Source organism: Nicotiana tabacum, chromosome 17 (genome assembly GCF_000715075.1).
Source record: "Nicotiana tabacum cultivar K326 chromosome 17, ASM71507v2, whole genome shotgun sequence".
In the NCBI taxonomy this organism is placed as follows: domain Eukaryota; kingdom Viridiplantae; phylum Streptophyta; class Magnoliopsida; order Solanales; family Solanaceae; genus Nicotiana; species Nicotiana tabacum.
In genome coordinates this window covers 49134122-49278300 of record NC_134096.1, presented here as the reverse complement: position 1 = coordinate 49278300, position 144179 = coordinate 49134122, and the positions used below count along the sequence as shown (strand labels likewise).

The following is a 144179-nucleotide window of genomic DNA, read 5'->3' as shown; positions in this document are numbered from 1 at the left end:
ACCTGCGGCCCTTTTTCGCGCAGGTGCGATCACACCAGATGCCCAGCTGCTTCAACTCCTACTCCAAATCCAAATTTGATCTGTTAAGCATCCGAAACCCACCCGAGGCCTCCAGGGACCTCAACCAAATATACCAACAAGTCCTAAAATATTATACGAACTTAGTCGAGCCTTCAAATCACATCCAACAACAATAAAATCACGAATCACAATAGATTCAAGCCTAATGAACTTTGAAATTTCCAATTTCTACAAACGATGCCGAACCCTATCAAATCACGTCTGATTGACCTCAAATTTTGCACACAAGTCAAAATTGACATAACGGAGGTATTCCAATTTTCATAATTGGATTCCGATCCCGATATCAAAAAGTCAACCCTCGGTCAAACTTCCCAAAAATTCAACTTTCGCCATTTCAAGCCTAATTCCACTACGGACCTCCAAAATAATTTCCAGACACGCTCCTAAGTCCAAAATCACCATACGGAGCTATTGGAATCATCTGAATTTAAATCCGATGTCATTTACACATAAATCCACTTCCGGTAAACTTTTCTAACTTAAATTCCACCATGAAATTCATTCTTCCAAGATAACTCTGAAATACCTTAAAACCAAAACCGACAATTCACATAAGTCATAATACATCGTAGAAGGTTATTCAAGACTTCAAATAGTTGAAAGGAGCGTAAATGCTCAAAATGACCGGTCGGGTCGCTACAATCTCCCCCATTTAAATATACGTTCATCCTCGAACATGCCAAGAGTTGTTCCTAAGCCTTTAAATCATTGTTCCTCCTTACCATGCACATACCTGGGGGGTGATCCCACACTAGTCTATTCCATAGACCTGACAACACAACACAATTGAAGATCATTACGTTAACCTTAGTCCGTAAAACTTAGAACCCAAATTTCCACATCCAGAATTTCTAACAAGACCCGAGTCTCACATATACACACCTTATAAGTTTGAACAAGCAGTATCAAGCCATAATCATAACCCCAGATATAATCACATAACATACTACATAGCTCGTGTAGTCGCAGCACCATTCCCGATCACAGTAATTACTCAAAACCAACTAAGTACAAGTATTAAACCTCATATCAAGCCAAGCCTCGTTCCAAAACCTTTGTACACTGCTAATGATGAAAGAAACAATCAAAACTCATAACTATCCATCAGATCAACTAGCCACAGAGCTCTTTCGCCCCGACCAGAACCATAATCACCTTCTAAGCAGATTTTCAATATTATCCTCCCGAATATACTGTAATCAAGCCTGACAGTACCCATTCTAGGTCCAATAACCTTATATTATTAAACACAACTATCCCACAGACACGCCACATCAATATAACTCAAGCCACAATTGCACAATCCGTGTACCCAAATATGGGAGATGTCTCAAGGAAGAGAACCTTATTGCAAGTTCAACAAGCACCACCACTACCGCAATGTTACAACCAACTCCTCAAATTTTGTGAATAGGATAACCGTAGGCGCATATGCACAATTGTAGAGGAAGGAAATTAATAAATCAGATAAATTATCATGGAAATAGAATTTCCATATACGACATGGACAACTCATGAGCCAATAATATAAATCGCCTAGCATGGTCACAGGCCTCCAGTCCTAGCATATCATACAGGAGGAATTAAACAAGTACACATGTATATGATAATTAAATAAGATTCTCATGCTCCTGGACTAGTATAAATAACACGCCATAGCGTAAGCATTGTGCAAAGTCTGCTATCACACTTCAAATTGGTAAGTTAACGCGGAAATAGTAACTACCCCATTTATTTAGGGCAATTAGCCTCTTTGTAACCTCAAATGTAGCCCAGATAGTTCTCAAAAAAGGTACGAACACGAGAAACGTTATAACTTTATGCTTAACAGTCAACTCTAGGCATATCAAAGTCTAAGCATTCTTTCGAGTATGAATACTTTCCCCGATGCTCGCACATTGGCTCAAACCTCACATATATGCACACTTATAGCGCGTAACTATCATAAATAATTAACGCAAATAGTGCCTCCACTGAGTTAAAATAAAATACTCACCTCAAACAGGCCGCAACCCTAAACAATATACTTCTGAGAACTCCCAGTATCCAAATTCATCAAACACATGAATCACCGTAAGGGATCCCAACTCCAGCACTAGAATGACTAAAACATCTTCCATTCATAATCTTCCTATGAGGAATACTTTCATAATTCTTCCGTGCCACAGAGGAATAATTTGAATATCAGTAGTCTATCAACCAGGTGAGTACTGCAATACCAATGAACATTTGTAAGTCAAAACACAATGTGCCTTTTGAAATGTGCACCCTTCTCAAGGGTTACCGAGCAGTTATAACATTCATCTAATTATCTAAAATTGACCATTTTGTCCAAAATTCGTGATTTTCCTTTCAAGAATGAACTGCCACCTTGTACATGTAAATCTTAATCTCGCGCCACACACCACATCTATCATTCCATCATGTGACAAGCACGAGAATCTCATTATCAACTTTGGGTAACCAACAATTTACATACCCGATCATTCAGTAACCTTCATCTTGCTTCCTTTTAGGAGGAATTCATAATACACAACACGTTCCCTACACCGGTAGAATATATCTGGTTTAACCCATGGTAGTAACCATTAAGAACACTTTGAAATCTATTTGCACATAACCAAGCTATTAGAACTGAATCCCTCTAACTCGACCAAGCCACGTAGGTCACCAAACCCAAGAATATCGCCACCAAAAATTTTTGTAAAGTCTCACAACATTATAATTACCCCATAAATACCACAACCGTAATACTCACTCTGAAAATACCATATGTGAATTTAAAACTATTCATCTTTCCTTTTTTATACTGAAATATAGAATCCATAGTCATACAAAATTATCGCAAGTCCCGACACCTTCAAATGCAAATCTCAGATTTTATCCATACAAAAGTCCGGAAACATTCTCAATTGCTATATATAATTTTCAAACCCATTAGAATTTCTCAAGAGTCACCCACTTTGCTCAAATCTAAATTGCACCGCCCAAACAGGCCGAAAGGCACAAGCCCCATTACCACAACAACCCCCAAAGAAGTAACCATGAATTAACACCACCAATCAAATTCATACTTCGTGCATACTACATTCTTAAAAATAACAATTTAATAATTCCATGATTTCTGTATTTCTATAAAGTACCATATAACCCGTATTCAGGAATTTCCTTACTCGAGTCATCCTCGATCTCCATCTCTACAAGTCATAACTGATCCACAAGTATGTCTCCGACCAAAACTAAAATTTAACACATAACCATGAAATCAAATTGTCAATAGCAGGCTCCCCCACTTAGCTTTAAGCTGCAATTATATAAAATTAGAACTCGCAAGGATTTCTCCTTCTCAATTACCAAGATCTCGCACCGTTAACCCGCCAGACTTCTCGAAGTCTTTTGTTAAGCTTTTCATGAACATTCTGAATCACCAGCCATAGTCACACACTCGACCTCTTACCGGGTAGCAAGTAATATTCCTCGTAAAAGTTTCATCAATATCACAACACCGCTAACTGCTCATAGGAGATAACCTACTTGTGGAATTCCTAACTGACATCTTCCAACGATGCTGCATTGGGTACAACGACTACATAATCAGTAGATTCTCATGATCTCGTGCTCGCCCAACATTTGTATAAGTCTTCACTTTCCCTATTGACATCAACTGAAAGTTCAACAATATCTTTCGAACTCGAGTCATATTGCGCCTGAAACGATAATCAGATCTCCATATCCCTCTTCATTTCAAACAAACTTCTTTCTGCCATATTCAATATTTCTCCGTACAGTAACCATCACTCCAAATAAAGTTTGTAGGCCAAATCACATTCTATCACGATTCCAAACTGTTCTACACTTTTTCAAGGTACGCGACTACCCTACCACAGAATCCATATGCTAATCTTCCACTCTTACTTCGGTTAAACTATCTCCGTTAAGCAACTTCTCAACCTCTACTTCTCCTACTGGACCTGCTAGTACTTCAACAGCCGCAAGACACTTCCTGTCATGTCTTCCCTCACACTTTGCTGCCCAACTGTTACATCAAATCAAAATACATCTCCGTCGCACCTGAACCAATAAAATGTTACCGATTCTAAGCCTCTTCGGAGATCATCTTTCTCGATCCATCAACATATAAAATACCCACTCACAACCACAATTACTACATAATCACTTACTCTTCTTGAGTCCAAACTCATTGAAAATACATGAGAATTTAATTTGTCCCACAATTTAACAACTTAAAATATCCTTCAATACACTCACAACTCGAGACTATACGTCAAATCAAGACAGAAATCAAGTACCCAATAGCAAACTCTTGAGTCACAAGTACTTTATTCGTCACATTCAACCCATCTGAACACATCCCTCAATCACATCATACTTATCATATAGCCATTCAACCACTGATCGGGCCATATTTTCAACTCATAGGAAACTACCGCACATATGAGTCCAAATGTACAAGTTCACACAAATAAGGCTACCGAGCTTAAGCTGCGATCTAACATCGTTCATGGAATCATAAGTCGGCGATGCACAGCTGATACAAAGCGCCCATGTGCATGTACGAATGCGTGGAAGGAATTCAAAGAGTTATGTTTCAAGCTGAATCAATTCCGCACGATAGAATACAACAAAGGGAAATTTTTCCTAAGGTTTCGGCAGCCTCTCGAAGATAAGTACAGACGTCTCCGTACCGATCTGCAAGACTCTACTAAACATGTTCATGACTCGTAAGACCTATGTAACCTAGAGCTTTGATACCAACTTGTCACGACCTAAAATCTCACCCATCGTGATGGCGCCTATCTCAATACTAGGAAAGCTGACAATCTCAATAAACCACCATATCCTTTAAGTTTGAAAACATAATATCTAAATTTAGCGAAAGAAAAACTCACAAATACATATATGAACACTCCCAAAACCCGGTGTCACTGAGTACACGAGCATCTAATGTAGATATAAGTCAGGAAAATATGGTCTATAATAGTTTGAGACAAGGTCTGCGAAACACGACATCTACCTCTGAATCTCCGAAAAATCAACTATGCGAAAGAATCAACACCCGCTAGGATCGGGAACACCTGGATCTGCACATGAAGTGTAGGGTGTAGTATGAGTACAACCAACTCAGTAAGTAACAATAATAAATAAGGAATTGAAAATAGTGATGAGCTACATAGTTATATTTTATTTTCAGTAATTCCAACAGAGAACAAATATGCTTTGAAATTCAGCAGTTCAAGTTCATGTAATCCGAATATAAAATCTTTCTGCAAATTACAAAACAATGACAAATAGCAACTAAGTGCAACAACAAATGAAAAGCAAGTACAGCCTCTCAGGGCAACAATCACTCCACTCGTCACAACAACTCAAGCACTCGGCTCTCAGCCCTCAGCACTCACACTCAATGGGTACCCGTACTCATTGGGGGTGTACAGACTCCGGAAGGGCTCCTACACCCAAGCGCCATAATCCGCATGGACAACTCAAGTGTTGCACGGATAACTCACGTGTTATAATATCCTGCACGAACAACTCACGTGCCATACTATCCTTACCTCACCGACAAGCCTTTAGCCTTACTCAGTCCTTAACATCTCTAGTCTCTCGGACTCTCGGAAATCACAAAGATCAGCTCAAACAAAGATAGCATAGTGTATCAACAAATATCAAGAAAGACTGAGGTATGATACACAAGTAAATTCATGACTGAGTACAAGATAATAATTAGCAAATAATTCAACAAGTACGCGACCTTTGTGGGTCCCAAAAGTACTATCACATAGCCTAAGCATGATATCTAACATGATTTACAGTCAAATTTCTTCAACACATAGAGAGCATATAGCTAACAACAAGTTGTTCAATTTTACTGTTTCACGGGACGGACCAAGTCATAATCTCCTCGGTGCACGCCCACATGCCCATCACCTAGTATGTGCGTCACCTCCAAAATAATCATATGGCACAAAGAATCAAGGTTTCATTCCCTCAGGACCAGATTTATAACTGTTACTTACCTCATGCTGTGAAATTCATTATTCCGCTAGGTTTTTGCCTCGTGAATTGGATTCTAAACCCCTCGAATCTAGCCACAAATACTTGTGTACAAAATTTGAGGTCAATCGGACGTAATTTGATAGGGTGTGATGTCGTTTGTAGAGATTGGAAGTTTCAAAGCTCATTAGGCTTGAATCTATGTGTGATTCGTATTTTTCGTGTTGTTGGATATGATTTGAAGGCTGGACTAAGTTCGTATAATATTTTAGGACTTGTTGGTATATTTGGTTGAGGTCCCTGTAGTCCTCAGGTGAGTTTCAGATGCTTAACGGATCAAATTTAGATTTGGAGGAGGAGCTGAAGCAGCTGATGAGATCGTACCTGCGTGAAAAAGAGTTGCAGGTGCGATCTCGCGGATGCAAGGCATTAGTCGCAGAAGCGAAAATGCATGGGTTGGCCAGGCACCGCTAGTGCGAAATAGTTTATTGCGGGTGCAAAGACGCGAGGCGCGAAGAAATTATCGTAGGCGCGGACACCGCATTGCAGGCGCGAGAGTTTTTCCGCGGGTGCGAATACCGCAGGTGCGAAGAAATCATCACGGGTGCGAAAACCTCTGGGCAGTACAATAACAGAGGGGTTCCGAGCTTTTGCCATTTTTGGGCATTTCAAGCTTGGTTGGGCGATGTTTGAGCAACGTTTTCACGGGAAAACTTGAGGTAAGTCCCTTGTGATAATTTCTACTCCATAATATTGAATTATCATCGAATAATCCGACTAGATTACATGTTTTTGAGGTGTAAATCGGGGGTTTGAACTTAGGATGTGAAAATAAGATTTGAAGATTTGGAGGTCGAGTTGAGGTCAGATTTTGGTAAAATTTGTATGGTTAGACTCGTGGTTGAATGGGCTTCCGGATTTTATAACTTTTGTCGGGTTCTGATACGTGGGCCCCACGAACGATTTTTTATCTAAATTTCGAATTTTTATAGGAAATTAGTATTTTCTTATGGAACTAATTCTAATAAATTTTATTGACTGAATCTAGAATTTATGTATTTTAATTGTTGGCCCGTAGTAAGTGTCGATGTTGACCCCTCGTCACTACTTCTTCGAGGTTAGACTGAATACTTACTAGGTACATGTTGTTTATGTACTCACGCTACACTTCTGCACTAATCGTGCAAGATCTGAGGCAGGTGCATTTGGCATTCATTCATACGTGCACCCGTCTTATCCCGAGGTATAGTGATGAGCTGCTCTCTAAGTCCGTTCTACAGAACTTGATGTCTCTTTTGTGTATTACTTTCTATCTATCTTATTTCACGCAGTAGCATAGGTGATTTGTATATTCTACTAGTTGCTCATACACTGGTGACACCAGGTCTTGGGAACATGCCAGTAGACACTTTATGGTTTTGAGTAACTATTTCACCGTATTTGCTCTTCATTAGTTTACGCTTTACTTTACTAAATTTTCCATTTCTAATTTACTTAATAAATAAATATCAACAATTTTGAAATTATTAAAAAGAATAAATACGTAGTTAGTTCACCGTTGGCTTGCCTAGCGGCGACGTTGGGTGCCATCACAGCCTATAGGGGAAATTGGATCGTGACAATAATACTCTATTAAAACTTTAAATAAACTTCATAAACATGTTACTCATACTTTAATATATCATATATATGAAGCCCAAGTAAATGAATTACCTCTTGGAGGAAGAATCTCATTTTTCTTTTCCTTTGTTCTTGAAGGATTTGAAAAAAAATCTAATAAACTCCCATGGTTGAATCTTATTAATACTAGTGTTAATCAACTTTAATAAGAATAAATCATGAATAAAAACTCACCTTGATTGATATAAAACTCCCTTATGCTCAAATTCCACTCAAAATCTCTCTAAGGATTTTGAAGATGTTGAACGAAATGGCTAAAATCGGACAAAAAGGATTACCATTACCACGCTTGGCCTGGGCCCTTAGGCATATGCCTCATTCGCCCCTACTGCAATCAGCCACGGCTTGAACCGTGAGACGCGGTTGAGGCCATGGTCCCAATCGTTGGACACGGTTTGGCTCGGCCTAGATAGCTGTTTTGCTACTATTTAATAAAAAGGTCATAATTTTTTGTAGGAATATCCTAGTGATAACAGTTTGAATCTTTAAAAACTAGGCTCGAAGAGATTTCATTTGATAGGTGGTTCACCATATATCTCTTATACATTGAGAGTTGTGCTTATTTGACGTGGATCTCGTGCAAGCTCATTTGAAACTTTAGTGTGTCGTATAGTTTCAAATTTAGCTTGACCCGAGGGCTCCACTTAGACCCTATATCCCTTCAAATATACCCTGTACACTTATTATCAAAATCAAGAGATATCTTTCTTACTAATAGTACTTGTTCACACGTAAATTAATGTAAATATCACGCGTCGATCTTCTAAATAGCCTTGAAGCACTTCAAAATTTTTTGGAGTGCTACAAAAGATATAAATTTTCGCTCTCTATTTTCATAAGAAATATTTGAAAAATATTCACCTCACAATATTATTAATTAGTAAAATATACAATACAGTGGCTCGTTATTGAGTTACTCTCAATCTTGATATTCCTATAGATGAATATAAATTTAATTATTCATTAGTGAAAAAATTTTGAGGGTTAATAATATTAATTAGGAAATTTGACACTTGATATGCATAGGAACTGTTGGTAAGTTTTGAGCATTAAGCGTTAGGTGTGTTTAGGGCTCACGGTCGGGTGACTGAGACGTATATCTCATAGAATTAAGCCCTTGTGTGACTCTCCGGGTGTTTTAATAGTGATCCGCTCATGGGCAAGCCCAAATGAATCCTAAAAAGCCTTGAACACTGAGCGATGTAGCTTCTTATTGTCCCGTTTAGAAATCATCGTTTGTTCATAAAATTTCCAATTTTCACTTGAAGATGCATTTTGGAAATTTTCAAAAATTTGAAAAACTCCAAAAAGGTTATTTTTCAAAATTTTAATTCAAATCACTCACAAAACTTCAAAAACAACCCAAAATAATATTCATATCCAAACACAAATCTAAATTTTAAATATCATTTTTACTTGAATTTTTTTTTCTATTTTAGAATTTTACAATTCTTATGTCTAAACGCCCACTAAATATCTTGTGCTTTTTCCTTCATATTTCATTTTCTTTTCTATTTTTAATTTTTGTGTTTAACTTGCAAGTATGAAATTACAGTCGTAGTGGATAAGGTTTTTGGTACTTAAAATTTAAAAATAGCTTTAGACAAATTATAGTTGGACATACAAAGTCATCCCTCGTGCTCCTACCACCTAGGGTCATGGTGAAGTAGATAGGATCCGGTTTTTTCACTCTTAGATTTCATATTAGAGTTTTTAGGAATGTTAAAATTTCTTTAATTTCTCCTTTAACGGCCTTACACTCTTCTAATGGAAAATCTAAAAGGCGCGAGGTCATTTGCATCTACATTCAGTTTTGGTGTCACCATTAAACTTACCTACTTTACACAAAAATTTGCAAGTCCACTCACTATAAGATCAACTTCAGACTTATCGAGTCTTAAGTTGAAAAAAAAAAGTCTAAAGTGCAATACACTTGAGGCCAATTAAATTTACAGTACAAATATTACACTTAAGATGTACTTAAGGCCAAATAGGTTTAAAGTACAACAAATATTTTCACGCACTTAAGGCCAAATAGGTCCAAAGTGAAAAATTACACTTAAGATGTATTTAAGGCCAAATAAGTATGAACTGCAACCAATATTTTCATGCACTAAAAAGACAAATAGGTCTGAAGTACAAGTTACCCAGAAACAGAAATTCATCCTTCGAATTTCAACAATCTAATACATGATTTAACACCTAAATCTACTCCAAATGATCACAAATTTAAAATATAACCTCCAAATATCATAAATAACAAACTACAATCACTAAATTGCCAAAATAATAATAAATCTAATAAACTCATTTGCAATTAAGAAGAAGGAGGAGAATTAAAATGAAAATGCCAGAAGTTGTATATATTTTGGGTACTACTTAATTTTTTAAAAATAATTGGGCATAAATTTATCGGCGCGACCAAATAGTATTCCCGTGAAAGTTTTACAAAGAAATGAGAAATCATGTGCTCCTAGTCATCATCGCTCTTCCTATTTCAGGATAAGAAAACGGAAAATAGCGACAGGAATTTATGATTGGATAAAATAGAAGAAAAGACATGATGAAAGGAATTATAATACTTTAAAACATAAAGAAGTTAGAAATTAAGGACTACAAAAAATCAATCTACATCTTTCGACAAATATCTTCTGTTGTGTTATTTTTTTATTATCAAAGATTAAACTAATCAATCATAAAGAAGCAATTATATATAGTAGCTGGGTTTGATTTGGAATTCTTTAACCAAATTCTAGTGCTCTTTTTTCCCTGGATGCCGCACCTGTTTGTTCCTCGTTTTGGAAAAGCTTTCATAATGGACTTTGTAACTGTCCTAACGGCATGTTCTTAATACTACAATATTATCTTTTGACCCATATTTTATTACTTCATGAACAACATGATTAGGATTTAGGAATGTCCATTTTAATCCATTTCTCATTTCTCATTTCTGACACCTAATTATGATGCACAACAAGAATAAATATACAGTAAAGGTTAATGATAGGATAAAATTGGTCTATATTAAATGATCGAATGATTGCGTGACACGTGAAATCGGAAACAGACGGAAGATGAATCGAGTAAGAACCAAGACCAGAGACAACAACAACAGTTGGTGTCAGATAGATCCCGAAGGGAACATAATCAACGGGAGCAAGTCGAATGTTTGTCACCAGATGGCATTTAATGAAAAAATATTCCCTAGTAATTAATAGGTAGCTGTTGCAGAGAATTTTGACTTTCATGGCATGCCGTTAAACATTCATCAATAGCCTCCTCTATTGTCTTTTAAGAGGGGCTTGATCCTAGGATCTTGTTTCCTAAGTATAGCTATAAATAGTGGCTTCAACAATTATTGTGAAAAACACAGAATCTTAGGCAAAACTTATGCTACATCCCATTCTCAAGCTAAAGAATCTAACTTTACTTTCTCGTTTTATATTACTAGTATCTTTGTCCTCGGGGGCATCGCTCCTAGAGCTAGACCTGTCATTTCCTTTGATTTTTACGCTAAGTCTTGTCTTTAATCTTATTTATTTATTATTTTTGGATCAAATTGGTTCGTTTGTCTATAAACCATATAACAAATTCAATTGTACCGTTTTACAGGTAAATAGTTTGGTGCCCACCGTGGGTCTTAGACAATTGCGTAATTAAGTTGATCCTTGCGTTTATTACTAACTCGTTTGATTCTTTGTTTCATAGCGAAAATAAAAAATAGCAGCTCACAGTGTCAATATCGCACACAACGTTAAGGCGCACGAAAATCTGCCTCAACATGAGGATTCAACCAATGACACCCGCAACGAGGGGGACATAGCAACTCCGGTCTATGGCGGACAATAACCCCGGCATGTGTGGGAGCTAACTCCCGATGATGTGGAGGACGTACACGTTACCGAAACGGTAAGGATCTTGAGAGAGCGACAGAAAGCCATCATGGGCCATTTATAAAAGCAGGACCAATTCATGACGGAATTGAAGCAGGCATTATCAAGTGCTTCCAACAACGCAATTGGAAAATGCCCAGTTCTCCTAGCGCTCCTAAAAATCAAAAGGCTCTAAGAGTGGATAACAACACACCAAGGGGTGAGGTCGGTTTCGACGGAGCCAGGGCTGCAGTAGCGGATCTAGTAACAACAACGGGAATGATACCTTTAAAACCGAACTCATGAGATTCATGATGGAGATGAAAAGCGGATGGATAAGAACGCGAAAGAGTTTCACGCTAGAATTGACCAAATTCTGGGCGCACCACAAGTGTTGAAGGTCCTAGATTCGAAGAAGTATACCCAATTGCCATTTAAGTCGAGTGCAGCACCATAATTTATTCTGAAACAGTTCAAGATGTCGAGCATACCAAAGTACGATGGCACTTCAGATCGTCATAAGAACATCACAACTTATACAACGGCGGTGAAATAAAACAACTTGGCCCAGCATGAGATTGCATCGGTTCAAGTGAAGAAATTCGGAGAAACCCTCACAAAAAGAGGCCTTGACATGGCATTCACTCCTACCCGAGCACTCAATATATTCTTTTGAAATGCTCGCAGATTCTTTCATTAAGGCCTATGTCGGGGCAAGGAAGGTTCAAGAAAGAAAATATGTTGTTACCGGTCGTACCGGTTGAATGGGCAGCAGAGGTATTCACTAAGGGTTTGAAACCGAGGAGCTCTGATGCCTCCCGAAAGTTGAAGGAAAGCCTACTCGAATTTCATGCAACCAAATGGGAGGATGTCCATAACCAATGTGAATCGAAGATAAGGATAGAGGATGATCAGATCGGGTTCCCGATAACAACCAAAGGGCGGGACCAAGACAAGAGCCGAGAAAAGGTCAAGGATAATTTTGATACAGACCATTGATCTTCCAAAGGCCACTTTTTGCTTTACGAGAGAAAAGAGCGATGCAGCAGTAAAGGGTTCCGGTCCTCGGATAGGTTCGCTCGCGAAAGAAGAACTGACTGTGGCCAAAACAACAGATCTTTGCAAGACAAAGAGGTATCGAGGACCCGAGATTCCACTTATCCTAGGTTGTCATATTACAATTTCAACATTAGCATCGTGGAGTTAGTATCGGCGATGAGGAATATCAAAGAGGCACAATTTCCGAGGCCAATGACATATGATCCCAGCCAGAGGAATCCTAACCTATGGTGTGAGTATCATGGGACTCATGGTCACATAACTGGGGACTATTGGCATCTGCGCGAAGAGGTGGCAACGCTATTGAATAACGGTCATCTCAAGGAGTTATTGAGCGACCTAGCCAAGAACAATTACGGTCGCAGCCAGGACAACGTAGATCCCTCGAAGATAAGGGAAAACTCTCATTGGTTGACTATATACATGATTTCCATAGGGAATAAAATCAATGGTGTAACCTTCTCAGCAGCCAAAAAGACAAAAGTATCGGTGACCCATAGCAAGAAACTCCGGGAAGTCGCGGAAGACAACATCACCTTCACAGAGGAAGACGTCGATGGACTTCTTTTTCCACATAACGACGCCTTGGTAATTTCTCTTAATGTTATAGATTTCAAGATTAAATATGTATTGGTTGACCCAAGAAGCTCAACCAACATAATTCAATGAAGAGTGCTGGAATAAACAAAATTAAATTGGATGTATCATCCCGACAACAAAGCTCATCGCCGGGTTCAACTTGGCAAGTGTGACAACCCGATGGGAGATCCGTCTGCCCACGAACGCCGAAGGGGTTACAAAGAATACCTTAATTGAAGTGGTGGACGGTGACATGGGCTACAACATAATTCTCAGTAGACCATGGTTACATGAAATAAAGGCCGTACCATCAACATATCACCAACTGCTGAAATTCTCGACCCAAGAGAGAATCAAGCAAATAAGAGGAGATCAACCGGTAGCAAGAGAAATGAACGAAATATCAATTTCTAGCAGTAAAGGGAAGGAACCCAGCAAATAGCAATTACAGGAACCAACGCTTACTCTCGAGCTGAGTGAAGATGATAAAGGCGAGGAGTCATCGAAACCTCACCATGTACCGAGATACTTTCATGTACCGGAAGAGACAGACGCGACCAAATCCATGGCAGAAGAACTCGAAAAAATGGCTTTGCTCAAAGAATTCTTGGAAAGAACATTTCACCTAAGAACATGACTAAATCCCTAACTCAATTCATGATTTATTAATTTCCTTAAAGCTAACGTTGATTATTTTGCATGATCGCACTCGGATATGACAGGTATCCCGCTAGAGGTGGTCGTGCACAAGCTAAGCTTGGACCTGAATTTCCCACCAGTAAGGAAAAAGAAACACCCAATAGCCAAGGTTAGAAACATGTTTGTTAAGGAAGAGGCAACTCGACTACTTGACATCGGTTCAATCCGGGAGGTAATGTATCCCGAATAGTTAGCTAATGTAGTTGTAGTTCCGAAAAAGAATAACAAGTTTCGAATGTGCTTAGATTATTAAAACTTCAACAAGGCATTCCCTAAAGACTTGTTCCCACTGCCAAACATCAATCAAATGATTGATGGAACAGCCGTGCACGAGTTAATGAGTTTCCTCGATACTTATTTCGGGTACAACCAAATTAAAATGAACTTGGAGGATCAGGAAAAGGCTTCGTTGATAACGAACTTCGGCACATATTGTTATAATGTGATACCCTTCGCGCTTAAAAACACCAGTTCCATTTATCAGAGGCTCTTGAACAAGATGTTCGAGAAACAAATAGGTAAAATGATGGAAGTGTATATAGATGATATGTTGGTAAAGTCTTTGAATATAGGTGATCATTTAAAGCACTTCTAGAAACCTTTGATATCTTGAGGAAACACAACATGAAGCTCAACCCAGAAAAATGTACGTTCGGGGTTGGCTCCGGTAAGTTCTTAGGATTCTTGGTTTCACAAAGGGGGATCGAGGTTAATCCCGATAAGATCAAATCCATCGAGGAATTCCCAGACCAGTTAACAAGTGTGAAAGAAGTCAAAAGGCTAACCGGAAGATTGGCTGCTCTAAGCAGGTTCATCTCTCGATCCTCAAAAAAATGTCATCACTTTGTCTCTCTTATGAAGAAGAAGAACAATTTCGAATGGACTCCATAATGTCAACATGCCTTAAAAGACCTGAAACGTTATCTATCAAGCCCCTCGTTACTATCAAAATCGGAGGAAGGTGAATAATTGCTAATATATTTAGCAGTCTCAAAGGTAGCGGTAAGTGTCGTGCTAGTCCAAGAAGACGAAGGTACACAAATTCATGTCTATTATGTTAGCAAAATTTTTTCAGGAGTAGAGACTCATTATACACACTTCGAAAACCTGGCTCTTGCTCTCGTAGTCGCCTCTCAAAAGCTTAGGCCTTACTTTCAATGGCACCCGATAGCCGTTGTCACGACCATCCGTTTGCGGAATGTTCTTCACAAGCCTCAACTGTCAAGTCGACTGGCTAAATGGGCGGTCAAAATCAACGAGTTCGATATTGAATATAAGCCTAGGAATTCCATCAAATTGCAAGTTTTGGCCGACTTTGTGGCTGATTTCAGTCAAGAATCATTACCCCCAGCTGCTAAAGAAGGGGTAATGGTATCGGAAATAACATCAGAAGTTTGGACCTTGTTCACGGACGGTGCTTCTAATATGAAAAGGTCCGGGATCGGGGTGGTACTAATCACACCTTCGGGGGAGACCTTGAGGCAGACCATAAAAACTGTTCTTTTAACTAACAATGAAGCTGATTATGAGGCTTTGATTGCGGGACTCAAACTGGCCGAGGGACTTGGATCCGAGGTCATAGAGATCAAATGTGATTCCCAGCTGGTAGTAAACCAAGTATATCGGATTTTCGACACAAAGAAGGAACGCATGCAACAATATGTGATTAAATTTCAAACTTTTCCCGCACGGTTCAGAGAGTGGTCAATCACACATATCCCGAGAGAAGAAAACGCAGAAGTCGATGTATTGACCAATTTGGGGTCGTCCGGGGAGATGAAAGGATCTGACTCCAGTATTGTCGTTCAACTTATGCATTCGGTACTGCATGTGGATGGCTATTATGAAGTAAATACAACCAACCTAGTCTGGTACTAGAGGAATGAGTTCATCGATCATCTTCGACATGGCAAGCTGCCCGAAGACCCGAAGGCGTCCCGGGTACTACCCACCAAAGTGGCTCACTACAGCCTCTAGGGTGTACAATTTTATAAAAGATCTTTCCAAGGCTCGTTGGCCCGATGTTTGGGAGCTTCAGAGGCGGACTACGTAATGAGAGAGGTCCATGAAGTAATTTTTAGGAACCACTCTGGCATAGATTCGTTGGCGCTAAAACTAGTTTGTGCAGGATACTACTAGCCCCGGACGGAAAAAGGCCCAAAGGCATTCATTCAGAAATGCGACAAGTGTCAGCGCCATGCATAATTGGTACACCAACCGGCAGAACCCTTGCATTCGATACTATCCCCATGGCCATTCATGAAATGGGGGATGGATATAGCCGGGTCGTTGTATCCAGGTCCCGGAAAGGTAAGATTCCTTTTAACTTTAGCTAATTACTTTACTAAATGAGTTGAAGCAGGACCTTACCAAAATATAGGTGAGCGTGATATGGTCGAATTCCTAGGGGAAAACATAATTTGTCGGTTCAAAATACCAAAGGAGATTGCTTGTGATACCGGGCCATAGTTCATAGGCTCCAAAGTCACAAAGTTTCTTGAATACCCAAAGATCCAAAGGATTACGTCCTCGACATACCATCCGAGTGATAATGGGCAGGAAGAATTGACTAATAAGGTGATCATTCCAAACCTCAAAAAGAGGTTAGAAGCGGATAAAGGAAAGTGGTCCGAAGAGTTATCGGTGTGCTATGAGCGTACCGGACGATGGAAAAATCAAGCATATAAAAGACACACTTCTCTCTCATATACGGTGCAGAAGATATGATCCCCGTGGAAGTAGGAGAACCAATCTTACGGTTCTTCTGCAGACAAAGAAGCAAATAATGAGGCATTGTTGGTAAAGCCGGAACTACTTGATGAATGCAGGGACTTGGCACATATAAGAATGATAGTTCAGAAGCAGGGGATGGAAAGGTACTAGAACCGCAGGGCTAATCTTCGCTACTTTAAAGTAGGAGACTTGGTTTTGAGGAAAGTGACTCAGAACACTCCAGAAATCAACACCGGGACGTTGGATCCGGCGTGGAAAGGCCCCTACCGGGTTTCAGCTATCACCGGTAAAGGATCATATGAGCTGGAGAATCAAGATGAAGTCAAATTGCCTAACAATTGGAACGCGACTCACCTCAAAAGATATTACTGCTGATGGATCCTACTAATACTGAAAGTATATGCTGCACTTTTTTTTCCTTCGATCAGTTTTTGTCCGAATAGATTTTTTGGCAAGAATTTTAATGAGGCAGCAACAGAAAACATACTACAAAGGAAACGTCATCAGCAAAGTTAATACCTTTAAATGACAAATCACTAAAACAACAAGCCACTACAGGATGGTTAGATAATCTTTGGCTCGATGGAAAAGTTCCTAATGGGAAGCAAAGCTTGCCAACAAACCAAATATTATTCAACCGTTCACAAGTGTTTTTCCTCAAAGGAGAAAGACTTTCAATGTTCCAATTCGCATATTTCTCATTAGAACACTAAGAGAATATTATGAGAATATGGAAACATGATTGCCACGAAAATCGGGACTACGAGACCCGGGAACAATAATATCTCATCGAGACCGGGGACTGCACGGTCAGCCCTGTAGAAACAAGTTGTACAAGTTAGCCACATGTATTGGCAAATTCTTTTATCAACAAACAAATGCTTATGTACTTTTTTATATATAAGGTATAAAATGAAGTCATTTTATTTTTATCTTGTTTCTTGTCCAAACGATGAATTAATTTTATCATTTCAAAGTTAACTAAAAGCTCCAAATGCTAGTGCCGGAATGAACAGGAGATGTCCTCTTCAAGAGAACCATAAACATAAGAGAGCCCTCTCTTATGAAACCCTTATAGTAAAGGGTTGGTTCCGGATGAATTTATGCCTGGAACCCAAAAGCTATCAGAAGAAAACACACCTGAAACCTTATATAATTCAATTCAAAAAGAATGGACTTTGCGCAATACTTAAACAAAAATTCTTTATTTATAAAATATGCCAAACGACATAAGTGCAAAGGTACAAACAGAAAATAACAAAAGGAAAAAGGAAAAATCTAAACTTCATCTAGATCGAAACTCGGGGGAAGAGAAGCATTTATGCCCCCCGGGAGAAGTAGGCGGATCTATCGATGGTACAGGATCTTGGACTTCATCATCATTATTTTCAAGTTCCTCCTCGACATCATCATACTCAGAACTAGCACTCGAAGAATCAGTTGTGTCAGGCTTAGTCGGGAGACGTTCTCGAGCAATTAACTCCAACGCTTGGGCCTTAGCGATTTCATCATCAATATCAATGACGACCGCGTTGGCTTCCTCCAAGGTTTTTCCTCCTCATATGATACATAGAGTATGTATTTTCAAAGACGAGAGAATCCCCTTGGTGTTGGAGCTTTGCCTTAAGTCTGTCAACCTCGGCCAAAAGGCCATCCCGCTCGGATCTTGTGGCACCAAGGCTAAGATCAAGATCACAGATTATAGATATGTGAACTCGGTATTTCTCTATGACCTCTCTTCCATCCAGACCCGCTTTACCTCGGCAGCAGCAACCTCTTCGGCTTTGGAGTTCAAGGCTGCCTCCAAATTATCCACTCGTTTAATGGAGGCAGACTCGCGCTCGGCAGCAGCAAGCACAAGATCTTGGACCTGATCCCATTTAGCCTTAGCTTCTTTAAAATGTACGTTTAGCTTAGAGGTTTCTTGTCTAAGGGCCATCACTTCCTGCTCGCTTAGCTATAATCGGGACTCAAGCTCACTCGTCTCAGTAGCCTTTACTTCCAACACCGGGAGCGAGAAACAATTTCGTCCCTATCGGCCAAGAGTTGATCCCGATCGTACATATGTCCCTCTTTATCAAGGATCAATCTCTGAAGGCCCTTGGAAGCAAGGAAGTTGGCCTGCACAACGTATATCAAATTGAGAAACCCTATTATAACAGATGAATAAAAAACAAGCAGTCAGAGAACAAGTACGGTACCGCTGCCGCATTGTGCATGGCATTATTCAACATACACTTCCCAGAAAGGGAGTGTATCTTCTTCTTATCTTATTCTAAAGCCAGCGGCATCAGATAGTTGGCAAGCTCCACCGGCCTGGACAGCAGACGGCACACGTTTAAAACTGATAGAGTGACACTCCGTCTCCCTCAGGGATCTAGAGAAAGGGTGAATAATTGTGCGCCAAACTTTCGTTATCAGGAGATTGGAGAGGATAAGTAGCCTCCTTTTGGACATCAGGGATCGGTGCAGGAGATGTAGCAATTGCTGGTGATGAAGGTCCAGTCAGTGTGGATAGGGGTGAAGTTGATGGTCTTGTTGGTTGAGAAGCAGCTACGACAAAGGCAGTGCTGATTATTAGTTGCTCATCAACCAAAGGCAGAAGATGCCCGGTTTCTGACCTCATAGGACCGGAATCAGCAACTGGGACTGAAAAGCGAGAATCGTCATTCTCTACTAACTACATTTCTCCCCAAAGTGCTTGGACCTCGCCCTCGGTTGGGGTTCTAAGCTCTCCAGATTGAGTATTTTGTTGAGCTGATGAAGATCGTTGTATCCTTTGAAGGAAAGCCTCTCCATCACTAGCTTCCCTGTCATCATCAATGACCACAATGGTTGTAGCTAGCTCGGGTGTGGGCTTCTTTATTTTCTTTTTTTATCCCAGTCAAGGAAAAATGCTGCTTTTTTAATTGCATGTTCCCTAGCTGGGGACTCTGAGAGGAAGCACCTGCACCGGAGGCAGATCCGAGGGCACCGCTCCAAGTGAGAGCCTCCTGCAACAACCTCGTAGCCTTCACGAGATCGGCCAAAACCTCGACTTCAGGGTAGGTAACAAAACCCTGCGGGAGTCCTGAATCAAACAAAAAGGTATGGTTAGGAAGTTTCCTTATGTATATACAGAAGCGGAAAGTAGAAAGAATCAATTTACCATGGTTCTTGGCCTTCCACCCGTATTTGGGGGCCAACTATTTCCACCGATGGGTCTCTGGCGTAGTAATATCCAGAATCTTCTGAACCCACTGGTCCAGGCCTTCAACCATTGGTGGTGTCCACCGAGTAGATGAAATCACAGAAACAAACGGATTAGCAATGATAGGGAACAACGTTTTACGGAGAAAGAGATAGATTACAAACTTACGTGAACAGAAAAGATGGAGTTGTGATCGGGATGATATCCCTGGTTGCAATGATTATAAACCACTTCATCCACCCACAGTCATTGTCATCATCCATGCAGGTAAGCAGATCATGGTGGATATGCTTGCTGAAATTTTTTACTCCCCCACGGAAGATTTTGGGGGAGTAGAGGTTCATCCTGTGTGCCAGAGTTAGGATTTTCCCCGTCTCCGTGCACAACCGGCGCAGACAAGCCACCGTTCTCCACACAGAAGGGTCTACTTAAGCCAAGCAGACCTGGTACATGTGGCATAACTCCAAGATCACGGGATCAAGTCCCCCGCTCAAATAAAACAGACACAAAATGAAGGGGTACATATAGACATACGTAAAACACTTCTTGGTGAAGGTCACCCGCTCCACCAAATCAGGAGTAATGATGTTTAGGCCATGGCAGTTACAGTCCTCCTTAACAATAGGAATACTGGAAAGGCGAATAGAAGAAGGATACCTGCTAACAGCCCAAGTTTGAGGATTTATAGAAGGGAACTTCTCTTGGAAGTTATTAGCAGTACTCAAGTGCTTGGTATGATGGTGCTTACCGTAAGAGGATCAGTCTCGACATCAACCTCTTTATCTTTAATTTTCTTCAGACCTCCGTCGAAGAGAATACCGAGTTTTTTGAGGATTCAGTAAAGGAAGCCATGATAATAAGGAGTTTATGGGTTAAGAGCAAAGAAAGTTGAAAAGACATAAAAGCAGAAGAAGGTTAAGAACAAAGAAAGTAATAAACATATGAGGGCTTTGGAAGTGAAAGAGGTAAGATGTTGATTATAAGTAAGGGTATAGTCGACAAAAATCATGGTCATGATTACCTCGAGAAACGGCGAAAATATTACTGGATCGTGAGGCAACACGTGTTCCGGGTATTAAATGTGAGGAGATGTGTGTTTTATCAAGCATCAGAGACTGTATAGAAGGTTTCAGAAAATTTTCCGCCATGAAGGGAATCTTCAAAAACTTTCCGATAACACAAAGATTTGCCACCAGAAAGTAGGGGGACTATCTGTATAGAGTAAAATTGGTCTATATTAAATGATCGAATGATTGTGTGACATGTGGAATCGGAGGCATACGGAAGATAAATCGAGTAAGAACTAAGATCTGGACAACAACTGCAGTTGGTGTCGGATAAATCCTGAATGGAACATAATCGGGAACATAATCAACGTGAGCAAATCGAATGTTTGTCACTAGATAACTGTCATGACTCGAACTTTCCCACCGACGGGACCGTGATGGCGCCTAACATTTCACTTGCTAGGCAAGCCAACGTTAGAAATTTTTTAAACCAATTGCTTATTTTCATTCAGTAAATAATAATAATTAACTAAGATAAAATATAATAAGTGCGGATTATCATAAAACTGTATTAATTACTACCACCCGGATCTGGAGTCACAATTCACGAGCATTATAGAATTTACAACAAGTAATAGTCTCGAAGAAATACAACTGTCTAAATGAAAGAAAACAATAAGACATAAAGGATAGACGGAGACTTCAAGGAATGTGAACGCGGACAGATCTACCTTGAGTCTCCAGACAGCGGACCAGTAGCAAATCTCGATCAACCTGAGCCGGTATCAAAATCTGAACAAAAAGTGCAGAGTGCAACAACAGTACAACCGACCCCATGTACTGGTAAGTGTCGAGCCTAACCTCGGTGAAGTAGTGACAAGGCTAGGACAAGACACCCACATATAACCTGAACAGTATAATCATGCTAGTGGCAACAACAGTAAATAAAGCAATAACGCAGAAATAATGGGAAGGGAACATACAGTGGGGGAATACAACATAAAGAGTAAGTATAATGAAAAGACATAATTAAACAGAAAATCCTTACAATATAATTAAGGAAAACTGCAAGGCATCACCCTTCGTGTTCTACACTCTTCCTCATAATATAATTAAATTATGCACGGACTTCTCTTTATCCGTTGTTATTGATTCTGTGAATTGTGAGAAAGAGTGTAAAGTACGAAGGGTGATGTCGTGCATAATTTAATTATATTGACCTTGGTGGAACCGGATACAAATCTCCCAACATTTCAACAACAACAATAAGCATGGATAACAAGATTTAAGACTACAATTTTACAAGAAATAAAATTTCACTCGCATGCTTGACTCGACCACAACGTATACATGCTCGTCACCTCAACTATACGTCGTATTCAACAACAAAACACGTAGCAAATACTCACACAATACCTATTCTCTCAAGCCAAAGTTAGACACAACACTTACCTCGCTCTGAAGGCCACTTAATTCTCAATCACAGCTTTTCCTTTAGAATCCACCTCTAAACCACTCATATCTATTCAAAAATGACTCATTAATATCAAATATTGCTAAAGGAATCGATTGTATTTCATAAATTAAATATCCAAAAATTTCCTCAAAAAAGTCAAAAAAATCGACCCCATGCCCGCTTGGTCAAAATCCTCTTACCCATTCACCCCCGAGCCCGAATATATAATTAGTTTTGGAATCCGATCCCGAATTGAGGTCTAACTCTCCAAATTTCTGAAATCCCTAGTTTCTACCCTAACTCCTAATTCTACCATGAAACTCTAGATTTTAGGTTGAAGTCTAGTAAAATGAAGTAAAAGATTGAAAGAAACGAGTTAAGCAACACTTACCTATGATTTGGGGAAGAAAATATCTTAGAAAAATCACCCTAGGTCTCCTATCCTTTTGAAAACGAGAAGAAAATGGCTGGAGTCCGAATTAAATGCTCACTGCCCAGCGACCTTCGCACCTGCGGTGTTTTGGTCGCACCTGCGCATCCGCATGTGCGGACGGGATGTGCGCTTCTGCGGAAAAGGACTAGGCTGATTTGGGCCGCACCTGCGGACAGGGTTCTGCTTCTGCGGTCCCGCTCCTGCGGAAAAAAGTTTGCATCTGCGGAAAAACGAAATCCAGGACTGGGTCGCATCTGCGGGGCTTTCGCTCGCACCTGCGACCAAAGGCTCGCAGGTGCGGGCACACCAGATTTGGTGCACCAGCAGCCTTGTTGAGGTTTGAACTCAACTCGCACATCGTCCGAATGGCACCCGAGCCCTCGGGGCTCCAAACCAAACATGCACGCAAGTCTAAAAATATCATACGGACCTGCTCGCACGATCAAATCGCCAAAATAACACCTAGAACTCTAAATTTAGCACCAAATCAAATGAAATTCTCAAGAACACTTTAAAATTTCTATTTTCTAAACTGGATGTCCGCATCACGTCAAATCAACTCCGTTTCTCACCAAATTTAACAGACATGACTTAAATATCATAATGAACCTGTACCGGACTCCGGAACTAAAATACGGACCCGATACTAACAATGCCAAATATCAATCAATTCTTAAAACAAATAATTTCCAAACTTTTAATTTTCATCAAAAATTCATAACTTGAGATAGGGACCTCCGAATTCGATTATGGGCATACGCCCAGGTCCCATAATTCAATACGGGCCCACCGGGATCGTCAAAATACGAATTCGGGCCCATTTACCAAAAGTATTGACCGAAATCAACTAAAATTAACTTTTAATTTAAAAATTCTTATTTTCATTAGTTATCAACATAAAAGTTTTCCGGAAACCTGCCCGGACTACGCAAGCAAATCGAGGAGGGTAAAAATGAGATTTTTAAGGCTTAAGAGCGCAGATTCGAGTTCTAAAACATAAGATGACATTTTGGGTCATCACAATAACATTTAATGAAGAATATTCTCTAGTATTAAATAGGCAGTCGCTGCATAGAATTTTGGCATTCATGGCCTGCCGTTACACATTCATTAATGGCCACATCTATTATCATTTAAGAGGGGCTTGATCCTAGAATCTTGTTTTCTAGGTATATCTATAAATAGTGGCTTCAACAACTATTGTGAAAAAACACAGAAGCTTGGGTCAAACTTATGCTACATCTCATTCTCAAGCTAAAGAATATAACTTTAATTTTTGGATCAAATTGATTTGTTTGTCTATAAACCACGTAATAAATTTAATTGTACCATTTTAGGGGTAAACAGTTAAAATTTTAAGTTCAACGCATTGACGATTCAAAGTTAGCAGCTCGAAAAATAAGGTGTATTACTTTTTATAATAATTTAAAATACATGAATATTAGTAAAAGTATTCTTGATAAATTCGATGTATACAAATTAAATTCAAAATTGAAAAAAAGAGTTTTAGAAAGATCTTTTGATTGTGAATCGGAGAGAGCATGTGAACACCAATCACAATGTTTCCAATTAATTCGAAGTAACAGTGAATGCTTGCTGATCCAGTAACCATGGAACTTCACATCCGAAATATTGGTAATTAAATATTCATTTATTGACTGGACTAAGATGAGTTTATCTTAGTATTGAACTTAACTTTTAAGTCACTGGACCTTTCGATTGGGCACTACAGCAAAAGGCTCATTCTAGTTTGTTAGTTTCTGCCTTAAAAAATATAGGCATTGGATTTGCTCAAATAAAACACTAGTCCTCGTTCTGCCTAAAACAACTATGACAGCATTGGAGTAAAAAGATCAAGAGCAAACTTCATTTATGACCGGCCGTTAGAAACTAATATCAGTCGCTAGCCACAAAATTATAGTATGCATTTTATAGCTCAAAACTAATTAAAAGGCTAGCCACCGATCCAACTATCACGGAAACACAATTCCGTCCTTCATCCAAAAACCTGTCTTCTTCAATTCCTAACTCAAGTTCCAAAATAGAAAAATGAAATCTAAGATAAGAAGCAAGAATTTGAGATCTTCAATGCCGTAGTATTATACATACCTAAAGCTAGGAGCGTTGGCACAACTAAGGAACTCCAAAATAATTGCTAAATCATGACCAAACGATGCTCAATCTCCAATTGCAATATGCCAACAAATACCCAATTCAGAACAGACCTCTTAGCACCAACCACAGAGGACTTAATTCCTTATTTTAATTTGAAGATTGCGAACCACCGTCACTATATAAATTGTGTCACTTCTTCTGGTTTCTTCTTCTTTTCCTATAACAAAAAAAAAATCAGAAATCCCCAAAAAAATGAAAAAGGGTAAAGAGCAAAGCAAACCTCACCCATTGATGTTCTTGAATATGGATAGAGGTAGCTGATAAGCTTAGAGAGAGAGAGAGAGAGAGAGAGAGAGAGAGAGAGAGAGGGAGGATTGTTTCTCTCTTTTTAAGTTTTTTTTTTTGTTTTTGTGAAAGTGTGTGTACTGTTTGGTATTATTCTCAAGAAAGTTCAAAATAGAAGTGGTAAGCATGGGCTACATAGAGATCAACGAGGCACTCACTAATTTTCGTCATCTAAAAAAGTACAACTGGCGTGGCTTTTATAGAGGTGGCACGTGTGACGGACATATACTTTGCTATTTTAGGTGGGTTTTTAATTTATGTGGTTTGAGGATTAATGTAAGTAGTGCAGTTACATTAAATTGGTGCAACAAAGAAATTAATGTACTTAGTAAATTGTATTTACATCAATGAAGTGTTCTGATTTGCTTTATTTATGCTTATTTGTCTTGCTTGTGAATTAGTTTCAGTTTTAATGAGGTAACGTGTTGTTTGACGATTGTTTCAATTACACAATTATGTTTACTAATTGTGTTCAATCACTATACAATATATATATATATACAAAAATAGACTGTCACTATACAAAATATATACTAAATACACTGTCACTTTTAAAACATATACAAAATATACTATCACTATACAATAAATATACCAAATAGACTGTCCATATACCAAAATTATACAAAATAGATATTTCGGGTTATTAGATGTAATATGTTTGGGCCGGAGGCCATTTTCTATCAATGAGCAAAAATATATTAAAATTTTGAGGGGCTATAGAGGGTAGTTTTTCTCAAAGATCAACGCATTTAAATATATTCAGAAGATGTTTGAAAGTTATTTCTAACAGAAACTATTTTACGCTCCAAATAATAATTATGCCATTCCTTTTATGGCGAGAGAAGAATATTAGTTGGACGCATAAATTGGAATAGCTAATGTATTTAATATATTGCATTGGAATATTTTGTTTTTTAGATGGTGTGGGAAATGAGACAATCGTCCCCATTATGAATTTCTTTATCTCTTTTTTTGAAGGATATTTTTCCTTCTCTCGGTTTTGTTCCATAGAGAAAATATTTGTTTCTACTTTTGACTATGGTATTTTATTTGTTAAAATTTAACTATTTCAATCAAGTGTCTACGTCTTTGCTCAACTTGCTACATCGTAAAGTTATTACAAATGAGTTAGATTCTAGAGACGGGTTTAAGAATTTAAAACAAGTGGATGGATGGTCGAGTCTACAACTCTTTTGTGAAAACTTAGCATAAAGCATCTAAACTTTTAAAATTCTTTTTACATCCATTGTCTGTTCACAAGGCTAGCCTTTACAGGAGTTGTACATGAAAAATGTCGACGACTTAACCTAATAATCACTCACCCAATCGGATTGAATTAAAATTTACCGGAAAATATAATATATATATATATATATATATATATATATATTCACATATGATATGTATAATTATATATAATTAATGTATAATCTATGTTATTGGATAGAAAAAGAAAATAATAAACTTGCCCGACTTTTTGTGTAAGGATCCCAAGTGTTAACAACTAAAATTTTTGGTGCTGTTCGGAGCCCGAGTATTCTAGCCCACACAAATAACAGCCTGGGGAACAAATGGGCCCATGATAAGTAATGGGCATATTTCCTAGTTTCAGGGGTGATTGAGGAGGAAGTGCACAAATAATCACTAATTAGAGATGTCTTTATTTTTTAGCCACTATTTTAAATGTATTTATTTTTTAGCCAGTGCTTAATAAATTTATACCTGTCCGGAGAAAAATACCCTAGTGCTAGACATGGGTGCTGTGTAAATATTAAGGACTTAGTGTCCTTAACTTAATGAGTGTTATGTAAATATTAAGGACAAAGTGTCTTGTATTTGCACCTTCTGCTGTTAAACTTTAGGACATCATGTCCTTAACTTTATATGTGCAGTGTAAATGTTAAGGACGTGGTGTCCTTAACTTCATCTGTGCAGTATAAATGTTAAGGACATAATGTCCTTAACTAACTTGCATTTGCAACTTCTGTTGTTAAACTTTAGGACATCATATCCTTAACTTCATATGTGCAGCGTAAATGTTAAGGACATAGTGTCCTTAACTTCATGTGTGCAATGTAAATGTTAAGGACATAATGTCCTTAACTTGTATTTGCACCTTCTGTTGTTAAACTTTAGGACATCATGTCCTTAACTTCATATGTGCAGTATAAATGTTAAGGACATGGTGTCCTTAACTTCATGTGTGCATTGTAAATGTTAAGGACATAGTGTCCTTAACTTTACGAGTATTGTATAAATATTAAGGACATGGTGTCCTTAACTTCATGAGTGATGTATAAAATATTAAGGACATGGTGCTCTTAACTTCATGAGTGATGTGTAAAATACTAAGACATGGTTTGTTCTTAATATTTACACAACACTCATAAAATTAAGGACACCATGTCCTTAATATTTACACATCACTCATGAAGAAAGGGTAAAAATGACTTTTTGTATCAATTTTAATAGAGTAGTGACTATTTTTGCTCAACATTAAAAACACTGACTAAAAGGTAAATACCATTTTAAAAAGTGGCTACACCACGCCATTACAGGAATGGCTTCCTAAGGAGCTAGTTTTAGCCGAATGTACCAAAATTGACGGTATTCAAAAAATAACCCTCGGATCCACACACAGTTATTGCTCTTCAGCATTTCTCTACCGGATTTGTAGAGTTTATGCTATATTTACTCTACCTATCTATTGAGTTGTTCATCAAAGTCTACCGAGTTGGCATGATTTTGCTCTTCAGGTATTTCTCTATCGGATTGGTAGAGTTTATGCTATATTTACTCTAACTATTTATTAAGTTGTTTATTGAAGTCTACCTGATTGGCATAATTTTTATGTGTTTTAACAAAGTATTTTTCGGATTTGCAACTTCAATTCAAACCACCCCAAATCTGCTCCAAATGATCTCAAATTTGAAATAAATTTAGCTTCCAAATACCAATATAAGCAATTCCTAATCACCAATTCAGTCAAATAACACCAAATCAAACCACTTGGTCTTTTTCAACACTTTTTAAGATCCAACAATAGAATTCTGAGTTTTTAAATAAATTATTAAATTGGTGTTTGAACTAAAAATTTATACACAAATTATCAATATTCAAACAATTTTAATTATAATGGGTCATTAACCTTCTACTTTCTACCGCGGGACAAAATTTTCAAACTATAAATATTAAAAAAACGATAGTGTTCAAGTAAAAAACTAGGTTCATTTTGCTAAGTCCATATAAAATAGAGACATTCCGCCAAGACCTGTCCCATTGGGAGACACGTGGTGCAATTATTTGTAATCTCGACCCAATGTTCGTCATTTCCTTTCTAGATTTATAAGCCTAGCTACTTATTGGAGTTTGGTTATAGGTTTTCTATAGAATGTTTCTTTTCTGCAATACATACCACTACGACACGACATGATAAATGTAACATAAAAGAATATAATTCTTACAGTGCTCAAAATTTTAGAATGATTTGTTAATTTAGAAACAAGAAAATCAATTATTTTGAGATAAATGAGATAAGTAATTAAGGTTGAGAACATAATCGGTTCTAACAAAAAAAAAACTTAGGAAAAGAAAAAGAAAAACAAACACTGTTTGGCGTTCATAAGGCGATTGTGTTCCTGCTTCAAACAGTATGACTAATTTTGTTGAATAAATTTTTCTTCGACATGTTGAGTCGTAAGCCTAAATAGGTGCGTTCGTCGATCAGCGTGGTACGATATTTAGACATTTCGATTTGATATATTATTTCTCAAAATGGTATATCAATATCATACTTAATTAAATTCAGTACGGTTCGATTTTTCTCCTTTTGATTTCGATTTCGATTTATTCGGTCTGGTAACTTCGGTTTGTTCGGCTCAAATATTAACTAGTGCATAAAACTACAAAATATAATATTCTCAAGTAAGGTACTCACAAATACGAAAATAAAAATATTATAATATAGTGAGAAAAGATAAAAACAGAAAATACTAAACCTAGACGTGAGAAAGGCTGAAACATAAATAGGCCACCAAAGAAAAGGGGGAAAGCAAGTAAAGTGGAAAAAGGTGGTAAAGGTCAAAGAAACTATAAAAATAACAATGTCACAACCCAATTCCCGCTATAGGTCGTGATGGTGCCCAGCATCGATGTCAGGCAAGCCAACGGTGAGCTACCAACTTAATTATTCATTTTATTAATTTTGAAACCATGAATCTTATTAGATAAAGAAATTAATGCATCAAAAATCATAGATACATACAATTTAAATAAAATATAAAGTAAAAGTGTGTCAATGTTAAGCAAAACCATAAATAAATTCTAGAACATCCCCAAAACCTGGTGTCACAAATGCATGATCATCTGCTAAAGAGTGCAATAATAATACAACATCTGTCTGGATTATAAAATAGACAGGATAAAGTAAATAAACAAAATAAACACTCTGAGGGCTACGGTGCGTAGCATAGAAGGCAGCTAACCACAAAGTACCCTCAGCAGTTGCACCTACGCGCCAGGATGACCACCAAATGAACCTCTCAGATCCTGCACGTGTAGTGCAGAAGTGTAGCATGAGTACGTAAATCAATGCGTACCTAGTAAGTATCTAGCCTAACCCCGGAGAAGTAGTGACGAGGGATCGACATCGACACTTACTAGTGGTTCAATAAATAAAATACAGGGATCATAAGCAGACATGAAATACAACATGATCAATAGAACAAGAAACAGTAGATAACGAAATCCGTTAGCAAAATATCATCAGTTTAAAAATTCTCAAGTTCCACATTCCATCTCAACAAATAAAAACCATCAACTAAATATTCGATCTCAGTTTATAAAGAGAGTATCATAAAATTTCTAAGTTCAACAAAGAGGGTAATCTCGTGGGTATTCAGACTCCTAGCGATTTTACGCACGAATTATGTCGAGGTCGTTCGGCCCGATCCATATAGTCGTGTACATACACTATCGAGGCCGTACAACCCGATCCATGGATGCATCTCATATATACATATATTGCCGAGGCGTTCGGCTAGATCCATAGGAAGAGAAAAAACTTATCGAATTATGGGTTACATGTTTGCAATATAAAAACGGGAGCGTAAAGTAGTCATGACTTTTACAAATTTTCGAATATCTTGCCAACAACTGAAGGTAATGAGATTCGATCTAACATGATCTCTAATAACATTTCATTTATAAGTCTTAGGTAATTAAACTAACAAGTTGAATTCAGATAATACAAATAATGCATGATAAAGTCCTAAGTCTACTCGGAAATAAATATGATATTCGCTACGTATGCACTCTCGTCACCCCATGCGTACATGGACCCCACAACAAGTAGCACATAACAAATACACACCTATGGGATAGTTTTCCCCTCACAAGGTTAAACAAGAGACTTATCTCGCTCCGAAATCCGATAACTGGCTCCAACGTCTTTCTAACACCTCAAACCGATGCCAAACGATCCGAAACTAATCAAACAACATTCAAACCAATCAAAATATACTCCAATACTCGTAATTTAATAATTAGAAACAAATTCTCAAATCCTCACGAAAAGTCAACAAAGTCAACCCCTGGGCCCATGCGTCCGGATTCCTAAAATTATCAAAAATAAATATTACATATAACCTATATAGTATATATCCAGAAATGCATCCAATTTTGTCCATGAATTGATCCTCAAATCAAGAATTTACCATTTCATAACTTTGGGGCTCAAAACCCAATTTCTACAATCCAAATACGGATAAAAATAATAACCAACAAAATTAATCATAGAAAAATATCTAAATAAAGGTTATATATTTACCCCCTTATTGAGACAAAAACAACGCCGCAAAAATCACCTCAAACAGAGCTCTAGAACACAAGATATGCTCAAAATACTAAAATGCTCGGTTTGCCCATTTAAAGTACTGCCCAGGTAATTTTTGTTCTTCGCCTTAGTGGAACACCTTCGCGTTCGCGAAGAGTAATTTTTTACGTTGAACGGTCAACCCAGAAATCCTTCTTCGCATTCGTGGAACCTCTCTCGCGTTCGCGAAGAACAAAGGTTCGCACCAAAAACCAGCAATCTTTCCCGACACGAAAATGGGCATAACTCTCTTATACGACCTCGAAATTCGATGATTCTTATTGTTACAGATCTGTAATTACGATACGGATATAATGGTCCGATCTAATCACAAATAAAAGGCCTTTTTCTCAATATAGTACCCTTTATACCCAAAGAAATGACACTGAAACATTAAATAAGAGCGTGACATAATCCAAACGCATCGGAAACACACCCGAGGCCCTCGGGACCCCGTCTAATCATACAAGCCAGTCCCAAAACATAATACGAAACTAATCGAGGCCTCAAATAATACCAAACAACATCAAAACTATGAATCGCACATCAATTCAAGCCTAATGAACTTTTAAACTCCTAAAACTCATGCCGAACCTTACTAAATCAACCCGGAATGACCTCAAATTTTGCATGCAAGTCCCAAATGACACAATGAACCTATACCAATTCCAGAACCATAATCTGGATTCGATATCAATAAATTCAACTCTCGGTCAAACCTATCAATGGAACAGTAAATTTCCATTTCCTTCTCTCTCGAGCGTCTCTGCATCAATGGTGATCTCAATCTCTTAACATGGTATACCAGCCAACGTAATAGATCCAAGTTACATTGTTCTCTCAATCTCAACTCAATCGAGTAATTTCACAATTGATGCATCTGAATTCCTCACTCGTCTTTGCTTGCTATCAATTCATTCGAGCTAGGGTTTGAATTGTCTTAGAACAACAAAATTTCTGTTTCTCGTAGACCAATTAACTGAGTTTGATTTTGATCATCAATGGCGATCGAAGAAAACAGTTCACCTAGAGGTTCAGACACAGCTAATTTAAACACAAGGCTCCCAAAAGCATTTACATCTTTTGTAGTCATCGATCAACATCATCCATTATTTCTTCAACCATGTGATACTCCTGGTAGCTCTCTTATCTCAATTAAGCTAATTGGACATGAGAATTATGCTTTATGGAGTATCTCCATCCGAGTCAACTTACTTGGCAAGAGCAAGTTAGGGTTTGTTGATGGTAATTACACTAAGGATAAATTGCCTCCCTCTTTACATGAACTGTGGAAAAAATATAATGATAGAGTCTTGTCATGGATCATGAACTCTGTTAGAAATGAATTTCTAAGTGGCATGGTGTATACATCTAGTGCTCAGAAAGTGTGGGTTGACCTTAGAGAAAGTTTTGACAAAGTCAATGGATCTAGAATTTTGTTTCTGCATAGATAAATTGCTACTCTATCCCAAGGCATTTCACCAATGTCAGTGTAATTTTCAAAATCGAAGGAACTTTGGGCAGAGTTTGTTGCACTCATGCCTTGTCCTAGTTGTGTATGTGAGGAGTCGAAGAGATATGCAAAACATTTTGGAAATTACAGGTTGTTGCAATTTCTGATGGGCTTGAATGAGACTTACTCTCAATCTAGCAACCAAATTATGATGACGAATCCCACTCCAACTATAAACAAGGCTTATTCTGTGATTATAGCAGAACATAGTAGAAGATTTGTGGCTAACTTCACTCAAACCTCTACAGTAAATGAGGGAGTAGCTATGTTTAGTGGAAAATGAACTCCTCAATCTACTACTAGCTATAAGCCTAAGAAGAACAATTTGTTTTGTGACTACTGCAACTACAAGGACCACACAAGAGATACTTGTTATAAACTTCATGGCTATCATGTAGATTTCAAGTCCAAAAAGAAGTCTGGACCTAACAATGTTCCTCAATACTCAAGGGCTCGAACTAGCATTGGTTCAAATAATGGAGGCTTTAAGGCAGTAGCCAATTGTACAGGAAATTCCCAACTGAGTAGTTTTACTCCCACTAGTCAGGGTAGTCAAGGAGTAATTGCAGGAGTCTCTTATTCACAATTGATCAATGCAATCAGATATTTCATCTGTTAGGCAAGTCCAATGTCACCTCTACTACTCAAGGTGATCAACCCAGTAATGCTACGTCTGCATGTATGATCTCGCCCTCTGTAGTTACTGAAGCTGAAATTAGGTGGATAGTTGATACATGGGCTTTTAACCACATGGTAAAAAGTCTTAAAGTTCTAGAATAGTCTAAGACTGTTGGTGAATCTGGTATTGGAAAAGTACACTTACCTGCAGGATGGATAGCAAGTGTAAGTCATACAGGATTTGCAAGTGTCCTTCAAGGCAAGAAAATTACTAATGTGTTACATATACTAGAGTTCAAATACAATCTTTTGTCTGTCTCAAAGTTAACAAAGGAGCTTAAGTGTTTAGCTTTGTTCTAACCTAACTTCTGCCTTTTCCAGAACCTCTTAAATGGGAAGGTGAAGGGGATTGGTAAAGAGGAGGAAGGCCTCTACATCTATATATCAGACAACAAAGAGCAAACAAGTGAATGAGAGAATAAGAAGTCAGGTGTATCAAGATCCTTTGTAAATACAATAAAGTATGATAGGTCAAATGTGTCCCTATGGCATATGAGGTTAGGTCATGTGAAAATTGAAGTTCCGAAAAAGTTAAGTTGCTTTCAACATTTGAAGTGTAATAGTGAGACTAAGGGGTGTACTGTATGTCCTCTTGCTAAGCAAACAAGACTTGCATTTCCTCTTAGCACTTCTCTTGCTACTGCTTGTTTTTATTTACTTCATGCTGATACTTGGGGTCACTATAGGATCCCTACTCGTGATGCGAAAAGGCACTTTCTCACACTAGTGGATGATCACTCCAGATTTACCTGAATTTTCTTATTGCCTTCTAAAGCTGAGGTAATTGTTATTCTTAGACAGTTCTTCATTATGGTTAAGAATGTCTATTCTACCACTGTGAAATATCTGAGAATAGATAATGATTGTGAGTTCTTCAAATCTTAGATGACAAAACTGATGCAGTCCTTAGGTATTGTCCATCAGAGTTTATGTGTCTATACTCCACAGCAAAATAGAGTAGCTGAGAGAAGGCATAGACACATACTCAATGCTGCTAGGGCACTGAGGTTTCAAGCAGGTGTTCCATTGAGATTCTGAGGGAATGTGTATCAACAGCAGTCTATATCATTAACAAACTACCAACACAGGTGTTGCAAGGAAATACTCTTTTTGAACTGTTAATTGGTCATTTTCCTTCCTTAGATCACATGAGGATTTTTGGTTGTTTAGGATATGCCACTGATGTAAAAAAAAAAAGGTGACAAATTTTCACCTAGAGCCTCACCAGCTGTTTTCCTTGGTTACACTATGACTCAGAAGGGGTACAGAATATACAACATTCATACCAAGGAATTCTTGGTGAATAGAGATGTTTTTTTTAAAGAAAATGTCTTCTCCTTCCAACATCCAGCTCTTCTACCTCCTTTGTTTCTTGTACTTGGCATACCTCAAATGTCACTGCCTGTTGTTACCTCTATATATCCTCCTATATCTCCTTTTATATCCTCTCCTTCATCTACTGCACTCATTGCTTATGCTCCTATAGCTAACAACAACCCAAACCAAACCACTCTAGCAACTGCTGAGCTTGAGTCATATATAGTGGTTGAGCCTACTTATGCTAAGTCTACTGATCAACCTTCTATTGATGTTAATTCTATGGAAGAATCCTCATCTCCTAAAAGATCTGTAAGACCTAGTAAACCTCATATATGGTTGAAAGATTACACCACCAAACCACATGGAAAAGCTAACTACTCATATCCTCTCTCTGCACATGTCAGCTATAAGAATGTGTCTGACTCCTATGCCAAAGCTCTGTCTTCCTATTCTGCAGTTGTGGAGCCTCAGTTTTATGCTGAAGCTGTCAAGGATCCCAAATGGATTGAAGCTATGAAAGCTAAAATCTCAGCTTTAGAGGACAATCATACTTGGTCTATAGTAGAATTACCTGCTGGTAAGGTGCCCATTGGATACAAATAGGTGTTCAAGGTGAAGTACACAGCCTTAGGTGAGGGTGAAAGATACAAAGTCGGGTTGGTGGCTAAAGGTTACAGTCAAAAGGAAGGGCTTGACTACATTGAAACCTTCTCCCCTGTAGCCAAAATGGTGACTACCATGTCAGTGATTGCAGTTGCAGCAGCTAAGCATTGTCCTCTCTTCCAAATGGATGTCCCCAATGCATTTTTGAATGGGGAGCTTCTAGTCCATGTGTACATGGATGTGCCTCAAGGGTTTGCAAGCCAGGGAGGGTCTCACAAGGTTTGCAAACTCCATAGATCATTATATGGCCTGAAGCAGGCACCCGGGCAATGGAACAGGAAATTGACTGATGTCATGCTGCAGTTGGGCTTCACTCAAAGTCATTTTGATTACTCCCTATTTACAAAGAAGATCAAAGTTGAGCTTGTTGTTGTGTTGGTATATATAGATGATCTGATCATCAGTGGATGCAGTCTAGATCTGATTACTCATACTAGAGATGATCTGAAACTTACGTTCACAATAAAAGATCTATGAGAACTTAAGTTCTTTCTGGGAATAGAATTTGCAAGGTCCAAGAATGGAATTGTCATGAGCCAAAGGAAATATGCTCTGGAGTTGATATCTAAAAAGGGACTTGCATGTGATAAACCTACTGGAACACCTCTTGAGACAAACTTGAAGCTCACCTCAGTTGAGTATGACACTGATGTAAGTCTACCTGACTGTGAAGACAAGTTGTCTGATGATATAGGTTTTATCCAAGACTGGTAGGGAAACTGCTATATCTTACAATGACCAGAGTAGATATAGCATTTGTGGTGCAAGTACTAAGTCAATTTATGCACAAGCCTAAGCAGTCTCATTGGGAAGCTGCCCTTGAGGGTTGTGAAGTATATCAAAACCTCTCAAGGTCTTGGTCTATTTATGCCTTCAGAAGGATCAGATAAGATTGAAGCTTACTGTGATTCAGACTGGGGAGGATGTCTACAGACCAGAAAATCAATAAAAGGTTACCTAGCGAAATTTAGTAATGCTTTGATCTCATAGAAATCAAAGAAACAAGATACAGTTGCAAAGATTTCTACTGAGGCTGAATTTAGAAGCATGGCATCTACAGTTGCTGAGATAACATGGCTTACACCCAGTTGATCTCTTCTATGATAGCAAAGCTGCTATCCAAATTGTAGCTGAAAGATTGGACTAAACACATAAACATTGATTGTCATTTTGTACGTGAAACAAATCATACAAGATGCTGTTAAAACTCATCATGTCCCTACAAAAGAGCAGCAGGCTGATCTTCTCACCCAGAGTTTAGGAAAACTACAACATGATCACTTGATGTCCAAGCTGGGGTTGAAAGATATTTTCAAACCATCAGCTTGAGGGAAGGTGTTAAGTAGTTAGTTAGTTGATAGTTAGTTAGTTAACCAGTTGTCCAACTATGCGGTGACAGCTGTAAGTTAAGAATTATTAGTTGGTTAGATGTATATATATTAGAGAGTGTACTCCTCTTCTTAGCTAGTTGAAAATCAATGGAACAGTAAATTTCCATTTCCTTCTCTCTCGAGCTTCTCTGCATCAATGGTGATCTCAATCACTTAATAATACCATTTTTTTAAAATTGAAATCAAATACCAAAATATTGAATACGAAATACCAATTTTTTATTTTATTTTGATACGATAATTCGGTATTTACCAAATTATGCACAACCTTAAGCCTAAAGTGTTAGTCGACAATTATTTTGAAGACAAAGAAAGTGATTATCACTAGTCAAAATAAAAAATATCTGAGATAAAAAAAATAAAATAAAAAAGGTAATTTGACGACCACGTCATTGAAAATTGAAGAAGATTAAAAGATTCGATTAGTGATGAATAAAAAAAACTTAGATTTTCAACTTTCTATGAGGTATATGAATGCAAAAAAGAAAAAAGAAACGACGTCTGTTATGCATGCATCCACTAATTCATTGCTACTAAAGTTACAATTTCCTCAATCAGTTTATGTCAAGTTCCTGACCAAGTGCAGAAATAAAACATGCTTAAGTTCTAAACAGCAAAATTAATATTTTAAGCCATAGGTCAATTACTCACCTTATAAAGCAGATGAATTAATTTTTATTTATACATGTATGGCTTTCATAAAAGCACTATCTTAAAGTGCAAGTAAATGCAACATCTAAATCTAATTACCAGCTCTTCGGCCAGAAGAAGAGCTAACAATATAAATTTTAATTTCCGTTTCCATTTCCCAGTAGAGTAACTGATGGTTCAGAATATAAATGAAACTTAAAATTAGCCAAGTTTCATAAATATGTTAAACTTCCAAATTAAATAGGAATTCAATTAGCAACTCTATTAATTAATATTAGTTCATATTTATTGATTACTAAGAAAAATGGACCATCGTTTACGATGTGATACTAACAGTTATTAATTCGAATAGTTATTTAATTGTTGAGTTACTTTTCTCCTTATATATATGTAACTCAATGCATGTAATTGTCTACTAGCATCAGTTTTTTTGGATAGGAAGATTGTTTCAAAATTCCGAGGCCAACTTTATACTTTGCTTTACTAAACTGAGGCATTGGGTAAGTTTGATGGTTTCTTTTTCTTAATTATGATTTAAGTTATACATGTTGATTCGTATTATTTAATCTGTTGTACTTTAAGTTTTATATTTTAGATAATCAGTAATTATTTATAATTAATTTTTTAAGTGACCTAACGGTACTAAGAAAAAACAAGAATTATTAGCTACAGATCCATCGGTAATACGTTGCTAAATGCCCGTCGTTATCGACTTAATTTGTCCGTCCCTAATTTATTTTTCTTTTTGGTACGTAATGTGTGTAACAAAATTTCTTTTTTTCCCATTTTTGTTTGAATATTGTTTCTTTTATTCTTATTATTGTTAATTTTTTTTGGTGCTTTTGTATAAAGGACAGCGCCGAATTCCACTAGACAGAGAAGCAAAATATTACTACTATGCAGCTAATAAAAGAGATGATACTTGGTTTATTTGCCTTATTAACAACATTATTTTGGGGTTTAGAGAGCCACTCTTCTTCTCATTTCGATGCCATAGTTGCAATAGATGGAAGTGGAGATTTCAAGTCCATAACAGAAGCATTACAAGCAGCTCCTAATAACAGTAAAACAAGATACAATATCAAGATTAGACAGGGCATCTATAATGAATATGTTTTTGTTGATAGACATAAAACTAACATTACATTCATTGGTGATGGAGTGGACCTCACGATTATAACAGGATCTAAAAGCAATGGCACAGGCTTTAAAACTAACGAGACTGCAACTGTAGGTCAGTTACGTTGTCTAATGACCACTCTCATTTCTATATTAAAAAAATAACTTATATTGTTAGTATATTTTTAGCTTTTGTAGCACGTAACTCGTCTTATTTTTGCAATTTATTAATTTTATCTTTTCTCAGTGGCTACATGTAATTTGATTCTTTTACACTATCAGTATATAGATAGAAACGAATTCAGGATTTAAACTTGATGGGTTCAACTTTAACGTTCTTAATATTAAACTATTCATATTTAAAATTTAATATTTCTTATAAGTTTAGTGATTTCTACTTGTATATGTTTAAGTTATGTCGAATATACTGGATTTAGTTAAATGTTTGATACATAAGCTTCATCCGCCTGTATAGAAGTTAAAATACTATCAGTATAATTTAACATATTATAATAAGTAAATTACCTTATTTCCCGTATTACTAATCTCACTTTATATACAATGTAAAAATTCTTATACAGTAAACATCCAGACAATAAATAGTAACAAAGAGCTTAGCAACCCTAATACTGCATGCATTAATGTAGTTCTTAAATTATTATTATTATTATTACTATGAAGATCATATAATAAATAATCTTCTTTTCTTATTTGTTACTTTCTCAAAAATCATACAAATAATCTTCTAATTTTTTTGTCAAAAGATGTACATGGCTACGGGTTCGTTGCACAAGATATGACATTCAAAAACACTGCTGGACCATCTCTGCATCAAGCAGTTGCAGTGAGTATTGAAGCTGACCATGTTGCATTCTATAGATGCAAGTTCGATGGGTATCAAGATACACTTTACACAAGAAAAGGTGTCCAATTTTTTAAAAATTGTGATGTCTATGGTACTGTTGACTTCATATTTGGTAACGCTAAGGTCATTCTACAAGATTGCAATATCTATGCAAGAAAACCTGAAGATTATCAACATGAAGTGACAATAACTGCCCAAGGAAGAAAACACAAAAATGAAACTACTGCTATAGTCCTTCAAGGTTGCACAATAAACGTCACACAAGATTTGCGCAAACATGAACCAAAGGTAATATTGAATTGTGTTACCACCCCATCTAAAATTTTAAATCTTTACAACGAGCTCACTTTTCAAATACCTATCTAATTATGTAATAATGTTATGTCTCAACAGGTACGAGTCTACCTAGGAAGACCTTGGAAAAACTACTCTCGAACGATCGTCATGTCAAGTTATTTAGATGAATTTATAGATCCTGAAGGTTGGACTCTATGGAATGGAAAACCCTCAGATATATATTTTGCTGAGTATAATAATAGGGGGCCAGGAGCTGACACAAGTCAAAGAGTAAACTGGGAAAGACAAAATATTTCTGACTCTGAAGCTTCTAATTTTACAGTTCGAAACTTTCTTCATGGAGATGAATGGATACCCTCAGCAATCCCATACACACTTGATCTGGTTTAAATTTATAGAGCATTTATTACTACTCTTTCCATTTTGAAAATAAACATTTAGTTTCTTTATCTTTACACAAAAGAAGATAGATAGAATGGCAGGGTAGGTGACTTGTATGCGTGTTTTCTCCTTGTGTACTTTATATGTTGTTCCACACGAAAATAAAATGCAGAAAATTAATTCCAGAACCCCGATTTGCAACTTGAATTAGTGCAAAAAATTTTAGTTCAATTTGCTCAGTGAGAGGTGTTGGTAAAGCACTGGATATTTACGAATTTTGGAAGTTTTTTCCGTAGTTAACTCTAAAATACCAAAAATGATACAGAAAAACCTTTAAAAGAAAAAACGACTCTGCTGGGGATCGAACCCAGAATCTCTGGTTTCGTAGACCAGCGCCTTATCCATTGGGCCACAGAGTCAACTTGTTGATTTCACTCCTATTGATTTTTATATTCGCTTTATTATATTCACGTTGGACTAGTTTTCATACACTGATCATAAAAGAGAATTTTAAAATTATTAAGGCATTTCAAATCCAATACGACCTATACTTGTAAACTTTAATTTGCCTATTGTAACTAACTAGTGTGCTTCACGAATATAGAAAAGATGCATGTCATAGTATAAGTGGTTAAAAATATATTGGAAACAAAATTCTACACAATCATTTATTTTTATAAGTATCTTCACGAAAAGTATATACCTTCGCAAATGACTTTAATCTATGGCCTATCACATGAGATGTTGCTGTGGTCCAATCTCTCTCTCCAATAAAATGGATGTGAAAATAATTTTTTGTGAACCCTACATAAATGTCCCAAATAATTCTTAATTTACCAACCTTTGATCATTAATCATTAACTTACCAAAACTAGCCAAGCACATATAAAAATTGAAAACTCAAATAAATAAAGTTCTTTCTCTCCAAGAATCACACGCAAAAGATATCCTTCCATATTTTTAAGCGTGATTAGCAACATTAGATGCAAGACGAAAAGAAAATTTCATAGATGAGGTAGCAAATAAAGTGATGAAATACAAATATATATATATATATTGAAAAATCTAAGCAAAAGGAACATGTTTCAATGGATATGGTTGAGATTCATTGAAAACATATAGATGAGTCAAACAAAATTTGAGAAAGAATGGAGGTGATTTGGTATCAAAATTCGTAGTTAAAATCGAGTTCAAAAAATTCTTCTGCGACACATGTATCACGCATGTATCTCACACATAGGTATACATGGATATACGTGTAATACATATTTGATACAAATATGATACATATGTGATGCACAAGTGATACACGGCATGATACACATATTATTTTTTTCATGTTCATCTTCTACTTCGAATTCTCAATTCAAACCATCTCAAAACTCCGCCAAATCATCTCAAAACCGAGATTCAAGCTTCTTAAGATGTATCCAATCTATTCTAATAACACCCGCTCAAAAGAAAGTAAATTTTTTATCTTTTTGGCTACAAGTAGCTAATTGGCTAATATTAGTAATATTTTATGAATTGGCCAATTTTTATAATAAGCTGCTTATAAATGGACATAACTAGTAATTTTCCTAACTTTTTTTTTGTTATCGTTAAATTTCAAGGTAAATATTAACTTTTGACATTCAGTTAAAAATAAATTTAAAAGGAGTGAATGGCCCTAATAATGTTCATATTATTTGTCTTTTATAAAAAAAAATTCAAACCTTTTGAAAAAGATATTAGCAACTTAATTTAACCTTAAGAGTATTTGTTTGAAATACCGTTTATCTCATGTTTAAAATGTCTCACTTAATTAATATTTCACCAATTTGAGCAGTAAGGGTGGATCTTAAAAAATAATAAATGCTTCTTCTTTACTATAAAATGTCAAATGTTTTTAAATAAATTTAATTTATAAAAACAACTAATATTTGGGACCGTGAGTATGAATGTTAAAAGGGAATTTCACAGTTAGTTATACTATAATAGAAACTTACTTACCACTTTTATTTAGGTTCGTATATAATACATTATATATCTATATTAACCATTTATGTACAAAACTATAAAACAGAAGGAAATAGAAAATTCCTTAAATTTAGCATCTCATTCTCTCTCCTTCTCAACCCCCTCCTAAAAATTCGAATTTCATCTATTTTTAAAAATATTTCATATCTCATTCTCTCTCCCTTATACTTATCATCCAAAATCGGTATTTCTCTCACTGTGTAAATGAAAATGGCAAAAACTTTGTCTCAAAAATTGCAGCAGCAAAAGGTTCTCCATCGACATCTATTAAAAAATTTCAAAACTTTAAATTCAATATTCAAATTTTACGAATTTGTGAGTTGTTTGGATTGAGTGTTCTTGCAAATGGTGGAGAATATACCTTGTAATTTATATCTCAATTTTGAGAAAAAATGGTTAAGCTTAGAATTGGTTTTACGTAAAATTTCAAATTAAAATTTTACGTAAAACCAAGTTGCATGAATTGTATGATAAGTGTATGATAAATATGTCACAATTGTTTTAGAACTGTGTCACAATTGTATTAAAATTGTATGTTATTTGTATCTGATACATTAATACCTAAAATAATATCTGATACAATACTAATACAATTATAATAAAATATTGTATCAGATTTTAAGTTTAGAATTGTGATTGAAACTTGAAGAAGATGAATATCACATTTTTTGAGAAATGTGTCGCAGTTTGCATCACAAATGTATTAGAATTGTGTTAGTATTGTATAATGTATTATTTTAGGTATTAATGTATCAAATACAAGTTAGATACAATTGTGATACAAGTATGATACATTTATGATACAATTATATTTTAGGTATTGATGTATCAGATACAATTATGATACAATTATTATATAATTATCATACAATTCCTGCAACTTCTTCTTCTTCGAGTTTCAATCTGAATTTTCACCGAAAACCAACTCTATACTTAACAATCTCCCTCAAAATTGAGATATAAACTCCAAAGGATATTCTCAATCACTTGCAAGAACATCCAATCCAAACAAATCACAAAATCTTAATACCCAAAATTATATGTATGTATGTATGTTCGAGAATCATATGTATTTTTGGTCTTCGAATGGACCAATTTGTGGATGAGTGTGTTAGGCAAACAAACTGAAGAAATTAGGGAAACGAAAAAAAAGGAGAGGGGAGTGGAGATGAAAAAAAAAAAAGGAAAGAATTTAATTGAGTCTCTTAATTGAAGGTAATAATAATAGGGTAAGAGTCTTATAAGGGGAATATATACATTTTGTAAGAAAAATCTAGATACTTATTGAAAATTATGAAAATTAAAGAAAATAGATATATAAGTTTTTATTATAGTATATATAAGAAAAACTCTCTATGTTAAAAAGTTCATGAAACTTGTAAATGGGTTGAAGCTCCAATATTACTTTATTTTTGTGACACTCTTTCCTTTTAAATTTTTTTCGGAACAAAATGATACCTTTATATATTTAATAATAATTTGTGTTTAAACTCTTTATTTTACCCTTAATGATAATTTATACCGACAAAAATATTTATGGCATATTCTAAACCATAAGTTTCAAAAAAATAAAATCTAAACTATGTGTCCAATCAAACTCGTCAAAAAGATTGGGACGGATGGAGTAACTCATACAATAATATTTTGAACACCCATATTTAAAATCTTATCAGATTCATATTTTTTTATCATTTTAAAATGTTACACGTCCCTTAAAAAAATATTTTAATAGTCCGAATTACGATAATATTTGTGTAAACACTCCTTTATTTCTCTTAACTATATGTTACTTAATTAACACTTCATAAATTAACAGTCACGGCAATTTATTTTTCAAAAAAGCAATAAATCTTTTTTTATTTTTTAAAACTTAAAATATTTCGAAACCACTAATATATGGGCAAAGAGGTACGTCCGCAATGATAAAGGTTCTCTCTTCTTGTCTTGTAGCGGGGGGCCATGTCTGAGAGGTAGTTAGGATGACAACAACTCGGATGATAAAATTATTAATCTCTACTCATTAGGAAATACTAAACAAAATAAATAAATTTTAAGACCAAGAAAAATCAAACTGATAGTTGTATCGAGCAGAATCAGAATAACAAATTAGTAGAACGTAAGACCACAAGCCGATATTATTTAATTAACCAATTGACTTTGAAAGTCGGTCACCAAAAACCAACTCTTCCATTGTTAAACCTCTGCTAACTGCTACTATATACTATACTCACAAAACCCAAGTCAAAGTCTTCTTTGTTTCTCTCCCTACAATCTTGATCTCTTTGTTCATTTGATAGTAGAGCAAAACAAAATTCACATCAAAGATCTACTTTGTCACAACTTTTTTTAGGCATTGAATTTGGATCACTTCTTGGTTGGGTTTTATCCTCAAGTGAGAAGAGTCCAGCAATTTTGCAAAAGAGAAGAGCAAAGATTTCCAACCCAGACTCCCAGAGTAGAGCATGTTATTGACTCAACCACCAATCTGTTGAATAAAGGTAACTTGCTTACTCTTAGACACAGTGGCCGAGCTACATGAGGCCAAGAGGATTTAATTGAATATATACAATTTGTCGAATTCCCTTAGAATAAGAAAAGATTTCAGTGTAGTGACAAAGTGGTTCGACAATTGTGCTTTGCAACATAGGTTCAAATCTCAGGTGTGATATTATTGCGTTTCCTAACCCCCCCTTATTAAAATTCCTGGTCTCACCACTGCACACTAGTTAAACGGAAATTCCAGTTGATGGCGGATATAGTGAAGCAAATCCTGGCAAAGCCAATACAATTGGCAGATCAAGTGACTCAGGCAGCTGATATGGCAACTTCATTCAAGCAAGAATGTGCTGAGCTCAAGTCCAAAACAGAGAGGCTGGCCGTGCTGCTCCGTCAAGCAGCACGAGCCAGCAACGATCTCTACCAACGCCCCACGAGGCGTATTATTGACGACACTGAACAAGCCCTGGAAATGGCTATATCCATCGTTAGCAAATGTTGCGCTCAGGGATTAATACAGCGCGTATTTACCATCATCCCCTCAGCATCTTTCCGCAACCTGTCTTCACAGCTAGAGAATTCCATTGGTAATGTTTCGTGGCTCCTCCGTGTCTCCTCCACAGAAAGCGGAGATGAGTACTTGGGCCTTCCTCCTATTGCCGCTAGTGAGCCTATATTGTGCTTTATTTGGGAACATATAGCGATTTTGTATACTGGTTCGGTCAATGATCGATCTGAAGCTGCTGCGTCATTGATTTCATTAGCTAAGGACAATCACCGGAATGGAAAATTGATCGTTGAAGAAGGTGGAGTTGGACCATTGTTGAAATTGTTGAAAGAAGGAAAATTGGAAGGTCAGGAGAATGCTGCAAAGGCAATTGGATTATTAGGACGTGACACTGAAAGCGTCGAACACATGGTGCATCTTGGTGTATGCTCAGTGTTTGTGAAAATCCTCAAAGAAAGTCCAATGAAAGTTCAGGCAGTAGTGGCTTGGGCAGTTTCTAAACTTTCTGCACATTACCCAAAATGTCAGGATCTCTTTCATCAGCATAATATAATTAGATTACTTGTTAGCCATCTCGCCTTTGAGACAGTCCAGGAGCATAGCAAGTATGCTATTGCTAGCAAAGCCACGTCGATTCATGCTGTCGTTTTTGCTAGTAATAATAAAAAGGGTAATGTGACTAGTGTGCACAAGGTGAATGATAATAATGATGATGTAAACCATCAACATCAGCATAGTGTTTCTTCTACAGGGGTAAGTAGTAAAGGGCGAGAACTCGAGGAGTCTGCTACTAAGGATTATATGAAGGCAATGGCTGCAAGAGCTCTATGGAAACTTGCCAAGGGAAATTCATCTATTTGTCGTAGCATTACTGAATCAAGAGCATTGCTTTGCTTTGCAGTACTGTTAGAGAAAGGGACTGAAGATACTCAGTACAATTCAGCTATGGCAGTAATGGAAATCACAGCTGTGGCGGAGAAAGATTCTGATTTGAGAAAGTCAGCATTCAAGCCTAATTCGCCCGCTTGCAAAGCTCTTGTTGATCAACTGGTGAAAATCATCGAAAAAGAAGACTTAAATCTGCTTATTCCGTGCATTAGAGCTATTGGGAATTTGGCTAGGACTTTTCGAGCTACAGAGACGAGGATGATTAGCCCATTAGTAAAGCTGCTCGATGAACGAGAAGCAGAGATTTCAAACGAAGCAGCCACCGCACTCGCAAAATTTGCATGCAATGATAACTACCTTCACATGGATCATTGCAAAGCGATCATAAGCATGGGAGGGGCAAAGCATTTGATTCAACTTGTTTTCCTTGGTGAAAAAATAGTTCAGAATTCTGCATTACTTCTGCTATGTTACATTGCATTGCACGTCCCTGATAGCGATGAGCTAGCTCAATCCGAGGTGCTTTCAGTGCTAGAATGGGCGTCGAAGCAGGCATACTTGAACCAAGATGAAAAGGTGGAGGCATTGTTGCAGGAATCCAAAAGCAGGCTTGAACTCTATCAATCCAGAGGATCAAGGGGATTCCATTGATTGCATCTGTGACTTGATGTGCATAATTTGCATGTTGTTAGATGAGATATTATGTTTCTTGTTTTTAAATTTCTTCCTATTTCCTATGGTCATGGAGTGTATATAAAATCAATTTTTTTTCCTGCAAAAATTTTGTTTAAGAAGACCTCAGGAATCCCCTCTGCTCTGTTGGAATCCCCAACTCGTTTGGTACTGAGGCGTAGCCGTAGTAATTGTTGTTGTAAGCTGTATTATTGTACGTAGGACTAGGATACGGAATCTGTTACTCTTGCAATATATGAATAATCATTTTCTTCGGCTTTGTGGGTTTCCTTTCATTCTGTTTAAGGGTATTCACTCTTTTTTCATAAGAGTTGCTGAAATTCACCATATAAAATTTCAACAAGAAATTGTAAATAATCTTCTCGGCGAAGGAGTATCATACTTTAGTGGTTTCTGTATTGGTCAAGACTGGTTGAAGCTTACTAAATGTGCAAGTATATATACAGGAGAAGGAAAGTTTCCAAGCTGGCTTTTGTAAATATAGTTGTTCTTTAAATACGAGAAATCTTTGCAGGTCATTTTCTTCTATTCAAATTGTAAGTGGGCATCGAAGACCATTTCCTCGTTCTTTAATAGGTAGATGGCTCCATATTCTGTAGAGAAGTAAAGCCAGCTTTCACAACTGAATTTGCAACCGAAAACTCGGATGTTGAATAATTTCTTACTAACTGGTTGTCCATGAGACCAGAAAGGCAACTCTCTTCGTTTGTTATGGAAAACCAAGATCATTTCAAGAAATTTTATATATATAACGATTACAGTGATTTAAACACATGCTCATTCCAAAAGATGGACTTCCTATACAGGCGTGAATTATCCAGCATTTTAATAAATTTCCAAGTGAAGTCCATGTCTAAACATAACTGCGCTTACAAATTTCCTTTTTTTCAATTTCTAACTTCAGTTACTCTTTTTTCAACTTCAAATCGGGTGTTGTCCAGACGCCTATTAAGATTTGCGAGTGAAAAACCAATATTTCACTTTGAATGCACCTTCGAACCAGTATATCAATATCTTATTTGAAATTCAGTTCAGTATTTGCAAATACTTATAGCCAAACTAGTATATTTCATGCCCAAACGGTATTTAAATCAGACGTGTGCATCGTTTCAAAACTTTCCTTTGGGGGGCCTTGATATTCAGAATTTAGACTATATAGATTTTATGCAACCAACACATAGAATTGGGAAATTATTTCAGTACCTGATATTATTGAAGGAACAGGGTGAGGGTATATTCAGAAGTGACATCTTTGTCCAAAATATTCTATCTATCTTACAAAATACTTTCAGAACTATATTTTTCATATGACTTCCAACTGTTCCAGATGCCAATATTTGTGAATTTAACAGGTCTCAGAGTCATGTGTCCACCATCTTTACTCTACACCATGTAAACTAAATAATTGCAGCATTGCGTGTCTACTGAATTTGGTTTCTTCCAAATAATGGGGCTGATCTTGCTATTATAAGATGAAGGCTCAAATATTATTTTGCCTCCAGATGTTAATAACAAGTGTTTAAAAAGTTATCTGATGGATAAACTTATAAAATAATTTTTTCTCACATCAAAGTAACTAAACTACGTGCGAATTGTTTAAAGTTACAAATAATTCAGGCCATGTGCTATGACATGTGTCAAGATATGTAAATTACACGTCAGAAATATATCTCTGCCGTTGATTATACAGGTCATTCTCAGCACATAGGTCAAGTATTTGAAAGTCAGTAACATAGTTCAGTTAGCTTGGTTTTTTTCCTTCTTCTAGTATATGAGTTAACTAGAGGTTTCATACAGGTTTTTCTGTGTGTCAGAAGGCTTGTCTACACCAATGACAAAGGGGAAATAGTTAAAGGAGTCTGCTCCAACTTCTTATGTTAGAATCAAGGACTCCCTAAACCTTAAACAATGTTTAGCTGCATTGGTCTTGTTTATTTGATCTTTACTCCAAAGAGTAAATTAAAGAGAGATCGCTCGATTTTCCAGCATATATAGACCAGAGTTCAACTGAACATTTCTTAACGAACATACGATATATATGCTTATAGCCATGCACTTACTTTGGCAACTAACGATGTCAATAATGTCTACAATGTTGGAGCACACAATGAACGTGAAGATGTGTTCCATCGTGATGATTCAACCAGCAAAACCCGTAATGAAGGAGATGAAACAACTCCGGTTCGCGAAGGTTAGAATTCTCGACATATGAGGAGTCCAACTCTTGATGATGCGGATGATGAACATGTTGTTGAAACGGTCAAAATTTTGAGAGAACAACAAAGAGCTATTATTGCCACACCTCCTTTTTTCATAAAGGAGTTTTTTCAATTAAAGCTATATTATTGAAAAGGGATTATTTATTTTAATTTTAAGAGTCGCAACTTGAAATAATTAATAAGGTGTTCCAAGACACCATTTATTTGAAATCCCAAATCAAGAAAATTTTGACTATGTTAAAGTATGCGAAACCATAAGACCGAGTAAGGAATTTTGTTAACCCAGGAGAAGGTATTAGGCACTTCCGAATTCCGTGATTTTAGCACGGTCGCTTTACAGTTAAACTCGACTTAGTTATCTTATTCTTACATGTTTTAGACCTATTGTGCATTTTACCTTTTACCGCTTTTGATTTTATTTTAACTAATTTCGATTATTTATGGATTTATTTCAAAAACAAGTTACGATGTCGTAAACTTGTTTGTTTTATTCACATTGCAAATCACGCAACGTGAAACGCACCCGCGATTTACAATATGTTTATTATTGTTATTTGAAGTTGATTGGTCAAGTCACATGATTGAACGCGCACTTGAACTTTGGATTTACGTATCATAGATATGCCACGAGAACCGTACCCATAACTATGAAATTTATTATAACATGCCTAAGAGCATACTAGCAATTGTAAGTTATTCCTCCTAATTTTGAGATTGTTGTAAGGCATGCGAACTATGGAATGAATTTGTGGGAAAGGGTGTATGATTGTGATGCTATTGGGCTTGACAAGATTTATTTTTGGCCCAAACTAAGTGTAGTATCAAACAGCCCCCGAAGCCTCTTAATTCAAGGTCCTCCCAACGGCCCAAGTTCTTCTCCCTAAGTCCAAACTTTATTTTTCAATCTCGGTTAGCAGACATGGTTCATCTTCTCCTTAACACATTTCAATTGGTTTTATCTCAAACTTAATAAATGAAACAGCACCTTCTGATACCAAAATCTAGGTACCAAGCCAATGTAACAGTGTAATCGAGCAAAATAAAAATAAGAGAAGAACATAAGAAATAAGAAGAGAGAGGCAGAATTGAGAGAGATGAGGGGAAAAAGAGCTCAGATCCAATATAATATTCTGAATGGTTTACATTTGGAATGCTTGCTATTTATAAGACTAAAACATGCTAAAGAAAATGCAAAAGGTAAATGTTGAAATGTAAAAAAGTGTGACTCAAGTGATAACCCTTTTTTCCGCCAAAACATTTAACTAACTTTCAAAATCCTAATTGCCAATTTGTGTATTAATACCCCCCGGTTGAAGAACACCCTTGTCCTCAAGGGTGAAGGAAGGAAAGCGAGCCTTAAGTGCAGACGCGAGCTCTCAAGTGGCATAGGATGCATCCAAACCTGTCCATTTCACAAGGTACTGGGCAACAACCTTATTGCCTTTCTTTATCAACCTCCTCTCAAGGACTTGCTAAGGAGTGGGGCAAAAACGACTGGCCAAATCAATCGCCGGAGGATGCACTATCTCAGCAAGTATCTCATGACAAAATTTAAGCTGGGAGATGTGAAAAGTAGGATGGATCAGAACTTCAGGAGGCAGAAGCAACTTGTAGGCAACAACACCAATCTTTTCAACAATTGGATATTGGTCAAAGTAGCGAGATGTCAATTTATGGTAAGGGAAGGTGGACAAGGAAGATTGTTGATAGGGCTGAAGCTTCACATAGACCCAGTCACCTGCTTGGAAATATTTGTCAGACCTATGAGCATTGGCCTGGGACTGCATTCTCTGGCCATCAGTTTGTGGGTGGAAGGCAGTAGAAGTATTCAAAGTGACACCCTGAGTAGTGAGGAATTCCTTCCAAAAACAGCTAATAAAGATGGGATCTCTGTCACTAGTAATAGAAGCAGGGAATCCATGGAGCTTAAAAATCTTGTCCATAAAGATGGGAATAAGGGACTGTGCAGTGTAGGGATGAGACAAGGCAATAAAATGAGCATGCTTAGTTAGTCAATTAACTATGACCCATATAACATATTTGCCTTTAGACTTGGGGAGACCTTCGATGAAATCCATGGTGATGTCAGTCCAAGGAAAAGCAGGTATGGGCAGGGGTTGTAGAAGACCAGGAGAAGCCCTAGTATCATATTTGTTTCTTTGGCATACAGAACATTTATGAATAAAGTTGATGATATCATTTCTGATCCCCTTCGAATAAAAATAAGTGAGCACCTTCCTAGTGGTAGAATCAATCCCAGAGTGACCACCAGAGGGAGAGGAATGCCAGAGAGTAAGGATTTGGATCTCAATGCAGCATCATTTCCAACCAGTAGTTTCCCTTTCCTTCTAAGCTGGTCATTCAGCCAGGTGAAGTTTTTCTGAGGATGTTGTTGTAAGGAAGCAATAAGAGACTGAAGCTCTAGATCAGAATGCCAACTTGCTTGGATTTCTTTCCATAAATCAGCTTGGACTGAAGATACCATCATCACCATGAGTGTTGCACCTTGAACTCTAGATAAAGCATCTCCAACCACATTTTCTTTACCCTTTTTGTATTGAACTTCAAAATCAAATGGCAGAAGTTTGGCTAACCATCGGATTTGGAAATCAGTGTGTAACTTTTGCTCCAATAAATACTTCAATGCCTTCTTGTCAGTTGTGACAATAAAGTGCTGGCTGAGAAGATAATGTGACCATTTGGTCACAACAAAGACCAAAGCTAGGAGTTCTCTTTCATAAATAGATAGAGCAGCATGCCTAGGTGCTAGGCCTTTGCTGGTGAAAGTTATGGGGTGATTATTCTGCATAAGGACTGTTCCAATGCCAGTGCCACTGGCATCAGTTTCAGCAACAAAATGTAAGGAATAATCAGGCAAAGCTAGGACAGGTGCAGTAGTTAAGGCTAGTTTAAATGCAGAGAAAGACTATGAAGCAGCATCAGTCCATAAGAAGCTGTCTTTCTTCATCACATCTATCAAAGGTCAACTGATAAGGCCACATCTCTTGATGAATTTCCTGTAGTAACCAGCCAAATCAAGGAATCCCCTCAATTGTTTAACATTGACAGGGGTAGGCCACTACTGGACTGCTGTTATTTTTCTTGGATCAGTAGCAACACCTTGAGCTGAAATGAAGTGACCTAAGTACTCCACACTTGGCACCCCAAATACACACTTAGAATGTTTGGCCAAGAGGTTGTTCTGTACCATCAACTTGAAGATTGTTTGTAAGTGTAGGACATGATCTTGCAAAGTCATACTGTATACTAGGATATCATCAAAGAAAACAAGTACAAACTTCCTCGAGAACTCCTAAAACACATGATTCATCAAGCATTGAAAAGTGGATGGGGCATTGGTGAGGCCAAAAGGCATAACTAAGTACTGATAATGTCCCATGTGAGTTTTAAAAGTAGTTTTTGAAACATCCTCAGGAACCATTCTGATTTGGTGGTATCCGGATCTAAGATCAATCTTAGAAAATATAGAGGCACTTGTTAATTCATCTAGCAGATCATCAATGATAGGGATAGGAAACTGATTCAATTCTCTGTAATCAATTCGTTTTTGCCCACCAACACTATAGGTGAAGAAAAAGGGTTGTTGCTATATTGTATGACCCTTTGTTGCAGCATCTCTTTAACTAGCTTTTCAATTATGTCTTTCTTCATGGAAGAATATCTGTAAGGTTTAATGTTGACTGATTTGGTTCCTGGATGTAAAGGAATTATGTGATCAAATGCACCCCTTTGTGGTGGCAGTGTAGTAGGTTCTGAGAACACCTCTTTGTAGCTATCAAGGAGCTCACTGATTGGTTGAGGTAGTGTTACATCATCAGGCAGATGCAAGGCATGCAGAAGCCCTTCATCCTCAGCATCAGAAGAGGGAATATCAATCATGACTTGCAACATAAACAACTAAGCCTCATCACCTTGATATCTGTTAACAGCCTTAGGACTAGAGAGTCTACAATCTTCTGATACTCCCTACAAAATGTGTTGCTTACCCTGATAATTAAAGGTCATGGTGAGGGCAGAGTAGTCCATTGTGACTGGACCTAATGTCTTCATCCATAATGCTCCTAATACCAGATCATATCGACCAACTGGAAACACAATAAGATCTGACATATAAGTAGTGCCTTCCAACATCCACTGGAAATTCTGTACCACCCCTGATGTTGCTTCCAATGTATTGTTTCCCAAACTAACATCACTCAGCTTAGTAGGTAAAATAGTGCATCCTAGCTTCTTTGTTGATGCAGAGTCTATGAAATTATGGGTACTACCCCCATCCAATAGAATTTGAATGGGTCGTTTGCTACTATAACCTGTTACATGTATAGTTTGAGCTCCCTGAATACCAGCTAGAGCACACAATGAGATGTGTGGGTGATCACCCTCAACAGTAGTCCATTCTTCAGGAGGTAGTTCAACATCATGCTGAATGTTTCCTTCTTCCTCAGAGGAGACTTCCGATGACTCAAGCTCCAATACAAACATATGTTTAGGAAGATTACATTTGTGGCAAATCGAGTATTTTCATCACAGAAATAACATAGTCCTTGTGCCCTCTTTGCTTGCATCTCAACTGGAGATATGGTCCTTCTGTTCCTAGGTACTACAGCATTGGTAGCAGCAGATAAGGTCAGCCTTGGTGCAGGTACCACTGCTTGGTATGATGTATTGCGAACAACTGGACTCTCATAAGAGTTTCTCCTTGCAGCAGCATAAGCAGTAGAGTGTTTGTGAACTCTGGCATTTGCAGCTAGAGTAGCTTCAGCAAGTCTAGCTAACCTGTAGGTCTTAGCCAGTGTCTTAGGCTCGTGCATCATGATAGGATGCACTAATTCCTTCTTCAAACCACCAAGGAAACAAGAGATAGCCTGCTCAACTGTTAGATTGCACTGAGCCACTAATCTATCAAAAGCAAACTGAAACTCTCTTATAGACCCCGTTTGTTTCAATTGTTTCAGTTCAAGCATAGGATCAGAGAAGTCACCACTAAAGGTTTCGATGAGCTCAGCTATGTACTCATCACACACAAGTAAATTCCTACACTTAAGGTAGGATTGATGCCAAGCTAATGCCTCATCATCGAGGTTCATAGCCACTAATCTCACTCTCTGATTGAGAGGAGTTTCATCCTCTGAAAAATATTGTTCAATTCTATACATCCATGTCTTCATATTCTCTTCATTGAAAGGAGGAAAAACCAAGTTATGATTTCGGGTAGCATTAACACAGTAAGGATTGGGACCTAGAATACCCTCACTTGATTGGAGCACCTTGTCCCTAGCAGTCAAGGTAGAGGCATTATCCTTTGTTTGTTGACTCAATTGCAGACCATCGAAGGAGTGTTTGAGAGCAATCACCATCTGCAGAAGTTCAGCATGACGTTTTTCCAAATCATCTCTTAATTCCCGCTGTTTTTGTGCCAATTCTGCTCGCAGATCTAGCTGCTAAGTTGCTAGATCCTCATACTGCTCCTGCAAATCCATGGGTTGGTTACCAGTCACAACATCAACAGGTCGTCGTGGGCCCATCATCTACCAAACTATGATACCAATTGATATCAAAATCTAGGTACCAAGCCAATGTAACAGTGCAATCGAGCAAAATAAGAGAAGAACAGAAGAAATAAGAAGAAGAGAGAGGCAGAATTGAGATAGATATGAGGGAAAAGAGAGCTCAGATCCAATATAATATTCTGAATGGTTTACATTGTGAATGCTTGCTATTTATAAGACTAAAACATGCTAAAGAAAATGCAAAAGGTAAATGCTGAAATGTAAAAAGTGTGACTCAAGTGATAACCACTTTTTTCGCCAAAACATTTAACTAACTTTCAAATCCTAATTGCCAATTTGTGTATCACTTTCCTATCACTATACATTGATTTTAAATTCACAAAAAACTAAAAATATACATCTGACCCAAAAGGCTCAACAATCAAAACAACTGATAAGGAAAATTAAACCACCAACAAATCATCGAAAACAACTAGACACAGAATATCACAATAAAATTCATACCAAACAAAGCCAACAAGGATTATACAATTTAAAGAGATATGACAGGAGCATGGCAATTAGCACTACAGAAACTAAAAAGAAGAAGCGGACCATTGTATTAAATCTGAACTTTTGAGTTTTACAACAGGAAAACTCCAAAGCAAACAAACGTACAACAAATGCTCTGTTCCAAATGAACGTGAAACAGTAAACTCCGATTGAAAATTTGTCCGGAAATTGAACCATGACCGGAATTCGAATGGAAAACTCGTCGGTGACGACCTCGAGCACAGAACTTCAACGTGATTAATGGAGGATTTTGGAGCTGTTTTAGGGGCGTTTTTGAGGCGGTATTTCAGCTAGTTTTGAGCTGGAGTTTTCAGGCTACTCCCATGGCTAGAAATGGAGTTTTAGTGGTGACTTTTGAGAGGTGTAGATGCTGCCTTTTTTTTTTTTTTTTGAGAAAGGAAGAAGAAGACCAGCAGAGGTTGCTCTTAGGCAAGAAGAAGAAGAAAATCGCCCTATCTAAACCCAGATCTCTTTCATCCTTTACCCTCTAACTCTATATCTATCCCCTTTGTAAAATTTTCAATTTTCGTATATTTTGAAAATTTTTGTTAAAATTACTTTTTAAAATTTTCAAATATCATTTTTAAATTTTTTTTTCCTATTTTGAAATTTTAAAATTCTTATGTCCAAACGCCCACAAAGTTAGATTGCCAAAGTCCTCTGCACAGACTGAATGAACGCTATGTATATCCAAAATGTAGGCATGTGAGTTAAGAAGAAAACAAAAGAGTGCCTAGGTGTAAAGAAAAATGGAAAATTGCCAGAAAGTGGCGTGAATCATGTTAATTGATCTTGCCAAATTTGTTACGGTAAAGGTCCAAATATACCTAACATTCTAAAATGATCTAAGAATAATCCTTATTATACTATTAAGTTATTTATATTCCTTCATTCACACTTTAGATTCAAACATACCTTATTTAGACGGAGGGACACGTGTCATCATCATATTGGTCATTTCTAAATATCTCCTAATTAATTAAAAAGTAATTTTTTAAAGTAATTTTTTTATTGTTGTAAAAAATGAATTTTTTTTTACTAAAAACTGTAAAAACGAAAATATTTTTTTTCAGTTTTTACAAAAAAATTGCTTTAAAAAAAAACTAAAAAATATTTTCTAAAACAATATTTTTGTAAAAACTGAAACAAAAAAGTAATTTTCTAAAGAAATTCAAAACTGAAAAAAACTGAAATTTTTTAAACTAAAAACTGGAAAAAAAAAGAAGAAAATGTTTGTTTTTTCAGTTTTTACAAAAATATTGCTTTAGAAAATTACTTTTCAATTTTTTGTTTTTAGTTTTTACAAAAAGAATTCCTTTAAAAATTATTTTCAGTTTTTTTAAAGCAATATTTTTCTAAAAACTGGAAAAAAAATATTCAGTTTTTACAAAAATATTTCTTTAAAAAATTGCTTTTCAATTTTTTTTTCAGTTTTTACAAAAATATTGTTTTAGAAAATATTTTTCAGTTTTTTTAAAGTAATTTTTTTGTAAAAACTAGAAAAAAAATATTTTTGTTTTTTCAGTTTTTACAAAAAAATTATTTTAGAAAATTACTTTTTAATTAATTAGGAGATATTTAGAAGTGGCCAACAGGATGATGACATGTATCCCTCCGTTTAAATGAGGGGTATATTTGAACCCAAAGTATGACTGCAGGGGTATAGATAACATAATAGTATAACGATGGGTATTCTTATACCATTTTCGAAAGTATTGGAGTATATTTGGCACTTTGAGAAATTTGTTAAGGTAGAATCTTGCAACGTGACACTTATCCATTAGCTCATTTGTTTTGTTAATCTTTTTTTTCCTTTTGTTGTAATTGATAAAATAAAAATGCCACTGCTACTCAATTAAAATAACAAGATAAAAATTCTAACTATGTAGTATTTATTTGGTAAAAGCATCTAACTTAAAAATTGCACTAAACTAAATAAATAAATAAAAATTGAAACTTTTCTTTTTTTGTAAAAGAAAATAAAACTTATACTAAAAATGCGTCTTTTTTTATCATTTTCAATTTTTTTAGTAAAACCCATAAAGTGTCACTTTTCGTCATTACGTAACGACATATTTAACGATACAATAAAATTTAAGTAACAATCAAAACAAATATTATATTTAAAGTAACAATACGATACAATACAAAAAGTAACCACCCTCCAAACAAATGACAAAGGGACGTAGATACGACTTCAAGCTACAATAAAATGATGACTTTGATTTCTCAAATTAAAAATTGTACTACTATTTCTTCACTATATTTATTATGTCGAATATTTATTTTAAAACAAGAAAATCAAATTAATTGGAATACCTTCTAGAACTTTTAAACCTTCTATCAAATGTCTTTCTGAAAATCTAAACCAAGTCGTCAATTATTTTAAGAATGTTATGAATATATTATATTATGGATGTTCATTTAGTATTCCGTTGTAAATAAGCTTCCTGAAGAAACTTATCCATACGAGACTCCGTCGTAAATATATTTATCTATTTAGTACTCTATTTGAAATAAGCCTCCTGAAGAAACTTATCCTTTCGGTACTGCGTTATGGATAAATATTACCTCTGGTAGAAGATTATCTATATCTGGTACAGTAGCAGCTTACACAGCAGCTTAGAGTAGCAGCTTACAAGCAGCTTACACAACAGCTTAGAGTAGCAGCTTACAAGCAGCTGAATTAAGTTCATTATGTACATAAGTTTGAATAATATATCAATTTCTCTCTATACTTGTCTTTACTTTACAGTATTTATTTTATAGCACGTTATCAGCACGAGACTCTGCCATCTCGAGAAAATACTTTGAAAGTATTAGAGGTACGAACTTTCTTTTTCTAAATAATGTCAAATCTTTCTAAACTTGAGTTTGTAGCCCTCGATATATCGGGCAAAAGCTACATGTCTTGGGTGCTTAATGCTGGAATTTATCTTGATGTGATGGGTTTGGCAGACACCATCATGGACAAAAATCAAGCATCAAACCAAGACTGTGCCAAAGCAATGATATTCATATGCCATCACCTTGATGAAGGCTTGAAAATGAAATATCTCACTATTAAAGATCGAGTCATACTGTGGAATAATTTGAAAGATAGATATGACCACCTGAAAATGGTCGTTCTTCCACATGCACGTTATGATTGGACTCATCTAAGGTTACAAGATTTTAAATCTATCGGTGAGTAAAATTCTGCTATGTTCAGAATTATTTTCCAATTGAAACTATGTGGTGATAATATTACTGATCATGATATGTTGGAGAAAACTTTCACCATTTTTCATGCCTCGAACATGCTCCTGCAGCAGCAATATCGAGAGATGGGATTCAAAAATTATTCTGAACATATCTCACATCTTCTTGTAGCCGAGCAACATAATAGGCTATTAATGAAAAATCATGAAAGTCGACCTACTGGTTCTTATCCATTCCCTGAAGTGAATGAGACGAACTTCCACCAAGCTAAATGTGGAAGAGGACGTGGCCCCAGTCATGGTCATGGCCGTGGTCGGGGAGAAAACTCTAATCGTGGTAATAATAATGCACCAAAGAACCCTCCTCACCACCAGTAGTAAAAAAGGAAGGAGCAAAAGCATGAAGCGGTGCAAGCAGCAAAGCCAGAAAATGCATGTTATAGACGTGGAGGAAAATGGCACTGGTCACGTACATGTCGTACGCCAAAGCACCAGGTTGAGCTATATCAAGCCTCCCCGAAGAAGACAGAGAAAAATGCTGAAGCAATTTTTATTTCTGAAGATAATTTAGACTTCATGCATTTGGATGTAGCTGATTACTTTGCACTTCCAGAATGAGAAACAAGTCATGTGATCGGTAGTAAATCTGTAGAGATGTAAATATTTTAATTTTTGTTATTTGTAGTAGATAGTATGGTTATGTAATAGTTGTATATAAATAAAAGTTATGCTTTGATAATAATGTTTACAATCATATTTATTTTGTTTATGTCATTTTGAAGAATATGGATAATCCTCAAATTATGTTTGGATCAAAGACCAATCATGAAGATACTTGTGTAATTGATAGTGGAACAACTCATGACATATTCAAAAATCAGAAATATTTTTCTTATTTGCATAAGGAAAAAGCAAATGTTTCTACAATTTTTGGTAATATAAGTTTGATTGAAGGCTCCGGAAGAGCTATTGCATTTCTGTCTAAGGGAACAAAACTTATTATAGACAATGCATTATTCTCCTCCAAGTCCCGAAGAAACTTGTTGAGTTTTATGGATATCCGTCGAAATAGGTATCATGTTGAGACAATAGATGAAATGAACATGGAATATCCTTGTATTACAAAGAATATTTCTGGTGAAAAATGCATTGTAGAAAAGTTACCAACTTTATCTTCTGGCTTATACTATTTAAAGATTAGTACAGTTGAAGCACACTCTATCGTACCGGAAGTTTACTGATTCAAATACTTTTGTGCTTTGGCATGGCCGTTTGGGCCATCCTGGATTAATAATGATGAGACGAATTACTGAAAATTCGAGTGGGCATCCATTAAAGAACTTGGAGATTCTTACAAATAATGAATTTTCTTGTGATGCTTGTTATCAAGGCAAAATAATCACTAGACCATCACCAATGAAGGTTGGCATTGAACCCCCTGCATTTTTAGAACGTATACATAGGGATATATGTGGACCTATTCACCCACCAAGTGGGCTGTTTAGATATTTTATGGTTTTAATAGATGCATCTTCCAATATGGTCTCATGTGGGCCTACTATCATCTCGCAACCTGGCGTTTGCAAAGTTATTAGCCCAAATAATTCGATTAAGGGCACAATTCCCAGATTATCCTATAAAAGGCTATTCGCCTTGATAATGCTGGAGAATTCTCATCTCAAGCTTTTGATGATTATTATCTATTAGTTGGGATAAAAGTTGAATATTCTGTAACTTATGTTCATACTCAAAATGGCCTTGCGAAATCATTTACTAAGCGCCTGCAATTGATTTCCCACTACTGTTTGGGGCCATGCTATCTTGCATGCAGCATTACTTATTCGTCTCAGATCGACACATTATAATAAATATTCTCCGTCACAATTAGTTTTTGGTCATGAACCAAATATTGCTCATCTACAAATTTTTGGATGTGTTGTATATGTGCCAGTAGTACCACCATAGCGCAGTAAGATGGGCCCGCAGAGAAGGTTAGAAATATATGTTAGGTTTGAATCACCCTCTATTATTCGCTATCTTAAACCATTGACGGGAGATTTATTTACTGCTCGATTTGCAGATTGTCGATTTGATGAAATAAATTTTCCACAGTTAGGGGGAGAGAAAAAGGAAATCAAAAGAGAAATTGTGTGGAAAGTTTCATTATTATCTCACTTTGATCCACGTACCCCTATATGTAATCAGGAGGTCCAGAAGATCATCCATTTACAGAATATAGCAAATCAAATGCCAGACGTATTTACTGATTTGAAAAAGATAACTAAGTCACATATCCCTGCAGAGAATGTGCCTATCCGAATTGATGTCCCAGCAGGACCATCTACTAGCATGAGAGCTAGTGAACCTATAGCACGCCTGAAGCGTGGTAGGCCTGTGGGTTCTAAGGATCGAAATCCTAGAAGAAGAAAAACCGACAAATGATCAAAATGATATTATGAAGGGATCTCCTGAAGAGACCCAAGATCTGATTAGTTATGAGATTCCTGAAGAAATTACTGAACCCGAGACTCAAGTGGGCGAGGAACTTTTAATAAGTTCTACTGGTGATGGGATTAATTTAAATCTATCTGAAATAGTGGTTGATAATATTTTTGCTTATAATGTTGCACTTAACATTTTGCAAGATAGTGAGAATTTTGAACCCCGATCTGTCGAAGAATGTCAACAAAAATCTGATTAGCCAAAATGGCAAGAGGCAATTCAATCAGAATTGAATGCACTTGCTAAAAGAGAGGTTTTGGGACTAGTAGTCCAAACACCTGTTGGTATAAAACCAGTTGGTCATAAATGGGTTTTTGTACGAAAAAGGAATGACCAAAATGAAGTTGAAAGATACAAGGCTCGCCTTGTCGCACAAGGATTCTCACAACGACCTGGAGTCGATTATGAAGAAACATATTCACCCATTATGGATGCCATAACATTTCGATATCTCATAAGTTTAGCCTTACGTGAAAGGTTTGAAATACATATGATGGATGTGGTTACAACTTATATGTACGGGTCACTTGATAATGAGATTTACATGAAAATCCCTAAAGGATTTAAAATGCCCGAAGCATATTCGAAATCTCGGGAAATGTATTCAATCAGATTACAAAGATCTTTGTACGGTTTAAAGCAATCAGGGCGCATGTGGTATAATCGCCTTAGTGAATATTTACTGAAAGAGGGTTACATAAATTATGTTATTTGTCCATATATTTTTATAAAGAAAATGGCATTAAAATTTGTTATACTTGCTGTTTATGTTGATGACATAAACCTTGGTGGAACTCCAGAAGAGCTCCAAAAGGCAATTGAATATCTTAAGAAAGAATTTTAGATGAAAGATCTTGGAAAGATAAAACTTTGTCTTGGACTGCAAATTGAACATTTAGCAAACGGGATCTTTATGCATCAATCTGCCTATACATAAAGGGTCTTAAAATACTTTTACATGGACAAAGCGCACCCATTGAGTACACCAATGGTTGTTCGATTACTTGAAGTGAATAAGGACCCGTTCCGACCTCCAGAAGGGGATGAGGAACTCCTTGGTCCTGAAATACCCTATATCAGTGCAATTAGCGCACTAATGTATCTTGCTAATGCTACAAGGCATGACATAGCATTTTCTGTTAATTTACTAGCAAGATATAGCTCTTCTCCTACTCGGAGACATTGGAATGGGATTAAACATATTTTGCGATATTTAAAGGGAACTCTTGATATGAGTTTGTTTTATGCTAACAAAGGTAGTGCAGATCTTGTTGGTTATGTAGATGCAAGTTATTTATCTAATCTCCATAAAGCTCGATCTCAAACCGGGTACGTGTTTACATGTGGAGGTACTGTCATATCATGGCGCTCACAAAGTAGTCAATTGTTGATATTTCTTCAAATCATGCTGAGATAATAGCTATTCATGAAGCAAGTAGGGAATGCGTATGGTTGAGATCAATGATTCATTTTATTCGAGAAAAATGTGGTTTGGAATGTGAGAAAAAATCCACAATTTTATACGAAGACAATGTTGCATGCATAGCCCAATTGAAAGGAGGATTTATAAAAAGGAGATAGAACGAAGCACGTTTCACCAAAATCATTCTACACACACGATCTTCAAAAAAATGGTGACATTGATGTGCAACAAATCCGTTCAAGTGATAATCCGACAGGTTTATTTACAAAATCTTTACCAACTTCAACTTTTGAGAAGATGGTATACAAGATTGGAATGCGGAGACTTAAATATTTGAAATAAGATTTTCATCACGGGGAGAAAAATATGCGATGTACTCTTTTTTCCTTATTAAGTTTTTTCCCACAGAGTTTTCCTTATAAGGTTTTTAATGAGGCAGCTAGCAATGCGTATTACTAAATATGTGTACTCTTTTTCCTTCACTAGAATTTTTTTCTACGGGATTTTTCCTAGTAAGGTTTTAACGAGGCACATCATCTTTTAATGAACATCCAAGGGGGAGTGTTATGAATATATTATATTATAGATGTTCATTTAGTACTCCGTTGTAAATAAGCTTCCTGAACAAGTTTATCCATATGAGACTCCGTCGTAAATATGTTTATCTATTTAGTACTCTATTAGAAATAAGCCTCCTGAAGAAGCTTATCCTTTCGGTACTCCGTTATGGATATATATTACTCATAATAGAAGATTATCTATATCTGGCACAACAATTTATAGTATCAACTTACAAGCAACTTACACAACAGCTTACACAACAACTTACAAGCAGCTTACACAGCAGCTTGCAGTAGCAGCTTACACAACAGCTTGCAGTAGCTGCTTCATTTCTTCTATAAATAGAGGACAATTCAGTTCATTATGTACATAAGTTTGAAGTTTCAATAATATATCATTTTCTCTCTATACTTGTCTTTACTTTACTGTCTTTATTTTATAACAAAGAATTTATTTTAACTTTCATCTATTTCTAATAATTTGATTTTAATATTACAATTATAGTTCTCTATTTCATTTGAAAAAGAGAGAGAGAACCGACAATATTTACTTTTTCTTATTAGTTCTATTTATACCTTGTTAAGAATTCTAAAGTGATGATGTAAAATTGTTGTTGTATTTTTGTTTAATTCCTCTCTCTTCCCTACTATAAACCCCAAGTCCGGCTCCGGCGAGACCCAACACAACAGCTCGGCGGTCCGGCTCCGGCAAGACACTCTGTAAGTATCTCTTAAATCGAACTCAGCGAGGATAAAAAATAAAAAACCCTAATACTAATTCAGATTCTTTTGTAATGCTAATTTTAGGTTTGCATATCCCTAACTCTACAGTAACTAAGGATCAAATTGCGAACAGATAGAGCAGTCTAGGTGAATTCATGTTCGTTAAGGTTGTATTAACTTACTAATTCTGGAGATCATGGAGAAAAGAGCACATTTGATGCTGCTCATTGATATAGTATAGTACCCTAGTAATGAATTTCAACCGAATTAAGCACAAAATGCATCATATAAACACCTCAAAGAACGTTTTACTATGTGTTTTGCTGTTGCCTATGATGAGAAAAGGAAATGATTCATCTGATCATAAAAGTTTTTTTTTTTTAATAATAATGATTGTGTTCGGGCCAGCTTGCCCACACCTCGACTATTCCGCTGGGTAACTGCCCACCAAGGCTTATGCAAATGACAAGAAATCACCTAGTCTGATGGGTTGTTCTGGTCTTTAGTAGCAGACTGCACAAAATACTGCGAGTTTCAGATAAGCATAAAGCAAACGAACTGAATGTAGATTTAGTGTTTTCTGAAGTGCTTTGTGGCTTTACTGATTGTATGTAAAATTATTGGTTTATTTTTTTTGTGGCAATCATATTGTTAGTTTTACTAGAAACAAATTTTTCTACCGGTAAAAAGAAGAAAGAAAACGGAAGGATAAGAGAAGAAGAAAGAGACACTTTGTATTAGAAATACTATTGTTGTTATTCTTCAATAAGACTTTTGATAAGTTATGCATGCGTGATGTAAAATTCAGATAATTAAAATCTTGTATGTTAATTCATATTAGACGTGTCCTATTTGTGAACCTAGTCTAGTTTTGATTTGGAAACTTGATATCTTGGTGATAGGAAGGGAGCGGAAAAATGGGCATGTCGGCGGCAAGCTCTGTCAATGAAGCTATGAAACTGTGCATATTTGATTTGAGAAGGGGACAACATGAAGGGCAGGAGTTGGACAAGATTTTATTTTTCTTTCCTGCTGATTTGCCTTTCCCCACCCAACTCTCTGTGATAGGGCTTAGTGAAGGGCTCATAACATTCACCAGGTTTGTTGTGACTGGCACTCACATATCTGCACTTGTATCTATTAATGAGTAGAAAATTCATGTGATTCTTTTTAAAGCTCTTTCTCAAAGAAGGGATAACCAGATTGGTTGCTATGATTTTTAAACTTTCACATTACTTCTTTCACGGTGTCTTGATAACTGATCTGCAATGTTATTGAAGTCTGTATTCTTGGATAGAGCTTTTAGTTCTTAGTTTGAGGAAGATCTTTCCCTCTGTTCATATCCTTTCATCAATAGACATTCATTCTTACCCAAAGGATTATTCAGTCATATCATTAGGTTGATAGATAGTTGAGCTCATGTTTGTGCATTCTCATAGTAGAGGCATTAAAGAGGTAAAGAAAAAAGAGCTTGAAGATTGTTCCTAGATTGAAGTTGTTGTGCTTAATGAAGAGCAATGGGATTCTTCAACGTGGATATGTTATTTTTAAGGCTAAGATTTCGATCATCTTGCATTTACTATCTTCTTTTTCAGCTCTGAAAGATGATAGGTAATCTTTGATATGTATGACTGTGCCATCTGGATGCTGTTGTCAACTTCTTGCAGTTGTACGATTCATGGATCTTTCAAGTCATATGGTAATATCCTCTATTTTATTTTTGTTGCAGAATATTCTCCCCCGAGGCTCCGTGTGAGGTTATTGAAGCAGAGATGCACTCACATGTTTTCTATGAGGCAGAACGTGATATTTGGATGGTGATGGTATGATTTCTTGCACTTATATTATCATTGTTCTGCTTCAACCAATAAACTTTACCTGGCACTTCATGACGTGGTTGAATTTTAATTCTTTGGTGAACTGTATGGAGGATAATTCTGCCAATAATCGGATTAGATAATTATGTGTGGTGATCACTTATTATCTTTACTGATTTGGGAGATTGTACAATGCTGGTCTGTCCTTCTACCTGCTAAATTTGAAAGGATGATCAATATGGAGGCTGGATATAAGCTCACTGATGTAATTGTTGCTGTATATAAGTGGATACATAACTCACAGATGTTTTAAATCTGATGGTACATCCTTACTTGCTTCTTGGATTTTTTTGCCCATACTTGAATAGTTTTACTTCAATGAACAATTCCAGGACTACCACCTGCAGTGAACTGAAGCCTAGAAGGTTGAGGACTAGGTTAGGAAAGATGAAAAGACAAGTGGTAACTCAGTAAATTTCTTTCCATAATATTTCTGTTTGAAGTCTAAATAAACTGTTCAATATCATAGTTGACAAACTGCACTAACGAACCATAGGGAGTCCCTACTTTGTGGCATGCTCAGACATGTGGTTCAAACAATGGAGTAACATGGATCTCATGTTGGACATAGGCATAACAACCTTGAGATACACATAGTGCTTTATGGATTTGTATCCATATTTTCTATGCTTTTGATTTAGTATAATATCTCAAATTCTGTAGGATGCTTAATACAATAGTACTATGGTTTGTATATGCAGTTGGGTCTTAAATAGATTTCCCAGGGTTCCCTTTGTTCGGTGTCCGGGGAAGAGAAAGGAATCTATTCGGGAAGAAAATTCTTTGAATAAAATTTTACTGGAGAAGATAGGATGGTTAAGCATGACTATCATTTCTTGTTGGTTAAAAGCTGAATATGACTTTCTTAATGGGAACAAGAAAGTTCAGATACAGAAATTTCTTGGACTAACACAAATTTCCTCACGTTTTTATTGCCATTGCAGAAGAAATTTGTTATGCTTTGTAACTTTTATGTTATTTATTAGCTTTTCTGGTGGTGTACCATGTTTAGGTGGTGGAGAAAAGTGAGTCAGAAGCCATATGGCGGACTGATGCTTTACGAAATGTTCTTAAAGAAGTTCACTCTCTCTTTGTGATGTTTCATGGGTCCATCAGAGCATTACTCGATAGAGAACCGAGTGGAGGGCTTACCAGGACGCATTTGTATTATTTTGTTATGGATTATTTAAGTGGTGAGGCTTTATTACATACCTTGAAAATTTGCATTTCATCTCTTTTATAAGAAGATATTCCTGTTCAAATTATTTCATTGCAAGTCATAATTGCCAGCATTTGAAAAGCGGCCTTCATTGGAATTGTGCTGCTGGGGTAATACTATAGCTTCTGTATCTAATAATTCCATCAGTTTGTGCAATTTGAGCATTAAACAGCCTTTTGAATGCTTCACTTATTAATTTTTCCCTGTGGCAGATTTTCTTTCTGGCAAGAAGCTTCACTTGCCAAATTTCCGTGATTGTCTGAAGGAGCGTGGAAAAGTACAGATGTTGACTATTGGGAGGGAAGCAGCACTTGAAGTTCAGGTTCGTTGTTGGCAGTTTATTGCATACACTCAGATTGTTGGCAAACTGGAGACGAAAAGATAAAATTTTGGATTTATTCATGTTAGTTTACAGCTATGTATATGGTGTAGTCTTGTCCCACATTGGAATAGGAGTAGTATGTCCTTGTATAGTATAGCTATAAATAAGGACCTCTTGTATTGTATTGAACATCCAATATCAATAACATATTTTCTCCCGTGCCTTCTCACATGGTATCAGAGCAATTGTGAGAGATTTATCGCTGCGCATAAATTCCAGCGACTCCGGGAAGAGAAATCAGTCACCGGAAGTCTTTTTCCGGCGACTTTTTCAAGGTTGTTTGCGTCTGCTTTATCTCCGTCAGTGTTGTGCAAAAATTAACACTACCACAAGAGTAGTCACTGTCCGGCGACCAAACCCCAGTGAAAATCTCCGGCAGCAGCTTCCTCACGCGCCACCAGAAGCTCACGCGCTGGCGCGTACGACCACTTCCGGCCATTTTTTGAAAAATTTCCTTCAGAATAGTTGGGTCGCCTGGTAATTCCGATCCTACCCCTACCGTTTTCATTTCATTCCGACCACTTTGAGTTTTTCCGGCTGCTACAGCACTATTCCGACAGCTACTGTAAGATTCCGGCTGCTACAGTTTTCATTATTCTGTTTCTGTGTTTCCTTGCTCTATTTCAGTGGATTACAGTTGATTCTTTCTCTTATTTGGTAATAATTTACAACAATGTCTTTGGGATTTGATGCTTTTGGGTCTAGAAACATGAGTTCTGGAAGCTCTAGTGTTATTATTACTTCAGAACCTTTAATGGGAGGTTCAAACTACTTAGCTTGGGCTTCATCTGTCGAGTTGTGGTGTAGTGGCCAAGGTGTTCAAGATCATCTAATCAAACAGTCTAGCGAAGGAGATGAAAAGGCAATAGCACTTTGGACAAAAATCGATGCTCAGTTATGTAGCATATTGTGGCGATCTATTGATTCCAAGTTGATGCCCTTGTTTCGTCCATTCCAGACATGTTATTTGGTTTGGGTAAAGGCACGCACCTTATGCACTAATGACATATCTCGTTTCTATGATGTGATATCGCGTATGACAAACTTAAAGAAGCAGGAATTAGATATGTCTACTTACTTGGGTCAAGTACAGGCCATCATGGAGGAATTTGAGAAATTGATGCCAGTTTCTGCTAGTGTTGAAAAACAACAAGAGCAACGACAGAAGATGTTTCTCGTTCTAACCCTTGCTGGACTTCCTAATGATCTTGATTCAGTACGCGACCAAATTTTGGCTAGTCCGACTGTCCCGACAGTTGATGAATTATTCTCTCGATTACTCCGCCTTGCTGCAGCACCAAGTCACCCAGTGATCTCATCACAGATACTTGATTCCTCTGTTCTTGCATCCCAGACAGTGGATGTTCGGGCATGTCAAACTATGGACTGGAGCATAGACGAGGAAGAGGTCGTTTTGGAAGATTTAGACCCAAGTGTTCTTATTGTCACAAACTTAGACACACTCGTGAAATGTGTTATTCCTTACATGGTCGTCCACCCAAAAATGCTTACATTGCTCAGACCGATACTCCAGGTAATCATGGATTTTCTTTATCTAAAGAAGAATATAATGAGCTACTTTAGTATCGAGCAAGTAAGTAGACATCTCCACAAGTAGCCTCAGTTGCTCAGACTGATACTTCTGTTACTGGTAATTCTTTTGCTTGTGTTTCCCAGTTTAGCACTCTTGGCCCATGGGTCATGGACTCCGGTACTTCTGATCGAATATTGTATATTCACATTCTCTTATCACTGTTACTTTAGCCAATGGATGTCAAACTAAGGCAAAAGGAGTTGGACAAGCTAATCCCTTGTCTTCTATCACTCTAGATTCCGTTCTTTATGTCCCTGACTGTCCTTTTAGTCTTGCATCTGTTAGTCGTTTGACTCGTGCCCTCCATTGTGGTATATATTTTATTGACGATTCTTTTATTATGCAGGACTGCAGTACGGGACAGACAATTGGTACAGGACGTGAATCAGAAGGCCTTTACTACCTTAACTCACTTAGTCCTTCCACAACATGTCTAGTTACAGATCCTCCAGATCTAATCCACGAACGTTTAGGACATTCGAGTTTATCCAAACTTCAGAAGATGGTGCCTAGTTTATCTAGTTTGTCTACATTATATTGTGAGTCGTGTCAGCTTGGGAAACATACCCGAGCCTCCTTTCGCGTAGTGTTGAGAGTCATGCAGAGTCTGCCTTCTCCTTAGTTCATTATGATATATGGGGTCCAAGTAGAGTCAGTTCAACCTTGGGATTTCGTTATTTTGTTAGTTTCATTGATGATTATTCAAGATGTACTTGGCTTTTCTTAATGAAAAATCGTTCTGAGTTATTTTCTATATTTCAGAGTTTCTGTGCTGAAATCAAAAACCAATTTGGTGTTTCTATTCGCATTTTTCGCAGTGATAATGCCTTAGAATATTTATCTTCTCAATTTCAGCAGTTTATGACCTATCAGGGAATTATTCATCAAACATCTTGTCCTTATATCCCTCAGGAAAATGGGGTTGCTGAGAGAAAAAATAAGCACCTTATTGAGACTGCTCGCACACTTCTAATTGAATCTCGTGTTCCGTTGCGTTTTTGGGGCGATGCAGTTCTCACAGCTTGTTATTTGATTAATCGGATGCCTTCATCTCCCATCAAGGATCAGATTCCGCATTCAGTATTGTTTCTCCAGTCACCCTTATACTCTCTTCCACCCCGTGTTTTTGGGAGCACGTGTTTTGTTCATAACTTAGCCCCTTGGAAAGATAAGTTAGCTCTTCGTGCTCTCAAGTGTGTTTTCCTTGGTTATTCTCGTGTTCAAAAGGGATATCGTTGTTATTCTCCAGATCTTCGTAGGTACCTTATGTCAGCTGACGTTATATTTTTTTTAGTCTAAACCTTTCTTTACTTCTGCTGACCACCATGATATATCTGAGGTCTTACCTATACCGACCTTTGAGGAGTTTACTATAGCTCCTCCTCTACCTTCGACCACAGAGGTTTCATCCCTACCAACCGTTGAGGAGTCTAGTGTTGTTCCTCCTAGTTCCCCGGCCATAGGAACGCCACTCTTGACTTATCATCGTCGTTCGCGCCCTACATCAGGCCCAACTGGTTCTCGTCCTGCACCTGACCCTGCTCCTAGTACACCGATTGCACTTCGGAAAGGTATACGAACCACACTTAACTCTAATCCTTATTATGTCGGTTTGAGTTATCATCGTCTGTCATCTCCCCATTATGCTTTTATGTCTTCTTTGTCCTCGTTTTCCATCCTTAAGTCTACAGGTGAAGCGTTGTCTCATCCAGGATTGCGACAGGCTATGAGTGACGAGATGTCTGCTTTACATACAAGTGGTACTTGGGAGTTTGTTCCTCTTTCCTCGGGTAAATCTACTGTTGGTTGTCGTTGGGTTTATGCGGTCAAAGTTGGTCCCGATGGCCAAATTGATCGACTTAAGGCCCGTCTTGTTGCCAAAGGATATACTCAGATATTTGGGCTCGATTACAGTGATACCTTCTCTCCCGTGGCTAAAGTGGCTTCAGTCCTCCTTTTTCTATCCATGGTTGTGGTTCGTCATTGGTCCCTCTATCAGTTGGACATTAAGAATGCCTTTCTTCACGGTGATCTTGAGGATGAGGTTTATATGGAGCAACCACCTGGTTTTGTTGCTCAGGGGGAGTCTCGTGGCTTTGTATGTCGCTTGCGTCGGTCACTTTATGGTCTAAAGCAGTCTCCTCGAGCCTGGTTTGGTAAGTTCAGTACGGTTATCCAGGAGTTTGGCATGACTCGTAGTGAAGCTGATCACTCTGTGTTTTATCGGCACTCTGCTTCAAGTCTCTGTATTTATCTGGTAGTCTATGTTGATGATATTGTTATTACTGGCAATGATCAGGATGGTATTACCAATCTGAAGCAGCATCTCTTCCAGCACTTCCAAACTAAGGATCTAGGCAGATTGAAGTACTTTCTAGGTATTGAGGTTGCCCAGTCTAGCTCAGGTATTGTTATTTCTCAAAGAAAATATGCTTTAGACATTCTTGAGGAGACGGGGATGATAGGTTGCAGACCTGTTGACACTCCGATGGATCCGAATTCTAAACTTATGCTAGGACAGGGGGAGCCGCTTAGCGATCCTGCAAGCTATAGACGGCTGGTTGGAAATCACAGTGACTAGACCCGACATTTCTTATCCTGTGAGTGTTAAGTCAGTTTATGAATTCTCCATGTGATAGTCATTGGGATGCATTTGTCTGCATTATTCGGTATATAAAATCAGCTCCAGGCAAAGGGTTACTGTTTGAGGATCGAGGTCATGAGCAGATCGTTGGATACTCAGATGCTGATTGGGCAGGATCACCTTCTGATAGACGTTCTACGTCTGGATATTGTGTTTTAGTAGGAGGCAATTTGGTGTCCTGGAAGAGCAAGAAACATAATGTAGTTGCTCGATCTAGTGCAGAAGCAGAATATCGAGCAATGGCTATGGCAACATGTGAGCTAGTCTGGACCAAACAATTGCTCAAGGAGTTGAAATTTGGTGAAATCAGTCGGATGAAACTTGTGTGCAATAATCAAGCTGCCCTTCATATTGCATCAAATCCGGTGTTGCATGAGAGAACTAAACACATTGAGATTGATTGTCACCTCGTCAGAGAAAAGATACTTTCATGAGAGATTGCTACAAAGTTTGTGAGGTCGAATGATCAACTTGCAGATATTTTCACCAAATCTCTCACTGGTCCTCATATTGGTTATATATGTAACAAGCTCGGTATATATGATTTGTATACACCGGCTTGAGGGGGAGTGTTAGTTTATAGCTATGTATATAGTGTAGTCTTGTCCCACATTAGAATAAGAGTAGTATGTCCTTGTATAGTATAGATATAAATAAGGACCTCTTGTATTGTATTGAACATCCAATATCAATAACATATTTTCTCCCGTGCCTTCTCACAATTCATTATGTTGCTCAGATCTGTGTCTTCCGTGTTCGTCTTGTTGGCAAAATGGATGGGATTTGCACTGTTGCTTTGCTTTGCCCTAGTTAGGATCAGTTTTGGCTTCTCTGGTCGAATCAAAGACACCATAGCCTCACTCTTTTCACATGGTAGCTTCTGCCAAAAGTTCATGGCATCTAAATGTCCAAAAAAAAAAGAAGCAAAATCCCAACTATTATCTTTTTAGAAATCTGTCCTGACGTACTTATGTGAAACTCTTTGTACTGTTTCATTTGCTGAATAAAGATCAAGTGTGTTAGTCAAAATAAAGATTATTAACCCAAGCATTTAGGTTGACACTTAACATGTTTGTTCACTACTTTTACGCTTTTACCTGTCCATACTTGATTGCCATTTTGTTGTAATGGAATTTACGTTTGAAGAATAAAAGAAGAATTTGGTTGCCCATATGTAGCTGGAGGAATAGTTACCCAAAAATCCAAAGTTATCAGCATATCAAACATCTGGTGGACTTGAAACCGAGTCTTTTATCCTCACCATTATCATATAGACTATAGCCTCATTAGCATTATAAATGTTTAGAACTCCGAAGGTAAAACTTTAGCTAATAGCAGCTTTAGTGTTAAACAACTGTAGTTTAGTGCTCTCTCTCTCTCTTAATAAGATGACTGTGTTTTAATATTAAACTCTCATCTTGAGTTGCCTAAAAGATGTTGCCTACAGCTGCTATACTACATTACAGTAGAATAGACAATCAGATGTAATTTGGTTTAATCTTAGATGGTAAATCTTTTGACATTTTCATGTTTTTTCCACTCTTCCCACATTTCTTGTTTTCTTCTCCCTTTTGACCACAAATTATTGTTTTTTTCTGTATGACCGAGAGATCCCCAAGGGATTTCTGAGTCACGAAGCAATATTAAATCAAGCTGTGTATGTCGTAAGAGTGAAATTAGCTAATACACACCATTATTATTTCATTAATTTCATTTTTATTCTTTAATCTATATTCTGATTATGAGTATTCATGTTTAATCTTGGATAGATTATTCTTATATTGTCACACTTCTGTTCCGACTTTTACTTGTTGCATTAGGGGCGGAAATGCTTGCGAATTAATTTGAAGATTGTGCTTTTAGTACCAATATATCTTCTCCCAAAATCTTTTTGACCAACTATAACAAAAACATGTGAGTACATCTACCATAAGGAATTACAGAAAGGGTGTTACTTAATATATGGCCAAACTGATGCTTTGAACTCTATTTTTATGTCCCCTCTTGATTGACATGTGGTATGAAATCCAATACCTGGAGGGTAGAATTTTGTTAATAAGGCTGATGTTGTTGTGTAGATGCCATAATCTTTTGGTGAAGACATTATCATTCTAACCACAATTTCTTGCATTTTTTGGCATTCAGTCACTAGTAAGAGTGCTAGAATCGTGTGCCGGCTGCACACAGTGCTACTCACTGATCATGTTCCAGGACCTGCTGGTTTCCACAACTCTTTCTCCTGTAGGCTTCTCTCTCTCTCTCTCTCTGTCTCTCTCTCTCTCTCTCTCTCACTTGTTAGACCTGGCAACTGGACCGGGTTACTAAGGAAATTGGCCCACAAAATATAGGCCCAGTTAGGTTAACCGGGACTGGGCTAGTCCATGCCTAAATATTGGGCTTGGGCAAGTTCAGGATTTCTAGCTCATGAAGTGGCTCGAATAGGGACCAACTTCCTAATCGGAACGGCCCTAATTAGTAGGAAAAAACTGAAATTAATGGTTCTAGTTTATACCATTGCATCTGAATATACTTCTAGACGGGGCCAAATGAACTTACTCTCAGGAAATACTTCAGAGGTTGTTGTTCGCTTAAAAGATTGGGTCAAAGCTAAGTAAGAATTCAAGCGGTCGACAATGATTCAAACTCAAAAGAACTTATATATCTGAACATGAATAAAGTATGAGTATATTTGAACAATATATTAAGTTGGGATTACATGAAAATATATTAGATTGGGATTACATGGTTTCCTCCACTATATTCTTGTTTTAATTAACAAAGTATTAAACAAATAAACAAAAACAATGTTAAATTTAATTTTTTTTTTAATTTTAAAACGTTATATTTACATGCTTCAAAATAATTATTGTTAAAATTCCATTTAAATAAATGCAATTATAAGAGGTAAAAGTCCCGGCTGGACTGGGGTGACCCACCAAGAATCGGTATAATTGGTTGGTGGTCCTGGTCCTGGACCGTTCTCAAACCCAAGAATTTTCACCCTGCCCGGCTAAGTCGAAACCGGTTTGGGCCAGTTCAAGCCTGGCCAAGCCCATGGGATTACATGGTTTCCTCCACTATATTCTTGTTTTAATTAACAAAGTATTAAACAAATAAACAAAAACAATGTTAAATTTAATTTTTTTTTTAATTTTAAAACGTTATATTTACATGCTTCAAAATAATTATTGTTAAAATTCCATTTAAATAAATGCAATTATAAGAGGTAAAAGTCCCGGCTGGACTGGGGTGACCCACCAAGAATCGGTATAATTGGTTGGTGGTCCTGGTCCTGGACCGTTCTCAAACCCAAGAATTTTCACCCTGCCCGGCTAAGTCGAAACCGGTTTGGGCCAGTTCAAGCCTGGCCAAGCCCAACTTAACTAGGCCTGTCATGGTTCGGTTAAGCCCGGTGGCCGGTTTATCTTTAGTAATTTTGTTATAGAAGCAGTTGTAATTCAAAACTAAAGAAAGATCTGAATAAAACCAATATTATCTGCATTGACAAACTATCTATGGGGAACCTTTGATGTTAATGGTCATGTCTTGCTCTAACCATGAACAATTACTATTCGCTTTTTCAGGATGACTTGATTAACCTATTCACCTATACTGTCATGAGGTTGACCCCAAATGCTCTGTCTGCTGGTGCTAGCTCCTGGTCCTATTTACGCAAAGGAAGCACTACTTCTAATGCTTCTGGTTCATTATTGGCAAGCTCTACCTCTGTCCTGGACCGGTACTACAGCTCACGGGATACTTCTCCAGTTGGAGTTCGTAGCTATCAGGTTGTTAGACCCTTACAGCATGACAAATGGTCCAAAGGGAAGGATGGTTTCCTTGTTACTGATATCTGGGGCACAGAAGTTGGCAGCTTGAGTCCCAGCAGTCCAACAATTTGGCTTAAGCAAACAGAGGAGAGGATGTATCTTTGTGCTTTTCAGCATAGGAGCCTCACCATAATTCTTTTCATTCCCGTCACATCTGTACACAATGGGGAGCAAGGGTTATCGGTGGTGAAGCAGCAAATTCTGGAGAATGTAAGTCGATACAACAAATGAAAGCATACTATCTTATTTTTGTTGAAATATAAGTTGGTCCTTGTTAAATGTGGGCTCTTCTTTTGGTCTATCCTAACCTCCTAATGAGGACCTCTTTGTTAGGACATCTTCTATGTAAAATGGAACTTATCACAGCAGGGTTTGCAAAGGATCTACAATTAGCTCCATAATGTAAAGCTTTTCTATGACCTTTTCTGAAACATTGATAGAGAGACCTCAGTGAGATAAAACTATAACATCACGTCTTAATTTTGCATTGGCTGCGGATAAGGGTTAAGAAATATAGTCTTATCTGCCTGGTTCTTGCTGATTTTCTGCATTTGGTAAACGTTAACAATGATGCTTGTGCGTAGTGATTGCGTAAAGTCGCTATGGTGGGCCAGTTAGCAGCTTGGACCTTTTATGCCTCACGCTTCCTATATAAGGAGGAAGGTGTCTCTATTTTCTCGCTTTTGTTGGGCCAGAAGATATTTACAAGGGTAGAGGGTTAACAACGGTGGGTAGGAGGATGTTGGAGTAGTTGCTGGCAAGGAAATGGGTGAAAACCCTAATTTATCTTGCTGCAGCATAGTAAATCAAGGAAATAAATGTTTATTGTCTTGTTACAGCCGGGATGAACAAAGAAATGGGAAATGCCAGTCTTTTGCGAGCAGGAAAAGGGAACTCTTTTTTTGTTTATATTGGCAGGAGAATAGAAAGTTTTCCTTCATGGCAATATATAGCAACTCCCAGGCCAGTTTATCTCACAGAAGTTTTAGTTGACACGGACACTAAATCATCTCACCGATTCTTCATTTTTGTTTCCTTATATGAAATCTTGCGCTTTGTTATAGGTTGAGACTGACACATTGATGTCAATCTGATTGCAAATATAAATGAAAGAATATTTGTAATATGTTCTTCCTTGGCAAAATTAGAAGTTACCAACGACTAAATCATTCTGATGTGGTTAAGATTGGTTAACAAAATTCTTTGCTGTACAAAGGCTAGAGTCAATCATAGACATTCTGTATCCCATGCTTTTTCCCCTGTGAATTCTCTTGACCAGGAAGGGAATAAACTGTTTAATCCTCATGTGTACTATTTATTTTGTTGACAAACTTTTTACTAGCATAAACTTAATTGCATTCTAGCCTGAACAAATCCTCAGTAACAAGCTCACATTATAGATCCTGGGTTTCCGTGGTGGTTGTGTGCCTTTTTTTAGTTGACAAATACACTAAACCATCTGTATATTGTTGCTCTAGGTTTTACAAGACTTCTTTAAAGACTTAAAATAGTAGCTGGTTAGTGTTGTATTAGCCAAGCTAGTTTTTGATTTGACTCCTCATAAGTTGAGTGGGCAAAAGTAGAAGAGACAATGAATTGATGCATCAAATATACGACCTCAAGTGAAAATGAATCAAATAAATATTAGTTATGGTGCTTTTATCAAAGATCATGTTTCGTGTGTTCTCTGTGGTTTTTCCCTTCCATTTTCATTTGATGAAAATTTATCCTGCTTTTGAGATTAATAGCCTTTCTCTGGCGAGCATAATTATGATATATAAAATTATTATCTTGGTCAGTTCATTACATATCTTGTTAATTTCAGGCATCACCCAAGATATCCAAAGTTGAAGAGAAACTATCCAGAGGATGGGTTGGCGAGAATGCATATCATGTGAGTGGTTACCGCTACTTACTTGTAGACGGTGATAGATGCATCTCTCGGGCATCTCCACCTGGAAAAGTAACAACTCTTACAAAGGTTAGATAACTTCCTTTTTTCCTTCTTTTGGTTGTCAAAGACTCAAGCTTTCATTTCATTTCGAGAATCCACCTATTGTAATGCTTGCTTTGCTTTTTTGACTATAGTGGAAGTTCCAATACACGTGCCTATTTAATAGCCATGTGAAAATAGTAAAGATTTTAAAGATTATTTCGTCTCTCTAAGTGCGGCAGCTCTTGCTCCTCAACTTCAATTACACTTTGTCACATTATATGGGTACTCCAACACACTTGCTACTAACAGATGCAGCAGGACATCAGAGAAGATGAAAGCTTTTAGAACCTCATTATTATTGTATTTGTGAAGATAAGATTTTTATTGGAGTTGTAATTGTGGGGGTATAGCTGACGAAGTTTGACCAAGTTGGCATCTTTTTGTTGCTTGCAGTCAGAAACCTTATACAAAATTAAATATTGGTGCCAAGGCAAAGTAAAATTTCTATAATTTCATGGAATATGTTTCTTTGGATATGTTATATCCAAATAATTTGATATGTTGGAGACTTCTTGTTCTTAGCTTCCTTTGGCAGTGAGGTGCTTGTTGTGGTTACCGTGATGCTTAGAGTTTTTGCATATGGTTCACAGTGAGGTGTTTGGCTATCTTGCACCCTTAATGTGAACCCTCTGCCACAAGCAAGTAAAACTGAAAACTAGAAAAGAAAAAACAGGGTGTGCTATAAAAAATTTGTCAATTAGACATTAACAATTTTGAATTTATTTGGTACACAGTTTCATATATTTGGATGGTTGGTTGTTTGTTATTTTGAAAATTCTCATTTATTTATTGACAAACATGTTTTATTTAGTAGTTTCTTTTAAAGATATACTGAGTCTGCACCTAGGGTACTTGCACTAGGTGACCTATTAAGCCCCATGTCAATCAATCTTTTGTCAAAGGTGATTAGATAGCACACTGCTTCTAAGGGTGTGTCTGGTATGAAGAAAAATATTTAACATGTTTTCCAATTTTCGTATGTTTGGTTGGTTTAAGTGTTTTGAAAAATATTTTCCTTATGACCTCATTTTCCTCCAATTGGAGGAAAATATTTTCCCTATCAAGAGAAGGGAAAATTATTTTCCTAAAAAATATTTTCTATTCTCTAACCAAACACTAGAAAATATTTTTCGTAAAAAGTTTTTCACTGGCCAACCAAACATGAAATAATAAGCGATAATACTACTCAGAACCTAAGTGTTCAATAAAATTCTCTGATGTTTACCTTATTGCATGAGGGCAAGTTTTACTTTAAATATATTTACCATGGGACCAGTTTTCTTGTTAAGTTCGTGAACATTTGTTTCATGAGGTAGTCATTAACTGGTAATATTCTTTTCTCATAGAACGATTTAGCCATGGTAATCAAGTTTGTGTACTGTAATAACTAGATTTGACTGTTGCTCTGAATAATCTGATAATATATACAGGATTCTTTAGTTGCAATGAATAAGCTCCGAGAAGAGGTTGACTTAGAAAAGAGCAGAGCTAAATGTGATGACTCGGACTGCGATAAAGACCAAGAAATTTGTATTAGAGCAAAAAATGGTGCTTGGGTGATATCCCGGTTGACCCGAGGGAAGGAGCTCTATATGGTACTTGAGAAAGCCAATGAGACCCTTCTTTATGCCTCTGAAGCTGTTGAAAAGTTCAGTGACAGGTAAAATTTCCCAAGGAAGGTCTAAGATTGAGCATTTTTACTGAATATTAACTACTTAACTACATCATAAGGTTTTTTGAACCCTACATGTGCCTCAACATGTCCTCCTTTAATTCCTTGTTTTCATCAGTTTCCAATAGGATTTAATTTGCATACATTGACAATGTAAAAGTCAATTTCTTAAATTTTTCAGTTTACTAATCTCATTTTCTATGGACGGTCTTACGGGTCTTTAAAACTTCCTTTGGAATAGCGTTCGTCTCATGCTAACTTTCTTAAATCATGCAGGTATTGCAGTGGCGCTTTTTCTTTGTAACAGGGAAACTAGTTTTTGGTAATGCCGAGCAGGGGCAGAGCTAGTATAGGATGTGAGGGTTCGGACGAACCCAGTAACTTTAGTCTAAATCATGTATTTGTTTTTAAAAAAATTTATTGAATACGTATAAATTGTTTATTTAGAACCCAGTAACATAAACAAACTAGAATTCTGAACCCACAAGCTTCAAATCCTAACTCCGCTTATGTTGCCGAGACACAGGATTCATAGAAAAGCAATAGCTACAAGTCTTATGTTGTTAGTTTAAATATGTTTGTACTGTTTATAAATAAATAAAAACTTGTTCCTCTCCTCTTCCACTTGGAAAATCTGAATCACTTGTATAGATTATGCATTTTTTGCTCTCCCTGTAATTTCAAGCACCAATATGGGGATTATATATTTATATTATCTTCTTACAATTGAAATCTGCTCCCTTCTCGTCGTAAAATATTTGAGGTCATCACTCCCAATGTTGTTTATGGTTAATGTTCTCATATATTTTCCAGCGGCTAACTGATTATAGGAATATCCTTTAGATTGGACGATGGACTAGAGAAGATTTTGAGGTCGTTTTTCAATAGGAAAATAGTTAGTTGAGTTATACCTTTACTTTTCGGATTAATTCTCCATATTGAACTATGTTATAGATTTCACATCTCCTATAGATCATTTGTCACATGGTAAAATTTTCGCCTATTTTGTCAGAGAAAACTATGCATTGTTTTGCTTTTATCCATTGTTTATACCATATAGTTAAGTATACATGGATAAAGCATTCAAAATGACAAACTGCCCGCAGACCCTTTTCCAAACCCTGATACAGTTTTAAACCAATACACAAATTTAAGTTATACACTCCAACTTGTTAAAGATGAATCAGTGAGTCTTTACCAATTGGAGAAGAAACTTTTCTTCTAAGATTTTGACCGAGTTTTTTGGCTTCTTTTCTACACAAGAACTAGAATAATTTGTCTAGTGGACAACTACTTTGAAGTTTTCGCTAAGTTCATTTCTTCACAAAAATATCTAAAGAGAAAAAATCATCCCTTCATAACTTTCATGTGCGAGAAGAGGGCCAGCAAATAAGTATGTTAACTAAGGCAAACTCATGCACAGCCTTTTCTTTTTCTTTTCTATCTCCTTTTTCCATTTTATTTATTACAGTATCATTTTAGTTTTCCACTAGATGTATGATAATTACTTTGTAAGTCCGAATAATTCAGATTCACACCGTTCAAAGGTCATTAATGGGGAAACACTCTTAACCGGGATTTTCTTTTATTCATAGGACTCGAATTCAATACATTTATTTAAGGATGCAGGGATTCTATTCATCCTATTACAAGGTCTACAACCTTGGATTTTTTCCATATCAATTAATTACTAACATTATATTATACTTTAAAATTGAAATTTAAAAATCGTAAGAGTACCACAATCAGGTTGTTGATTTTCAATATCACATAAACTGTTCAATTTCTTTCACTTTCATTTGATTCATTATCCTTATCTCCTCCCACCAAGACAGGAAATTAACAAATAAGAAATCTAGTAAGCGAAATCAAGAAAGAAAGAAATTCTCCAAAAATTGAGTACATGAGACAAGTAGATAGCATGCCTAATCTAGTAACTTAAAAGGAAGCAAATGTTATACAGTTGGTTAAAATATTTTTGCATCACTTAAAATTTGGGTGAAAATTATTTACATCTCCCAGTTTGCTTTAAAAATCAAACTCATCCTTCAATTTTGAACAATTATCATTCTACTCCTCATATCAAAGGTGACTTCTTAAAGCCAATTTTACCCTCTATAATTTTTATCTTTTATTTTTATTCTTTAATATAATGATATTTTTTATTTTAATTTATGTTATCAATTTGCTTATAGACAAATTAAAGAAGCTTTTTTGAAACCAAGAAAGTGTGAAGTAGTAGCCAATTATATAAGTTAATGGTATTCAATAGTAAAATAAGAGAAAGTAAAAAGTTACAACAAATAATTTACTCGTATCAATAATTTTATTAATAGCATTCAAAACTCAATCTATTTATAAAATTGAGATTAAAAGAGAGTGAAAATTTTATAAATTATACAATGCAAGTAATAAAAAATAATAGGCGAAAACTAGAGGTAAATTTTATAATAAATTCACAAAAATTATCTATTTACACTTTATATGAACTTTAATTATAACTTAGAAAAACTCTACTGATAACAATCAAAATTCGAAATTTTATATACACACGGAGAATAATAAAAATAGTGAAACTTAAAATCACACACCCCCGAAATACATTATATGCATTTTCATATATATATATATATATATATATATATATATATATATATATATATAGCAACAATATATTTTGTAATAAATTTATAATATGATTATTTTATTTATAATGTTAGTGAATTTAGATTAAGTTATATAATAAGATACAATATTATTTAAATTATGAATAAATACATGCATTAAAAAATATCTAGATAATATAAAAATATACTTATATATATGGGGAGTTAAAAATGCAAGGGTAAAATAGATATTGACTAGGATGAAAATGATAATTGTTCAAAATTGGGGATGAATTTGATTTTTAAAGTAAATTTGGGAATGTAAATGATTTTCACCTTAAAATTTATGTTTTCTTTTTCAAATAAAATTTATATTTTTATCTAACCGAAAAGCAGTAGTACACTTATCGGTACTTACGCGTGAAATTCCCAAGACCGTTAACAGAGTTTAATATTTCTTTTTTTAATAACAGAGTTTAATGTATCAAACTACCGATTTTTCGCGTATTTTTACGCGTTTGGCCTATTATTACCTTTTCTGCTTCTCCCTGAAGTCTGAACTTCATCTCTCGTCTTCTATACTCCACTCCTCCATTTTCAACTTCACTTTGATCTCTTCTTCAATGGCTTCCCTAAACCCTAATACTTCTCGAACCCCAATGTATCCCCAAGTAGTCATTGACCAAAATACCCCTTTCCCCCCTTCCTCCTCCTCCCGTCAAAATCTCTACCCGATCATTGACATGAACGACCTCGTTGAAAACCTCTTTCCAGAAAATGACCAATTTACCCCTAACGAGCAGCATTATTCACCGTCTGCCCCTCTTGAAACCCTCGAAGAAACCCTACTCACTATCCCCGGTTCCATTCTCCATTTGATCGACACACACTACTCCGTCGAACTAGCCTCCGGCGACTTATCCGTTCACCGTCTCCGGCAAGACAACAGCGTCGTCGCTGTCCTCGTTCGTGTCGGAAACGAAATCAAGTGGCCGTTGACTAAGGATCTTGCCGCCGTAAAACTCGACGATTCACGCTACTTTTTCTCATTTCAAGCTCCTAAAGATGACGAATCGGATAAGGAATCATCGGCTAATGACTTGGCGAATGAATCGTTGAATTATGGTTTAACGATTGCTTCCAAAGGTCAGGAGAAATTACTAAAGGAGCTGGATGGCATTTTGGAAAATTATAGCAACTTTGCGGTGCAGAAAGTGGAGGAGAAGGCCGCGGCGGTGTTGGGCGGACCGGTGCCGAAGGAGTTGTCTCCGGCGGATTTGAAGTCGGAGAAGAAGAAGGAAGTGTTGGAAGAGCGATGCGCGGCGTATTGGACCACATTGGCGCCTAATGTGGAGGAGTATAATGCCTCGGCGGCAAAGTATGTGGCTTCGGGGTCAGGACACTTGATAAAGGGGATTTTGTGGTGTGGAGATGTGACTGCGGATAGATTGAAGTGGGGGAATGAGGTATTGAAGAATAGGTTTAAGACAGGTTCGAAAACTGAGGTTAGTCCTGAGACATTGAAGAGGATCAAAAGGTATGGTCTTTTGCTTGATTGTCAGCTAAATATCTTTGTTTTGCAATTGTTGGTTGTCGTATTGATTAGCAATCTTGTGAGTTCTTGAATATTTTGCAAAGTAAGATCAAGTATATAGTGAGACTGACTACCTGTTGAATTCTTAAATGGGCTACTCCCTCTGTCCCATTTTATCTGATGATTTTTGACTAGGCACACAGAGTTTAAGAAACAAAGACTTGTGAAACTTGTGATCTAAAACAAGTCATGACATTTGTCTAGCCATAAATCTCTTATCAAGAGTAAAATGAAAATTGTAAAGTTGAATTTTTTCTAAATAGAGAAAGGTGTCATCATTTTTGAGACAGACTAACGAGGAAAAAGTGTCACATAAATGAGGAACTAATAAAATGGACTATGAAGTTTAAATGTGAAGGGAAGTGCTTTTTCTTTTTCCCCTTCACATGGGAAAGCATGAAAGTTAAAGTAGAGGATATTTATTACTGCCCCACATTAATGCATGACGGCCATTAGTAATTTAAAGATAGGGATGAGTCAGTGAAAGGTGTGGAATTGTTGAATAGAAAAATTTAGCCTCTTCTTTTGTGCGCACAAGGCTTTCTCTTTTGTTTTCTTGTGATGAACTTCCATTGAGTGAGAGGATATAGAAGGTAGAGATGGTTTGTTTGATATTAGGGCACTTGGAGTGAAATTTATATTTTTACTCATTACAAGGTAATCAATTATGGCTCTAAAGAAAGGGGATGTCCTTATCCAAAAAAAAAAAAAGTTATGACTCTAAAGAAACGGGATGCAATTATCTACACTTGCCAGAATATATGACGGGAAATGTTCTCGGTGTTTTAGAGATTTAGCTAATCCCAGTGAGCTGTTGGACTATGAAACTTTATGATTTTCTTAACTATTTTGGCTACAAATGTCTTAAAACTGTTAATTGGTTTGAATTATGTTAAGCATCCTTAAAGACCATCATGAAACCAAGATAATTTTGATTCACCTGAGTGTATCTGGTTTCTATTACTGATAATGATGCTTGTTCCTATAAATTCTGAAACCTGCTATAACTAAAACTTTAGCGTGAGAAGCTGCCATGCGAGACTTTCTTTGATAGAGAAATACAGAAATAAGTGACTCAAAATCCTGCCTTTTTCCCTCGTTTCCACTCTTGGGAAATGGAAAATATCATAAACCTGGGTTCTTTTTTTGAGCTACCTCTTGCTGATCGACATGTACATCCCTTTAAGAAGATCAGGAATACTTATGTGAATAGTTGGTGTAATATTTGCGACTTATTTGTTCGGCTGTGTTTTTTAGGGTTAAGAGAGTAACAAAGATGACTGAGAAAGTGGCGGTTGGAGTCCTTTCTGGAGCTGTGAAGGTTTCAGGATTCGTTACCAGGTCAGTTGCAAATACCAAAGCAGGAAAAAAGTTCTTTAGCCTCCTGCCTGGGGAAATGGTTCTTGCTACTCTTGATGGATTTAGTAAGTCAAATATCTTTCTTTCTCTCTTTCCGACTCATTTTGATATCTTCTGGAATCTGTATGTCTCTAGGTTCTGCTATTTGCTTTTCTACCTTTTCTCCCTACTGCTACAGGTCAGATAAACGTTCAACCGCAGCTTTATAATACCCATATTAACCCAGACATGGATTAGCTAAGACGTCATCTTTAAACAGTGTAGGATTCATGGCGTCAAGGACATGTCTGACAGGAATAAAATAAATATGTATAGGTCTTCATCAATTGTCTTTAATATAAAGGCATAATACCTCGGTACTCCTTGAATTTGGCACCGTTTAGTCAGTGCACACCTGAATTATTTTTGGACATCTAACCACTTGTGTCTCATTAGGAGTTTAATCAGGCAATTGCTAATCCTAATACATGGGTATAGAGAAGAGAGAAAAGGGTAAGAAATCCAGTTTATGTATTTGATTCTGCCTTAAGCTATTCTTGATCGATATGTTTGGATCAAGAGAAGAGGATCCCCGCCACCTTTCTTTTTTCTTTTGCTTTTGATCAGCTAAGAAAACTATGCAGAGGGAAAGGGAAGGAGGTAGGAGAAAAGAGAATAACACAAGTTTTGTTTTGGGTTTATTATGGCATAATTTGACATATAAAAATACCCATTTTATTCACGATGCCAAGTTCCCCTTTTAGATTACAAAAATTTGAATAAAACAGGTTTGGTTTCCTACTTTTTCTGTTTAAATATAGGTGGAAACGAGATTCAATCTTTATTTCATTACCTTGGCATTCCCATCTCTCCTTTAATTCTCTTTCTAAGATCTATCAGAACTTAAAATTCTTTATGTCTCTCATTCCCCTCCGTTCCTTTCTCACCTAGTCATTCAATTCAGACGTAATATCAATCTTCCTAGATCAGAAACGTATTACCACTGCATGCTACAGGAATTAAGTAAAAGCTACCACTGTTCACAATGGGGTAGTATGCAATATTTGAATGGAGGATAGTGCAGTATAATTCATTGCTATAAGGGGGTACTTCAAACCCTCAGGGGTTGGCCTGGTGGCAATTGACTTGAGCCTTGGGGTTTGCTCCCTTTCAAGGTCTCAAGTTCGAAACCCACTGGGTGCAAACAATTTCTGAGGGCCATCAGACTGGGTAAAACCTGAATTAACCGTGGTGCACTTGCGGGAAACTCCTTGCCGAGGGCCTGTGCACCCCCGGGATTAGTCGGGGCTCAAAGAGACTCGGACACCCGGTGCAAAATCAAAAAAAATAAGGGGGTACTTCAGTTCTTTATATGTCTCTGGATTTTGATGTTTTCTTTTTTGTCCTCCATGGCAAGAATGAGTTGATCACCGGTAGGTGAGGAAGAGGTAGTCAATTTATGATATGATGACGAGCCTGGTCGAAGCACTTTTCTGCGTAGAAAAAGGATTGAATCAGTTTTACTTGGGCTGTCAAACGGACAACTTTGAGTAATTGTTTTATGTTCGAGTGAAGTGCTAGTTGTTACCCTTGCTTTTAGATGGTTACTCCTGCTTCCTCCCTCTCACACGGGAGGCCAAGTGGCACAAGGGGGACCCAGAACATTAACTTTATGCATCTGGCTGGTGTTACAGTTAGAGTACAATATGTATACTGCGCACTCTTAAGGTGATTTTTGGTGGTTTCAACTTCATAAGTATGTGTGCCACTTCTCACGGCAATGCAATTTGTCTTTTGGCACAAGTAGATGCAATTTATTTTTTTCGTTTAAAATTAATTATTAAATTTGGCAGAAGTCTAATGCCGATGTTCTTGTTAATAGGCAGAATATGTGATGCTGTTGAAGTAGCTGGAAAGAATGTGATGTCTACATCAAGCACTGTCACGACTGAATTTGTTTCTCACAGGTGAAGCTCAGTTGTTGTACAGTTCTCCAATACCTGAAAAAATTGCCGAAGAAAACTGGATAATCGTCCAAATTGGTAAAAAAGGTGTAATCAAAGAAAAAGCTCTCCTTTCCCTTTTTCCTACTTTAACTTTGCAAACATTTATGGTAGAGTGTACGATCAGTTATCTTGGCTACATATGCTTTTTTCTGATGTTTACTAGGAATGAAAACTAGGACTTTCATATGGTAATAGACCTCCATCTTTTCATTGCAATACATTTTCATTCATTTTGTCGCTCAACTAAGTGCTAATACACTATGTCAGTGGGGTAATACACTAAAATGAAGACATGCAGCTCTAGTTATTCAGATATAAATTAAAAGTGAATTTGCCTTTTGTAGGTATGGAGAAGAAGCAGCTAAGGCAACCAGTGAAGGGCTTGATGCTGCAGGGCATGCTTTTGGAACTGCCTGGGCTGTGTTTAAGATCAGAAAGGCACTGAACCCCAAGAGTGCCTTGAAGCCCACTACCTTAGCCAAATCTGCTGCTAAAGCTGCAGCTGCGGCTGCTAAAGCTGATAAGAAGGCTAAGAGTTCCAAGTAGTCACTGCTGATTATTGTTGTTGACTTCTCCAGTAGAGGTGCTGCCAATTAGAACCCACTCTTACATATTTCAGCTTTATTTAAGTTACTAATCATGATAAGAAATATAGGTCTTTATTATAGATATACTGTTGTAGATTAAATTGTCCACCCAAGTTCTCCAGCTCTACCTTCTACCCTCTGGTTTTAAGTACTATTTCTTATAATGGGTAATCAGTGCTGGCAGGCAATTTTTGCATTTTGTTTGAGCAATAGCTTCCATCATTAGGTTAAATCACAATGTTAGTGGGTTGCAATCATGCTACTCTTTTGTTGCTCAGAGAATCCTCAAGCTTTTGATTCTTTCTGCACACTTTTGTATTGTGCTTGTTATTAGTAGTTTGGATTTGTTAATGATGATAGTATTGTCAAGGATGATACACTCATGTTGGTTCAATAGGAAAGGAATGTACACATTAAATTGTTCATAGGGAATGAGGGAAAATTATTGGTACCGGGGTAGATTTGGAGTATAATTAAAGAAAACTAAGCAATAGATAGATTTATGAGGTAACTTAAGGGTATGGCCTACTGTTTGATTTCTTCGCATCTTTCTAAGCCTTTATGGACAGAGTTACTTAGTACGTGTGCTAGTGGGAGGTAGCAGGAACATGGTGGAGCAGTCAAAGTGTGCGTAAGCTTGGGTTGGGAGAGAGGGGGGGGGTGCCTCAGAGTCCGGAACCCAAATATTGACTAATTAGACTCAAGCGACCAAATTATGGCGAAAAAAAGGGGAGGCAAAGATAGGTATAACGCATTAATTTAATGCGCTATGTATGTTCCTTTTTTTAACGGACCTCTTTCTTTGTTCTTGAAATACACATGGCGCAGATAAATAGAATATAATGTACAAAAAGAGAAGCAGAGTGCTAGGTGGTGCAATGGTTAAAGGCTAGATATAAAGTTGGTTTTTGCCTTGAGGTCCAAGGTTCGATTCCTTACACCAACAATATTTTGTTTTTCTATTTCTTTTTCGTTTTTCATTTCTTTTCATTATTTGGTTTAAGTATTTAGATATAAATACTTTAATATTTATAATTACTTATCAATGTAATTAAAATCATTTAATATTTATTAGAAAATTATGATTTTTGAATTCACTTAAAGTATAAAAAAGAGAATCCTTTTATTAATTCGTTAAAATAATCTACCGATATTTTTAATAGTTGTTATTTTGTATTATATGCAAAATAAAGTTATTTTTTTTCTCTTTTTATTTTCAAATTAGAATTATGAGTTTTATTTTATAGTTAAAATTTCCATAAGAGAAATTTAATTAATATATACAGTATAATCTATTGCTTAGAATTTTTTATTTTAAAATATTTTTCTTTTAAAATTTAATTATTAAAATTTTAGTTATATTTACACTATATGAATTTTATTAATCAAAATTCTAATTATATTTTTCCTGAAATGTATTTTTATTTCTCCTTTTATTCCTTTGCTATTGTAATTGTATTATCCATTTAAAATTTTTAAATAAGAATATGGTTGTTCTTATTATTAAACATAAACTGATTATAACCATTTAATTTTTAAAATTATAATCCATTAGGATTATTATTAGCTAAGTAATGGTATATAATTCTTATATTTTTATTAGGAAAACTAATTAAATGGTTGCTCATAGACTAAATTTTTTCTAATAAGAATTATCCTAAACTAAACTGATTATAACCATTTAATTTATGAACAACCATTTAATTAATTTTTCTAAACTAAATTTTCATAAACTAAACTGTATTATAACCATTTAGTCATGATAAGAATATGAAAATCATAATCCATTACTTAGCTAATAATAAACTTGGATTATAATTTTAAAGATTAAATAGTTATAATTAGTTTATATTTAATAATAAGAAAATTATAATATTTATAATTAGAATTTCATATTAATAAAATTCATATAGTGCAAATATAACTAAAATTTTAATAACTAAATTTAAAAATAAAAATATCAAAAAATAAAAACAAATTCAAGCAATAGATTAAACTGTATATATTATTCTCTTATGAAAATTTTAACTATAAAATAAAACTCATAATTCTAATTTGAAAATAAAAAGAGAAAAATAATTTTGTTTTACGTATAATACAAAATAACAACTATTAAAAATATTGGTGGATATTTTTAACGAAATATTAAAAGGCTTCTCTTTTTTTTTTGTTTTATTTCAAAAATCATAATTTTCTAATAAATATTAAATTATTTTAATTACATTGAAAAGTAATTATAAATATTAAAGCATTTATATCTAAATACTTAAACCAAATAATGAAAAAGAAATAGAAAAATAAAATATTGTTTGTGGCAAGTATCGAACCTTGGACCTCAAGGCCGAAACTAGCTCTATTGCCAGCCTTTAACCATTGCACCACCAAACACTCAACTTATCTTATAGTACATTAAATGCGTGTTATCTGCGTTTCCTGTGCCATGTGGATTTCAAGAACAAAGAAAGAGGGACATCAATGCCGTCCGTTTAAAGAAAGGGACATAGCGAATTAAATTAATGTGTTATACCTATTTTTGTCTCTCCTTTTTTCCCGCCATAGTTTGGTCGCTTGAGTCTAATTATACAGTATTTGGGTTCCTGACTCGTGTGCCTCATGGCCCTCATCCTTTGGAGTTCTTTGGTTTGAGTTTTCTATGTTGACTCCAAGTGATTAAAGTGAGTGCCGCTAGCAATGTATGGACTTATTAAATGCGTGTTATCTGCGTTTCTTGTGCCATGTGGATTTCAAGAACAAAGAAAGAGGGACGTCAACGCCGTCCGTTTAAAGAAAGGGACATAGCGCATTAAATTAATGCGTTATACCTATTTTTGTCTCTCCTTTGGAGTTCTTTGGTTTGAGTTTTCTATGTTGACTTTAAGTGATTAAATGCGTGTTATCTGCGTTTCCTGTGCCATGTGGATTTCAAGAATAAAGAAAGAGGGACGTCAACGCCGTCCGTTTAAAGAAAGGGACATAGCGCATTAAATTAATGTGTTATACCTATTTTTGTCTTTCCTTTTTTTTCCGCCATAGTTTGGTCGCTTGAGTCTAATTGTACAGTATTTGGATTCCGGCCTCGTGTGCCTCATGGCCCTCATCCTTTGGAGTTCTTTGGTTTGAGTTTTCTATGTTGACTCCAAGTGATTAAAGTGAGTGCCGCTAGCAATGTATGGACTTATTTACTGGAAAATCTTAGAAGTATATAGATGTCCATGTTTAGGCTACATATCAGCTAACATACTCCTATTCCGGAGCCTCTGGTGTGGATCTATATTTGATGCTATAAGGAAAGCTCTGTTTTGATTTCAATGTGTTCTTAATTACTTCATGTAGTTTCTTTGCTTGATGTGTAGATATGAAGCAAAATCTGGCAGTGCATGCCAAAATGCATTTTGTTCCAAAATTGAACATATGAAATAGACACCATTTAGATCTTACTTGCTATCTTTGCTTTTCTGTGCATATTTCGGCCCCAGATTCGTGTGAAGTATTGGTAGCAACGCGGTATTTCCTTTCTACTTGTGAAGCAATATGTTGTCGTGGCCGATGGGAAGGGCTCAACTTGGCTGTGGCTCTGTCGCTCTGATCAGCAAGCTGATAATTGTAAAAAGATTTGGGAAGTTGTGAGTGGTGGAAACGAGCAGCTCTTAGCAATGGAGATTGGGCATTAGAAGAAAACATTGAGATAACAGGCAATTGGGGCCGTCCTCTTCATATTATTTTTGTGTCTGTCTGTGTGTGTACAAGTAAGTGGGAGCCTGCTGCAAAATGTGTGGAAGAATACACTTTATTTTTTTCAATTCCTCATGAACTTGAAACCAACCAGTTGGGATTAAAATTTGATTAATTATTACATTTACATTAGATATGGAGTTTGCTAGGCATGTTCTTAGTCTTGTTATATACTTGTATGGCAATGTAAATAAATGAGAGACTTCAAGAAATTTCTAGTCCTAAAAGATAAATTATACTCATTCAATATTGAAATGAGTAGGTTCCTATATTGCAAAATCGTTACGAAGGATTGAAACAGTGAATATTTACTAGTTTGTGATTGAGATATAGTTTATCAATTGATGGACCATTTTTTTTTTCTTTTCGAATTGCACCATCAGCTAAGCTTTTAATGGCACTATAAAGAAATATACTTAGTTTCAGAACAACAGTTCTCCTCACTCATACATTCGTTTAACAAGTTTTTTTCTTGATCAGACTAGAGCAGTTAGAATTAGTGAGATAAGTACTTAATAGGACGCATAAAAAGCTGTAGCAGTTTGGGGGTGGGTGATTTCAGTAGGTGTCGTGTTTGGATAATATTTGAGTTGAAAAGAATCCGTGGAAGTAAAGCCGTGTTTAAACATGAATTTTACATGGAAGAGAAGTTTGTAACAAGTTGAAGCTTTGTAATAATATTTAATTTGGTTGTAGTTCTTACCACCAAATTTATCTTTTTAAACTTAGAGAAATATTTGGCTTCATAAATTATGTTTTTTAGATACCAAAGATTGATGGTTGGTTGTGAAGCAATTACAAAGGCAATAAGAAGATCAGAGAGATAGCAAAATGCTTAAAAGTTCTGTATCTGTTCAGAAAAAATTGTGTAACACATTGGTCGCTGACTCGTATCTATTCGATTTTAAGGGCAGAAAGCAGGTTAAATATGAAGAAAACGTAAAATAATATTGGCCCATGCAGGTCTCGAACCTGCGACCTTCGCGTTATTAGCACGACGCTCTAACCAACTGAGCTAATGGGCCTTGATGCTCCTTGCTCTCTATAAGTATTTTAATCTAAATTAAAATAGTTCCGGATTAAGTAATCTCTTTTTACTCCTAATATATTTTTCTTTTCGTGAACTTTTATACAAATATTTTCGTAAAATTTAATTCTAAACCTAATTCAGATGTCATCTACGGTAGTCATAGATTTACCTTATTGAAATAAAAAAACTGCTATCCAAAGAAACCAAGATTCTAGCCATGATGAATAGCTACAGATTTTTCAAGCCTAATTAGCATTAAGGATTATTTTAACTTTAATCTAATTCCATTTTCAAGGTAGCATACATGTTGGCGTAAACTTGTTCTCCTTTAGTTCCATACATCCTCAAGGAGGGGAAAGTAGTACGTATATAGGTGCTAGGGAGTACTAATGTCCATAGGAGTACAGTAATTGATTTGGTGCCTATGGAATTCAACTTTTGCCTATGTGGCGACAAAACTTTCAATAAATTTACACTTCTCTTTTTCAATAAATTAGCTGCTACCTAATAAATCACTTAGCTGAAATTTGAACCGGAACAAAACTACACTTTTATGCCATGAGATTTTTCTCTAATGAGTCTTTCTCATGATTGAATGGATTCTTCTTTTTCGTTTTCTCGTGATTGGTAGTGTACCTTTGCCAGAGTCAGACGGAGCGTAGAACATAGATATATATGTTAAAAATCATTAAAATTTCAACAAATAATTTGAATTATGTAGCCATAATTTTTAAAAGCACAATGGGTTAAATATTGAATCTTGGATCTTTTCTTTTATGAGCTAGTACTTGTTTAATCAGGAAACGTGAAGAAAGACTAGCAGTATGTTGGATCATCCATAACAACTATCAACCTACGGAGCAGCTATTCATTTTCAAGTTAATGTAAATGAGTTCACCAAGATCTGATGGTTACATGCTCTCCTTTTGACTTCATAATGTCACAACTGTTGCTGCAATGGCAACTCCAACAGCAAGTCCTGTCTTAGGATGAATAGAAACAATAGCCACCTTTGCATCTAAATGCATGATGAGTGGGCTTAGTTTTTAACAAAATGCTTCCTCCTATAGCAAGTTTCAACTCTCTCACTAAATTTTATCCAAATTCTGAAATCTAGTCTTACTCCTAGTTGTCAAAAAAGAAGAAAGAGATAGAGAGATGTGGTCTATACATGAAGCTTCCACCTTTGTAAAACCCAATAATAAATGACTCACTTGAGATAGGATATTGCTACTTGAATATATAACAAGATTAGTCGGACTTATCCTTTTAACTTAGGGAGGACCGGGACAATTTGCCAACCAACCATGTCAGCCGCTTCTCAACTTTGAGAGATAAGAATAACTCCCTAGCTGCACGATTGTAGAAGAGATCCAAAGCAGCATAATACGCTTGGTCATCGACACCTTCCAATTCATCCAAAGCTCTAATACAGTCGGTTATGCTGAAATTTTCATTGCACTTGTTCATAGCAGATGCTCTAAGTCTTGAAGCAGCAGCCATCTCAGATATAGCTTTTGCAATAGCACCATCAACCCCCTTACGCCCTCTCTTTCGACATGCTATATCAGTAGGTGAGCTCACAGACTGAAGAATTTCTTGCTCATTGGAATCGGGAACTTCTTCAGACTCTGAATATGACAACTCTTCTTGAGACAGTGTTGAACCGGGGAGACAGTCCTTGTGTCTAGTAGATCCATTATACGTCCCTTTACTTCCAGAATCCGCAAATATCACGCTCAGCTCCTTGTAAAATGGGCAGCCTGTGCTCCTTATGGTCTCTGCATCTGGATTATCCTGATTAGTACATGTCAAGGAGAGTTTTGTGACGGATGGTTTCTGAAGAACAACATCAGACTCTACTAGACATGAAAAATATTGCTAAGGTAAACCGTGATCCATCAGTAGATCACATAGGCATTGGAAAAGAAAGTCTTATTCACAAAATTCTTCTGTGCGTTGGGAAATTAAAAGAAAATAAAAAGTAAAAGGAGAGTTCAACTTGCAAACACAAATGACAAACATGTTCTAGCAGCTAAAGGTGTTTTTGTTCAAAATAGACAACACGGGAAAACAAACCTTGATATACTTGTCCCAAGCTTCATCTGTTGCTGTTACTAAACCTGTAATTTCCTCCCATTTGAAAGCACTATGATCAAGTAGCAACTTCATAGTAGCAAACTGCTTTCTTAGTGCAGCATATCGATACTTTAATTGCTCCCTCTCCCATGTAAGACCGGTTCTTTTATGGAATTCATCACAAATGCATTTCCATCCTTTCTTACTAAAAGACTTGTTTTGCATATGCCCTTCATGAACTTGGTCGACCATTACCTCCAGCATTGTCTTGGTAAGAGATGTGGTCCACTTTGCTCTACACTGGGATTCCCGCTGCTGCATAGATTGCTGTGTTTTGGAACGAGTACACCTCCCACTCCCAGCCATCTATTTGATTGAGTAAAAATACAATGTGGACAAGTTACAGCAGTATTATACCTAAAAATGACAAGTAAGATCAGCTCACAGATCACAGAAATTCAAGCATGAATATTTGCATTTTCTTTCGTATAGCTTTATAAGCTTGAAAGAGCGGTTCAAAAAACCTAGTAACTTTCGAACTTCTATCTCAAGAGAAAGGCTTTTTGTCTTCATAGATTAATACATGTATCGCCAAAGACACTTGAATTGACTATTTAGTATTTACCCAGGGGTTATTCACAGAGTAATGCAAACCGGGGGTGGAGCTAGTAAGAGGGGATGAGATCCACTTCCCTTCGTCCAAAAATTATACTATGCAAACAGGGTAAAAATAGTTTGTTTGTTTTTGGTTATTATACAAATTGTTGAATCGCCGGGAAAATTCTAGTGTAATGGTAAAGGGGATTAAAAAGGCTTTAAGTCTCAAGTTTGAATCCCAACTATGTCATTCTAATAAATTTTTGAATCCCCTTATATAAATTTCTAGCTCCACCTCGGATGCAAACTAACCCGTGTTCAGAACAGGTAACTATAATTAAAAGGAGAAAACGGTCTCCTTTTGTTAGCAAAAAAACTACTATATATAACAGTGAGAAATTCAGTTCACAGAGAAGGTGAATTGACTTTCAAGAATACCCACATCTCCATCTGGTAATTGGCATCCCAGGGTAATGTTAACCTTTTTCAACAATTTCCATCTGGTAATTCTGACACATTAAACATTAAAAAAAAGGAATACATGCATAAATATCAATTTCATTCAAAAAGACCAATGAGCTTTAGAGATTACAACTTCACTCTGGCCACTTAGGTACATGATTCAAATCTCGCCTTACCCCTCTAATCTCGCGCCAAAAGTTAACAAAATCAAAGAAAACCCAATTCGAATTTAATTAAGCCTTAACCCCATTCTAGAATTCAAACAGTTTGTGGGTTTGATCCTATTGCAGTGAATTTCCAGTTTATACAACAAGACCTTTGTTCGTTCAAAATCTAATTAGAAGTCAATGGCAGGCTATAATTGGCGATAAAGACAACCCTAGAAATTCTAAGAAACAGAAGATAGATTATGTGATTTTTATATGAGAATGCAGGCGAATAATAATAATATATGGAACACAAAAAGAAAAAAAAATAAGAATTTACCTCTGAAGGAACTGGTGCTATAGAATTGTCCTACTTTCGTTACAGTAAAGAGGTGGTTTTCCCCTAAACGAGAATTTCGGGCATCCAAACAGGGCATTGTCTTTTCTCCTTGTGCGGGTAACAGTTTTGTTTAGGGACCCGCAATCTTTTAAGAATTTGCACTTATACCCTTAACTTTAGACGGTACCGAAAAACGGACCGAGGTAATTACTACGCTTTTGCGACAGGTCCCTTAACCAAAGCATGATTCTAGTCTTCTTAACTCTTTTTTTTTTTTGGTTCCTTTTTCTGATCGAAATATCTACTTTGGTAACTAATAATTCCATCTTTTCTGAAAAATATATTTCCGATTGCTTAAATATACATACTTTCGATAGATTGGAAAAACGAAATAAAAAGTTCTTAGTAATGCGACTGTCTTTTAGTACATTTTTGCTTTGGACATTCATCATTGCAATAAATTAGATGTGTTAATCCATACTTCGAATTATAATATTCTTTTGCTAGGAATATTAGTTTGTGCATATTTCGGCAATACACATCAATTTCCCTTATGTATCAATGAATTCCGTCTTTCGTGAACTTGCTTATATTGTCGGTTTCAAATCCAAATAAAGAAAAAATCAATGTAAAACTTGCCAATTGTTTAGAACCGAGTAATATTTGTTGTTGTTATGTTCCAGTGGGGCAAGCAACAGAAGGGGCAATGGAGATGGAGAAATCGAATAGCCAGTAGTAGCAGAAGCAGTTACACTTACGTGCCATCATTGCATAACGTAAAGAGGTTTAGTACTTGATTTAGAAAGGCCTTGTGTGAGGTCCCATGTTGGCTAACGATGTCGCGAGATAATTTCATATATTTTGACATTATTTACCTTACTTGATTGTTGTTTGGATGATAATTTGTGCGACGATTGCGCTTAATAGAGCTTATTTCATGTATATGAATGTTTGGACATGAATTGGAGAAAAGTTGCATGAAATGGTACCTCAGAACTACAAAATGAAGCAATAAAAGAAGACGTGCAAGGTAACGAAAAGTTAGTGCCATAGACAATGTCTTGCGCAGTAACAATAGTGCCATAGACAGTGCAAGGCATTGTCAAGGGCATAGTCATCAGTGCCATAGACAGTGCCTTGCACCGAAAAGACAGTGCTATAGACAGTGCCTTGCACCGAAACGACAGTGCTACAGGCAGTGCAAGGCGCCAACAATGCTATCCGGAAAAAAAGTTTAATTCCTCATTAGTATTGGACATGTAAATTCGGCCCTTACCCTATAAATACCCCTAAAAGTTAGTTTTTGAAGGGTTAGACACTATTGAAGAGACATCATTAGAGAGGGAATCGACCTAAGCAGGTTGGAAGCACGGATCACTCGAGTTTTTTTCTCTCTGCTTTCCTTTTACTTGTAGTTTAATGCTTCTAGATATTACTATGATTATTTATACAGTTATGAGTAGCTAAACCCGTCATCTAGGGTTGATGGAACCAATTGTTGGATGAAAAGTTGATTGTGTTTTGATATAATTGAGTCGTTATTACTCTTTAACTGTTCAATTATATGTTTCTTGTGATTAATTGAAGGGTCCTTGATTGATCGTATCTAGTTATCTTGTGTTGCTTGAGAACAAATACTTGATTAGATTGTTGTTGAACAATGCCACTTTCGAGTAAGTTAAGAGATTAATTACTTGAATTTAAAAGCGGGATTAGAGATAACGAAGCTTTGGCATGATATTTATGACTTGTAAAAATTGTCAACTAGAGTAGTTCGAGAGAATACTTCTAGTAAATTATCGTAATTGATCGAGAGATAATTACGGTAAACAAGGACTCATCATCTTTAGAGAGTGTTACGGCGAGATTATAGCTAACATGTCAGGAATTAATCCGACAATTGGGGAAATCGTAAACCTTATATCCTTTTATCCTTGAATTCAACTTCATTCTTGCTAATTGATAGTTTTTATTGTCTATTCTCCTTAGTTAAGTAATTTTTTTTAATTCATAAATCAATTCTTGAACTCTGAAAGTTGTTTGAGCTTATCATTAGCGATACTAAAAAGTTATAGCAAATAGGTTAGTTCTCTGTGAGATTCGACTCCGGACTCTTGAACCGAATTATTTTTGCAGTAACCGCTTAGTCCTTTTTATAAGGCGTAGTTGGGCGTGATCAGCTAACCACGAACCATCAACACTCTATTGGTACTATACTCAAGAGTGAGCCGGTGGGGGGAGACAAATATTGCAAATAACGAAAAAGATGGATTACAAGCAATTATCACATGCATAAGGTTAACCACTCTGTTTTTTGCAAGTTAAATAATTTTATTAACAATTGGGAAGAACCTCGGGAGAACATACACCAAAAATATGGTTCTCAACAAAAGAGACTTAATCCTCTATACAAATATGGACCTACAAGTAAACCAAAAAGAAACTAGAGACAAAAAGCTACTTTGCAACTTGACAAAATCTAGTTCCACCCCTACAAAAGCCCTTCTATTTCTCTCTTTCCAAATAATCCACATGAGTGCTAAGGGGCAACACTCCATGCTCTTTAACTACTTCGTTTTTATAACAGTGATATCTAACCAGCTTGTAAGCACCTCGACTATTTCACTAGAAACATGTTACTTCTAAATAGCTAAGGTACCTAACAAGGCAGATAAATGAGAAGAAATCACGTAGTGTTTTTTGTCTCTACTAGGATTTGGGAATCCCGGTCTCTTGACAATTTTAACCCACAACATGCATGCAACCAAATTCACAGTTTTAACCATTCATTTTAATTCAACAAATTCCAGAGCAATAACACAACTTTGGTCTTCTTCCTATAAATAGCCAGCCTTTGCAATTCTTATGTAGTTAGACAGCTATAAAATAATTACTAGAGCTCCTAGTAGGCATAAAGAGTCAATGGCGTATTTTGTTGCAATGTTGAGCTCATTACTTGTTTTTGCAATCTACCCTCAAGAATCAAGGGAATGCCTTAGTTCAAATTACTATGCTAAAACATGTCATCAGGCCGAATACACTATCAGACAAGTTGAGGAACTTGACAGAAAAAGATGGTCCCTCTAATTCTTTGCATGCATTCAATGTCATTGATAATGTGAAGAAAGCAGTTGAAGCTCTTTGCCCCAGCATAGTCTCATGCGCAGATATTTTAGCCTTTGCTGCGAGAGATGCAGTGGTGATAGTAAGTTTCCCCACTAGGAAAAAGCACACAGAAAGCATATAAAGAGGACACAAATGCACTGGTCACTTCTATTGATGAGCAGTTAATGATTAGTTGATCACAAGTTATTTACATCGAAACCTGAATGATTACAAACCATGAAATCCTTTAGAAAATAAAAACGAGAAAAAGACTGCAGGAAAGATTTCTAAAGAGTGCTATATAGTTGACAATTTTGGATCACTTACAATGGAAGAAGTAAAATATGTAAGCAGGACCTAGTATTTGGCACCATCACACTTGAGTTCAGTCACATCAATTTTGTATCGTCTCTGTTTGCTGTGTCCAAAATAATCTCAGCCAATTGAATGTTACCACTCAAACTAGACATCTTGTGTGATGGCATGAATGAGAACCCATCAAGAAGCTTAACACACTTCAGGCCCCATTTTACCATCAAGAATCCAATTAGGTGATGCCCACTACACATGGTTTAAAGCAATCAGAGGAAACATTTCCCTTGGGAATTGGATCATCTCTACATCTGAATGAGCTAATTACACAAGAAAATAATCCTTAGCTGAGCCTAAAGCGAGAAAAGAGGACAGAAACATACCTTCTGTTATGATATGTAGTAATAAAGACAGATGATGGACAATTCTGGAGTAAAAATGCCACAGTTGCAAAGAGATCATCAAAGGCTTGGTAAGCATGCAAGATAGACATTTCAACTTCAGTAGGTAGATCCAGAAAGGATGGAAATAACAAGATAAATAAGGAAATAAACCTACCACAACTGTCATATAGGACATCAGCTCCAAGGATAATGTTTGGGCACAGAGAGAAGGTTTGTGCATCCCACACACCCCATGTAAGTCCATGTATCTAGAAGATAAAAATGAGAAAAACAATTCAACAACAGTATGAGCAACGTGAAAATGGAAGACTTCAAATAGATATCCCGCGCAAAATCAAGACAAGAAACAAGACCTTCATAAAGCTAACAGAGGAGAAATGCATAAAACTATCACTGTTCCAAGGCATTCTGCACGCTCTTAGATACTCAAGTAAAACTCACACATTTTAACCCTTCTACACAAAATGTGTCATGTGGAATGACAAGTTGCATATAGCAAATAAAAGCGTGTGGATTACCTTGCACTTGATATCATTTAAGTCGCACTGTCTTCTCATATGAGTGAGCACCTGTAGGTCCACAAACAAGCAGTTATAGTAAAACTGTTAAGTATCTTGGTGCAATTTTGAAAGCTCAAGGTGCTGACTAATAAGTCCCACAAAATTTTGAGACGTTCTTATTCAGGGTAGGTGCTTCCTAGCCTACTCACAAACATCTATAGCTTAGTCATTCAATTACATCAGTCACCAGTGCAACTTCAGATTGTTGTTTAGTAATATTGAAGCAGCAGATGAGTGTGGGAGAACAGGATCAATGGAAGCTCTATTTCCAAAAAGCATCCTTGGACAAAACCTACAAGTTAAAAACCAGAACAATCCAACAGTTTCTGTAAGCATATTACTTTGAGTTACCAGCACGGTTGTCCCCAACTTGTTTGAGACTGAGTCATAATTGTTGTTGCTGTAACCAGAACTGTTGTGAGGACAACATATTTTTAATGACAATAATGGCCTCAAAGATACACGAATGCTCCAAGGAAAGAAATAGCTAAGAAAAATAAAGAAGAGAAAAGAAAAGGTCAAGCACTTCTTTGTTATCAATAATTCCTAATACTTAATTCCTGCTGCGCATCAATTCTATGCTCAGTTCTTGAATCCAATTAGTATACCAGTAATATAGATATCTCATATATCCATGGTTTAGTAACCGGGTTTGAGCACTGTCTCCAGGACTATGATCAAATAATGAATTCCCAGTTCAGTGTCTATTTGAAAAACCACTCAAAAAAATAAAAAAATATCACACCTCCAATCTGCTTGAATCATCAGTGAGCGTCACATCTGCACCCGCTTTTGCAGCAACCAGCCCAGGCAACGAGGTCCCTGCCCCAAGCTGTAATATGATGAACAAAAAGAAGTAGATGTAACACTAATCAAACTGAACTCAAGCACAGTACACAAAAATTGGCACCAAACAAACAACAATTGCTACTGTTGCTGCTACGCGTCAATCCCAAACTAGTTTGAGTCGGCTATATAAATCCTTAATATTCATTCCGTTCCTTTAAACCTGTTCCAAGTCCATGCCTAAGAAAGAAAACAATAAGAGTTTTTAAGTTAATACACCGTCGGTTTAAGGAATTTTACACCATCCGATAACCTTTAGTTATTTAGTGTAACCTGTCTTATTTCCAAAATTATATAAGTATCTAACATTTTAAGGAGACTTCCCTGTAAATATCATTTGGTTGAGCGGATAGTGTAAAACATGACAGTGTGTATAACTTAAACTCAATAATATTGTAATGCCCCATTTCGCTAGCTTTTAAATACATATTGCCTAATAATAGCAAGTAGCAACTACAATGATTAAAAAGCAAAAAGAGAAAAAGAAAAAAGAGACTTAGTGGGACCGAAGCCTAAGGGAATTAGAGGGGTAAAAGTTTTTTTTCCGTTAGAAAGGTTGGTAAAGGTCTTTGTCTAAAAAAGTAAAGAGGGAAAAATGAGGTTTTAGCAAGAAAACCTAAGCAATTTAATTGCTTTACGAGTTAGGCAACACAGAGAACGTAGAAAGCCATAAAAAAATTCAAGGTTTTGCAATTTGCCATTCTCGAAACCCAGGTATTCAATTCTTCCAAATTTCCTATGGTTATTATCACTAGGTGAAAATTTAGTCAAAACCCTTAAGTTCTCATTCTATGAAATTATTTTTATATGTAAGTTTAGGTATTCATTGAAATAAATTGATAGAGCTTTTGAGGTTCATATTTTCTAGTCATGGCAGAGAAGTTTTCTTAGAATGCCCAAATGATAAAAGTTTATCTTTTAGTTAGTGCCAAAGTTAAGTGAGAGATTCTTCCATATCTAGTATTTAATTGTAGAATACATAATTGATGTTATGGGTCTAGAACCGAGGATTTATAATGAGGTCACTTTATCTTTTGGTAAAATCAGTTTACTTGAATTGATGGCCTCGTCATCTATATACCTTTGTGGAAGAATGAAAATATTTAGTTGAAAACTTTACTTGAATCAGTGAGGTGAGAGTTTCTAGATTTATAGCTAAGTAACAAGAAGTAAGACTTAATAGCTTATGAATTGACATGGTTAAGCCTATTATTGTAGATTTTGTGTTGTCAAATACTCGAAAAACTTGAAGAGACGAATTGCAGCTAAAGTTTTAAGGTGAGTTGAGGTTTACTTTCCGAACAAGGAATTCCATTATAACCCTTGTGCTCCATGTGTTAGCTAAAGCTAAGTCACGTCTTCTCGTGATCCAATGCTCAGTTCACTTATTCTTATTCAGTACGACATTATATGTGACATGAATACATGCTTATGTGTATTACCAATTGTTATGTGCCTTTAATTGTGATATTCACATTCAGTAGGGAGAAGTGGCCAACCTCCCCCAGCGTGAGTGTCATGATGTCAGGGTTACCTACCCCACGCTCGCAGGTGCCAATTGTTTGTTGGGGAAATAGGCCGACACTCTCCCGTACGTGTTCCCGGATGCTCACGTACGCAGGGCCATTATGCGTAACAATTAACTTTGCAAAGTTATATCTTAAAATATATATAACTCAGTTTCTATTTCAGATATCAGTTATGGGCTCAATTTCTACGTTAAGTTTCAGTTTTAGCTTACAGTTTAGCTTACAGTTTCATTTTCCAGATTATTACTTGGTTGCAAAATTTTATATGATTTATATGATTTTTCGTATATCCCTTTTCTTTCTTATATTTTTCAGAAGGTCTCGCTCTGCCTTTTTAGGAGGTAGCTTATGAGACTTACTGGGTATCCTTTGGTGGTACTTAGCCCGTTTGGGCCTGCTACGTTGTGTGGCAGGTATTGAGGATGCAGGTAACAAGGCACGTGGCTAGAGGAAATATTCTGGATTCAGTTTACAAACTCCGTTGATTCATCCCAGCGATAGCGGATTCAGACTATTATTTATAACTTCTTTTTTTACGTTTATTTTATTTCTGGGGATGCCCCGTAGGCTATGTATTTTAAATTTTATTTTTTTCGGATTCTAAAGGCTCATGACATATTAGTGGGTCAGTATTAAAATATTTTGGGATTTATTATATTTTATCATTCAGCTTAAGTGGGTTGATCTAGTGTTAATCACTCTCCACTTCCAACCAAGAGTTATGAGTTCGAGTCACCCCAAGAGCAAGGTGGGGAGTTCTTGGAGGGAGGGAACCGAGGGTATATCGGAAACAACCTCTCTATCCAAGGGTAGGGTAAGGTCTGCGTACACACAGCCCTCCCCAGACCCCACTAATGGTATTATACTGGATTGAGTGTCAATCACGTCCCACCCCAGTTTGGGGGCGTGGCAAATATATTGAGGATTCATTATAAATCCACTAGTTTTACAATAGAGTTACTTAATGCAACCATCCTCCTTTATTCGAGCTAAAGACCAACAAAAGGCTACGAAGTTATAAAATTTTCAATAAGTAATATAATAAAATGAGGTTCATTACCTCAACCACAGTAGCGCCAGCAAAGCGTGACTTTTGTTGCCATATGTACTCGGCAAGAATAATACCGCAAGGCCATATGAATAAACCGTACTCTTCTTTCATGTTCTATTTATATGCCAAAAATAAGTTAGCTGTATTGAGTTTTTTCTCCTTTTTTGTTGTTGTTTGAATTGTTAAATAATAGAGTGTTGAAATTAAAGAAATATACTAAAAGAGAGGAAAGACCTCGATGATGGTGACGGAGAAGCCGTCGTCGGTGTTTTCAGAATTTCCGAAATTGTGGCGAGAAAATGTAGTCATTTCTTCTTCAGCTGGAGATTTCGCCGCCGGTTCGCCGTCGTCCCCGTTCACTTCCATGCCGCCGTTAGGAACCTCCCAATTTTATTTTATTTTTCCCTTGTTTGACCCCTGTGATTTGTTAACGGGAAAATAGTACCACTATGATTGACTTATTTGATTTTAGAAGTAGATGAATACACGACATAAAGGTCAATTCAATTTTTTATGTATTTTCTTCAATCGGAGGGATTCATATGACAAATGGTGTTTGAGATAGCTTATTTTATATGTGCATTATTAATTAACAATCATGAAGTTATTAAGATTGGAATTCATTTATTGTAACATTTTCACTTTGAAACGTGTTTTTAAAGACGTATGATATTAAGGTTGGATAAAAGAATAAAATGAGTTTAAATGAGAGGTGTGCATCCGATTTTCTAGTTTGTTGTTGTATTACATTTTTGTTCAATTCAATTCATTTTTTGATTTGCTTTTTGACTTTACTTATTTGTCGCATTTTTCTTAGCTACAAGATTGAGCAAAATAGTGTTTATATCAAATTCTGAATGTACTACATCATATATTGAATGGATATTAACTAGTTTAATATTTATAATGGAATTTTAGTCAATGATCTGAAGTTTGACTATGACAGCTCAAACTTCAATTTGAAGCATGTCCAAAAAAAAGATATCACGTATTACAATGCGAACGCGAAATGCAGAAAAACACCAACTCTGCTGCATTTTGCCATAATGTAGTTAGTTTTTGGAGAATGCTCTCCCGTTTTTTGCTGCAAAATGGAGATTAATAGTGTCATTACTAAGGCCATGTGAATAAAACGGAGATTAATAGTGTAACTTCAAATTCTGTTCCATTACTATTCCCTATTAGGCTATTACCTTATTATTATTTTTATTATTTAATTTTTTTAATTTATCTCTTTATATATACTTAATTATGTTTATGTAATATCTTTGTAATATTAATTTTACATCTTAACTTTGGCGTATAATTTTGATAAATTAATTTTCGTGCATTTATAATTTTTATATAAAATTGTAAGTTAATTTTATTATAAGTTATGATTGTACAAAAAATATATAATCATTTCAAAAAATGAATGGTGCAAATATAAAATATTAGATGTTGCTAAAATTGAAAGGTGCGAATATAAAATATTAGATGTTGCGAATATAATGAAACAATTTAAGATGATTGGAAATGTCCACCTCCAACGGTAGAAATAGTAGTAGATGAAAATCACCGATCTGAATAATTTTTAGCTCGACACAAAAGAATTAAGGACAAAGATGTTCATTTTGCACTTCGTAATGCATTAATAGATCATTCATTGGAGCATACTAGAGGTGGAAGTTGAATATTTATGTAGTATTTAATTAAAATTTTACCATAATGTAATATGTATTTAATTATCTTGTATCTCAATGATTTTACTTTTATTTGAATTATCCGTTAATATATATAATCTATAATATTTGATTGTAAATTATATTATTTAAAAATTTATGATATAAAATAATTTTATATTAAATGGTTATACAAGAAGGAATATAAATTATGTGTGATGAATATATAAAAAAGAAAAACAAATTAATAGAAATAAGAAAATAAAATTTAAATAAAAGATAATAATATAATATTGAAGAGAGAGAGAACAATATAAAATAAAATATTCTTTTTTGGAGTAAAAATTGAGTAATGGTTCGAGTAGCTTTACTCATTTTTGGAGGAGAAAATGGAGGCAAGAGTTGTAGATGGCCTCACAAAAAGAATCTGATGTGCGGGGATGGGAGTTGCCACGTGGGAAGGAGGAAAATTTAGTGGGCATTTGGATACAAGAAGAGTGAAATTTGGGGAAAAAGTAAAAAAACTTCAAGTGAAATTTGTATTTAAAAATTAGAGTTGTGTTCGGATATGAATATAATCTGAAACTATTTTTGAATTTTTGTGAGTGATTTGAAATGAAAATTTTGAAAAATAACTGTTTGGAGTTTTTCAAATTTTGACAAAAGTTTCAAAATTCAACTTCAAGTAAAATTTAAAATTTTTATGGCCAAACATTGGTTTCAAAAAAAAAAAAAAATATGGCTAAACATACCATTGGTTTGTTTAGTTTTTGGATTCACATTTTACGATTATAGTCAAGTAGTTTGTTTAGTTTTTGGATTCACATTTTACGATTATAGTCAAGTAACGATAACTTAGTTTTTTTTTAAAGTATTATAATTAAAGTTTTAAATACAGTCAACTATCTCTATAACAACCTTGTTTGTTCCTATATTTTTTAGCTTTTATAGTGAATGGTTGTTATACACCTGTAACAGCATTTGACGATTAAATATTTTTTGGTTGTTATGTATAAAAATTATTATTTTTGTTTTTTTAATGTTACATATAAAGATAAGAAAATTATTCAAATTTAAAATCTCAAAATATATACATATTTCACTAGTTAAATATTGAAGAAAACCAATAAATTATTAATAAATTCATAATTAAACGTATAAAGATTTAAAATTTAAGGCAGACATTTTAAAGCTACCTTAAAAAATAAATTATTTTAAGATTGATGGAAGAACTTTGTAATTGTAGCTTGTTTCGTAGATTTCATTATCTTATTAGCGATATGACGCTTGAATTAACGAAAATTCGTGTCCAAATTTTCAGGAAAAAGATATCCAATTGCTTTTCCTTGAAGACAATCTAAGCGCTTAGCAATTAAATTGTCTATCTAAATATTTTTTGAAATTTGTTTAATAAAAAAGATATCATGTGTAAATCTTCAAATCTTATATCTTATGCAACATAGAAACTTTGTTTAGTGGAAAATAGTATGTGCATATTTTTAGAATTATTATTAGTAATCTTAAAGATTCTATATGGCTGTTATAGAGGAGTAATTTTACGAAAAGCGTTCTGCTATAAATATTGTTGTTGTTATTATAGGTAAAAAGCTGTTATAAAGAGGTAAAATATAACATAAAAATCGATTTTGAAGAAAACTTGGCTTTTATAGTGAATAATTGTTATATAAGGATGTTGTTATAGAGACGTCTGATTATATGAGCTAAATGCTTAAACATTATAATCTTATTCAATATGCAATTGCTTTTTTAAAAGGCATAATAGCCTAAGAGACACCTGTATTTGTTTCGGTTTGACATCCCGGTCCCTAAACTCCATTAAGTTTCATTGAGACACTTAAACTCGATCAAAACTAATATTTTAAACACCTCCAACCATATGTGTTGTTCACTCTCCCTGATATGGAAGACACATCAAATCCACCTATATAAATAATACCCATATCATAATTTACTTTTACAAAAAATGACTGTTTATAAAATCTTCAAATCAATTTATTTTATTTAAAAAAAAAAAAACCGCCTTTTCTTCTCTCTCCGCGTTTCCAGCTCTCTCCCTTTTACCCACCATCACCATTTTCACCCTTGAAAGCTCACAAATTCTCATACGGTGACAGGCTACTTCTTCCACCCTTCAGATTTTTCTTCTTTATTTAACCTCATATTTCTACCATATTCTTCCCAAATTACAAGAAGTCAAACCCCCCAAATACACTTAAATGTACCAATCCAAATTATGCACCAAGAATAATAATTCAACAACTAATTTTGTCGATAACCGTAAATCTTTAATCTTTAAGGATAATAAAAATAAAATATCAAAGGAGGATTCGAATTGTTTAAGGCCATGAAATATGTGGACAAGAAGGCGTGTAAAGGTCCAATTTATGTTGGTGGTATATTGCCCTTGAGAAGCAAATTTGTTGAGCTTGACCCATTTGAGAACTCCACAAATTCATCCAAAATAGATACCAACATTTCAAATAATCAAAATTTTCTTTTATTTATTTTCCCACTTGGGCTGAATTGATGGAGAAATAGGGAGAATAGGAGGCGATTGGCTAAAAAATAACTCTGAAATTTAGGAAGGTGGCGGTGATGATGATGGAAGAGTAGGAGGAAATTGTGGCTGTGGAGATGGTGGTGGTGGAACGGGAGAAGACGAAGGTGCCAGCACCAAAATCGAAGAGGCTGGTGGGTTGAAGAAGATATGACTTGTTATACTTTTTTTTTTCCTTTCTCTTTTTAATTTTTTTGTCATTTTTTGATTTAGCCACCATTTCACGCTCACTATGCGCGTGTATACCAAGCATTTTGTCTACCTCAATTATATTTATGCCACATCAGCTTGGTCAATGGTCAGCAGTGTTTGAAATATTAGTTTTGATCGAGTTCAAGTGTCTGAATGAAACTTTATGGAGTATAGGGACCGAGATGTCAAACCGGAACAAGCCCGGATGTCTCGTAAGCTATTCTGCCTTTTTAAAATAATAATAACTTTTAGATTTTAAATATATATATATATATTTGTGTTAAAATTAAATCAAATATATCAAAATCTTGAAAGACAAAGTAATATATGGAACTCTATTGCTGAATTACCAAAATAAAAAATAACGAAATCTTTAGATTCGACTCGATAACGAAAAGGATCACCAAAATCTTGTGCTAAGAATTTACTGATTCATGGGTATAAAAAGAAAGGCAGGTAATTAAGTCACAATCCAATGAAAGTTAAGTGATGAAATAATTGCCAGCTTGGACCAATCAAACCATGCCGGTGAAACTACCTTATTCACTGCATATAGCACTAGGGTAATTTCGTAGTTTTATTATATTCTGTACAACAATCCGAGTTGCTTTTCTCTACTGCTAAGCAAAGCAATAGGTAGAGAGAGAAACACAAAGGAGAGGAGAGAGAAAACTCGTCTCTCTGAGCTGTGTGTTGAACAAGCCGAGTGATCGTCTAAATCACCTTCTTTTGCGGCTTTTGATTTTTAGTCAGTTATACTCTCTTAACGTTTTATTTGCATTTTTCGGTTTCTCTGATTCTATATAGTACTAATCTGCTTAATCTCTCACTCTGTGTAGAAAATTTTGATCGGTTTATTTATTTTAGGAATAGTCAATCAACTAACGGATTTTCAAGTGTAGAGACTAATTACTTCGATTTTGGGAGATTACTTTTTATTTTTGGAAGCGTTTCGATTAACAGAAAGAAACCCTAGTTTTGATGGCTACAGCGGCTCCAACTCCGGCTCATCATTCTCACCGGAATACTACCCCAGACACCGGCACCGGCGGTCTCAACAGCCCACAGTCTCGCCGATCATCAGCTGCTGCACGTGGCGTTTCCTCGACTTGGACGCAGATTGTTCGCAGTGGCGATTCAGAATCCACCGTTGTGGCGGGTTCCTCTTTACCTCCTCCACCTTCACTTTCTCCTCCGGTATCTTCTGAGCAAATCGTTCACTCTGATTATTCGTTTTCTGATGACGTGGCTACAGAAGCTCAGCTTGAGAGCTCCGACAATAGCAACAACAATGTGTCTAAAAAGCAGGCTTGGAGTAAACCGTCAAATGGTGCAGCTGAGGTCAGTCCAGTTATGGGTGCTGTCTCTTGGCCTGCTCTCTCTGAGTCCACTAAGGCTTCACCTAAATCGCCGTCTTCTGATTCACTCAAAGCTCTCTCCGACGGATCAGTTTCCGTATCACAGGTTATTTAAACCCCATTCATCAATGCTACTTATCTGTATACGTTGCTCTAACTGATTTTCGGAATGAAATGGATATCGAGGATTAATATAGCCGATCCCAACTACCTTAGGATCGAGGCGGTAGTTGTTGTTGTTTTTGCTCTATCTGCACTCTGATTCTCAGTTTTCATTGTTTTATTGTGTATGTGTCATATACTTATGAGTTAATAATCCACGGTAATTCTAAAAGCTCATGTATTTGTAAATGTGTGGATTTATAGGGCACGGAAATGGCATCATCTTCTCATAGGCAAGCTAATTCTAACAATGCAAACCCTAATTTAATGTCGAACCATGTTGGTCCCACCCGCCAAAGGTCTATGAAGCGAGGAGGTGGTTATTCAAACCATAATGCATCAGCCAATGGAGGTTTTCCTCAGCAACAGGCGCAGGGTTCTGAGGTGGAAATAGTAACTAATAATTCTGGGAAGTCAGGAAATTTTGGTGCCGAGTCTTCTTCAAGGGATACTAGTCATAGGGATGGTGGACAGTCGGGAGGATTTGGATCTCAATCACATGGTGGAAATGAGAACCAACATCAACGAACCTCAAACAGGAGAGGCAATGTTGGTCCACATCCCCGTGGAGATGGCGCATATAATCATGGTTATGGGGGTAGGCGTGATCAGGAACGTGGAAATCAGGATTGGAAACCTCACAGAGGTTGGGGGAATAGGGATGCACCCATGCAGCCACATAGAGTTCCAGCGAGGCCATTTATGGGAGGCCCACCTCATACTTCTCCACCTTTTATACCTCCACACATGCCTGTGCAGCCCTATCGAGCTCCTATTGTTTACCCTGGTGAGATGTGTTACTTCTTGAGTTATTTTGCTGAGTTACTAAGCCCATTTTGTCTCTCTACTGATACTTTAACCAATATGCAGAAGTTGCACCTGTATATTATTTTCCAGGTCCGCTGCCTGATTCATTTAGAATGCCTATGCTTTCTCCTGTGCCACCTTTCTTCTTTCATGTTCCAGATCCCCAGATGCAAACCAAAATAGTGAACCAGATAGATTATTATTTCAGGTAGACACTTCTTTGTTCTATTTGCTTGTAATTGCTCTTATTTAGTAGCTGCCATAACTGTATTGGTATTCTAAACTCTTCTTGTCCCTATATTTTGCTGTAGTGATGAAAATTTAATTAAGGATACATTCTTGCGACGGAACATGGATGAACATGGATGGGTTCCCGTTATGCTAATAGCAGGCTTCAAGAAAGTGAGTTGGTTTGAATTAAATGCCATTTCTCATAAGGGGAGTTCTGTTAGTACATATTTGTTTACTTGATCCTTAGTGCTTGGCTGATATTTTCTGGTGTACGAGTAGCTCATTCTTTTGAAAATGCATCTCCATATCTTAATTCATGTTGTTGTTGGCAACTTTTAACAATGTTTCTGAGCCTGGTTGATGACCTTAGCTCCTTTTTAGGATAGGAAGCGCCAATGATATCTTTTCCTCAAACAAGAGGCCTCTCTGTTTCTCTCTCTCTTATCAGTGTTGCTTTCTTCCCCTCTTAAGAGTATTATGGGGAAGAAAAAGAAAGTAAACTAAAACTAATGTGAACTTCTAACATCTTCCTTAGGGAGGAAATATTCCTGCATAGTTTTGACCCTTTTGACTGGATAATAGAATGATATTTGGAGAAAGAAGCAGTATCTCTGGATGTATAGGCTTGCTGATTGCAACTATGATTCGTTTTGTAGTGAGCATGTCTTAAGTGTATGTGAAGTTTTATACGCGTGCTGTTGTTGGTTGTTGATTTTAAATGCTGTATTTTTTGCACATAGCTGTTCTAATTTTGGTCATTTGAAGGCTGGCTAATATAGTGATATGTGGTTGGACTGAATCTCTGGCATTGCAATCGATTTCATCAGTAATTATTAATTTGTTGTTGCGGTAAATGTGTCAAGCTACATCAGCGTCCTTATAGAATGAACTCTTGAGCGCATGAAAGTGGTTAACAGATTTGTGTTTTGAAATTGAGTGATTCTAGCAAGAGGTCAGTGACCACCATATTGTGTTTTCATGCGCACTCTTGGTTAATATATTATCATGTAAGTGCCTGGACCGGCCCACTTGCCACCCTTAGGCAAGACAACAAACAACAACAACCCAGTAAAATCCCACTAATGGGGTCTGGGGAGGGTGGGTAGTGTGTACGCAGACCTTACCCCTACCCCGAAGGAGTAGAGAGGCTGTTTCCGAAAGACCCTCGACTCAAAAAAATAAAAAGACAAAATGACAAAAAGGAGACAATATTAGTATCACAACAACAATCATAGGATAAATAGGAACACCATGAAATCCGGAAGAAAGATGCTAAGCAAAGGGAGACAATATTAGTAAATTGGAGGTACGCAGAGGCAGGTTTTCTTGAAGATGAGTTAAATTTATTTAAAGGCTAACAATTAGGTGGAAGTAGTGCTATTAAAAACTATGAAACAATGAAGCAATGTGAAGCAAAGGGTTGTTGCTTCAGGTGTAAAGTCATGCTTTAGAGAAGTTTGCTTCAAACAGTGGCGTACAAAGTGATTTCGGTCTTTTTTTTTTTTTGGGAATCTCTCCTTTGAGGAGTTGGATTAAGATCATCATTATTGTACAATGGATGTCGAAAGTAGTATTCTTAATTCCATATTATTTTTATTGTACTAATCTCTTAGATGTTTGATACTTAATAGTTTTTCTTAAATAGTGAGCTTCTCTCCATGCACCTCATCGCTTTTTCACCTTTTTTGAGCTTTTAAAAACACGGGGAGAAAGAGGAGACGAAGGTGCTGATAATGAGCAATATAAACTTTAGAAGGGTATGATTTGATGCTATAAAAGAGAGTGAGACTCTGATTTGAAATTACTACCTGATTGAGGCAAGTCATGAGTTGAAATACTTATCAAATAAAGTCATCAGTTGAAATAATGATCTAGTAGTAAATATAAATGCATTAAAAGGAGTCTTCTATATCTTACAAAAACACTAATCTTCCCTAAACATGTTTGGTAGGAGAAGATAAGAGAGCTGTGATTTTGTGGAGGAGTTAATTCATTGAATGAATATTCAAATTGGAAGTTTAATTCTTTACCTTATCTTTTTGGAAGGAGAAGATACGAAAGTTGCTTCAAAGGATTTAACTAGAAAGTGGGTGAAATTTCGGATGGTATTTATATCTGCTCACAATAGTTTCGAGTTTAAGTTATACCACATTGAAAACTATCTATGAGTAGAAAGTCATGTCAGCAAAAAAAAAATGACTCTTTGCATATGAAATTCCTGGTTTCACCAATGTTCTACATTTTATGTTACAAACTGGGCAATGTTGAGTGACTGCCTTTTTGATGGAATGGTTATGGAGTGCAATTTGTTGATGCTCTCAGCTACAAGGTCACTACCTGTCATTTCTTGCATTTTCGGTCATCTTACTATTTTCTTGTTATTTATGCAGCTTTTACATGTTTTCTCGGTGTTGTCACTTCTTGTTTTTCTTTTCTTTTCTTTTTCTTTTCATTAATGTGATGCTTATGCTTTCCTGAGCTGAGGTCTATTGGAAACAATCTCTCTATCTCCACAAAGTAGGGGTAAGGTTTGCGTATACACTACCCTCCGCAGACCCCACTATGTGGGATTATACTGGGTATGTTGTTGTTCTCAGCTACAAGGTGATCTAACAGTCACAATCATTTCTTGATGGTTATGGGTGGCCCTGTTTTTCTTGAACTTTTGTTGCCCAGGGAGTATAAATTAAAATATCAGTATAAGTTATCGACATCTGAGAATCATACGAAGGGTTGTCTAAATATGTCAGAAAATCAGAAAATAAGAGAAGTGAGGAGATGTATATTGTATTGATGACTTGACGAAAATGGAATACAAGACACAACTATTGATAGTGAGAGATAACACTAACTCAAATTTCTGACATGCTTGTGCACTAAATACTTAAAAATTCTAAGATACTATAAAGGATTCTAATCTGTTCAACATTTTGGGGAGTTAGCACTTGACTGTATGGTTTTAGTTCAATCTGCTGTTTTATATGTATAATCATGTGTTTGTGATAGTTCTCACTTCTCTATGTCCTTATTGCTGCGACTGACGTGGTATAAGGTGGATGATTAATCTTTTGGGTTGAGGTGAAGGCGGAGGGTAAAGTCTTTGGATATCCTTTCAGATCCATGTTTCTTCATTTTATCTTGGTGTGGCCTCCACTTACATGCGTGCCTTAACCACTCTTTGCGGTAACTTTGTTTGCTGTAAAAAAGCTTATTTTCAGCCATTTTTGCAGGTAATGCAGCTGACAGATAATATACAACTGATACTGGACGTTATGAGGTCCTCTACTGCTGTAGAAGTGCAGGTATCCCTTCTATGGTTTGTGGTCTTTATAGACCTTTAGTTTCCACTTTCTTTGGCAAACATAAAAGGAATTCCAAGTAATATTTGAGTTTTTGGCAAAGTGCCTGTGTTCTAAAAGAATGGAAACTTAAATGCATCAATGAGCACTTATTAAAGACCTTAGAGATGTGAACATGGAATCTTAAGTAGACCTAGTACCTGTTACCCTTGTGAATGGTTTCAAGTATTCAACTTCCTTATACAAAGTCCACCACATTCTTCGGAATAGGTCCTGCTAGAAACAAAATATTGGTTTGTAAATCATCCTTGTTCACAGGTGCTGTTTGAATAATATAAAGAGTCTTTCTGCTGATGCCTAGGCTGATTGAGATATTTAGTGCTTCAGAAATAGGAATTTGCTTAAACCACCGAGTTTTGAACATGTGCGCCATTGCCCTTCAGGGATTTCTCGGTTATCACACACAAAAAAGAAATAAAAACAGAGTTAAGCAATTTTCCAGTTAAACTTATTTTTTTCCATGAAAATACTTGGGTATTATTTGCATTTACCCTCTTGCATGGGCCTATTTAGGTGTTTAATGCTTCAGAACTAGGAAAATGCTGTTAAGAATATTAGTATAGTGGTTGTACTAAAATTAGAAAGTACTTAGGTAGTATTTGCCTCTTAACTGTTAGGGTTTTAAAAGTTTTCTTCGTTGCGTCGTAGGGCGAAAAGTTAAGGCGGAGAAATGACTGGAATCGTTGGCTCATACCACCATCAGTTCAGAATTCAACCATGTCAGGTCCTCAATCTCCACAAAAGTATAGTCCTGATTTACTAGCAGAAAATCTCCAACGTGTTACCTTTGATGATAAGACTACAAGACGTGGAACTGCTGAAGCATATCATAGTAGATCATCATCTGTTGAATTAAGTACTCCATCTGAGCGGTTTGGCAACGAAATGGGCGGACAAGCTGGTGCTCAGCATGTGCAGCCAATGCCAGTTGAAAATCCAAGTAAAAGAGTTTACTGTTCTGTGGTGGAGTGAAGCCCAGGGGTTGGTAGCTATTGTGCTTCAAGCAATCAATGAGTATAGTCATTACTGTTGCCGATGGCAATGACGTATCAGGAAATAGACACACAATAAACGAGAACAGAATGGGGAAAGGAATTATACTGGCATTTAAGCTGGCAGCTTGATTTTGTTGGGATATGAATTTTGTTTTGTCAGGGATAAGTATTTTCTTTTCCTTTTATGTTATGTTGTTCCTCCATCATGGTTATTTCACAGGCATGGGAAATTTTGATTCTACTTCCTCATGCAGCCCCAGTTTTATTTTCTTTAACCAAAATCTTTGGGGCTAAGGTCACTTATCTTTAAAACGAGGTAAAGCTTATGGAGAGGTATGAAGTTTCTGGCTTCTGATTTTTCTTCCTGAAAAGCTGGAAGACTGGTGCTGGCCCTGGGCACATGATTATCTTGTTATTGTCTTTCTGCTTGTGTCAGTATTGCACCACAGACTTTTTTTATATGTATCCTTTTCCCAAGAGGCATATGTTGCCCTAACAAAACTTAATAAGCATTTTTATGCTTGATTATGATATACTTGGTGTCTTTTCTTCGTAAAATAAGGGAACTATATACTTGTGTGCTTTAGGATTGTGTTAGTTTATTGAATCAACGTGATCACCTGATTGCTGATACAAATTAGGGTGTGTTTGGTAAGAAGGAAATGTTTTTCTTGGAAAATATATAATATAGGTGAATGCTATATGACAAAATGGGTATGGGCGGGAAGGGTGATAGGTCACCGTAACTTGTTATATCCATCATCATTATTCTATCTTCACATGCTCTACTTGTCTTATCTCTTACTTGGTAATTGCTCTACATGTTTAGTCGAAGTTTTTGTTTCCTCTATTCCTTATTCATTATTTAACCTTTGAATTCTTTACATGAAGTTGTTATTCTTGGAATATCTTGTTGTTGAAATTGGTATTGAGTTACAAAGGCCGTGATTCACATCGTGCCAAAGTGTTAAATTATGAAATACTATTCTTGTTGAGTTATTCACTTCCGGTTGTTACTGTCGAGACTCTTGAGTCCATTGTGGTTGAGCCATGGGCTATTTATTGTGAAAATAATGTTATTGTTGATTTCTTTGGCAAGTTGAGATATTGGGCACTTGAGGTGCGATTTGTGATACATTGTGATATTGATACGCATGCGGTGATATAAGGTTTGGAGTTGAAACGCATGCGGTGAGATAAGGTGGGTTTGATACGCGTGTTGCTAGCAGGGGAACTACTTGAAGCAACGCGGTGTGATAAGGTGGGCTAAAACGCGGTGTGATACATTGTGATTCTTGTTGATACTTTCCTATTACTTCACTTGTGTTTTGTTGCTTTGTTCCATGTCATAGCGTTTCTTGTTGTCATGACCCCAAATTCCTTCCGAAGGATGTCGTGATGGCACCTAGTCTTTACGACTAGGTAAGCCTCACAAATAGCAACCACTAGATATATATATAAGTACAAAATACTGAAAGCGACTAAATAATGGATAAAATCGCCTGTAAATAGAATCTCACAATCTCACACCCTAAAACCGGTGGAACTGAGTCATAAACTCTATAGAATGCTACTAGAGTGCTACAACATCACTGTCCAAAAAGGAAATACAACAGTAAGGAAAAATAAGGAAAGGTCTGAGGCCTGCGGACATCGAGCATGCATACCTTGAAGTATCCGGTAAAAGCAGCTAGCAAGACCCTCTATCTATCGGCACGAGCAGAGGTACCTGGATCTGCACAAAAAGATATGCAAAAGTATAGTATGAGTACACCACAACGGTACCCAGCAAGTATCAAGCCTAACATCAGTAAAGTAGTGACGAGGCCAGGTCAAGACACCTAATAGGATATGAAATAGACAGTATAAAATGAAATACAGATATAAAATGAGAAGTAAGAAAGCAACTAATATGGAACAAGATGATAGCATGATCTAAAATCGGGAAAATCAACAGTAAAAATAACATGAAAGAAATAACTAAATTGATACAAAGATCATGTACAGACTACAACTACTAGAATGATAACAAATGGAGCAACAAGAAATATTCCTTCCACGACACTTTGCAACATGAAATAACAACAAGAAACACAATGAGGTACCGCCTTGTGTATAATGAAATCAAACCGAGGTACCGCCTCGTATTCACATTTCTCAATTTTAATCACAATCCTTCCTTATGCCTCCGCGTGAGCCTTACATTTGAAAATATGTTTTGAAAATAGTTTTTTCGAAATAGCTACACACACTTTAGCCCATCTTATGACACCGCGTGGCTTCACGTAGTTCCTCTACAAGTAACACGCACATAAGTCCCACCTTAAACAACCGCATGCACATCAACCCAAGCAATATACCGGCACATGCTCATCAATATCATATCACAATAACAACATCGCACCACAAGTGTCCACATATCACAACTTGCCAACAACGACAATATCAATGTTTCCATAACAATAGCCCATGGCTCCAACACAACGTATACGAGAATATCAACAATAATAATGGATGAAAAATGCTCAACAGGATAGATGTTTCAACAATAACCAACATCGCCTCAACGTATTAAGAACTTCCACAACCTCAACATCAAATAACTCAACAATGGAAAAAACAATGTGTAACCACAAAATTAGATAAGACTAACTCACAATAAATGAAACAATCTTTAATAATGAGTATCAAATAACGGAAGTTAACAAATAAAGGGCAACACGAAAAAATAATTCAACAATGATAATTAACAATAAAGGGATAACATGTATCAATAAAGGGGCAACAAGTTCAACTAAAGCATATGAGCAATTTAGGAAGTAAGATGTAGAACAATTACTAAACAATTCAATTAAAGCATTTAAGGATAGTCTAACACAATTAAGGATGCTTTAACTATGAGAATCTAGGACATAATATGTCATTTCAATTAAAGCATGAAAATAGTCTAAGTAGCCTAAACCGTTCAACTACTACGTACAACCCGTGTACCCACTCATCACCTTGCGTACACAGATTTCACTTAGCACAATTGAATCAACAATACCAATCCTAAGGGGTAGTTTCCTCCCCCCCCACAAAGTTAGACAGGACACTTATCTCAAATGGACCAATTCACAACTCGAAAATAGCTTTTCCCTTAAAGTCCGCCTCCACACGGCTCAAATCTAGCCAAATTTGGCTCAATAACATCAAACAATGCTAGGGAATTCAATTGCAATAGATAAAGTTAAGATTTTTACACTTTTTCCAAAAAGTAAACAAACGTTAACCCGGGGCTTGCCTGGTCGAAACCCAGGTTCAATGGTAGATTCCATCTACCCATGACCCACGAGTTCATATATGCGATTAGTTTCAAAATCCGAGTCCAAATCGACTCTCAAAACTCAATTTCTTATTTTTCAAAAACATGACAAAGTTTTATAAATTTCTACTTTTGATTCACATGGTTTTGATGTTAAAATCTAAGATAAGTTGATGGAATATGATTGGAAATAGATTAGGATCACTTACCCAAGGTTTGTAGGTGAAAATCCCCTCTCCAAGTTGTCTCCTACTGAGTCAAGGGTTAAAAAATGAGAATGAACTCAAAAGTCTTGTCTCCCAACTATTTGATCAGTTGCAGATGTCGCAATCGCAATTGAGAACAAAGCCTCGCAATTGCGGCACTGAAAGATTGAGGGCCTCTTTGAAAATGCGAACTAAAGCTCGCAAATGCGAGATCAGAGGCCTGCAGAAAACCAGCAACTCAACATTTTCGTCAACACTCCGCTAAGCGTCCGAAACTCACCCGAGCCCTCAAGGCTCCAAACCAAACATGCACGCAAGTCCAAAAATATCTTACGAACTCGCTCGCGCGATCAAAACACCAAAATAACTCCTAGAACTATGAATCAGACACAAAAACGAATGAGATTTTGAAAGAAACTTAAGAACTTTCAATTTTACAACTAGACGTCCGAATCATGTCAAATCAACTCTGTTTTATACCAAATTTTGCAGACAAGTCATAAATACTGTAATGAACTTATACCATATTTTAGAACCAAGATCCAAACCCGGTAGCAACAAAGTCAAACTACGACCAAACATGGGATTTTTTTAAACCTTTAAACTTCTAGTTTTCAACAAATGGCGATAATTCAAGCTAGGGACTTCCGAATTTGATTCCGGGCACACTCCTAAGTCCCAAATCACGATAGGGACCCACCGAGATCATCAAAATACTGATCCAAGTCTATTTTCTCAAAATATGTTTTAAAGCACGATTTCATATTTTATCAATTTTCTCATAAAAACCTTTCGAAAAAGACACGGACTGTGCACACAAATCGATGAAGGATAAAATGAGCTAATTGAGGGTTTGAAACACAGAATTGAGGGTTAAAACTATAAATGACCTATCGGGTCATCACACTTATTTTTTTTTCCGTGATGCATTATTTACCTTACTTTAGTGCAATTATTTCTAGTGTATTTCTCTATTGTCTCATTTATATTGTTATCATTATTACAATGTTATATACTTGTTCAATTTCTTATTTATTTTAGTAGGTCCTTGACCTAACCTCATCACTACTCTACCGAGGTTAGGGTTGACACTTGCTAGGTACCGTTGTGGTGTATTCATGTTACGCTTCTGCACATATTTTTGTGCAGATCCAGGTACCTCTTACCAATCCAGGCACTAGTGAGACGAGCCCAATTTCGGAGACTTCAAGGTATACCTACTGGTGTACATAAGCCTCAGAGTCACCCTCTATCTATTCTATTTGCTTTTCTTATCCTTTTATAGATACTAATGTATAGGGATGTTCAGTACCATCTTATAGAGCTTATGACTTGTATTCGCTGGATTTTGGGAAGTTGTGTTGTGTTTAGGTACGGATTTTTCCTTATATGATAATGGTTTAGAATTTGAGAGTTTATTCATTATTTTCAGTTATATTCTACATGTATGTTAGGCTTACCTAGTCTTAGAGACTAGGTGCCATCACGATATCCTATAGAGGGAAATTGGGGTCGATCAGAGCTCTAGGTTCATTGGTATTATGAGTCACAAGCAGGTTTAGTAGAGTCTCGCAGATCGGTACGGAGATGTCTGTACTTATCTTTGGGAGGCTGTGGAACTGTTAGGAAAAGCTTCACTTCTTTGATTCTTTATCGTGCAGATTTGTTGACTTCGAAAATTTAAATATTTGTATTTCTATTCTCTCATATATGGCGAGGACATACACAACTGGTTCTGATGATCAGACACCCATGCCCCTGCTAGAGCCGCGAGACGTCGGGGCAGAGGCTGGGGATGGGCACGTGGTGCAGCCAGAGCACCTTCCCACGCTACTACAGAGGAGCCACCAGTAGCTCCAGTTGGGGGTAGGCACCTGATGCGCTTGTTACTACCCCTGCGCTTCAAGAGACCCTCGCCCAGTTCTTTGGTACTCTCGCTTAGTCAGGGTTAGTTCCACTTGCTCCTGCCACATCGCAGGCCAGGGAAGGAGCACATACTCCCACCGCCCGTACCCAGAGTAGCGGGTCTAGGTTTACCAGGTCCTAGATGTCATACCAGTGCAACCGGTCATCTCAGTTCAGCCCGAGGTTAGGGCGAAAACATCTGAGGAGGAACAAATCAGGCTCGAGCGGTACAAGAAGTATCATCCTCCTACATTTAGTGACCTAGCTACAGAGGACACACAATGTTTTATTGAGGAGTGCCACCGTATCCTCGATACTATGGGTATTGTGGATTCGAGTAGGGTTGCTTTCAGTACGTTCCACCTTAAGGGAGCGACTTATCAATGGTGGCAAGCATACGCGTTGGGTAGCCCGGCTGAGGCAACTTCACTCACCTAGGATCAGTTCTCAGAGATGTTCATGAGAGAGTTTGTTCCCAGAGTCTTTGGGATGCATGTCGTGCATAGTTTGAGCAATTGCGATGGGGTGCTATGACCGTGTCGGTGTATGCTGTCAGGTTTAGCGAGTTGTCTAGACATGCACCAGCCTTAGTCTTCACAGTCAGAGAGCGTGTCCGTTGATTTATCGAGGGGCTCAACCACAATATTAGATTCAACATGGATCGATAGTTGGAGATTGATACCCCATACCAGTAGGTGGTGGAGATCGCTTGGAGATTGGAGGGTATGTGGGACCGGGGGAGATTTGAGAAGGAGGCCAAGAGGCCTCGAGATTCTGGCACATATAGTGGTGCACGTGCCCCAGTTGCAGCCCGTTATGGTAGAGGCTATGTGAGCTATCCTGTTCATTCAACACTTCTATATTCCAGTGGTATTCCGCCCACTCCCAGGTCTTAGGTTGCCCATTATGCACCACCACTATCTAGTGCACCCCCCATGCATGGGGTGCTTTCAAGGGTCAGTCCAACCGACCAGGCCCGGGGCAATCTCAACATCCACGTCCTCCGAGAGCTTGTTTTAAGTGTGGTGATACTCGTCATATGGTGGGGGACTGCCCCAAATTCAGGAGGGGTGCACCTCCACAAACTACTCAGGCTCTACGTATTCCACAGTGTCCCCAGACTTCTCAGACCGTGGTTACCGCACTAGTTGCCACTCCACCTGCACAACCAGCTAGAGATGGAGTTAGGCGGGTAAGTGTCGCCCTAGAGATGGAGGTCATGCCAAATGTTATGCTCTTCCGACTAGGACAGAGGTGGTTGCATCCAACTCAGTCATCACAGGTATTTTTCCAGTTTGTCATAAAGATGCATCAGTCTTATTTGATCCAAGCTCCACTTATTCCTATGTATCATCTTACTTTGCTCCATATTTGGGTATATCTCGTGATTCTTTGAGTTCCCATGTCTATGTGTTCACGCATGTGGGGGATTCCATTGTTGTAGACCATGTGTATCGGTCGTGTTAGTTGTTCTTAGTGGTTTTGAGACCAGAGTTGATATGTTGTTTCTCAGTTTGGTAGATTTTGATGTTATATTGGACATGTACTGGTTGTCGCCTTATCATGTTATTCTTGATTATCATGCCAAGACGGTGATGTTAGCTATGCCAGGTTTGCCGCGGTTGGAGTGGAATGATACTTTGGATTATTTTCCTAGTAGGGTGGTGTCTTTCCTTAAGGCACAATGGATGGTTGGGAAGGTGTGTGAGGCATATATAGCCTTTTGTGAAGAATGTTAGTATTGATACTCCTACCGTTGAGTCAGTTCCGGTAGTGAGAGATTATCTAGTTATATTTCCGGCAGATCTTCCGGCCATGCCGCCCGATAGGGATATCGATTCTGGTATTGATTTATTGCCGATCACTCAGCCCATTTTTATTCCACCATATTGTATGGACCCAGTGGAGCTGAAGGAGTTAAAGGAGCAGTTGAAAGAAGTTCTAGATAAGGGCTTCATTCGGTCCAGTGTGTCACCTTGGGATGCTCCGGTCTTATTTGTAATGAAGAAGGATGGTTCTATGCGCATTTGTATTGATTATCGACAGTTGAACAATGTTACAGTGAAGAATAGGTATCCATTTCCATGCATTGATGTCACGCCCCAAACTAGGGGAGGCACGACTGGCTCGCGATACTGTATTCGATCGAGTTAGCCACTAAACATACTAGCTAACTAGACTGGGGCCCCAACAGATCGGGCAGCACAACATCTGAAATACTAAGCCTGGACCGTAAAGTTATGACATGAATAACAATAAGCCATATAGACATAGGTAGACAAGACAAAATAATAAAATACTAGCTGGCCGACGAGGCCGCGAGTGAAGACATACATGCCTACACACTTATATATACATGCCAAGCCTATGGGCTGGAGACTGAAAGCAGCAAAAAAAGAAACCTAGAATATTTTATCCACAATAGCCTCTAAGAGTGTCATAAGCACTGTCGGGATAAGGCCCCAACTATACCCAAACTGTACAACAAAAGTAACCATCCTATGAAAGCTCCAGGAAGAGGTGGAGCTTACCAACTCACAGCTGAACCCCGAAATCCTAGCGGAGGGGTCGATCAGAGTCCCTACCTGGACCTGCACGCACGAAACAAAAATGCAGTGTCCCCAGGCAACGGGGCATCAGTACGAATAAAAATGTACTGGTATGTAAGGCAGAAAGTAGAATCATACATAGCTGATGTAAAAAGGTAATAAAGATACCACCTGACACTGAAACTCTGATAGCCTCCATGGCCGACATCCGACCTCATAGTAATAAAATATGCATGGTATGCTCGTGTAATCGTATGTCGTGAATACATATATATTGATGTAAATGCATGACATACCCAACCAAATGCTAGCAATGGCGGTCTCTCCCGATAGCTAACCGGTATCATATTGCCAACCTGTGGCCATCTGTACAATATATATAGTCTTTCGGGCAAATAGGCCCCTTACCTCCGATTATAGCTCGAAGTCCATGCATAATATGTCATGTATGATATGAACTTTGAATGCACATAATAGGCCATAACAAGAACTTAGCCAACCTTGGCTCATTGGTACTCTTATTCTCATAATCTCATAATCACCTTCGTATCGCATACAAATGTCTCGTGGAACCTCACATCTTTTTTAATAAGTTTGAAAACTTAACTCGACTTTTCGAAAGATAACTTAACTCTGAATATGTTCATAAAAAGCTTAAGGTGCTTCACTTAGTCCTTATACCTGATTTCTTGATAATTAGTAAAAGAAAGTATTTTTTTAAAAAATCAAATGTTTTAGTAGTTTAAACATAAAAATTATATTTGAAAATTTTGAAATCGACGTGTCACTTTAGAGATTTTAAAATACATTTTAACAAGGAAGAAGGACTGATCGCAAATACTAAATGTCTTTATTTTTTAGTCACACAACCCAAAGACGAATAAGAATTCATATATATGGACATATATTTAAGAAAGCCGACAAAATGACATATATAGATGTCGAATACCCTTTTTAACCGAACGAGTGGAATATCAACCTAATAGCATCATGAAAATACTTCAGCTACGATACCAATGCCTTTCACAAAAGGTCTTTCTAGCAAAAGAATAGTAAAATATCACATTTGGCGTCTTAGGAATTTCTCAAAATTTGTGCTAAAAGGAAGGATGAAGCTTAGCCTTAACATACTTCTCCAACGAACGTCTGAATGCATGTAGTTCCTTCACAAACGTTGTTCCTTACATCCTTCGCTTCGAAACCATTATATATATGCAGCTTATACGCACCTATAAACAGTTCATAAATGAGTTTAAATCGGCAGATTTGCCATATGACCCTAACTTGACGAAACGCCCGTAGAACTTTGTAAAAACGATCATAAAAGAGTCCCAAGATGATTACCTTGGCAAACCAAGTATAAATCCTGAAGAACCACCAAGAGAAATTTACGATAACTTTTGCCGACCTTTATTTCGCAACTTGCTTGACTCCAAAACTTAGCATGTGACCAGTGTGATATTATAATACCCCATAACACATTATTCTTAGCATATTATACACTCTTAGTCTTATCCCACAGGTTCAAGTTAACTTAAACCTTCCGAACGCGCGGGGTGCTACCCGAGCCATTTCTTTAACCATGAACCTTTGTTTAAGAGATTCCTTTGACTTAAAGCTTTAGTTTAGTTCCTTGATACTACCACACATTTTCAGTCTTATTCTCCCAATGTGCTATACCCAATCATATATACCTAATATAACTACGCCACGTTACGTATATTACGTAAGAGAAGAGAGAAACACTTGGGGTCTCACAGAATACATGTAAGAACATTCGTCCGCGAATGGGTCAAGTCAATTCCTTGGTTTCATTTCTTGTCCGCCAATACGTTATTTGCGAGGCTATATTTGTTACATTTGCAAAGCATAAATCAAATTCTGAAGATTCCAACTACTATGCTTCGTATAGCTATCTCGCAATAAAAAAAAATTAAATTGCACTTTCAAGTCATTTAAAATCCAATTAAGTTGCTGTAAAGAAATAATTAGCAATTATTTAAATGTGACTCACCTTAAGTCGTAAATAGGTGGGGGTACTTCTTCCTCATTTCCTCCTCAGCTTCCCAGGTCATTTCCTCGATGTTGTTATTTCGCCATAACACTTTCACGGAAGCCACTTCTTTAGTTCTAAGCTTCCTTACCTGCCGATCTAAAATAACTACTGGTACCTCTGCATAAGATAAGTCTTCAGCAATGTGAATATCCTCAATGGGCGTAATACGTGAAGGATCTCCAATGCACTTCCGCAACATAGATACATGAAACACAGGATGGTCTGCTTCCAATTCTAAAGGCAAATCAAGCTCGTACGCCACCCTACCAATCCTCCGAATAATCTTATACGGTCCAACATACCTGGGGCTGAGCTTCCCCTTCTTTCCAAATCGCATGACGCCCTTCATAGGCGATACTTTCAGGAAAACCCAATTTTCTACATCAAACTCTAAGTCTCGTCGTCGAACATCTGCATAAGACTTTTGCCGACTTTGTGCTATACGCAGCCGGTCTCTAATAAGTTTTACCTTTTCCATTGCTTGCTGGACTAAGTTAGGACCTAGCAACTCTGCTTTCCCGACCTTGAACCAACCGATCAACGACCTACACTTCCTCCTGTATAGTGCTTCATAAGGAGCCATCTGAATACTAGCTTGGAAGCTGTTATTATAAGCGAACTCAATACGAGGTAGATGATCATCCCAACTTCCTTTAAAATCTAGCACGCAGGCACGTAACATATCCTCAACTGTCTGAATAGTACGCTCTGCCTGTTCATCAGTTTGCGGATGAAAAGTGGTGCTAAGATTTACCTACGTGCCTAGACCCTTCTGAAAAGATTTCCAAAAATATGCTGTAAATTGAGCCCCTCGATCAGAGATAATAGATAATGGCACTCCGTGAAGGCAAACAATCTCTCGAATGTAAAGCTTGGCATAATCCTCGGCTGAATATGTCGTCCTGACTGGCAGGAAATGAGCAGATTTTGTAAGCCTATCAATAATTACCCAAATAGAATCATACCTTCGTGGAGTGCGAGGCAAACCAGTGATGAAGTCCATATTTATCATGTCCTATTTCCATAATGGAAGCTCAATACACTGAGTTAGGTCTCCAGGCCTCTGATGTTCGACTTTAACTTGCTAGTAGTTGGGATATTGGGCTACCATCTCCGCGATATCGTTTTTCATTCCATTCCACCAATAGATCTATCGAAGGTCCCGATACATCTTTGTCGCTTTGGGATGAGCTGCATATCTAGAATAATGGGCCTCCGAAAGAATCTTGGCACGGAGCTCTCCTACTGACGGTACACATAAGCGGCCCTGGTATCTAAGGACTCCATCTCCAGTTAGCTCAAATAAAGGTTGTCCCTGCTGTGGAATACTTTCCCTCAGTTTTATAAGCTTAGGATCCTCGTGTTGCCGCTCTTTCACTTCAGTAACAAAAGAAGATTTTGCCGTATTCTGAACGAGAATACGTCCACCCTCTGCATCTACCAAACGCACCTGCAAACTAGCTAGCTGGCATAGATATTTGGTCATCTTGACCTTATCAGCTTCAACATGGCTTAGACTGCCCATGGACTTCTGGCTAAGGGCATCAGCAACAATATTAGCTTTGCCGGGATGATATAAAATATCAACATCATAGTCCTTTAGTAATTCTAGCCATCTTCTTGGTCGTAGGTTCAACTCCCTCTGTTTAAATAAATACTGAAGGCTCTGGTGGTCGATGAAAACATCAATATGAACCCCATATAGATAATGCCGCCAAATCTTTAGGGCAAATACAACTGCGGCTAACTCAAGATCATGCGTAGGATAGTTCTGTTCATGTTTTCGGAATTGTCTGGAGGCGTACGTGATAACCTAACCATGTTGCATAAGAACACAACCTAGGCTAATTCTCTAGGCATCACAATATACAACATAACCCTCGGTGCCATTCGGAAGAGTTAAGACAGGTGCCGTAGTAAGCCTTTTCCTTAGTTCCTGAAAACTTTGTTCACATGCCTCAGTCCACTGAAACTTAGCTCCCTTATGTGTCAGTTTCGTCAATGGTGCAGAGATAGAGGAAAATTCCTCCACAAACCTTCGGTAATACCCTGCCAAGCCTAAAAAGCTACGAACCTCTGTCGGATTCAAGGGCCTTGGCCAAGTCATCACAACTTCAATCTTTTGGCCATCAACCTTGATACCATCGCCGGTAATAACATGACCAAGAAAAGCTATAGAAGTTAGCCAAAATTTATATTTAGAGAATTTAGCATATAACCTGTAGTCCTGGAGAGTCTGCAATACAGCTCGCAAGTGGTCCGCATGCTCGGCTTCCGATCGCGAAAATATCAGGATGTCGTCAATAAACACAATCACAAATTCATCCAAGAATGGTTTGAATACCCGGTTCATAAGATCCATAAAGGATGCTGGGGCATTTGTAAGCCCGAAAGACATGACAAGGAATTCAAAATGGCCATACCTCGTCCTAAATGCTGAAATCGATTTCCCTTTCGGGGGGAATTCCTGGAAGCTCGTCAGGGAATACCGTCGGGAATTCATTCACAATAGGAACCGACTGAAGACTCGATGGATCCTTATCTATATCCCTAACATGAACCAGATGGTATATACAACCTTTAGCAATAAACTTCCGAGCCCTAAGGTATGAAATAAACTTACCCTTGGGCGTGGCTATATTACCTTTCCATTTAAGGACAGGCTCACCAGGAAAATGAAATCGGACCAACTTTGCACGACAATCAATATTAGCATAACAAGATGCCAACCAATCCATACCCATAATGACATCGAAGTCTAGCATAACCAATTCAACTAAATCAACAGAGGTTGGACGGTCATTAATTAACACTGTACAACCTCGATAGACATGATTAGCTACAATAGAGTCGCCAACTGGCGTAGACACCTCAACTGGCTGTGGCAACAACTCAGATCTCATGTCAAGCTTACCAGCAATAAATGGAGTAATATATGAAAATGTAGAGCCGGGATCCATCAATGCATAAATGGCATGAGAATGTATTGTCAATATACCTGTGATAACATCTGGGGATGCCTTTGAATCCTGTCGGCCTGTGAGTGCATAAAAGCGGTTCTGGCCACCACTAGAACCTGAGGTGTCTCCTCTACCTCTCCCCCTACCACAGCCCTGAGTAGACTGTGGACCTGGTCGGGGAGCACGGACTGAGGGAGAAGAGGCTACTGTGAATCCTGAAGGCTGAGCTGGTGTACCTCTGCCTAACCCCGGGCACCGGCTAATATATTGTCATGTCTGCCCACAATGAAAACATGCACTCGAACCCTATCTACATTGCCCGGTGTGCAGCTTACCTCACTGAGTACATGGAGGAGTAAGTTGTCTCATCTGTGCAGAACGCTCTTGTCGACGGCCCTCTAGCTGGCCTGAGCTTTGCCCCGGTCCTAACTGAATATAATGATCAAACCGTTGGCCCTGTATCTGTGGTGGGAAACTACCTGCTGACCGAGGTGGATATCGATGGAGTGGGGGCCTAAAATCAACTCGTGGATCCCTATAAGACCCCATAGTACGAGCCCTCTTACTTTGCTCCCTATCCCTGCGAGTATCACGAATCCGACGGGAAAGGTCCTCTGTAGTCTGAGCAAAAGCCTGTATGCGGGAAATATCTACATCATCCTATAGGGATGCAACCCTACAGTCTCTAATCAGATGATCCCCCAAACCATCCACATAATGATGAACTCTAGCCCTCATGGTACGTACTATATCTAGTGCATACCTTGCCAAAGAATTAAACTTATGGCTATAATCTCTCACACTCATATCCCCCTGCTTTAGGCTAAGAAACTGGTCAAGACGGGCCTCCCAAACCTCCCGTGGCAAATAATGGGCTAAAAAAAGCCTCAGAGAAGTCCTCCCACTCTGCTGGCGAAGCATCAGGTCCTCTAGATCTCTCCCATGCCTCATACCATAGGACGGCTACATCACGTAGTCGAAAAGAAGCCAACTCCACAGCCTCGGTGACGGAGGCATGCATCACCCTCAATACTCTATACATATGGTCTATAAAGTCCTGGGGATCCTCAGTGGAACTGGATCCTGTAAATAATGGAGGGGCCAAGTGAAGAAACTCTCGTACCGTCGAGCTTCCTATCCGATCTCTCCGGGCATCTGCTCCTGACTCTAGCTGTCGCTCATGAATAGAAACTATCCTAGTCAGCAACTGAACAACCTCCCTCATCCCCTGCTCCCCAGTCTCTAATGGGGGAACAATAGGTGCTGGAGGTCCTGTGTCTCTAGCTGCCTCAGGTACTAATGGAATTGGTGAGGCTGGGGGTACTGCATCTCCCTGGGCTCCAACAAGTGCTAGGGAAGCTGAAACTAGGGGTACTGGAGACTCACTGTGAGCCTCTAAGGGAAATCTATCCCTCTGACCCGATGGGGAACGACTGGTACCTTCTCCCGGATCCATACCTATCTCTCGTTGTGCCATCTCCTGAGCGTAGGTAGCCTGTTAGATAGGAAACACAAAGCACGATTTAGATTTCATATGTTCTTATAACTTCGATCTATAGCACGATCTATTAATTGAAAGAAATGTAACCATTCTTAAATGCCTCATAGCCTCCTGATTATAAGTGTGGTGCATAACACACCCATAAGCAAGACTCTACTAGACACAGCTTGTGGAATCCCTGGGATACGACCTGCTCCGATACCAAGTTTGTCACACCCCAAACTAGGGGAGGCACGACTGGCACTCGATACTATATTCGATCGAGTTAGCCACTAAACATACTAGCTAACTAGACTCGGGGCCCAATAGATCGGGCAGCACAACATCTGAAATACTAAGCCTGGACTGTAAGGTTATGACATGAATAACAATAAGCCATATAAACATAGGTAGACAAGCCAAAATAATAAAATACTAGCTGGCCGACGAGGCCGCGACTGAAGACATACATGCCTACACACTTATATATACATGCCAAGCCTATGGGCTGGAGACTGAAAGCAGCAAAAAAAGAAACCTAGAATATTTTATCCACAATAGCCTCTAAGAGTGTCATAAGCACTGTCGGGATAAGGCCCCAACTATACCCAAACTGTACAACAAAAGTAACCATCCTATGAAAGCTCCAGGAAGAGGTGGAGCTTACCAACTCATAGCTGAACCCCGAAATCCTAGCGGAGGGGTTGATCAGAGTCCCTACCTGGACCTGCACGCACGAAAAAAAAATGCAGTGTCCCCAGGCAACGTGGCATCAGTACGAATAAAAATGTACTGGTATGTAAGGCAGAAAGTAGAATCATACATAGCTGATGTAAAAAGATAATAAAGATACCACCTGACACTGAAACTCTGATAGCCTCCATGGCCGACATCCGACCTCATAGTAATAAAATATGCATGGTATGCTCGTGTAATCGTATGTCGTGAATACATATATATTGATGTAAATGCATGACATACCCAACCAAATGCTAGCAATGGCGGTCTCTCCCGGTAGCTAACCGGTATCATATTGCCAACCTGTGGCCATCTGTACAATATATATAGTCTTTCGGGCAAATAGGCCCCTTACCTCCGATTATAGCACGAAGTCCATGCATAATATGTCATGTATGATATGAACTTTGAATGCACATAATAGGCCATAACAAGAACTTAGCCAACCTTGGCTCATTGGTACTCTTATTCTCATAATCTCATAATCACCTTCGTATCGCATACAAATGTCTCGTGGAACCTCATATCTTTTTAATAAGTTTGAAAACTTAACTCGACTTTTAGAAAGATAACTTAACTCTGAATATGTTCATAAAAAGCTTAAGGTGCTTCACTTAGTCCTTATACCTGATTTCTTGATAATTAGTAAAAGAAAGTATTTTTTTTAAAAATCAAATGTTTTAGTAGTTTAAACATAAAAATTATATTTGAAAATTTTGAAATCGACGTGTTACTTTAGAGATTTTAAAATACATTTTAACAAGGAAGAAGGACTGATCGCAAATACTAAATGTCTTTATTTTTTAGTCACACAACCCAAAGACGAATAAGAATTCATAAATATGGACATATATTTAAGAAAGCCGACAAAATGACATATATAGATGTCGAATACCCTTTTTAACCGAACGAATGGAATATCAACCTAATAGCATCATGAAAATACTTCAGCTACGATACCAATGCCTTTCACAAAAGGTCTTTCTAACAAAAGAATAGTAAAATATCACATTTGGCGTCTTAGGAATTTCCCAAAATTCTTGCTAAAAGGAAGGACGAAGCTTAGTCTTAACATACCTCTCCAACGAACGTCTGAATGCCTGTAGTTCCTTCACAAACGTTGTTCCTTACATCCTAAGCTTCGAAACAATTATATATATGCAGCTTATACGCACCTATAAACAGTTCATAAATGAGTTTAAATCGGCAGATTTGCCATATGACCCTAACTTGACGAAACGCCCGTAGAACTTTGTAAAAACGATCATAAAAGAGTCCCAAGATGATTAACTTGGCAAACCAAGTATAAATCCTGAAGAACCAGCAAGAACAACAATTTTCTATCTTCCAAAAATAGCTCCAAACACAACTAATAGAAGGGGAAAACGATTGCAAAGCGTAGAGATTGAGCTTCTAGGCACGGGGGCAAACTTTAACGATAGAAATCGTTAAAAACGCACCTTAATCACTCAAGAACACCATGAAACCCTCTCTTAAGCTTTTTCACTATTTTGTGACGAAGATGAAATGTTTTAGGGTCTTAAAAGTCGGATTTTCCGACTTATACCACTTGTTTGACCCGACCCGGTTCGCGACCCGATTTTAGCCCGGACAGTCCGCGGTAAAACAGTCACAACCTTTTACTCCAATGTCGATTTGATGTGAGATATTTTTGGTTGTAAAGTAGACTCGTAGACCTTCGATTTGGTAGGTTGTGGGTCCCATAACTCTTTATATATTGGGATAAATGATCTGATACATTTGACCCAAAGTTTAGAAAATTTATTAGAGAAATTTACGATAACTTTTGCCGACCTTTATTTCGCAACTTGCTTGACTCCAAAACTTAACATGTGACCAGTGTGATATTATAATACCTCATAACACATTATTCTTAGCATATTATACACTCTTAGTCTTATCCCACAGGTGCACGTTAACTTAAATTTTCCGAACGCGCGGGGTGCTACCCGAGCCAATTCTTTAACCATGAACCTTTGTTTAAGGGATTCCTTTGACTTAAAGATTTAGTTTAGTTCCTTGATATTACCACACATTTTCAATCTTATTCTCTCAATGTGCTATACCCAATCATATATACCTAATATAACCACGCCACGTTACGTATATTACGTAAGAGAAGAGAGAAACACCTGGGGTGACCTATTAGATCAGCTACTAAGTACCAGAGTGTTCTCGAAGATTTATTTGAGGTCAAGCTATCATCAATTGAAGATTCGGGATTCAGATATTTTGAAGATTACCTTCAAGACTCGGTATGGTCATTACGAGTTCCTTGTGATGTGATTTGGGCTGACCAACGCCCCGACAACATTCATGCACTTAATGAATAGTGTATTCTAGCCCTATCTTGACTCATTCGTCATTGTGTTTATTGACGACATCTTAGTGTATTCCCGGAGCCGGGAGGATCATGAGCAGCACCTGAGTACCGTGCTCTAGACCCTGAAAGAAAACAAGTTGTATGCATAATTTTATAAGTGTGAATTCTGGCTTGATTCGGTGGTGTTTTTGGGTCATGGAGTGTCTAGTGAGGGGATCAAGGTAGATCCAAAGAAGATTGAAGCAGTGCAGAGTTGGCCCAGACCATGTTCAGCTACTGAGATCCGAGTTTTCTTAGTTTGGCAGGGTATTACCGTCGATTCATAGAGGGTTTCTCATCTATTGTAGCACCTATGACCAGATTGACCCAGAAGGGTGCTCTGTTCAGGTGGACTGAGGAGTGTGAGGGGAGATTTCAAAAGCCCAAGACTTCCTTGACTACAACCCTAATATTGGTGTTACCTATGGGTTCAGGGTCTTACACTGTGTACTGTGATGTGTCGCGTGTTGGCCACGGTGCGGTGTTGATGTAAGACAGTAGGGTGATTTCCTACGCGTCTAGATAGTTGAAGGTACATGAGAAAAATTATCCTGTCTATGACCTTGAGTTAGCAGCTATTGTTCATGCCTTGAAGATTTGGCGACACTATTTGTACGGTGTCCCTTGTGAGGTCTATACTAACCACCAAAGTCTGCAACACCTATTCGAACAGAAGGATCTTAACTTGCGGCATCGGAGATGGTTAGAGTTGCTTAAGGACTATGATATCACTATTCTATATCATCCAGGGAAAACTAAATTCAACTGCACGCGCAAGTCATAATGCACATTACAAAGCTGTTCGGGACCTTAAGCTACTGAAGGCGACGTCAATTCTCAAAATGACAAGTCTGGTCGTTACAACAACTCTCACAACTCATTATACCAAGAATATTTAAAATAGAATAAGCACAATACCGTAACATCCTATCCTCAAAATTTGACTCAAAATCACCACACATTATTTATAACCCACTCACTTACTATAACACATAGGTCAAGCATTACCTTTTCTTCGTGAATCAAGTTCCCTAACACAACAATAGAGAGTAGTTCCATATACAATAGAAATTAAGAACAATTAGGAACTCAAGATAGAAATAATTCACTCACTCTCAGAAACAATATTCATATTCCACAAAAGACGTACCATAGGCTTGCCCGTAGTGTACTACTCTACTAATTGAGCTCGTTCAGTCAAGAATCAAGTAGGACTTTAATTGGTTGTAATATAGGTTGCGGAATGGATAGGATATATTTAGATATAAGAGTGACTACACCTCCCTAAGCACTTTTAATACATACAATTTACCATTCAAAACCCCACACTTATGTCAAACCAAAACTCCACCTTCACATCAATATACATTAACTCCCTACTTCTTTAAGCACAAATACATCAAGATCTACCACTATCAAGGAATATTTTTCACAATCATACAATTATTATTTTTCCTTTCATTTTCAATTCAAGTGGCTTTTTATTTTTCAAAACAGTGCACCTTTCTCCTTATTTCAATAGTTCTACTCAAAAGCCAAACCAACCACCCCACACTTCACCTTTTACAAAGTTTATAACAAATTCAAGTGCTCACGAGAGGTAAAAGTTCAAATAGATGGTCAATTCGAACAAATGGGTAAGGCTTGTAATGTGGTTGCCAAAGAAATGGGATTACAGTCTCAACGAGGTTAACTAAGATACATAACAATTAAGTGGGTAAAAGTATATAACTGGCTCAACAAAGAAATGCCTATATCACCCCAAGACTGAATAAAACTACTATTTCTCTTTGCAAATACACGGGGCAAGTTCTGGACATCAAATACAATGCACATAATATACAACACCTCACTCACACATGACACATAACTCACCCAAGATCAGACAATCACGATACTCTAGTCAAAGCAGTTAAGCAAAGTTATGATCATACAATTTAAGGTACTTATACAAGAGTCAAAAACTGAGCCTAAGCGTCATAACTAAAACACTTACTTTTCTCAAGGTATAATAAAGTTAAGAGATATTTCCTTTAATTCAAATCACAACACAAGGTTTCCTACTCCTAAAAAAAACTAATACACTCGGTTCAAACAAAACCCTTAAAAAAGAACCACAACACAAAGAAAAACCAAGGGGGAATTATTACACTATCTATAAACGAAAATCTTTTTGTCTTTTTTCCTTTCGACTTTAATCCCTCAAGAAACTTGTCGATGGTATCTATCGTCGGGAAAAATCAAAATATTTAAAATTTTAATGTTTTCTTTTCTATCTCTAACTACTACAACTAACAAATAGAAAACTGACACTAATATACATACATACAAATGTCCCCCACCCTACACTTTAAGTTATGGTATGTCCCCATAACATACAATTAAAAAACATAAGGTAGAGGAAACTTTCCTAAACATCTAGTCGGGGTCTGAGTCAAAGTCGGGTTCCATTCCTCGTGCCCGAACTAATGCACACATTTATGCAGACAACTTCTTCTTAGCCTTTTTGGGGTACACCCCACACTTATCTTTCTCGCTCAGTGCAGCCTTCTCTTTCGAGCCCTTCACTTTCCACTTAACACTCGTAGTTGGTTTTTCTTTTTTCACCCCATTTTCTACATCCATATTAAAAGTCACAGTCTTCTCACCCACTCTAAGCATGATTTTTCTCTCGTGTATATCTAATATAGCTCTGGTCGTCGCTAAGAATGGTTTTCATAGGATAAAAGGAACCTCCTTGTTTTCCTCCATTTTCACCACTATAAAATCCATCGAAAATACGAACTTATCCACCCGAACTAATACATTTTCCACTATCCCATTGGGTATTAAAGTCCTTTGATCTGCCAGCTGCAAGGATATTGGTGCATATTTTCGAACTGGTCTGCAACCAAAGGGTTGATTTTGAGCAATTCTCCGACCTCTCTCTTCTTTATAGATAATTTGTACGTCTATGATAGCTTCTTCCTCAGCATCCCGTGCAACTTGTTCTCTTCATTGGGATGCTTCTCTCGCAGCCAAATCTACATTATCTTCACTGTTTCTAGCCATAAGTTCTTTGGTTGAGGATTGCCCAACCTTTTCTGATGTCTCAGTAAGATTTCTTTCCTTCCTCAGTTATCTCAGTTGTTTTTCAATCTTTGACTCGTATGGTAGCACTTCCTTCACAGAATTTTGAGTCGTGCACCAATCTTAACCTGTAACCTGCACATAGTCAAAGAACACTAACCGTAAAAAGAGAAAAATAAAATTAAATAAAAAGAAAAAAATTCCTAAATTAGCACTACAAACTATTTCAAACACTATTGATTGCCAATCCCCAGGAATGACGCCAAAATTTGACGAGTGTGAAACACATACTTAAATTTTGCTCGTTAATCAAATATAGTATAGTATAATATCGTATCCACGTGGATTGGATTTAAACAATGTTCTCATAGTTTCTAGATTGGTTTCTATCCAAGATGATTAACAGTTGAGATTTATAAGATGTCTAACTAAAATTAACTAAGAATCTAAAGCTATTGACTAATGACAATCGAAACAAAGAATAAGCAAGGAAGGTTATCAATGGGAGAAGATAGGGTTTTGATAGGATATGTGCAAGATAATTGTTTAGGATTTAACTCTAGATAATTCACTTCTAATATTCAAGTGAGTTTCTCGAATTCACTCAATTATTAGTTCAAACGTTTAGTAGAAACTCCTCTTTCGATTAAGTCTCAACCTCACAAGATGAACCAATCTAAGCACGTGAAGATATGAAAGAATGCGTATTGGATTGGTCTTTAGGAAAACCTCTTCCGATTATTCTCCTAACTAGTTTTAATCAATGATTCAACTAGCCTCTTTCGATTACTAAGAAGAATCTATGAACTAAACCAACAATATAATGCAAAGATATCACAAGTTATGCCTCTCTTGATTACATGAACAAGTGAATATAGATGCAACAATTAATTCATCCAAAAATGCCTCAATACATAAAACTAGAGTTATAATCCACCAACAATTATCAATACACCAAATCCATCAAACCCTAAAGAGAACTACTCCATAGATATGGAGAAATCATCATAAATAAAATTAAAGTATATGAAAACATAAATTCAATCCAAACTCGGGTCTTGAGTGAGGAAGGAATGATGAAATCCCTGTGCTTGTGTTCTTCTAACTCCTCCTTAGCCTCCTTAGGTCGAATATGTGTCAAAAGTCCAGAAAGTAATGTTTTCCATGTATTTATACCAAGTAGGGTCAGGCCTAGATGAAATCACATTTTCCTAGCCGAAATAGGATATTTACTCTATAAAACATACACAGGCGCGCCGCATGGGGTGACGTGCCATGTAGGGCATTAGTGGAGAAATCCAAAGCTAAAAATCTGTCAGGCAGCAAGTTTTGTACAGTCGCGGAGCCGGGCTCCCCACGCGCCACGGCAATGTGAAATTCTCAGAGTACGGCTCATCTTAAATTTTTGATGTCCAAACTTGGTCCTTGACCCCCGAACACGATCCCGGCTTAATCCCCTGGGCTTTTAATCAGCATTCAAAGCTCCAAATAGCTTGAATTAGCTCCCCCAACATCTACATAGCTCGGAATCACTTCTACAAAGCATAAAATACATAATAAGTGCAAAACACTATCAATTAAAGTTCAAACATGAATAAAGTGCAGTGAATTATAGTACAATAAGTGGCTAAAATACGAGATTATAGACTACCATCAGTTATGTAGATTCCTCTCATGCCTTTAATTGAGTTACCATAACATGTTATATCCATCATCATTAGTCTATCTTCACATGATCTACTTGTCTTATCTCTTACTTGTTCATTGCTCTACATGTTTAGTGGAAGTTCTTGTTTCCTCTATTCCTTATTCATTATTTAACCGTTGAATTATTTACTTGAAGTTGCTATTCTTGGAATATCTTTTTATTGAAATTGGTATTGAGTTACAAAGGTCGTGATTCACATTGAGGCAAAGTGTTAAGTTGTGAAATAATATCCTTGTTGAGGTATTCACTTCTGGTTATTATTGTCGAGACTCTTGTGTACATTGTGGTTGATCCATTGGCTATTTATTGTGAAAATACTGTTATTGTTGGTTTCTTTGGCAAGTTGTGATATTGGGCACTTGAGGTGCGATTAATGATACGTTGTGATATTGATAAGAATCGGTGGTATAAGGTTTGGGGTTGAAACACATGCGGTGAGATAAGGCGGGCTTGATATGCATGTTGCTAGTAGGGGAACTACTTGAAGCCACGTGATGTGATAAGGTGGGTTAAAACGCGGGAAGCTATTTCGGAAAAAATAATTTACAAAACTAAATGCAAGGTTTCCGCAGTGATATAAGGAAAGATTGTGAAATGTTTTGTGATTTGAGACTACGAGGCGGTACCTCGGTAGTGATTCTTATTGATACTTTCCTATTACTTCACTTGTGTTTTGTTGCTTTGTTTCGTGTCATAACATTCCTTTTTTTCTTCCGTGATGCATTATTTTTCTTAGTTCAATGCAGCTATTTTCGGTGTATTTCTTTATTGTCTCATTTCTATTGTTATCATTATTACACTGTTATAAAATTTTCAGTTTCTAATTTATTTCAGTAGGGCCTTGACCTGACCTCGTCACTGCTCTACCGAGGTTAGGCTTGGCACTTATTGGGTACCGTTGTGGTGTACTTATACTACGCTTCTGCACTTCTTTTTGTGCAGATCCAGGTACCTCCTACCAATCCAGGCACCAGTGAGACGAGCCCAATTTTGGAGAATTCAAGGTATACATGCCAGCGTCCGCAGGCCTCAGAGTCACCCTCTATCTATTCTATTTTATTTTTTGATCTTTTTATAGATACTAATGTTTAGGGATGTGCAACACCATCTTATAGAGCTTATGACTTATATTCGCTAGATTTTGGGAAGTTATGTTTTGTTGAGTTACATAGTTTTCCTTATATGATGTTAGGCTTTTTTTTAGTTATATTCCGCATGTATGTTAGGCTTACCTAGTCTTAGAGACTATGTTCCATCACGATATCCTATGGAGAAAAATTGGGGTCATGACAGTGTGATTTGGGGTGGTTTCGGACCAAGTTTGTGTGTTTTGCGATTGCTGGTTTCTGGTGTTCCTCGTAAACATTGCAATTGCGGTTGAAGGGATGCGATATTGAAGAGATTCTGGAGTTGGGGAAGAATTTGTGCTTTGCGAATGTGACAATGGGTTCGTGAACGCGTAGATGAGGCTGAGGTGCTCTACACGAACGCGATTGGGCATCGCGAACGCGATGAAGGAAGAGGAGCTGGGGACTGGAGGCGCTAAGCCATCGCGAACCTGGCTCGAGGACCGCGAATGCGAAGCAATGGGATGTGGAGGCATCGTGAACGCGGGAAGGCAATCGCGAACGTGAAGTAAGATTTTTGGGCAATTACGCTTTTGGCCTTTGCGATCGCGAAGAAGGAAATTTTGGGCAAACTTGTTTTAAATCGCGGGTTTGGCTTATTTTCACCTAATTTCATCCACGGGAGCCGACTTTGGGGCGATTTTCGTGCGCCATTTTCATCATCAATCTTGAGGTAAGTGATTTCTACACCTTGTCAGTTAAATACATGGTTTATATGTGAATTTAAACATGAAAATTTGTAAAAACTATGGGATTATGGAAGAAACCTAGAATTTGGTATTTTTGGATTTTGACGACAAAATTGGACATGAGATTAGGAATGAATTATATATTCGAGTTCGTGGTATTATGGGTAACGTTTATCTTCAAAAATATTCAGAATCCGGGCACGTGGGCCCGAGGGTTGACTTTTCAAGCGGAGTTGGAAATTGTTATAAATTGATTAATTATGAGTATTGAAATATATATTTATTGGTTTTCATGATTGTTTTACTAGTTTCGGATCGATGGGCATTGGTTGAGGTGTTAGAGAGGCATTGGGGCCGGTTATGAAACTTCGGAGCGATATAAGTCTCCTGTTTAACCTTGTAAGGGGAATTTACCCTTGTAGGTGTTATACTTATTACATGCTACATGTTGTAGGAGATACGTACGTATGAGGTGACGAGTGTCCGTGTGTATGCTAGGATTCCTGATTATGTCCGGGTAGACTTAAATTCACTCTATGCTTTAATTGCACTATTTGAGTTATTATTTCCTGTTTAATTACTTAAATTCTCATTATGACCTGAGACTAGACTCGCGTAGAGTAATGGACTCGCTATTTTAGATATTTGACGAGCTACTTGATTAGCCATAGAAATTGTACTTCTCTTACGGACTTCTCCCCCGCTGTGCATATTCATCGAAAAGTTTCTCTTGAATTCCATAACTCACACGTATATTCGTGAGTGGGGTCATAGACCCGTAGAATCTTCATACTCTTATGGGATTGGGCCGTTCGCCTCGGCAGGATATTGTGACACACTCTTATGGATCGGGTCGTAAATTACAATGATGTTACGCCTTGCAATGTTAAATTACGACAATGTTGCACCCTGTAGTATTGTATGTTGAATTTGTCGTAAGGTAATTGACATCAGTCCAAGGAAAAGCCTATTTGGAGATTATAAAGATTATGCTATTTCAAACAAATGATGAGTAAATTCGTGAAGGTGAGAGGGAAAGCAATCAAAGAAAATAAATTTTTGTCCAAGTTTGACATGTTGGGATAAAATACGGCCCGAGCTAAAATACTCGGTATTTATGGACTAGTGTCATACAAGGTACCACATGACCATGATAGTAAGGTGTATAAGGTACTCGGTATTTATGGACTAGTGCCATACAAGGTACCACATGACCATGATAGTAAGGTATATAAGATATGTGGAAAGTGAGTAATATTTTAAGTAAGTGGAAATAATTTTTAATTATGTGGGTAATTGATTAATTATTGGGTAATGGGACATTACCTAGTTAATTAATAATTAGTGGTGGATTAATTAAAAACTTTGGATAAGGACCAAAGCAAGAACGTGGCAGCAAGTTAATTCTTAACCAAATTACTCTTAGTCATTTTGGCTAGGTGGCAAGCAATGTGTTAAATAATAAACCACATCATTCTTAATATCTTGAAAACTAAGACTTGTAAGGGTAATGTACAAAAACACTTCATTTTCTCATGTCTTGAATACAAAGACACTACCAGATGTTAGAATCTTCGTACAAGCTCTCAACGTGAATTCTTGCAACCAAAAGGAATCCAACGAGAATTATTAGCAATGTAAAATTTTGCGGTTCTAAATGAGTACGGTGCAACCTTTTCCAAGAATATTATATGAATTTTTCCATACTCCAGGTATGTTAAGGCTAAGCCCTTCCTTCATTTTCGCATGATCTCATAATTACACGAGTTTGATAACGAGGCATAAAGAGAAATTTATATTCCGAAATTTACGTATATTTTCCTAGTCTTGTAAGTTACAATATTCTCTTTATCGGGACTTCCTATTAAATTAAGCATTTCCTTCTTCCAGTCAAGAGAGTAGAGAGTCTATATATATATAGTGTTACAGTATTTTCATTACCATCTAGCTATAATCGATGGGCAGGCCCCTATTGGGCAATCTCTGATGAGATGGTAAGATATATACCGAGCCTACTGTGGCCGAGCGCCTATGAGCGAGCCCAGTTGGTTGAGACACAGATCCTAGTATGGTCGAGAGCCTATGAGCGAGCCTACTACGACAAAGCAGTTCTCTCTCTCTCTCTCTCTCTCTCATATATATATATATATATAACGAGCCATATAAGGCCAGACAACTATTTTACTTACTATATTGAGAGAGTGGAGTCAGTATCAGCAGGTAAGCATATCTTCAGGTCATCTTTGACCCCCAGTTGCTTTCAGTTATTAAATTATCAGTTCGGTTTAAGCTTTTAGTATATTGCCTTACATACTCGATACATTATTTCGTACCGACGTCCCTTTTCTGGGGGCGCTGCATTTCATGCGTGTAGGTTCAGACAAATAAACGGGTAGACCTCCTCATTAGATGTTGCCCGAGTTCAGCTTGATCGATAAGCTCCATACCCTTCGGAGTTGCCGGGTCTAGAGCTTTACGTACATCTTTGTATATATGTATATGTTATAAGTAGGTCGGGGTCCTGTTCCGATCATAGTATATCCATCAGTAGATGCTTGTAGACATATCCTGTCAGTTAATGTTGTATGTTGGGCGTGTAGGCCTTTTATGTACATTTTATTGGTTTGTCAGCTGTAGTAGTTATGACGGTCTTGTTGCCCAGCTTTATATTGAGATTTAGTCAGTAATCGCAATTATCTTCCGATGTGGCCCCTGGCCAAAGTATGACATTATATGCTCAGAATCCCTTAGTCGCAAGTTGGTACGCAAGGATAGGTAAGGTGTCGGTCTCACCCCCAAGTTCGGGGCGTGACAAAAGTGGTATCATAGCAGTTTTTTCCTAGGGAGTCTACAAGCCGTGTCTAGTAGAGTCTTGTTTATGGGTGTGTCGTGCACCACACTTATAAGCAGCAGGCTACAGGGCATTTAGAACTGTCACTCTTTCTTCTTACTCTAGATCGTGTGGTAGAGCTCAGTTGTAAGAACACAATTTCCTAAACTCGACCTTATTCATAATACGGTGATGCCTACATTTAGAAAGATGATTGGTAAGGGATTGAACGCGGTTGTAAAAGAGTTGAGTCAGAAGAACTTGGTGAGCTTCTGGAAAAAGGAGCCTTAAGGCAGGAATATCAATCCACCCCTATGGTGAAAGGCAATGAAAGATTCAGAAGGTAAATACAAGTTTCAACAAATAAAAGAAACTAGGTGAAGAAGGGTACGATGTACCTAATTAGTATAGATGAATATTATATACAATTCAGGAAGAGAGATATAAGCATTTTGAGTTACCTTCAACAATAACAGAGGTATGTATAATTAGCCACACTGATCTAAGTTATGCTCTATAGGAGCTAACAAATATGGTTTAAGAGAAGGACATAATATCACGATCCCGCTGGGGTTAGAGTGACCCAAAATGGTGGATGAATTGTTTGCGTTATTTGACATTTCCGAAGGATATTGCAAATATGCTAATAGATCTCCTTGTGAGACACCCAGATGGTGTACTCTAAAATAGTACAAGTATATATGAGTACTACAAAGATAGGCACCGAAAGCCTTGAAGGGATAAATATCACCTTAGTATGGCTCCCGTCCCTAGTAGAGAAAGAATTTTAGGCAACCTGAAGAGCCAGTAGATAGGGCAAGGGGAGGTAAAAGCGAAAGAATGTCTTGTTAAAGTTTCAAAATAAAGTGATAGATAGAAATATTAGCAGGGAAGTACGAAGAGGGATAATGAAGCATTATGAGTGAGATGTGATACATGGATGGCAACGGTATAGTGTTACAAAATCTATAGTCAAATGAAGAAAAAGACGATAGGTGATAGGACTTAAGACAACAAAAGAGTATGGGCCATACAATCATATCTTCATTTCGAGAAATAAGTTCGTGACTCTAACGTGATTAACAGAAGGAAAAGTTAGACCCCAGAGTAATAGAAATCAGTATGGACTGGTGAACAAGATAAACTAAACATGAATTAAGAACTGAGTGATTTGATAATAGTCAGCATCATGAGAATTTCATATTGTATTCTGGCAACAATAGAATGGACAACAGAAGAAGATCTATGATGAATTCAGAGAATGGTCATTCAGGGAGACGCTTCCCTAAAGCAAGAAGTATGAGCAAAGTTAAGCTTAAGGGATTGTATGTGCCAGTTACACTAAGTGTCACCATCGCGAGTGAGGAATTTTATTATCCTTGGTACAAAAGGATTACAACAAGGCGAGTAAGGGTCATTGATGATGTGAAAGGACGCCAAAGATGAAGAAGAAAGACATCTATAGGTAGGTCGTCATAGCTCCAAATCTTAGTACTCCCCTAAAGAGGGGAGTATGGAATGATAAAGGAAGAATGCGATAAAAATGAGAAAGGGATGAGATTGCACTTATCCAAATGTTACAGATATGCTATGATTCCAGAACGTTATGTAAGCACGCCGTCAAAAAAAAGAAGAAAAAAAAGGTAAGGATTCCTGCCCGGGATGTTATTGATAGATAAGGAGCCAGTACGTGAGGTACGTTAAGACAAGGAAATAACCCAAGAAAGATTACGCGGAATATGGATATGAGAATGGGTCGACGAGTAGTTAGTAGTTGATTCAGGAAGAGCCTAGTTATGACTAGACAAGAAGTTACAGACAAATCAACAGATCATGCAAGATAAATGTAGTAAACCCCAACATGGAGAATTCAGCCTCGCAGTAATGTCATTATAATACTTGAGATACATTCAAATAGGAGTCGAGGTAGTGAAAGATACTGTATAAGTGTTACGGGGATAAAAGAAAGTGTCACTGGGAAGGCAGTCAAAATATCAGTTCAGAAGCAACCCTACAAGCCCAAGGGCACGGAGGTAAGCAACTACGGATGATTATAGGCAAGGAAGGACATCAAAAGGTCCATAATAAGCTCATAGATTTACAAGAGTCAGAGAGTCCTCCCTAAGTACGATAACGAAATTCTAGCTGAGAAAATAAGGAAGAAGGCTTCAACCTAAGCATAGTAACTTAATGAAGAAATGGTCTTGTAGTAGTAGTCTCACTACAACATTGTATGCACTCCATAAGAAAGTGGCACCTATCGGAGCTAATGAGAGGGAAATGAAACCAAAAGTAATATTCGAGACCATGTGAGTTGCACAACAATTCCGGCAGACGTGGGAACTAAGATAAGCTAAGTATGCACACAATAAGGGGGCAGAAAGACCAGGAAAAGTAATAGCTTACATTTAAAGAAATCTCAAAAGGAACAAAAGGAATTATTCGATTAATGATCCAGAGCTGGTTACGTTATGAATGCACTTAAGGGTTTGGAGTTTTATACATGTAACATATAGAACCGTAGAAGATTCTGGTATACGTTAAAAGAAAGAATTGGGCCCAGGTCATAAACGAAGGATTAAATTATTATAGGATAGTATCATGCATATTCCTCAGCGCCCATGAAAGGCTAAGCAGAATAAATAATACGATGAGCCCCTGATCGGGAGATAACTTAAGCCGACATAAAGGTCGATTAGAAGGAGGAGGAAACTAAAGAATTACATCAACGAAGTAAATCAGGAATCCGATTATTGGACCAGCAATTATAGGAATAATGATTGAGAACATAACATAATCACTCTTAATATCAGAGGTGCAAGAGAGATATCACAACAACCATATTCTATAACGGCTCTACGATAAAGCCAGTTAGAAAAATACCAGCCTTATAAGAATTTAGTACGGAGCTCCCACCAGATTGTATAGGCACCAGAGGTGAAAGTATTATAATAGAGCTT

The 144179-nt window shown here is 37.0% G+C and overlaps 10 protein-coding genes and 2 non-coding genes across 16 annotated transcripts; 7 read left to right on the top strand and 5 right to left on the bottom strand.

The window, feature by feature from the left end:
* Positions 1 to 12866: 12866 nt before the first annotated feature.
* On the top strand, positions 12867 to 13379 carry LOC142171833 (uncharacterized). Its single transcript, XM_075235539.1, has one exon. It carries the CDS (start codon positions 12867 to 12869, stop codon positions 13377 to 13379), a length of 513 nt encoding a protein of 170 aa, XP_075091640.1.
* Positions 13380 to 34581: 21202 nt separating this feature from the next.
* Positions 34582 to 35256, top strand: LOC142171832 (uncharacterized). The gene has a single exon (XM_075235538.1). The coding sequence runs from the start codon at positions 34582 to 34584 to the stop codon at positions 35254 to 35256; it is 675 nt and encodes a 224-aa protein (XP_075091639.1).
* A 123-nt stretch (positions 35257 to 35379) lies between these two features.
* On the top strand, positions 35380 to 40029 carry LOC107816534 (pectinesterase-like). The gene is made up of 6 exons (XM_016642257.2): positions 35380 to 35728; positions 35819 to 35967; positions 36011 to 36083; positions 38323 to 38592; positions 39242 to 39630; positions 39736 to 40029. The coding sequence occupies exons 1-6, from the start codon at positions 35380 to 35382 to the stop codon at positions 40027 to 40029; spliced, it is 1524 nt and encodes a 507-aa protein (XP_016497743.2).
* Positions 40030 to 40366: 337 nt separating this feature from the next.
* On the bottom strand, positions 40367 to 40439 carry TRNAR-ACG (transfer RNA arginine (anticodon ACG)). The gene has a single exon. It is a non-coding gene; the product is annotated as a tRNA-Arg (tRNA).
* A 3686-nt stretch (positions 40440 to 44125) lies between these two features.
* On the top strand, positions 44126 to 46881 carry LOC107816535 (uncharacterized). The gene has a single exon (XM_016642258.2). It carries the CDS (start codon positions 44786 to 44788, stop codon positions 46580 to 46582), a length of 1797 nt encoding a protein of 598 aa, XP_016497744.2. The 5' UTR covers positions 44126 to 44785; the 3' UTR covers positions 46583 to 46881.
* A 3057-nt stretch (positions 46882 to 49938) lies between these two features.
* On the bottom strand, positions 49939 to 55436 carry LOC142171540 (uncharacterized). Its single transcript, XM_075234271.1, has 2 exons — positions 54969 to 55436; positions 49939 to 54332 (listed from the first exon to the last, which is right to left on the bottom strand). The coding sequence occupies exon 2, from the start codon at positions 54219 to 54221 to the stop codon at positions 53211 to 53213; it is 1011 nt and encodes a 336-aa protein (XP_075090372.1). The 5' UTR covers positions 54222 to 54332; positions 54969 to 55436; the 3' UTR covers positions 49939 to 53210.
* A 7676-nt stretch (positions 55437 to 63112) lies between these two features.
* LOC107816536 (vacuolar fusion protein CCZ1 homolog B) lies at positions 63113 to 79181 on the top strand. 2 transcript variants are annotated; one of them, XM_075234269.1, is made up of 11 exons: positions 63113 to 63331; positions 64237 to 64433; positions 65064 to 65157; positions 66224 to 66404; positions 66502 to 66540; positions 66643 to 66752; positions 73196 to 73291; positions 74635 to 75090; positions 76706 to 76861; positions 78307 to 78536; positions 78825 to 79181. In XM_075234269.1, the coding sequence occupies exons 2-11, from the start codon at positions 64252 to 64254 to the stop codon at positions 78850 to 78852; spliced, it is 1572 nt and encodes a 523-aa protein (XP_075090370.1). In that variant the 5' UTR covers positions 63113 to 63331; positions 64237 to 64251; the 3' UTR covers positions 78853 to 79181. The 2 variants fall into 2 exon arrangements, with proteins under 2 accessions (XP_075090370.1, XP_075090371.1); XM_075234270.1 differs by lacking the exon at positions 66502 to 66540.
* A 2469-nt stretch (positions 79182 to 81650) lies between these two features.
* Positions 81651 to 90690, top strand: LOC107764155 (protein EARLY-RESPONSIVE TO DEHYDRATION 7, chloroplastic-like). The gene is made up of 5 exons (XM_075234268.1): positions 81651 to 82691; positions 84006 to 84172; positions 85969 to 86053; positions 86437 to 86675; positions 90156 to 90690. The coding sequence occupies exons 1-4, from the start codon at positions 81778 to 81780 to the stop codon at positions 86636 to 86638; spliced, it is 1368 nt and encodes a 455-aa protein (XP_075090369.1). The 5' UTR covers positions 81651 to 81777; the 3' UTR covers positions 86639 to 86675; positions 90156 to 90690.
* Positions 90691 to 91362: 672 nt separating this feature from the next.
* On the bottom strand, positions 91363 to 91436 carry TRNAI-AAU (transfer RNA isoleucine (anticodon AAU)). Its single transcript has one exon. It is a non-coding gene; the product is annotated as a tRNA-Ile (tRNA).
* An 872-nt stretch (positions 91437 to 92308) lies between these two features.
* Positions 92309 to 95183, bottom strand: LOC107823304 (L10-interacting MYB domain-containing protein). 2 transcript variants are annotated; one of them, XM_016649933.2, is made up of 3 exons: positions 95066 to 95183; positions 93521 to 93937; positions 92309 to 93238 (listed from the first exon to the last, which is right to left on the bottom strand). In XM_016649933.2, exons 2-3 carry the CDS (start codon positions 93884 to 93886, stop codon positions 92711 to 92713), a joined length of 894 nt encoding a protein of 297 aa, XP_016505419.2. In that variant the 5' UTR covers positions 93887 to 93937; positions 95066 to 95183; the 3' UTR covers positions 92309 to 92710. The 2 variants fall into 2 exon arrangements, with proteins under 2 accessions (XP_016505419.2, XP_016505420.2); XM_016649934.2 differs by having other exon boundaries at positions 93521 to 93886; positions 95066 to 95175.
* A 2651-nt stretch (positions 95184 to 97834) lies between these two features.
* Positions 97835 to 103406, bottom strand: LOC107823305 (uncharacterized). Of its 3 annotated transcripts, none has more exons than XM_075234265.1 (8): positions 103107 to 103405; positions 102882 to 102986; positions 100192 to 100278; positions 99405 to 99455; positions 99041 to 99134; positions 98866 to 98950; positions 98498 to 98731; positions 97835 to 98283 (listed from the first exon to the last, which is right to left on the bottom strand). In XM_075234265.1, exons 1-7 carry the CDS (start codon positions 103236 to 103238, stop codon positions 98560 to 98562), a joined length of 726 nt encoding a protein of 241 aa, XP_075090366.1. In that variant the 5' UTR covers positions 103239 to 103405; the 3' UTR covers positions 97835 to 98283; positions 98498 to 98559. The 3 variants fall into 3 exon arrangements, with proteins under 3 accessions (XP_075090366.1, XP_075090367.1, XP_075090368.1); XM_075234266.1 differs by having other exon boundaries at positions 97835 to 98247; XM_075234267.1 differs by lacking the exon at positions 97835 to 98283 and adding an exon at positions 98294 to 98390 and having other exon boundaries at positions 103107 to 103406.
* A 4469-nt stretch (positions 103407 to 107875) lies between these two features.
* Positions 107876 to 114773, top strand: LOC107823306 (la-related protein 1C). The gene is made up of 6 exons (XM_075234272.1): positions 107876 to 108767; positions 109028 to 109610; positions 109694 to 109838; positions 109942 to 110032; positions 113092 to 113163; positions 113869 to 114773. The coding sequence occupies exons 1-6, from the start codon at positions 108285 to 108287 to the stop codon at positions 114190 to 114192; spliced, it is 1698 nt and encodes a 565-aa protein (XP_075090373.1). The 5' UTR covers positions 107876 to 108284; the 3' UTR covers positions 114193 to 114773.
* Positions 114774 to 144179: the final 29406 nt, after the last annotated feature.

Coding starts and splice junctions, on each gene's coding strand:
- LOC107823304 (XM_016649933.2), bottom strand. CDS start 93,886: ATGGCTGGGAGTGGGAGGTGTACTCGTTCCAAAACACAGCAATCTATG. Junction 93,239..93,520: donor CTTGGGACAAGTATATCAAG/GTTTGTTTTCCC, acceptor TGTACTAATCAG/GATAATCCAGATGCAGAGAC.
- LOC107764155 (XM_075234268.1), top strand. CDS start 81,778: ATGGCTTCCCTAAACCCTAATACTTCTCGAACCCCAATGTATCCCCAA. Junction 82,692..84,005: donor ACATTGAAGAGGATCAAAAG/GTATGGTCTTTT, acceptor TGTGTTTTTTAG/GGTTAAGAGAGTAACAAAGA. Junction 84,173..85,968: donor TGCTACTCTTGATGGATTTA/GTAAGTCAAATA, acceptor TCTTGTTAATAG/GCAGAATATGTGATGCTGTT.
- LOC142171832 (XM_075235538.1), top strand. CDS start 34,582: ATGACTCAGAAGGGGTACAGAATATACAACATTCATACCAAGGAATTC.
- LOC107823305 (XM_075234267.1), bottom strand. CDS start 103,238: ATGGAAGTGAACGGGGACGACGGCGAACCGGCGGCGAAATCTCCAGCT. Junction 100,279..102,881: donor CTGGCGCTACTGTGGTTGAG/GTAATGAACCTC, acceptor ATCATATTACAG/CTTGGGGCAGGGACCTCGTT. Junction 98,732..98,865: donor ACTACATATCATAACAGAAG/GTATGTTTCTGT, acceptor AACCATGTGTAG/TGGGCATCACCTAATTGGAT.
- LOC142171540 (XM_075234271.1), bottom strand. CDS start 54,221: ATGGTGATTGCTCTCAAACACTCCTTCGATGGTCTGCAATTGAGTCAA.
- LOC107816534 (XM_016642257.2), top strand. CDS start 35,380: ATGGTGACTACCATGTCAGTGATTGCAGTTGCAGCAGCTAAGCATTGT. Junction 35,968..36,010: donor CAGTTGAGTATGACACTGAT/GTAAGTCTACCT, acceptor CTGATGATATAG/GTTTTATCCAAGACTGGTAG. Junction 39,631..39,735: donor TGCGCAAACATGAACCAAAG/GTAATATTGAAT, acceptor ATGTCTCAACAG/GTACGAGTCTACCTAGGAAG.
- LOC107816536 (XM_075234269.1), top strand. CDS start 64,252: ATGGGCATGTCGGCGGCAAGCTCTGTCAATGAAGCTATGAAACTGTGC. Junction 66,405..66,501: donor TGTTATGGATTATTTAAGTG/GTGAGGCTTTAT, acceptor CATAATTGCCAG/CATTTGAAAAGCGGCCTTCA. Junction 76,862..78,306: donor AAGTAACAACTCTTACAAAG/GTTAGATAACTT, acceptor TAATATATACAG/GATTCTTTAGTTGCAATGAA.
- LOC107816535 (XM_016642258.2), top strand. CDS start 44,786: ATGGCGGATATAGTGAAGCAAATCCTGGCAAAGCCAATACAATTGGCA.
- LOC107823306 (XM_075234272.1), top strand. CDS start 108,285: ATGGCTACAGCGGCTCCAACTCCGGCTCATCATTCTCACCGGAATACT. Junction 109,611..109,693: donor AGCTCCTATTGTTTACCCTG/GTGAGATGTGTT, acceptor ACCAATATGCAG/AAGTTGCACCTGTATATTAT. Junction 113,164..113,868: donor CTACTGCTGTAGAAGTGCAG/GTATCCCTTCTA, acceptor GTTGCGTCGTAG/GGCGAAAAGTTAAGGCGGAG.
- LOC142171833 (XM_075235539.1), top strand. CDS start 12,867: ATGAGGAATATCAAAGAGGCACAATTTCCGAGGCCAATGACATATGAT.